At 42.4% G+C, this 121,896-nt stretch overlaps 2 protein-coding genes and 1 pseudogene across 7 annotated transcripts; 2 read left to right on the top strand and 1 right to left on the bottom strand.

Moving 5' to 3' along the window:
- Window positions 1-1,442: 1,442 nt before the first annotated feature.
- Window positions 1,443-82,018, bottom strand: ABCC5 (ATP binding cassette subfamily C member 5). Of its 6 annotated transcripts, XM_058556226.1 has the most exons (31): window positions 81,915-82,018; window positions 81,018-81,081; window positions 78,519-78,702; window positions 57,017-57,174; window positions 56,669-56,824; window positions 55,849-55,996; window positions 50,851-51,084; window positions 50,526-50,699; window positions 49,760-49,907; window positions 47,501-47,649; window positions 47,013-47,120; window positions 43,130-43,486; window positions 40,005-40,076; window positions 37,672-37,796; window positions 37,478-37,550; window positions 35,632-35,835; window positions 34,597-34,740; window positions 27,211-27,313; window positions 24,171-24,355; window positions 23,631-23,777; window positions 23,216-23,345; window positions 21,637-21,790; window positions 21,417-21,545; window positions 19,494-19,680; window positions 18,025-18,114; window positions 15,590-15,779; window positions 12,222-12,381; window positions 7,448-7,526; window positions 6,303-6,416; window positions 5,494-5,658; window positions 1,444-2,930 (listed from the first exon to the last, which is right to left on the bottom strand). In XM_058556226.1, exons 3-31 carry the CDS (start codon window positions 78,645-78,647, stop codon window positions 2,829-2,831), a joined length of 4,314 nt encoding a protein of 1,437 aa, XP_058412209.1. In that variant the 5' UTR covers window positions 78,648-78,702; window positions 81,018-81,081; window positions 81,915-82,018; the 3' UTR covers window positions 1,444-2,828. The 6 variants fall into 6 exon arrangements, with proteins under 6 accessions (XP_058412212.1, XP_058412209.1, XP_058412210.1 ...); XM_058556227.1 differs by lacking the exon at window positions 81,018-81,081; XM_058556228.1 differs by lacking the exons at window positions 81,018-81,081; window positions 81,915-82,018 and adding an exon at window positions 81,689-81,896.
- A 9,203-nt stretch (window positions 82,019-91,221) lies between these two features.
- Window positions 91,222-112,134, top strand: HTR3D (5-hydroxytryptamine receptor 3D). Its single transcript, XM_058555613.1, is given in 12 exon segments — window positions 91,222-91,288; window positions 93,008-93,051; window positions 93,513-93,622; window positions 93,895-93,930; window positions 93,932-94,068; window positions 94,250-94,309; window positions 94,312-94,403; window positions 95,207-95,448; window positions 95,574-95,806; window positions 95,936-96,062; window positions 112,030-112,091; window positions 112,094-112,134. Coding segments are annotated over 12 exon segments (1,251 nt in total).
- Window positions 101,441-111,883, top strand: LOC131415048 (5-hydroxytryptamine receptor 3C-like; annotated as a pseudogene).
- Window positions 112,135-121,896: the final 9,762 nt, after the last annotated feature.

The raw sequence follows: 121,896 nt of genomic DNA, 5'->3' as shown, positions 1-121,896 counted from the left end.
ATGAGGCTGTAACTACAATGTGAAAAAGAAAAGAGGTAGGTCTTAATTAGGGCAGAGGGAGAGAGAAGAGGGCGGTGGTGGTGATGTATAGGACCTGGAAGTGACTGAATTTATTGGGAAGGGGCAGGAGAGCTGAAACGAATTCAAGGCTTCTAGCCTGAGACTAAGGATGTCAGTGCTACCACTAATTAAGACAAGCAGCACTCGTTGATTTCCAAGAGGCTGTTTGAGGCACCTGGGAGATGCCTAGTGGAGGTACTCAGCAGGAGCTGGAGACTGGTACTAAGGAGAAAGGCCAAGCCCACGGGTGAAGGTGGGTCACCGTACCTGTGGGAGTGAAAGAATCCACACAAGGAGAGAGAAGGGAGTGGGCAAAAGTCAGGGAAATGCTTCCTTTTAAGGCGGCAAAGCAGGTTGATAGGTGGGAGGAGACCCAAGAGATATGAGAGAACAGAACTGAAAGGCGGGGAAGTCAGTGTCACCTGCAACAGAAAGCCTGAACAGGGCGGTGACATAGGGGCTCTTCCCGCTGACCTTGTTACCCTTCTTGGAAGGTAAATCCAGTGCATCAATAAAAGTGGTTGTTTCCATCAGTGCCATCCAACAGAACTGTCTGCAATGATGGGAGTGTTCTGTATTTGCGATGTCCAATACAGTAGCCACAGGTCACGGGTGGCTACTGAACACTTGAAATGTGACAACAGATGAGCTGAATTTTTAACTTTAGAGCCAAGCCCCTGAATTTTCAAGACAGTAGTTTACAAAAAAGGGCTGGGTTTAAGATATTTCCGTGGATGGTCAGCAGAACCAATATCAAATAGTTTAAAAGCTTTCTTGGCTGCATTCAACACAGTATACTGAGAAACTTTAGAATAAGTACGCTTTTGAATGGGTACTTAATTCTCAATGAGTTAATCTGAATGAACTGGCTGAAAGGGCAATTATATTGTTTGAATTGCTGAGAACACTCAACAAACTGTTCATTTTAAATATATTTCACTGCAACCATTCACCCTCCCCACTCCCCACCCTCTTTTTTTTTTTTTTTATTTACTTTTCCCCCAAAGCCCCAGCAGATAGTTGTCTGTCATAGCTGCACATCCTTCTAGTTGCTGTATGTGGGACGCGGCCTCAGCATGGCTGGAGAAGCGGTGCGTCGGTGCACGCCTGGGATCCGAACCCAGGCCGCCAGCAGCGGAGCATGCGCACCTAACCGCTAAGCCACGGGGCCGGCCCTCCCCACCCTCTTATTAGCAGCTCAGGAGCTTTACTTGGCGGACACAGGCTGTAGTGACTACGACACCACAGATGATTCCAGGCACGTTGAGTCCCATGCCCCATACCACCAACCAGATGTAACTCCATCGCTGGATATTCAGATCCAAGGCTCCGGTCCTCCAAAGCCATTCAAAGACATCTTGCTCCCTTTGCAGAGAACTATTTTATACACCAAGAGTTTTACAAAATCCAAAATAATTTTATTCACTTTTTTCAGATTTTTGCTTCCACAAGGTGTTCAGCAAACATGCTAAGGCGACAGAATGTCTAGTTGGTCACGACATGCTACGCTGACCATTCAACTGATGACAGCAGCGACCACGCCCACCTGAGCTACTGGCCCCACAGCACAAAGGGGGTTTGCGGGAACACACCGAACCACACAGCAATCAGCAACCTGAGGTAGGTCTCTTTACAGTACAAAAAACTTCTACACCAGTGTGAGACACTGATTAGCAAGAGCTGCTTAAAGTCGCAGACTTTGGAGAGAGAAAGAGACTGTGCGACAACTGCAGTGAGAAAGGAAAACAGACCCACAAAATCCTGAACCCTGTCACTGAACTGCGGAGGTGTGGGACCAGGCAAACGAAAAAGTACCACCGAAAAAAGCAGCAGCTGGCTCCAGGGTGTGGAACCAACAGGTCTAGGAGCTGGAGAGCTCTGTGCAGTGGCCAGCGTTAGGAACCTGAGGCAGTGGGACACTCTGTGAATAGACTTGATTCTTGTTTAGAAACAACAGCAAAAAGAGGAAGGCAGGAAAGAAACTTCCCCTCTCCGAGGAACGCTTCTGTGATTCTCATTCCTGATGGAGGGAGTGAAAAGGGGTCTGGGGCTTTGCCCCACTGCTCTCCTGACAGAAACAGTGACGTGACAACAGGACAGAAAGCAGGAGCCCTGAGAATTCACGGCGCTCTGCCTGGCCTCCAGCGACCCCCTCGACCCCGCCTTGGAGTGGTTGCGGGGTGGGGGGGTGGCAGAGGGTGCCACTGGAGGGCCCACTATTGCCACACATCTTCATTTGGACACCCAGAAAACCCGGCACCGTGAAGCAACCGGCTACAGAAGAACAATATGCTACCCTTCCTACAGTCTATTAGCAAAACCAGATCTCTAGTACAGCAAACTGTACAAAAATGATAGAAAGGAATTTGCACTGTTATTAGCACAGTGCTTATTTTAATATAAAATAAACAGCTTACATTTTCACTGTAAATATAGGCTATGTACAGAATTATATATAGATATAGCTACACGTATAAAGCTTCATTATAGGCCTCTGATACATTTATAATAACGGTTCCCTGAACCTTTTCGAGTGCAATTAAGAACAAAAACTAGATTTTTGTTTACATGAATATGGAATAAATACAATAATCAAAATATGACTCTCCCTAAAAGTGAAACACACAAGCCAATCCTGAACTGCTGTGCGAAAGATAAAATCGGGAAAGGCAAGGTTTCGGCAGGAGGACACGATGAGGGACCCGCCCCAGGCAGGGAATGGCAATGCTCCAAAGAAAAGAGACTTCGGCGGTGGTGGTGGGGAGGAGTTAGCCCTTGACAGCGACCTTGTTCTCCGCAGCAGCAAACATGGCATAGAACCGGGAGCTGTCGTTGGACAGAAGGACCGATGGGGTGTCAAACTCCACCACCTACAAAGGAAGGAGACGGCATCAGAATGTGACTCAGGGTGATTCAGAGGATCCACTGCTCAGGAAAGGGGGCAAACCCCAAAGCCCCCTGAGGATGGAATCAGGGCGACAATTCAACCAGCCCTGCCATGTCCAAATGGGTTCCTTGTTTTTTTTAAACTAACCAAAATATAAGGGAAAGGTGAGGGAGAAAGACCTCCAGATCTCCTTCACATAAATCTCAATTCTTTCAGCCTTGGGTATGAAGGAATCAATCAACAAGGTCCTATAAGCTACAGGGGAAAAAAATCACAATTCAAGTCAGGTATGGCAGGCAAACGTCACCTTGTGGTACAAGCTGATCTAGCCCTGTAGATGGAAAAGAAACAGCTCAGAATGCCCAGCTGGAGGAAAAAAAAAAGGAAGTGAGTAAGGACTGACTCAATTATCCATTCCTGTGACGAGCTCCAGTGCAGCCACTGAAGATCATAGTGCAGTAGAAAATTGCATGATATACTGACAGAACCTGCCTCCCATGATAGAGGCTGAAAACACCACATACTCACTTTCCAAGCCACTCTTGCTGCAGGGCAAAAGCATGGGACACAACCTTGTTCAAGGAGATACAAGGGGAAGTCTCCTGGGTGCTTCTAGGAAAGGCTGTCCTACCCGACAGAGAGGCATAAGGGCAAAGTGTCCTTCATTAGGACTGGTGTGAGGAGGATACAATGTTGGAGCGAGAGCAGACATCCTCCACTATGAGGGGAAGGGTAGGCACCGGCTGGAAGCTGATACAGAGCCTGACATCGCTGAGCTGCTGAATAACCACCCCTCTGGCCTCTTGCCACATGGGATAATAAACTCCTACTGTCCAAGCCTCTTTCATTCCAGCATTGTGTCTACAGCAGAGTGCATCCTATCAGAGTCTGTGCGTATAGATGCATGAAAAATGCCGGTGGGGGGTAAGTTAATGTATTAACAATGCTTATCCCCGGGGGGGGGTAAATGACTTGTGGTCTTATTTTTGCCTTTATGCTTTTTTGTGTTTTTCAGGTTTTCCTAAAATTACAAGGAAATTTTAATTAACAAGAAACACAAATAAGGGAAGGGAAGGATAGAGTCCCTCATTAAGAGCCAATCACTTCCCATACCAAAACAGCATCGAGCCACTCACAGAAACAGAGTGGTCTGGATATGTGTCTTTAAGAAAGAATTTCCCAGGAGGTATTCTTGGTCCCCTCTATCTTATTTTATCATGTTCTATTTAATACCTGTGTACTAACGTATAATAGGATCTTGGGAAACATTTAGGATAGTGTAAACAAAGAGAGTAGCAAAAAAACCACGAATGTTAATAAAATTTCAAGATGAGGAGAAAAATCATTAACCCCTATGTTCTCTGGAACTCAGCTTTGACGCCCAGCCTAAATCAGCCATGTTTTCTCAATATTTCTCCACAGACAGACAGTGTAGTGGGATAGTGTAAAGCACTGGCTTTGGAGTCACTGGCCTGAGTTCGGCCCCAACCCTCCACTTCCTGCGGACCTGAGGCAGGTATCTGAGTTCCCTGAGCCTTAGTTTTCTCTTCTGTAAAGCAGAGTTAATAGTAGCAGCACTTTTCTCGGTAGTTGTGATGATGGATTATATGTTGAGAGATTATATGTAAAGCACTTAGCACCGTGCCTGACATTCTATAAACATTCAATGAAAGTAGCTGTTATGGTCGTCAGTATTGTTGATAACAGAAGACAAGCCACCCATTGTAACTGGCTTGTTATTTAAGCCAAATCATTAATTTACTTCCATCCCAGGAGCACACAAAGGAAGTGTTTGTCCAACATAAATTTATGTAACATCTACCATGTGCTGTGTACTGTGTACTCAGAACTGTAGTACTGAGCCTCGCAAGAGACCCAAAGATGGATAAGGTGGGACCCCTGCCCTTAGAGAGCATACAGTCTAATAGGGGAGATAAGGAATTACACAATTACTAGCAGAGGAGGCAGGTTATGAGCAGATAGATATGGGAGAGCAAATGAGAAGAAAGGGCACCTTAGGCAGATGGAAGTGTATGAGTGAAGACAGTGGGGAAAAAGCTTAGGGGATGCAGGATTGTCTCTAGCCAACAGCACCTGCAAGGAAAGAATGGGAAATGAAGAAGGCTAGGCTGGGCCAGATTGTGGAGAAGCTTGGAACAGCAGGATAAGAAGTTTGGCACCACTGCACGATGGCAAAAAGCAAACATGTGGTGGCTGGTCTCAATACGCCTTGGGTGATTCTTGTGCGTGTGAGTGAATTACTAGGTCCACAGGTTCTCTGACCTAAGTCAAGGTGTCACTGTTTACAAGTGAGAAAAGAACAGGTAATAAAGCAAAATGAGAACCCAATAAGAATGCCGGTGACTCAATCCCTTGATTGGTAGGGCTGTATTCCTCCCAGTAGCAACCAGACTAGAGTAGCTGAGGCTGCTTATCTGAACGCACAGAACCACGCTATGATGGCAATCAGCCCATCCCTGCCAGGGGCCAATTTTCCTCCCAGACAAGACCACATGACAAGCCAAGGTCCCTCAGGGGCTCAGTACCTGTCCCTGGGCCAGCACCATAATCCTATCAGAGCCTAGGACTGTATGTAGGCGATGGGCAATTGTCAGCATGGTGCAGTCAGCGAATGCTTCTCGGACGGTCTCCTGAATCAGTAAGTCTGTCTCTGTGTCCATGGCAGCTGTAGCTTCATCTAGAATCAGAATCTGCCAGGGAAGAGAGGAGAAAGAGGGATCCAACCAATTCCTTAAGCATTCTGGTTAATCTACGTTTTACTAAAAGGTATTTCATTATTTAAATTTTATATCATACATTGTTTTTTCTAAGTAGCCACAGATACATGTAAAAATACCATTTTCTTTAGAATTGACATAATTAAAACCCATACATTTGCCTTGATTCCCACAAATAAAAGAATATATGTATCATACTCATCTAACAAAATACCCGCCCCTACTTGTTCTGTGACTCTGAACATGTATAGTAATCTTTCTGGACCTCCCTTTTCCGGTTTATAAAAAGAGGGGACTGGATTTGATGACCTGGATGTCTCCAGGTTTTAAAATCTTCTAAATCCATGGTTTCCAGCACTACAACTATTCACTGACCAGAAACAAAAGTCGCCCTTGGAAACTGAACGCTCAGGTAAGTTAAATAAAAACAAAAAACACCCATATACCCAAACTACATCAAGGTTAATTTAGAAACATCTGTGGGCATTCTCTTAAACAATGCCACTGGGCTCAGAGCCAGGAATGCCTTGGACCGTGTGCTCCAGGGAAAGGCTGTTCTTCCATCTTCCTGTTCTTCTCTGCTGCTCCCCTTCCCCACATCCACCAACCTGCCCTACCTTACAGTGACGGAGCAAGGCTCTTGCTATGCACAAGAGCTGCCGTTCCCCCACTGAGAAGTTATCTCCATTCTCCATCACTTCAGATTCAAGTTTCAGAGGTAGCTGAGCAATCTAGGGAGAAAGAAAGTAGAAATTAGAAGGGTGAAAAAGTAAATTTTGAAAAAAAAAACTAAACTAAATTTTATAAAAAATCCAGTGGCTAAAGTAAATTATTCTGAAACAGATGCAAGAATTATTAGCCAAGAATCTGGCTCCTCTAGAAAGAAGATACAGGTGTGATGATCATGTGTGCCAGGACCCACATTTTCTAGGACAATCCATATATCAAATATACTATTCTCTTAGCTTCACAGCATCAAAATGACCCAGAAATTCCAATTTTTACATGTACCCAAATCCTGTTAGATAGTGGCCCTAATTTTTGGGCCACTGAAAATATTGTCCTGCAATAAGAGATGGGGTAAACAACATTACTCCATTTCCGAAGTCTAAAGTTGTAGGCCCATGGCTGTCACATTTTTTTCGGTAAGCTATAGAACCTATTCCTCAAATGAAATTGTTTGAGGAAGCCAGACATAAAAGAGATAAAAGCAGAACTGATCTAGTTGAATTAGGACAGGGGATCCTGAGCTCGACTCAACCCAGGGGCATGAGAGACCCTACTCTAGGCCAGGGGTATTGGAGGCTGTGGCCCCTGGAGGGGTCCTGAGTTACCCTAAGAGGTCTATGAATCCATACACATACTGCAGGCTTTCTGCAGACTCAATAAATGATATGTCTCTTGCACATATATAGATGCTTCAAAAGCATGTTATACTGTTATGATTAATAAAATAGAAATTAACTTAAAAGCGTTACTGAATTCTGAGTGGTTGTCATTAATATTTTCTCAATCAATGGAGAGTAAAAGGGCAATATGACCATGGGCGTGGGAGAGGGTAGGGACAGGAGGTATTAACTTTTATGCCCTCTCTAAAATGCCTGGGAAGCCCTGCTCCGATGCCCCTCCACAGACATCCAGGGGGTAAACGGACAGGCTGGGTGGGACAGAAGCAGGCTGAGGAGGCCGGAGAGTGACTACAGTATCACTGCGCTTCCACTCTCGCAATTCCAGCAAGGCCCTCCCTCCGTTATTTACTTACACATTCTTTCATGTGGGTCCTTTCTAGGGCATCCCAAATCTGGTCTTCAGTGTACTGGTTGAAGGGATCCAAATTTGACCTAGAAAGAAACGTAAGAGGAATTTCTCAGACCCAACATGTAAGCAACCACACGGCAAAGGCTGTCCATGGTAAAAGTTGAACCGCGCACAGGAAAAGGAGGGCTCAAACCCTTCAAGGTCACAGATGGCTCACTCCCCAGCAAGCCCTGGGTGGGAGCCAAGATGGGAGTGCCGATGCCTGCCCATAGCAAGAATGTCTCTGAGAACATACTAGGCCTCTCTTTCTTCTTTATAAAAGATATGCAAAACACAAAACAAAAATCAATACATGTGTTTTCTTGTTGATGGTGCCAGAGTCAATTCCAACTCCTAGCAACGCTGTGTACAGCAGAGCAGAACCCTGCTCAGTCTTTTTGCTCCATCCTCTCACCTTCGGCACTACATCAGACAATGCTCTGCTGCTATTCATAGGGTTTTCATGGCCAATTTTTTCAGAAGTGGGTGGCCACATCCTTCTTTCTACTCTGTAAGACTCTGCTGAAATCTGTCTAGCATGGGTGTTCGAAATACTGGTGGCATAGCTTTCAGCATCACGGCAACACGCAGCTGCCACAGTATGACAACCAACAGACAGGTTGTGTGGCTCCCTGAGCAGGAAAGGAACCTGGACTGCAATGGTGAGAGCACTGAATCTTAACTACTAGACCACCAGGGCTGGCTAATGTTTTAATCACCTCTAATCAGACCCCTAGAAACAAAGACCATTAGCATTTTAGCATATATCCTTCTAGATTTTTTTTTTTCTATGCATATACATGTTAAAAATACATCTCTAGGGGCCGGCCCCATGGTGTAGTGGTTAAGTGTGCACTCTCCGCTGCTGGCAGCTTGGGTTCGGATCCCAGTCGCGCACTGATGCACGGCCTGTGAGGCCATGCTGTGGCGGCATCCCACAGAAAGTGGAGGAAGATTGGCACAGATGTTAGCCCAGGGCCAGTCTTCCTCAGCAAAAGAGGAGGATTGGCATGGATGTTAGCTCAGGGCTGATCTTCACACACACACACAAAATACATCTCTATGTACAACCTTAGAAAAACCCCCTTTTTCTTCCTGAGGCACTAAGGTGAGAGCCCTGAGCAGGGGACTCGATGATAGCTAGCCTGACCAGGAAAGGAGCCGATCCAGCAGAAGGGCAGACAAGGGAGAGCGTAAAGGGCGACTCAAGAGAAAGGAATTTATTGGTACAGAAAACCAGTTTGGGGACTATTCTTGCTTACTGTACCAACAGTATCTACCTCAAGGAAGTCAAGGATGATACCAAAAGAACAGGACTAGATATTTCTGGAAATGTTAAAGACAAGAGAAAAAGCTCTTTGTCACAGAGGGTGAGGGTGGAGAGGCAGTGGCAGAAGAGATATTTGGTGGAAACTGGGATGTTATATTAATTTTGGGTGTCTTGTCTTGATCTAAACATCACATTTACAGGTCTAGTGATCTGAAAGGTATTAAGCATAATTTGCTTTGCTCATAAAATTATGCTTGGCATAAGGGAAATAGGAAAGTCTCTGGGAGAACCATAGCTCTGTGCCATATTTGTCTCCATGTCTGGGGTTACTAATTATGGGCATGCAAATGAAGCAGGTCATGTTCACAGAACTCTACCTGAGAGGAGGAAGCACAGATTGGCATACACCTGGCTCATGTCCTTTGGGCCATCTCTGGACTCGCCTAGGAGACTTTCTCTCTCTCTCTCTCTTTTTTTTTTTTTGGTGAGGAAGATCAGCCCTGAGCTAACATCCGTTGCCAATATTCCCCTTTTTGCTGAGCAAAATTAGCCCTAAGCTAACATCTGTGCCAATCTTCTTCTATTTTGTATGTGGGACGCCACCACAGCATGGCTTGATGAGCGGTGTGTAGGTCTGCACCCGGGAACCGAACCTGCAAACCCTGGGCCACCGAAGCAGAGCACGTGAACTTAACCACTACGCCACCGGGCCAACCCCCCAGGCCCATCACACCAGCTGAGGAGCCTCTGAAGACTAAGCAGTGGGTTCCAGATATGTAAGAAATATTTATATACACCAGCAGGTGGTATACATACACATTGAGGCAGACCAGACTGATCTCAACAGGGAGCTTAATCAGGAAGAGAAAAAAATACCCATCCTCAGAGCAGCCAGAAGGCCCTGGGTCTGAACAACAGACAGAAATGAAAGCAAAGTTATGCATCCACTGCATCAAAAGTATTCAAGCAGGATGGACGCATAGAAAGAAAAGCCTCTGAACATGAAGGCATTTATTTTTAATAGTCAGAACTCCTGGAGTCCTAATGTTGTCAAAAGAGCATTTTCATCTTTGGTTCTTTGTTTTATTTTTAGCAATTTTCTAAGCTCGCCTATTGGCCAGTGCTAAATGAGGCCAAGAATATCTCCCAGGGTGTGAGAGGACACAGCAATCCCCTCCTGGTACACCGAAGACACTGTGCTGACCCACACTGTCCTGTCCTCTGGGGTGACCCCTTAGCAGTGGCGGGCCTCAGGACAGGAGACTTTGGGGCTCACAGACCACCTTCTGTCAGGAAGCTAAAGGAAAGCTCAAAACAGTCATTCAGAAATATGGACTGACTTTGGCCTTTAGTTGTTAAGAGTAAAATTAGGTTAAAAAAAAAGTTGTAGGTGAAAAAAGGCAAGAGGAGTAAGTGGAGTAAATGAAAAAGACTAAGAGAGCAGCAGAGATGGTATTAAAATTTTTTTCAAGATGAGGGAGGCCTGTGCGAATCTGAAAGCAGAGGAGGAGATCTTGAAGATGCTGGAAAAAGAAAAGTGACGAAAGGTCAAGACCTCTGAGGAAGCAGGCCTAACTCTGGTTTTCGCAGAGACGGAATGCCTCTTGAGGTGGTGATTAACAGAGGTGTTGTGATAACTTCAGGAGGCCACACAGAGGAGAGTGCACAAGAGCCCAGGCCCATCCCTGTGGCATCTAAAAATAGATTTATGGGAAGGAAGAGCAGATCTGGCAACACCTCTCAATTTCTCCATTTTAGACCTGAGTCCTCAATAATTCTCATTCTCATCTGCTGTCGCTTGTTTGACCTCAGTTCCCAAAGGGAATGACTTAGGATCATCAACAGATCCAGTCTGCGCTGTCCAAATTCCTTAGTGTTTTAGAGAAATGCCAAAATAAACACACTCAAGAGTGTTGACCTGACGTGAATGTAGGTGAGAATTCAGTTTATCTACCAAACCTCGAGTCAGCGAGTTCAAATGCCATTTCCAAAGAATAGGGAGTGGGGAGGGGCAGACCTAGTTTTAAAGACAAGTCTGAATACTGCCGGCAGTTATTTAAAATTACGCTGGTCTCAATTTTTTTGGAAACTGCTAAAAACTAAAGAAGAAATGGCAATATTACTTTTAGAATGATTTAAAAAAAGAAGTCCTATCTAGGTCGACTATACAGTTAAAGCTGTTTCTATTTCGAAAGAGAGGAGAACTTGAATAGAAATGGATGCAAATTATAGAAACCCATTGTTTTTAGGAGGCAAAAGCTTGAGGCTAAAGGTAGGATAAAGTATAGGAAAGATAATGGGATTAAATATATTTCCTTCTTTTTTTTTTTTAAAGATTTTATTTATTTATTTTTTCCCCCCAAAGCCCCAGTAGATAGTTGTATGTCATAGCTGTACATCCTTCTAGTTGCTGTATGTGGGACGTGGCCTCAGCATGGCCGGAGAAGCGTGCGTCGGTGCGCGTCCAGGATCCGAACCCGGGCCGCCAGCAGCGGAGTGCGAGCACTTAACCGCCAAGCCACAGGGCTGGCCCAATATATTTCCTTCTTAGTTACTATTTTAACAGGTCAAGAAGAGGAATTTTATCTTTGATGTGCTGGCAGATTTCAAAGAGAGGCATCATTCTAGAGTACGTACCAAAGGTGGGATACTGGAAAATGGAAAAACATGAGTAGTAATGATGCCTAAAAACCATCATTAGAACTGCAACTTCAAGCGTATCTAAGAGAGATGACAGTGTGGAGTGGGAGGAAGATGGAGGATGATGGTGATGAGGCTGATGATGGCTGCTACTGTTTACTGAATGCTCAACATTTGCCAGCCTCTTTGCTTGTATAATTTGTGTGAATTTATGGGGCTGGCCCAGTGGCACAAGCGGTTAAGTGTGCACGCTCCACTTCAGCGGCCTGGGGGTTGGGGGTTCGGATCCCGGGCGCACACCGATGCACCACTTGTCATGCCATGCTGTGGTGGCATCCCATATAAAGTAGAGGAAGATGGGCACGGATGTTAGCTCAGGGCCAATCTTCCTCGGCAAAAAAAGAGGAGGATCAGCATCGGATGTTAGCTCAGGGCTGATCTTCCTCACAAAAAAAAAATTTATGTGAATTTATTCAGTCTTCACAACAAGTTTTAATAATATTCCCATTTTATGGATAAAGAAACAAGCTTAGGAGTGGTCAAGTAACTTGTCTGAAGTCACAGAGCAGAGATCTGAGCCCAGATCTCTCTGACTGCTTTACCAACATGCTGCAGGGCCTCCAGGCCCTATTTAGAATTCATGAAGTGGCTTGTACAGTGGAGCTGCCCCTATTTCTGCAACAGGAAGCACACGACGTAGTGGGAAAGCACTAGACCAGAGGTCTCAGATCTCAGTCCCAGATAAGAGATCTGAGAGCCAGATGAGGCTCTACCATGCCCACTTGACCTTGACATGAGGCACGAAGCACATGGGCGCTCAGATCCTCACCTGACGGTGCCGCTGAACAGAACTGGCTCTTGAGGAATGATGGAGAGTTTGCTTCGGAGGTCAGCAAGGCCAATGTCACTGATTCTCACTCCGTCAATCTTGATGCAGCCTCCAGATAACTCCACCAGACGGAAGAGGGCCATCCCCAGAGAGGACTTCCCTGATGAGTCAGAAGACATGCAGAAAAGTCGCTCAATTAGCAAATTCTGTGAAGACAAAACTGGTTTATTCTCAAGGCAAAATCATCTATTTTTCGATTTCTATTCAATTATTATTTTGACTGATTAGCTGAGATAGTGTATAAAATGATAGCCAGAAACAGAAAAAAACGATGAACTTTCCTGAGCTACCAAGCATACACATTTAAATCACACAGCTTCAGCCTGAAAATAATTTGGAGGGACTGCCACACTTTCATGAGACTTAAATGGAAAAATGCCTCCTTTTCACTTTAGGAACAAGTACATAGGCTTTAATGCTTCTCGGGCAAAGTGAGGAGAACAGAGATCTTACAGCAAAGACCTAGGGGCAAACCAGAGAACAAGATGTCTTCTCTCTTTTCTGTCCCCTTATCGCAGCTGAGAGAGAAACAAGACAAGGCCTCCCATCGCTGCCGCAGCAGCTGGGGAATGGAAGAAGTTCCCGGGTAAACACGCAAGGGAAGGAGGTGTTGGCTTGAGTCAATGAGTGGCCAGATGACTCTGCCATGATAGGGAACTGTGGCAGAAAAGCAGGTTTGGAGGATAAAATAATGAGTTCAGTATTATGGTGATAAGCAGAACAGCTTTTCTTAATCGAATCTTCACTTTAAAAGTTATTTAAGTAATTCAAGAAGCTAATATCAATCTCCCATAATCACACTACTGTTATTTTTGACACATTTCCTTTCAGTCTTTTTCTCAGAGTTGAGATCATACCAGAAATAAAAAATTGTAATTGCCTTTTTACATTTAACTTTATACAACAAGCACTCAACCATATTATTAAAAACTTTTAAAAATAAAATTTTAGTGGCTGCAATATATTCCATCATGTGGATGTACTGTTACTTACTTAACCAGTCCTCTAACGTCGGACACACAGTTGATTTAAAACTTACTATAACAATGTTGTGGTGTTCATGTTAGTGCTCAAACTTTGCTCCTACCTCATTTCCTTGAGACAGATTCTCAAAACTGAAATCACTATGTCAAAGGACATAAACATTTAAAAAGCTCTCTGAATATAGTGTCCCCCTCCCAGAAAAGCTTCACATCGTCCCGTCTACTTTTCTGCAACTCAGACCCATGGTTTAGATTTAGAGCTACAGGTTTGTAGCTGTTAGATCACTTTTCCTTAGCTGGCTGCCTGATTCTTGACCCTCCTTACCCTCCTCCTGCCTCCATGTTCTGAAAGACCTCCCCTGGGAGCCTCATGACTCTGTCTACTCAGCAGTCACTGAGGGTACAAATATCCCGCCTTGCCCCCAGTGTCTGCAGCCACATCCCCACTACTGGGATTTGTCCCCTGAGCAGATCCCTGTCAAACAACCTAATGGGAACTCCAAGTAATATGCATCTTCCTAAGGCAGCAATCTTCACATCCCTCTACCAGAAACGAGTTGGGATATCCAAGTCCACGTAGCGGGACAGTTCTTAATGAGGCCTTCTCCTCCTAGAAGTGAAGGGCTGTAGTCGGGATTGGGGGATCTGGTTAGTGGCCCCTTACCCAGATATAAGGAAGGCAGAAGACCCTTCCTCAGTGCTGAGACAGTGCTTGTTTTAAGATCTAAGCTAAGGAAGGAATGGTGCTCAAATACACGGGCCAAGTTGTTCCACTTTAACAAAAGATGCCTAGATTTGGGCCACCTGGACTGGAAGATTTTATACTTCTCTGAATCTAGACTACCTTTGCATTGATGGAATGTGCTGGTAAAAGAGGCAATGAGTCCTCACGGTGGTGTTCTTGATTGAGATCACGGCAGAGCCAGGGGTCTATGAGCCTTGGGAGAAGCTTACTAGGATTAGAGTTCAGACTTTGTTAAGTCAGGCTATTTATAATTATTTTATTTTTGTTTATTTCTCTTCTGTCACTATTTATGGTTTAATTAAGTCTTGGTGAATATTTCTGCCTGTCTCACCTGTGTTAAAAGGAGATCATGGGAAGGGACATCAGTCAGAGCTTTCAAGAGAGCAGTGTACCCCTGGGAGCCAATGTAACACAAGGAATTTGAGGGAGAGAGCAAAACAAGAATTTTGGGGACAGCCCGTAATCCTCCTTGGCTGAACATTCTCTTTCCAGTGTAAAAACCTAGAGGCAGTGTCTTGTTTTGACGCGAAATAATTCCTTCAAACAGGAAGCAGGAAATGGCTTTTTCTTTTCTTCTTAGTGGGTTCTTTAAGGTAAATTGGCCAAAAAGATACGAGGCTTTTTTTTTTTAACAGCAAGAAAAAAAGCTAGAAGAGTTTTGATGCCAAGGAAGCGTGGAGCCCAGAAAGCTGATGAGAACTGACTCAGAGAGACCTCAGAGCCAAGGGTAAACAGGTTAGTAACGGAAGACAAGACTCAGTCTTTGATATGTTATTCGGGAAGGAAAGAGAGAAAGAAATTAATTACTCAAGTCTTGACCCTAGAAATCTAAAGGGCATACAGTAATAACCTTCTAAGATTCAGAGTGAAGTAAAATGCCTAAAATGAAGGCAAATTCTCTATTTCTTTGCAACTGATATCAGATCAAGAAAATAATTTCTGTCTTCAAAGGAACATAGTTTCCTTATTTAGAGTTGTGTTAGCCGCTGACAAATATGAGGCTATACTGGCAATATAGCACAGAGACCTTAAACTTTTTGTATATTTTGACTTCATAGAAATATAAATATATTTATTGGTTAAATATAAATTATGGTACATCCATAAAATAGGATTTTATGTCATGCAGCGTAGAAATCATAGAATATTAACTGACATGGAAAATATTTGGAAATTTTAAAAGCAGGCCGTGAACCAGCGTGAAAGGACCCCCTCTTTGTAAACATTATTTGTTGACAGAAAAAGCCTAACAAGATATCCACCAACATATTAATAGTGATCATCTCTGGAGAGCTGAGTTACAGGTCCTTTTCCCCTTCGTACTTGCTGTATACTCCAAGCGTCCTGCACTGAGAATGTATACTTCTAGGAATAGAAAAAGTGCTAAATGTTATCAAAGCAGGGTTGAAAATAAACCTAGAAAATTGGTTTCAGAGACACCTGAGGCACCAATCACTCATTTAATAGGGATCCGGTTTGAAGGGACGTGAGTGATATTCAGTAAACAGCAAATCATGGGCCCCCAAGTTAACTCCAATAGGTTCAAACGTTTCTCCAGAGAGGCCTCGGCATATCCTTACCTGATCCCGTCCGCCCCACAATGCCAATCTTCTCCTTAGGTTTGATGGTGAAGGACACTTTCTTCAGGACCAGAGGGAGGTTTTCTTGGTACCTCATCTCTGCATTCTCAAAGGTCACCTCTCCTTCTTGGGGCCAGTCAGGAGAGGGAGCCTTGTTCTTAATTCTGGCAGGTGCTTCCAAAGAGAGAGTCTGGGGAGACAGAAGTGGCCGGTTCAGACTGACCACAGATTCCGCGGGAGCTGCAAGGCTTTGTCATAGGGAAGTAAAACCAGACAACCATAGACACACAGAGGCAGCTGCCACCATGTCCCCTTGCTGTGAAAGACTCCCTGGGCGGTAAATGCTTATCACCACTAAACTAGACAGAGTACAACGGCTACAAAGTTTACACTTAGCAGTTTACAACAGCTACTAAGCAGCAGCTTGGGGAGGGCAGTGGCTTTCAAACTGCCTTCTGTCTTAAGGAATTCTTCCACAAAACTGCCTGGGAGGCCAAGGGTGGGGCATGAGGCTTCCACTCCTCTTCAATCACAGCCGTTTTTACTGGAATTCTTTGAAAATATTCCACTCAAAACAGAATTCCACCCTTTGACAAACACTGGTCTAAACCAAAGGAAGGAAACTAACATTTATCGAACATTTAATCAGATTGTGGCATTCTGATGTATCTCAGTCAATCCAGGAGACATGGACTCTATTCCCAAACCCGCCACTCATAGCTGGGTGATCTGGCTATATCACTTCTTCACTCTACATCTTCGTTTCTCATTTGCAATTGTAGGCACGGGATTACATAATCTTGGAAATCCATTCCACCTTTAAAATGCTGTGTTTAAAACAACTGCTTGGGTAATTTTTGTTACCAACAGTGGTACTCTGCAATGTTTTAAAACTCTCTGGCAACTAACCATGGGGCTTATAGCCTTATAGGGAAGTAAGGGCCAAAGACTGTCATGCTCCAGGTAGAGGGTGTGGAACTGAAGTCTAAAACTCCGAGCTGGAAGGACTCCATGTTGGGACAGGCATCCAGGTTGGGGACTGGCAGCGGGAAGCCAGTTCTCAGATATGTGGCTGGCTTGTGCAGGGTCCACTCTGTACCATGGCTGACCATCACCCTGACCTCTCCAGCAAGAGACTCTCACTAACAGTGATATTAAATCAAACACTACACACCTGTATGTATACCCATCCACAGACAAGAGCATTGGGCAAAGAGGCTAATGTATAAACAAAAGGAATAGTTATTAGCAGATATATTTGACAGCTATCTGCCATTCTTTCTGAGAATAATCATTTGTAAGTTTAAGAAATATCCCACGACTAGTGTGAGGTTCATTGTCAAAACAATCCTAGAAAATGCAGTTTACATAATATACTAGTTCTCAACCGAAAGGGGTCATTTTTCTTTTCTTTTCTTTAACTTATTTTTAAAAATTAAGATATAATTGACATATTCATTTCAGGTGTAGAACATAATAATTCAAGATATGTATATATTGCAAAATTATCACCATAAATAAGTCTAGTTAACATCTATCACCATACAGTTACAATTTTTTTTTCTTGTGATGAGAACTTTTAAGATTTACTCTCTTAGCAACTTTCAAATACACAACAGGATATTATTAACTATAGTCACCATGCTGTACACAAAGGGTCATTTTTCAAAACCGTGTTTGTAAGTCAATTATTTGGAACTTGGAATGTATTCTTCCCATGTAAACAATGATATAAATAGCTGATAAAGTGTCCGGGCAGTTCACAAAATAGGTTAACTCCTGAGAACTGAGCTAAATTTAAGAATCCTCGCTACTCATGACTCTGCTTCTCTCAATAGAAAATTACTTTCAGAGTTCCAATTAGGACACCAGCAAGCCACTGCCCCATAGCAAGACCACAGGGGTTACTGAGGGAAGGTGGGAAGAGCCAGGTAATCTCAGTATCAGCTAAGTCAACTGGTTTCTAAACTGTGAATGCAGTTTAGAATTAGCGAGGGATCTACTGCACCAGAACCTCCAGGGATGAGGCCCATGTCTGCCTTTGCCTAAAGCTCAACAGAGGATCCTGACAGCCAACCCTGGTCAAGAACAAGTGAACCAGACTAAGATCTAAAACAATACATGGTTTTAAACAGTGTAAGGAAAATGTTACATTAGTCAGCTTAACTGAACTAACAAGATTCTGAACATTTTGGAAATTAGCTGATGAACATAAGTTCTTAATCAGATACAATTCACAAATATGTTTGGAAACTGTTATGATATTCTCTTCTCCATTCCACACATCTCCAGCTGGAGAGACTGCTGGTCCTCTCCCATGGATAAGATAAGGCAGAGAACACAAGCGTCCTCTCGCACATCCACCTGAGGCAATACAAGGGTAAAACAACCCCACGAAGGGTCAGATCGCAGTGAATGGCCTGGAGCAGCCTGACCTTGACGTAGTGGTTGATCCTTTCCACTGAGGTGAAGCGAGCTTCTGTCTCGGACGCCAGTCTGACGGTAAACTGGAACAGCCCCGTTAACTGATAATGGAAAGCAAAAATCCAAGAGAGAATTCATTATATATAGACACCGGGCTAACAGTGAAAATCTCCTTCATCTAGGGGACCACAACTCAATTATAAGAACTAACTGGGCACATGCAGCAGCCGATTTTAGGGACTCAGTCATTCTCTAAATATTTAAGACAATGCCTATTAACCCCCAGTCAACTACAATTCTCAATGAATACAGGAGGCATTGTGGCACTACTGGCACTAACTTTCCTGTATCCAAAGGTTCTCCATCCATCTTTACATTTCCAGTAACACATATCTGTAGCTGAATAACTTCTGGCATCATACTTGTACCTGCACCTGCTGTGGCAGTCACGATAAATGGAAATATATATTAACCTGTGAGCAATTAGTGGGAATGCTTCCAGGAAACTCAAATAATAAGGCTAGGCAAAAAGGGCATGCAGAGTCCCTGTGCACCTCAGACTGAGGATTCTGAAACACTGTATATATAATATGTATTCTTCCCCATTCAATAATCAAGTAAGTCTGCATAACGTCTTTGGGTATCTGTGAAGATACACAACTCTTCTTGGGTTTCCTTTGGTTACTTATTAATTTTTATCTTTCCAATAAGGAAAAATGTCAAACAAATACAAGAGTAGAGAAGACAGTATAATGAACTCCCATGTACCAAACATCCATCTTAAAAAATTTTCAACTTATAGCCAAAATTCTTTCATCCACACCACCCTATCCCTCTGTATTATTTGGAAGTAAATCCCAGACAGCCTAACATTTTATCCTTAAATATTTTAGCTTGTATCTCTCTAAAACATAAAGACTCTTTAAAAACACAGTACCACTATCACATCTTAAAAAATTAATACTAATTCTTTAACATCTTCAAATATCTAGTCAGTGCTCAAGTTCCCAATTGTTCTTTGAGCTATTTAAAGACCTTCAACCAGCCCTAGGGACCAGAAGGGTTTACATATGTAACAGTATTGGGAAAACCAGGGGCCTGAAAATAAAATGCACAGAAGAAGTATACTGAGGATATAGTATTTCTTAGAAGACTAGGAAGAGGCCAGAGATGAAAGGGTGGTGAACACAGAAATCCACAATTAAGAAACTATTTTCAAAATCATGTTTATTTATGAAGAAAACAGCACCTAGTTCTTAAACACATGCAACAGACTTAAATCCCTTTATTCCTATAAACCACTCCTACCTCTCTCCCATCCTACCTGCCCCAGCCAAGTACAGATTGTTACTGCCAAAGCAGACCAGGAGAAGGGAGGTGAAATGGTGGCGTAGTGTTGAGCCCCCTACCATGCCTCTCCTAGGCCAACAAAGGAAGGACTCTAATGAGGCAAGATGAGGTCCCCATCCCAGAGACTGACCTGGACAGCATAAGAGATGGCAAGACCCGAGTAGGCTGGGGGAATCTGCCCGTGCATGAGAACAATCATCAGCCCAGTGGTGGTGATCAGGGCAATGCTGATCAGGTCGAGCCGCACAGCCAGCCACCGCATTGCACACGTGAACAAGAAGAAAGGACTTTGGTTGTTATCCAGTAGCTCCTGGTACCTGTGAGGAAGACAGAATACCAAATAGGCAAATAAAGTACCACACAGCACTGGTCATGGATGATGTCAAAGCTTTGGTGAACTATGGTTGGAAGGCTAATATTTAAGTCCTTCTATTTGTAAGTACGAGAATGATATGGAAACTTAAAAAGTACAGAGTATTCCAGGCCCCACACATAGGAAGACAGGGTTTTTTCCAGTTTTAGCCTTTCAAAGAAACTATTCAAGATGTTAGGAAAAAATACATACTTCAACAGCATAGGGAAAGCATAGGAGAAGGAGATCAAACAGAGGCTGTACTAAGCTTTAGAAAAATGTCTTAGGTCAGGGGTCATTTTCTCAAAGGAGAAGTTACAAAGGCAAACTGCAGAAATGACCCAAGACTAGGAAAAAGAAACTCTCAGGCTGAATATGGGGAAGCGGAAAATCACCTGCTGACGCACCACTGCTGGGCAGAATGGTACTTGTTTCCCAAGGCCATGGAGCAAAGAACCAGGAGCAGCGAGCTAAACCACAGCAAAAAAGACCTGGACAACCTTTGCCATTGAAGGATCGAGACATTACTGTCACTAGGGGGTCCTAGAGAGCAGGTCAGACCCCACCTGAAGGCTCAGGTGCCACACACAATTAGAACTCCAGAGCAGGAAGTGCTAAAAATAAAATCATGTTTCTTCCCTACACAAGATATGTGTTCTTTAGAGAAAATTTAGAAAAAGAAGAGGAAAATGCAAAAGTCCACTATTCTCACCACTCAGTGAAAACCAACGTTAACCTTCTGCTGCATTTCCTCCCAGCATTTTTTTCAGTGCACTCACATTTACGTGTGTATGTATATACACGTGTACATAGTCAGTGTATTTTACTTTTTTTCACTTAAAGTAAGGATGTATTATCTGAGTCATTTAATCTAACCTTTCTATTCTAGATTTTCTTTTCAAAATGAATTACTTAATTTTTGGAATAGATAATATATGCACAAAATACAATATGTAAAAGGTTTTTCCAAGAGAAGTCACTCTTTCTCCTGCCCATCCCCAAGCTACTCGGTTCCCCTTTCCAGTGGCAACTATCAGTTTCCTGTGTATCCTTTCATAGATATTCTAAATGTTACACATACAAGCACATACTTAAAAGGGAGTATACCATACATACCCATCTGTACCTTGCTCTTTCACTAATATACCTGAGAGATCACTCCATAGCAATACCTACAGAGCTACTTCATTCTTTTTAAGGGCCACATACTATTCCACTACATGGGGATACCATAGCTTATTTAACCAGTCCTCTATTAAAAGACATTTAGGTTAGTTCCAATCTCTTCTTAATACAAATCTCCACAATGTACATAAATTTCTCATATAAACAATATTCAACAGCTAAGTAAAATGTCAGTCTAATTTCAATGACTATCTTTCACTGTTCCAAAAAAAAAAAAAAAAAAAAAGCAAAACTCCATCAAATGTAGCCATTCAGAGCCAAAAGCCAATAGGCTCCAAACCTGTGTTTTTGTCATCTCATTTGCTCAGAAGGGAGTTCCAGGAAGCAAGTGAATTTTAATCAAAGACCACTAAATCACTAATACTTTAAATATAGTATAAAAAATATAGTATACTTTAAATATTAAGTAATGAGCTTTATAATCTCTAACTCCAGCCTTGAAAGGCAATTTAGAGTCTTATTAAGTGCTGGGCTGCTGGCTCCCCTTTGAGCCCTCTGGCCCCCATCAGCACTGACCTGTGCAGAAATTCCTGCCCTTTATTGTAGGCATGGATGGTGGCAAGGCCCTGTATGCTGGACGTGATGTGGGAGAGGAATGGCGACTGCGTGATATTGTCCAGACGCTTCAGCTCTCGAATCAGGACCCTGGAGAGAGAATGAGTTCTTTGTCAGAGCGATAGACTAGCAACTCTGGCTTCATCCTTGGCCCTGGAAGACATGAACACTTCCTGTTTACCTGGAGACAATGTGCAGAACTGAAAAGAGGATGAAGAGGGGCCCCACTGCCACGAGGAACCATGGGAAAACCCCTGCGATCATTCCGACACAGAAGAACACCAGGATGACATTCTGGATGAACATCTCGGCCTGGAACGGCAGGCGCACGTCGACTGGGGAAACCGTAAAGCAACAAGTGTCAGACTGTTGGGATCCGCAAGGGAAAACAGAACCAAAAATTTAAGAAAAGCAAAAGAGGTTCCCAAAATCCCTATCTGAAATTTGTGTGTTGTCTTCTAAACAGTCTGATCAAAGAAAAATCTGGAAACCTGGTTGCTCTAATTTTTCTTGTCCCAAGAAAATTCAGATGGTCTTTCTTCTCTGGGTCCTCTTTTTGGTTCACTATGCCGCCCAAGTCCTTTAAACATTTTTTTCCCCTTTACAAAGTAATACTTGCTTGTTGTAGAATATTTGGAAAATAAATATGCAAAAAAGAAAATAAACATAATCTTTATTCTTACCAATACCAATGAACTGCTGCTAAGATTTAAGAAATTTTTCATCATGGAAAGTTTTAAACACACACAAAAGCCAAGAGAATATCCAACAATTATCAATATTTTCTTCATCTCCTTTTGGCTATCTCCTCTCCCTCGCTTTTTTTCTTTTTGGCTGGAGTATTTTCATACAAATCCCAGACGTGTTGATACCACTGATTTTTTCTTTCAGTCTTTTCTCTATTTGTGTGTGCACGTGTGTTTAGCAGAAATGGGATCATGTCATGCATCAGCTCTATGTATCAGTGATGGTTTTGATCCCTTCTTACCTCTGGCCATGGCTTTACACTAGCCTATCAACATCTGAAACACACTGCTTCTATGGAGGCGGCACAGGGCAGTAGTTAAAAACATTAGTTCTGGGGTAAAAAGATCTGGGCTCAATTCCCAGGTTTGTTATCTAATAGCTGTGCAATCTTGGGCAAGTCATTCAACCTTTCTAGACATCAGCTTTCCCATGTATTCAGTGGGTGAAACAATACCCACCCCGTAGCGCTGCTGTGAGGATTAGGATAATGAATGCAAAACATTCAGCACACTGCTTGTTACACAGTAAGCCCTCAATAAGTGTCAGGGGTCGTTACTATTATTCTGGGCTATGGGAGTATTTAAGTTCTGGTGCTGGCACAGCCTAGGCAGCATCCAGAAAACCTGCCAGAGGTTGTAGGTGGTAAGTGTCCAGGACCAATGCATTACCTACACTACCCCCACGTAAATACGTGTTTTGGAATCTCAGATGCCCCTGTCCCAAGCCTTTATACTAACTCAATCCTCTGAACTTGTTTTCAGGTTAAATAAGATCAAACAAGAACTTTTAGATGAAGAGTGAAAAATCAGATGGGTCCTTAGCCTAAATACAAGCTGCAATATGGAGAAAATGCCAAAACTATAGTGTTCCTAGTGCAAACACCAGCAGCCGCTGTGCTCTCAGAGTCTAAGGCTGGAGAGACCTGCACATCTGGCGAGTCATCTAGAAGGCTGGAGAGCAGTGAGCTCCAGCTTGTGCTCCAGAAAATAACAGGAAGAAGCGGTGAGAAATACCTTCATCCATGTCTTTGGAAAACCTGTTGAGAATCCTCCCCGTGGGGGTAGTGTCGAAAAACTTCATAGGGCTTCGAAGGATCCTTCGGAAAAGCTCATCATGGAGCCGGGAGGAGGCTCGCAGTGTGCCCTAAGGAGCAGAGCACAAAGTGATCAGGGCTCAGGGACCCAGGGACTCAGGCAGGCTCAGGTCCTACTCCACATGATATCTACTCCCAAAGCTGAAGGGCAAATGGACATGGAGGAAGGAGGTGACTAATAAGAAAAGGCTGAGGCTAATGGGATACAGGTCATTTCAGCTGGGGCCCTCCTACTTCAAAGGAGCCCCACTACTCAGAATAAACCTGAGATGCCATGCAGAAGTCTGACCACACAGTCATCAGGGAGAGGAGGAGCAGAGGCCACCACCGCATACCTTGACAAAGACCACTCCTCGAATGGCTTTCAGGATCAGCATGACTGCCATGGAGAGGGCGTAGATGCTGGCATAGTACTGCATGAGGGGATTGTCCTTCATGCTGCTGCTCACAGAGGTCTTGTTCCCTTGCATCACTGTGGCGTTCTGTTTGGAGGCAAGGCTCTATGAGGCAGATTCCTAAGGACAGCCAAGAACCCCTCCTCAGGGCCATCCTCAGCTCAGGGAGGGTGCAGGATAATGACTCTGGGACCTGGCTGTGGCAAACACAAGGCAGGTTTTTCCCCTTCTTCACTCTTTTCTAATGGACAAGGGCAGACAGGTACAGGTGTGCTACTGATAAGCCCTACTGCCCCGTGAGTTGGTCAGGGAGCACTATCTTCTGAGGTTATGTTAGAGACTCATCTTTTCATCCTAGGTAATCCTTGTTCATTGCTTTTTTAATTGAAAACTAGAGCAGTTTCCCTAAGAATCACAGGGAATATAGAGAGATGGCCATATTCTTAGACATGTAATTTTCCCCTTAATGAGTAACCTTACCCCACTTCCTTGCTTGATCCAGTAACTCAACCACCAGTTGCTGAAGGCGGTGCTGCCCACGTTCAGCATGAAAAGGGATATGATGACCAGGAATGCCAAAGGGCCCCCAGCAGCCCGGATGTAGACACCATATACTGACCAGGGCACTGAACCCTGCCCCTTCTCTTCCACTTGCACGAGCTGCCCTAGGTGAGAAAAAAAGAAACACGAACTCAGGAGGAAAAAGCTACCTTTCCAAAACTAAGTCACTGATAGAAGAGCAGAATCAAAGAGAGCCCATAGTTTCACAGGGCCCTATATTAGAATTATTTCCTCTTCATCAGAAGCTTTTGTTCATCCATTTAACATTTATTAAGCACCTACTGTGAACCAGGCCCAGGATGAGGCCCTGGAGCAGTAAAGAGGATTAAGACCAGATCCCTGCCCTTGAGATCTGGCTGAGGATCCTTCCACAGTCTAGAAGGACAGATGGATAAATAAACACAGAGGGGCTGGCCCCCGTGGTGTAGCGGTTAAGTACACGCCCTCCGCCGCTGGTGGCCGGGGTTCGGATTCCAGGCAGGCACCAATGCACTGCTTGTCAGGCCATGCTGTGGCAGTGTCCCATATAAAGTGGAGAAAGATAGGCACAGAGCCCAGGGCCGGTCTTCCTCAGCAAAAAGAGCAGGATTGGCATGGATGTTAGCTCAGGGCTGATCTTCCTCACACATACACACACATACACACAAAAAACAACAAAAAAACCCACATAATTATAGTAAAATGTGCTAAATGCAATACTGGATCTCTATGCAGGGCAGGATGGGAACACCCAGGAGGTGTGCCTACCCTACTTGGGGAGCTGTGGGGTGGTTAGCAGGAAGGTTTCAGGGAAGACTTTCTGTGCAATCCATACTGCATCTCAAAAGGAAGCCAGAGTGGGCCAAGGGGAGAAAAATAGGGGCAGAGGAAATACATGAGCACCAGCACAGAGGTGGGAAACAGCAAAACAGTAAGTACAGACAGCCAGTTTAGCATGGCTAGATTACATGCACATAAAGAGTGACAGGAGATTAGGTTGGTTAAGCAGGCTGTGGTGAGAGGATAAAGGCATTTGAACTTGATCCTTCAGACAAGAACTTCTCAAGAGAATGGGCTATGGGTGTGTGTGGAGATTTGACTCCCTGGCCCTATTAGGTGGGCCTGGATGGCCAGACCAGTCACCTCAGGCAGTGAGCAGCCTCTTCCATGCAACCCAGTGTCCCATACAAATAATGGCATTTTCTATTTGTGCCATATCAGGACAAAGATTAGAAAACACTGCTTTGAAAATGCAAGGCCACTGAAAGGCTTCACGCAGGCAAGTGGGTTGGTTGGTCTCCTATTTTTAACTAGCTCTCTCAGCTGTCTTTGTGGAGGACAGGTTTAAAAGGAGGCAGCTGTAACACTCTAGGTAAGAGATGATAAAGGCCACAACCAGGGTCGTGGCAATGGAGATGGAATTTCAGGAGGTAAATTCAGTAAGACATAGTGATTGGCTGTAGGAGGAGAGAAGACGTTCCAGGATATCTCCTTGGGGCTCCCTAGGGTGGTCAGATGATTGACGCTGATGGGAGACTACAGAGAAACAGCCCTACCGGAAGCCTCTGCCTCTTCATCACATATGATGTTTAATTATCTTGAAACAAGCCACACACACCATGAGCACTTTAAGAATTGTGAGTCTCCAGGTTAGTGCTATGTAGATGAGAACAAATGTTTTCTAAGGATATTCTGTTTTTTTATACTGCTTGTGGCAGGAACTGACAGATGTCTCAGCCTTTTGTGCTGTTTTTGTGTGCTGTGAGAGTAAGGTTATCTTAAACTACACCTAAAGTCAAAATCTCATACGTGGCTTATTAAAAAAAGAAAAGATGGGCTGGCCCGGTGACGTAGCGGTTAAGTGCTCGTGCTCCGCTGTGAGGGCCCAGGGTTCGGATCCTGGGCACGCACTGATGCACCATCATGCTGTGGTGCCATGCTGCAGCAGCGTCCCATATAAAGTGGAGGAAGATGGGCACGGATGTTAGCTCAGAGCTGGTCTTCCTCAGCAAAAAGAGGAGGATTGGCAACAGATGTTAGCTCAGGGCTGACCTTCCACACACACACAAAAAAAAAAAAGAAAGAAAAGAGGAAGAGAGTGGTAAATCAGGAGAGTTAACTCCTAACACCCAACACTTGCTGCAATCTTAAGAACGAGGAAGTGAAAACAGGCCCATCGTGGCAAATCCAGGAAAGGGCCTGGATTCAAAACGTCAGGTGAGTTACACCTGAAACTAACATAATGTTGTATGTCAACTACACTTCAATAAAAAACGTCAGGTGAGGAGGTGACACAATAAAAAGAGCTTTAAAACAGGACTGCATGTTTTCTTTTTTTTTTTTTTTGATAAACTGACATGCAGCTTAAAATTCACAAAGGTGAAAACGCCTAAGGTATTCCAAATACCATTTCTAACTCCCAAGATTTGTTCCAGTTGATAAGACAAAGGGTTTAAAAAACAGGACCAAGGACTCTGCACAGGGAAAGTCAAGGAGGAAAAACCCTAGCTGTAAGTCCTCAGCGCAGTCCTGCTGCAGTCTCATCACGACAGGCGGAGGAGCAAATCCTTCTAACAGGAGCTACTAAGGACGGGGGCATTCTCGGAGCCAGAACGCCTCTGCCCTGGTTGGCACTGGCTTTTAAAGAGCAGAGGTGAATCACAGGAAGGAAGGGTACACCTCTACCCACCATTCAGTGTTTCCTTACTCAAGATGACTCAGCTATGACTACCTACACCTGACCCCACCCCGAAGAGGAAGAGAAGGCACAAGATGAAAGGTCACTCTTATCACCTTGGTCTCTTTAAGCAAACAGAAGGTGCCCCATGGTCTCCTAATATTACACAAGAATTTTGTCATCCCAGAATTACAAGGCCAGATACTCTACAACACACAATGCTATCAAACGTCATGAATTACCACATGGCATAATTTCTGATAAACTGTAATGACAAATCTAAAATCTCAAAAAGGTCCTTACCTTCCTCTGGCTTCACGGCTTTCTCCTTCTTGACTGATCCTGTTTTAGGACCCTTCTCTTGGGTTTTCTTCTGTGAACCACTGGTTTCCTTTTTTGAATTAATCTAATTAAAAAAGTGTCTCCAGTCATGATATGGCCATTCAGACAAAAGCCCAAAGGACGTATTAGAGAATCGTCTATTGAGCTGCTGCTATTATTGAGAAGAGATACATACAACTTCTTAAAAGGGTCACCTATACTCATTTCTTGTACTTCCTCAACTCCTTAAATCTTTGAGATCTGGGTTGCTACCCTGTTATCCAATTGACATTGCTCTCTCTAAAGTCACTAAAGACCTAAACTCCAAACACAGTAGCCTTTATGCCGTTCTCACCCACTCCGACCTGACCAAAGTATTAGGGCTGGGGTCATTTCCGTTCCTCCCTTCTCTGATCGCCACATCACTAATCAAATCATAGATCTGATCGTTTTCCACTGCTACCACGGGATAAACTCAAACTTCTCAGCCTGGTTTTGCAAGACCTCCACATTCTGGCCTCAGTCTAACTCTGCAAGTTCCTCTCCCATTCCCGTGTTCTTCACTTGAAATGCCCCTCCCTCGTCCCAACTCAGTCACAGTTGTCCTCATTCAGAGGGATTCAAATCTTACATCCTCCCTAAGGCAACTTAGTCTCCTCTAGAATAAGGCTCACCCCTCCCCAGTTCTCCCAGGCACTTGGTCGGTACTCTATTATAGCACGCTGCTATAAATGTGACCTGGTGTTACAGTTCCCTGTAAAAGCATAAGTGCATTGGTCTTCCCTAGGAGACTGTGAGTCCCTCAAGGACAGAAATGATGTCTCACGCACAGTTATAACCTACACAAGGCCTAGCACCCAGACTGCCCAGCATAGGGCACACAGAAACTTTATAAATATTCATCAAATTGAACCTGAGAAAATAGAAACTACTTAATGGTCTCCTTTCCAAGTTCCTCTTATATCTTTATATAGGAAATTCTCTTAATATACTTTACTACCTTTAATTCCATGTCATAGTCAGCCTCATGACCCCACTTTGCTCTCCAACTAGACTTTTTAAATTGACAGCGAAAAAAATCAGAAAATGATATAAACTTTAGAGCCACATTTGGAACACGATAGGGCTCTAAATTTTTTAAATTCAATTTATTTCAACTAAAACAAAAAACAAATCAGTTCACCCATTTATCCCACCTCCCAGCCCCTGCCTCTGGCAACCACCAAACTGTTCTCTGTAACTATGAGCTTGGTTTTTTAACAAATTTATTTATTTATTTTTAGATTCCACATATAAGAGATCATATGCTAAGGATTTTTTCTCTGACTTAGTTCACTTAGCATAACGCCCTCGAAGTCCATCCATGTTGTTGCAAATGGCAAGATTTCATTCTTTTTTGTGGCTGAATAATATTCCTGTGTGTGTGTGTGTGTGTGTGTATCACATTTTCTTTATCCATTCATCCATTGATAGACACTTAGGTTGTTTCCATATCTTGGTTATTATAAATAATGCTGAAATGAACATGCAGGTGAATATATCTTTTCAAGTTGGTGTTTTCATTTTCTTTGCATAAATACCCAGAAGTGGAATTACTGGATCATAATAGTTCTATTTTTAATTTTTTGAGGAACCTCCATGCTGTCTTCCATAGTGGCTACACCAATTTACATTCCCACCAACAGCGCACAAGGGTCCCCTTTTCTCCACATCCTTGCCAACACTTGTTATTTCTTGTCTTTTTGATGATAGCCATTCTAACAGGTGTGAGGTGACAACTCACTGTTGTTTTGACTGGCATTTCTCTGATGATTAGTGATGTAGCACATCTTTTCATGTACCTGTTGGCCATCTGTATGTCTTCTTTGGAAAAATGTCTATTCAGATCTTCTGATTTTTTTTGTTTGTTTCTGGTGAGGGAGACTGGCCCTGAGCTAACATATGTGCCCACCTTCCTCTATTTTGTATGTGGGATGCCTGCCACAGCATCGCTTGATGAGTGGTGCATCACTCCACGCCTGGGATTCGAACCTGCGAACCCTGGGCTGCCAAAGCAGACCATGCGAACTTAACCACTACGCCACTGGGCCGGCCCCCAGAGCTTCTGATTTTTTTTTGGTATTGAGTTGTATGAGTTCTTTACATATTTTGGATATTAGCTCCTTATCAGACGATTTGCAAATATTTTACCCCATTCAGTAGATTGCCTTTTCATTTTGTTGATGGTTTCCTTTCCTGTGCAGAAGCTTTTTAGTTTGATGTAGTCCCACTTGTTTATTTTTGCTTTTGCTTTTGGTGTCAGATTCAAAAAATCATTGCCAAGACTTATATCAAGGAGCTTCCTGACCATATTTTCAGGTCTTATGTCCAAGTCTTTAATCCATTTTGAGTTAATTTTTGTGTATGATGTAAGATAGTGGTCTAGTTTCATTCTTTTGCATGTGACTGTCCAGTTTTCCCAACACCATTTATTGAAGAGACTGTCCTTTCCCTGTCCTTTCTCTTCTTTCTTGTATATTCTTGGCTCCTTTGTCATAAATTAATTGACCATGGGTTTATTTCTGGACTCTCTATTCTGTTCCATTGATCTATGTGTCTGTTTTTATGCCAATACCATACTGTTTTAATTACTGTAGTTTTATAATATAATTTGAAATCAAGGAGCATGATGCATCCAGCTTTGTTCTTCTTTCTCAGGACTACTTTGGCTATTTGAGGTCTTTTATGGTTCCACACAAATTTTAGGATTATTTGTTCTAGTTCTATGAAAAATGCCACTGGAATTTTCATAGGGATTGCATTGAATCTATATATTGCTTTGGGTCGTATGGACATTTTAGCAATATTAATTATTCTATTCCATGAGCATGGAGTATCTTTCCATTTATTTATGTCTTTTTCAATTTCTTTCTTTAATGTCTTGTAGTTTTCAATAAGGAGGTCTTTCACCTCCTTGGTTAAATTTATTCCTAGGTACTTTATTCTTTTTGATGCAATTGTAAATGGGACTGTTTTCTTAATTTCTCTTTCTGATAGTACCTTATTAGTGTATAGAAATGCAACAAACTTTTGTGTATTGATTTTGAATCCTGCAACTTTACTGAATTTATTAATTCTAACAGTTTTTAATGGAGTCATTAGAGTTTTCTATATATATCATGCCATCTGCAAATAGTGAAGGTTTTACTTCTTTTCCAATTTGGATGCCTTTTACTTCTTTTTCTTGCCTAATTGCTCTGGCTAGGACTTCCAATACTGTGTTGAATGAAAGCAGTAAGAGTGGGCATCCTTGTCTGTTTCTGATCTTAGAGGAAAAGTTTTCAGCTATTCACCACTGAATATGATGTTAGCTGTGGGCTTGTCATATATGGCCTTTATTTTGTTGAGGTACATTCCTTTTATACTCACTTGTTGAGAGTTTTTATCATAAATGGATGTTGAATTTTGTCAAATGCTTTTTCTGCATCTATTAAGATGATCACATGATTTTTATCTTTCATTTTGTTAACTGTGGTGTATCATATTGACTGATGTGAGAATGTTGAACCATCCTTGCATCCCTGGAATAAATCCTACTTGATCATGGTGTATGATTCTTTTAATATATTGTTGAATTTGGCTTGCTAATACTTTTTTTTTTTTTTTTTGCTGAGGAAGATTCGCTGTGAGGTAACATCCACTAACACAAGTTGTTTTTCTCTTGTTTTTAATATTATCTTCTTGTCTTCCACTTTTGACATTTTAATTTTAATGTGTCTTGGTGTGGCTCTCTGGCATCTTCTTATTTGGAACTCTCTGGGCTTCTTGGATCTGGATATCTGTTTTTTTCCCCAGGTTAGGGAAGTTTTCAGTCATTATTTCTTCAAACAAGATTTCTGTTCCTTTCTCTCTCCTCTCCTTCTGGGAGTCTTATGATGTGAATGTTAGGTTGTTTGATATCATCGCATAAGTCCCTTAAGCTAGCTTTACTTTTTTTCATTTTTTTTTTCTTTTTGCTGCTCTGATTGGGTGAGTTCCACTGCCCTGTCCTCAAGTTCACGGATCCTTTCTTCCGCTTCATCTAGTCTGTTGTTGAACCCCTCTAGTGGATTTTTCAGTTCAGTTATTGTATTCTTCAGCTCTGTGACTTCTGTTTGGTACTTCCTTATACTTTCCATCTGTTTGTTGAAGTTCTCACTCTGTTCATCCATTCTTCTCCCCAGTTTGGTGAGCATCTTTATGACTATTACCTTGAACTCTTTATCAGGTAAACTACTTATCTCTGTTTCATTAAGGTTTTTTTCCCGAGGTTTTATCTTGCTCTTTTGTTTGGAACATATTCCTCTGTTTCATTTTGCTTGATGCTCTGTGTTGGTTTCTATGCAGTAAATGAAACAACCACTTCTCTCAGTTTTGAAGGAGTAGCCTCATGTAGGAGGTGAAACTTGTCATTCAAACCTGCCTTAGCTCTTGGTTGTCTCTCCAACCTTTGTGCTTGTCCAAGCAGCCTATTATATTTTTAATAGTTCCCAGCAGTTGAGGATGTGCCAAGACCTGTCAGTGTCCCAAACAAAAGGATCTCAGCACTTAGATTCAGGCTGTCTGGAAGCCAGATCCTTAGGCATCAGCTTTTAAAAGTATGCAAATATATACAGTCCTGTGGGCCCACAAGTATAAGGCCAACTGGCCACCAGGTGATCTGAAAGTGTCCCCTAGGCAGCAATTACAGGAAACAGGGCTCCAGATGAGTGTATAAAGTCTTTTCTGGGGGATACTGGTGAGCTGGAGCAAGGCACAGGGAGAGTGCCAAGATGGCGTCCACAGCCTACATTCCTTAAGAGCAGCTCTGTAGGTCACTAAATGTGTACCAAACCTGAAGCCTGCCCCTCAGGCCAAAGCTCCAGGCCAAGCGTGTTTAATTACCTTAATTACACTGCAGTCATAATGATTAAGCTAATAAGACTTCTTCACAGAAAGATTGAGCTCCTGAGTCTGTTGCCACTTGTTGCACCCCGGGGGGAGTAGCTGTTTAAGAAATCTTTCTCAGTTGGTTACAGTCCTGTGGGACCCACAAGCAAGCCCCACTGGCCACCAGAGCCAGGCGACGTAGAGCGGTCCCCTAGCAGTAGTTATAAAAATCAGGGTGCCAGATAGGGATATGAGCTCCTTTCTTGGTGACACTGATTATTACAGTCCCATAGGACCATGAATGCAGGCTCCCCTGGCCTCCAGAGCCAGGTGACCAAGAGGCATCCTCCAGGTGGCAACTGCAAAAATCGTGGCACCAGGTGCATGCAAAAGCTCCCCTCCTGGAGATACTGATGCTTTGGGATACGGCAAAGGAAGAGCGTGAAGATGGTACCTGCCACTTTGCAACCCTGGAGAGTGTTCCAGCAGGCTCCTAGATGTGTGTGTTAAATTAGACGCCTGGCCCTCAGGCCAATGCTTTAATATAAGCAAGTGAGTCTCCTTCACTTTAAGTCTGGGTGCAGTTGGCTGCGGCTGAGCTGGGCCCTGGGGCGGGTGAGTCTGAGCACACAAGCCCTTTAAGAGCAGTTTCTCAGATCGCATCAATCTTGTGGGTCTGGGTATGTGAGCCCTATTGGTTTTCAAAGTTAGATGTTTTGGGGGCTCATCTCTCAAGTGTATGTCTTAAAAGTTGGGATGCCCAGTGTGGGTTGGGATCCTTTTCTCCTCAAGGAGAAGCTCCAGGTTTTAAGTTCCCTCCCAGTGTGGGTTGCCACGCTGGGGGTGGGGTTTATGGCGAGATCGTGTCCCAGCCTCTCCTACATGCTTCAGTGTGGTTTTCTTCTTGTTCGCCCAATGTTTAGTTGTCACTCAATCAAGTTAGGTTTTTTTAAGAGGAAATTGTTCCATATGTAGCTGTGGACTCAGTATGTCTGTGGGAGGAGATGAATTCAAGATCTTCCTACACAGCCATCTTGAACCGGAACCCAGATAGGTCTCTAAATTTTATATTTACTGCAGTGTATGAATAAATGCACTGTCTAAAGAGAAAATTACCATTTGATGACACTAACTAGAGTAAGAACATTAAATATTATTTCATTTAACTGATGCAACAACTCTAAGAGGCAAGTGTCATTCCCATTTTTAAGATTAGGAAACTGAAGCTCAGGAAAGTTAAGTGACATACTGAAGGCTTGCTCCTCCACTACAACACATGGACCCTCCATATTCTTTTGTTCCTTGGACATTTCATATTTTAGCTTCTCTCCCTCTCATTTTCCCCTCCACATCTACAGTGAGGAGGAAATAATCTGAAGAGTCCAAAGTACTCTGAGAGTCACAGGGAGAGATCATAAATCCAAATCTGGTTCAGGTTGTCTCTATGGAAGTTACTGATGACAACCGGAGTGTTTGAGTTGCACCAAAAGGCCTAAAACACATCAGTCATGAACAGTCAGTTGTACTGTGCCTGAAATCAAACAGGATGACACCTAAAGACTGAAATAAGACTCCCAGAAAAGGTCCCAACAACTGTCTGCTTTTCTCTCACTCAAACATCAAAATGACCTGGTAGCTAAGAGGTAGCTTTTAGCCCAGCCTGAGTGCACCCCCAGGACCCAAGGTGACCACAGAATAAGGAGTTCAATATGAGAGCAGGTTGGCGAGCAGGAAAAACAACTTCTTTGGCTAGCTCCAACTAAAGCTAAAGGCTCCAACTTTTGCCTTTGCCTGACTCAGAGCCAGAGTAAAGCCATGGAAAGCCACCATCTTTCTGTGTTGCCACAGGAGGCAGGGCAGCATGGCAGAAAGATACTTTGGAGTTAAACTGCCCTTCTTAGCAAGCTGCTTAACTCTTCTGAGCTTCCGTTTCCTCAGCTGTAAAAGTGGGGGATAATCACATTTTGTCACAGAGCTCTGTTAAAATGACTAAAGAGGATGACATCTATAAAATGCCTAATCCAGTAACTGGGACACAGTGGGTGTTAGCTAATGAGCGCCAAGTCAGCAGCCAAGATACCATGGATCATTTTCAAATGTATGCAATATTTAATTTCTCTTCCTTGGCTCTTTATTCACTTGTTGATTAAGAAAAGAGCTTCATAATGCTTCAATCAGGATTGATGAAGTTTTTGAAACTAAATTATGGCTGAACAACAGCACATACTGAGCCCATATCCTTCTCCCTGTCATTGCCTTATTAACAAGTTCTCAGTGACAGAAGACCGATGCCATAATCCTGCTCTCCTAGAGTGGAACCAGTAGGTGAACTAAAACACAGCAGTCTGGTCACCAGAATATAGAGCCCCTGCCAATATGAGCCAGACACTGAGTTCAGCTGAGATGTCTTCATCACTCACTACAGTCATGTCTCCCTTGCTAGAAAGGAGGAGATACACACAAAAGCCACAGGAATCTTACCTCAACTGGGGGAGTCTCTCCCAGCAACAGGTTATTAAAAATGGTAGCATAATCACCATTGAGATTCATCAGTTCCTCATGGGTGCCTCTTTCTGTGATACAGCCCTCTTTCATGAAGATCACTTCATCACAATCAGCCAGGTACTGGAGACAAAGGCAGGGACAACAGAGTGTTGCTGGTATTTGTGCAAATACATCCAAACACCCATACCTTAGTTCAGCGGTTCTCTTGTGGAGGCGACTGAGCCTCCCAGGGGACATTTGGCAATATTTGGAGACCTTTTTGGTTGTTACAGTTCGGGGGAGGGGTACCAATGCCATCTAGTGGGTAGAGGCCAGGGACGAATAGGACATCCCCGCCCCCCTCAACAAACAGCTATCTGGCCCCAAATGTCAATAGTGCCAAGACTGAGAACACCTGCTTTAGTTTATTGTGCCTTGAGAAGAAGTTCAAAGAGCAGTTCCTCCCGTTTTTGACATAAATCTGCTGATGGAGCCACATGAGCCTTGCATGAAACTTCACACCCTTTCACTGCACTCAGAAACATACATAATTACAGACTTTCTGTGGCAGAGTGGAGGGTTAGCCCCCTAAACTTGACAGCATATGCGAAACAGATGGCAACATCCTTGAGCTGCCTCCAAAGTGGCTGCTAGTCATGGAACGATAGAGGGAGAAGAGCTTGTTTTCCCTAAACAGTTCCCACTTGCATGGAGCTATTAACACAATTCTTTCCAAACCATCTCATACCCAAACTCCATTTTCAGCCTACTCTTCTCAGCCCTTTTACTTACTGATTTATATGCAGAAGCTAACATGCTTCAAAGATTTCTGATTCAGATGGCCATCTGGTACACTGGTACAACTAACTTTATTGATATAATGGGCCAGGGGGCTATTTGCTGAGGAAATGAACACTGCTGATTCCAGGAACCTCTAGGGAGCCCCCCACGCAGGTTACCTGGACCAAGCGCACCTCCCTGTTTCTGATTTCCTAAGCTAAGGTAGGCAGCCTGGGGCAGAAAGCACCATACCTGTAACTGGTGGGTAACAAATAGAACCGTCTTGGACTTGAGGTGCTTCTGGATAGCACTGTTGAAGATGTGGTTGCCCACATGGGCATCTAAGGCACTGAGGGGGTCGTCCAGGATGTAGATGTCCCGGTCGCTATACAAGGCCCGGGCAAGGCTGATCCTTTGGCGCTGCCCACCACTCAGGTTGGCTCCTCGCTCACCAATCTACAAGAGCCCAGAAAGCACAGTGAGGCCTCCAACTCAAGTCCAGAACCATGCTTAGTGATCACCCCAGTCACCTCTCCTCTCCTCCACCCAAACTGGCTCCTTCTACTGAATTTCCCAGCTGGATGAACAGCCACTGTGATCCTCCATGGGATCACATGGGAATTGGGGGAATCAGCCCAGATGCCTCCTCCTCTCCCACAACCATCTGGATATTAATCAGTCCTACATCTGGCCTTGCCGCTCCCCCTGGACACCCCGCTCGAATCCATTTTCCATGGGCGGAAAGATCTTTCCAAAACAGAAAGCTGACCATGTCCCATCCTTGCTTAAAACTCTTCAAGAGCCCTAAAGGATAGAGTCTAAACACCCAAATACAGCATAGGAAGCAGGCCCTTTGCCACCTGGCTCCCCAGTAGCTCTCAGCCTCCACTGCCAGTCCCCCTTCCACACCCTGGGTTCGAAGCCATTTTATAGTGTGTCTATTATGAACACACACAACTAGTGTCATGCTTTCTCCTGTACCATATCTGCTCGGTTCTGGCATCCTGTCCTCTGCGAAACCTCCCCCACCCTCTTCTCCACTAACACCCAAAAGAAAGGGCACTCTGTTTCATCAGCTTTTTTTGTGCCCATATGTTTGGGTGTCTCATCTTCTCAACTGTAAGCTTTTTGAGGGCATAGATTATTGTCCTATTCCTTTATATTCCCAGTGCCCAGCAGTTTCTGCACATGTAGCTGGCACATAACAAGCACCCGATAAATGTTACTAAATGACCAAATGAATAAATCAATTGTCAAATGGTAACTGGCTCTGTATTTTTATAAAAACATTCAATTAATTCAGAGGTTTTCAAACTGGATCAGATATCAGAATTACTTGCAGGGCTTGTTAAAACAGATTGCTGGGCCCCACCCCTACAGTTGCTGATACACTAGGTCTGGGGTAGAGCCTAAAAATTTGCATATCTAACAAGTTCCCAGTGACGCTAATGCTGCTGATCTGGGAACCACCTTTTTGAGAAGCAGAGAACTAATTAAACCATTCACCAAGTCTGGTTTGAGGGATTTAACTGAAGTCAGCTGAATAAGTACCAGCCCCAGAGACCTCCAGGGCAGGTCATGGGAGACAAGCATCAACACTGAAGAACACAGAGGAGTTCCAAAGACACACCTCGGGAAACTGCTCCAGGGCAGAGAACCAAAGAAAGATGGATTTGTTCTAAGGCCTCTTTCTTTTGAATGGAAAAGGGCTCTCTACAGACTGTATCTGAGTAAGCAGGTTGGCAGAATAAAGTCCCGGGAGGAAGCTCAACATGCACATGCTTGACTTAGGGTTTTAAAAATGAATAGTGTAGAAAATGTTAACTCTGAACCAACAATGAGATTTTGTTTAAAATCCACATGACATATGAACTATTTATATGCTTAAAACAGTTAGTGTTGATATCCCTGCCCTAAGGAACAAATGCTTTCCTAAGATAAAGTCCCAATAAAAGCAAAACTGCCTGTGTTTTGCAGCAAAACTGCCCACGCATTTAAGATGCACTCCTAGGAGGTGGCTCTGGCACAGCCCTGCCATCCATCTTCCAGAATCTTTTCTGCTAAACATACTGCCCCATCAGGGCCAGAAGACTCATACCTCAGTCAGGTCACTATGGGGAAGAATGGCCAGGTCAGGTCTTAGGCAGCAGCTGTTCAGCACAGAGTTGTATCTGAAGGACATAAAGAGACCTAGCATCAGGGACATGGTTGGAGTAGAGCCTGTTGACTTGGGTTGCCTTGCGTCTCACACGGCCAAGATGGAAAGCATGACAGAAACCAAACATTCCTTGCCTTTCTTCATCAAATTCCTTCCCAAAGAGGATGTTGTCTCTCAGAGTGGCATTGAGGATCCAGGCCTGCTGGGCCACATAAGCGAAGGTTCCACTGACTGCAATGCTGCCCTCTAGAAGTGTCATCTAGGGAGACAGACACCATCCAATGGCATCATAACGCAAAATCATCACCCTAAGATAACAGAACCCCCCACATTCCACAATTGAGTTGAAAGTTTGGGCAATTTCCTTGGATGCTTTTTGGACTCAAATCCAGACCTCACCTTTGTTCCATGGAGAGCTACAGCAGCAAAGAAAATCAAAGTTCTCCTTACTTATGTGTGATGGGAGCCCAGTATAACCCATGACTTGAATGAACAAACACTTCATTCAGCAACCCATAGCTACTTTATAGCCTTTCTTCCTAATTGCAAACTGTTTTAATTAAGGGAAGCACAAGCAGAAGGCCCTTTCAGAATTCCCCTGGGGAGGATGCTGTACGGATTTACAAGTCCCTGCCTCAAGATGAGGGCAGGCCAACTCATCTACAGAATTAATCCAGGCTGTTGGCTAGACCAGCTGCTTCTGTAAAATGAGCACCGAAGGGAAAAAAATTCCAGTTAGACATTAACTAGTATTATAGAGTATCCATACAACGATGACGGACCCTCCCCTCCAATAAGAAGTGACTGTATGATAAGCCATATGCTTTGAATTGTGTTTTCACAATTGATTGATAGGATTGATACGAATTGATTTATCCATTTTATCCTCTTTCAGGGTTCCTTTTGGCACCAACGGTAGACATCTGTCTTGGGTTAGGGATGCTATAGCTTGAAACAAAATTTCGCCGGCCAGCCTGCACAGTACATGCACATACAAGCTTGTCCTCTCAAACACCATACACAAAGTGTACACACACAGGTGCACCCGCCACAGACCGTGACACAGCAGGACCAACTACCCACACACTGGTAAGCACTCCGAAATGCACTCAAGTGTTCAGAAACCCACGGAGGGTCTACTGTGGAAACCCAACTCTTCTGGCCGCTGCAGCACCAACACCCGACGCCTGCAGACTGCCAACAAAGAGTTAAACTGTAAAGAAGGGGGGCTGACCAGTGTGACCAGCCTCCCTATCAGAGAGAAGGCTGTCAGAATTTGATCCAGAAGCAAAGACCCACTCAGTTTTCAATCTAACCATTGCCCACTCAACCCTCCCCTCCCTTCATTCCTCCTGTGTCTCTTATCACTGGCCCTTAAATCCAGCTGATTATCAGAAATCACCTAGGAGGTTTTTGGCTTTTACAAAGACCAATGGCTGGGCCCAACCACTGACAAGTCTCATAAAGTAAAAGGGGAAGGGGGCCTGCCACTCCAGATGATTCGAACGCAGCCTTCCTCAGACTACCTTGGGCACCACCGCTCTTGAGGAGAGCCACACTCTACCAATTGTGACAGTGACACTGAACAAGACAAAATATTCCATAACCTGGATGCTACAAAACACTCTTCCCCAACCCCTTCTCCCATTTGTTTAATTTCCTCAATATGGATTCATGATTCAGAGGACCTCAACCATCAGGAGGTAGGAATAATCTTAAGTTTATCCTCATCTCAACCATCTAAGTCAAGCTACATTAATTCAAGATGAAAAGCAGGTAGGAGTACCTTGGGTTTTGTTTTTTTCCCTAATTATTTGGTTCTAAAACAGTAAAAGATAATTTATCTTAGCTGAATGACCCTCCCCCCGGCCCCCACTCTAAACGCTGACGGCCCTCTGCTGGGCCATCTGCGCTCTCTTCACTCACTGCCTTGTGTGATGCTTGGTGTCTAGGAGGCCTAGGTTTCCAACTAGACCATGAACTCCTTGTGGGCATAATTCTTAGGTTGAATTCCTAGGTTAGGTTGAAAATGGACTGGGGCTTTGCTTCTAGATCAAATCCTGACAGCTCTCTCTGACAGGGAGGCAGATCATGCTGATCAGCCCCACTTCTTCAGTTTGTTGGCAGTCTGCATTGTGTTCATTTCTTATCTCTGACATTTCCCAACACACTGGCACACCCATGGCACTCAATAAATACATACTGAATAAAAGAAGGCAGGAGAAACAAATGACTCCAGCTGGGTATCAAGTAGTCATTCATCAGGTATCCTCTGAGTCCCCTTCCGGATACAATGCTATTAAGGGGTGCAAATGCAGTTGTGGGGGGCATGATGCAGACTAAGGTTCATTTGGTTTCTCCCTTTCCTGACTCTCTTCAGGAAATAAGTTTATTTTGCCTGAGACCCTTGCTAAGCCGAGTCCAAAGCAAGAAGCAGAAAATACCAAGGACAATAACAAAATCTTACCTGGCCAAAAATGGCTGAAATGAGAGAGGTTTTTCCACTTCCCACACTGCCACAGATTCCAACCAGTTTACCCTGGACAAAGCACATAGAGAGGAAGGTCATTAAGAGACTACTGACCACTCATCTTTACAGACTTCTGATTTCTTTGAGGAAAAACACATTAACGACAGTCCATCAATATGGGAACTGCCATCCTGATGACCCAGCAAGTCACTTACCTCTGCTTTCTCCCTTGTCAGACACCTACTTCATAGGGTTTCTGTGGGGATACACTGAGCTAACAGATATGTAAGCCTTTTGGAAAAATAAATAAGCAGCTAACATTAATGTATCCCATATCACTTACAGAAAGGCCCAGGCCCTTTTCTACTTTGTTGGTAACCCATGTTTTTTGACTATCTGTTTATTTTTGCTGTTGTTTTTGGAAGAGAGGCAGGACTCTTAAATTTTTTTTTTTATTTTTCCCCCAAAGCCCCAGTATATAGTTGTATGTCATAGATGCACATCCTTCTAGCTGCTGTACGTGGGACGAGGCCTCAGCATGGCCGGAGAAGCGGTGCGTCGGCGTGCACCTGGGATCCGAACCCGGGCCGCCAGCAGCAGAGCGTGCGCACCTAACCTCTAAGCCACGGGGTTGACCCAGGAATCTTAAAAATTATTTTATTATGACTTTTTATCCAGGGTCTATAAATTATTTTGAATAAAAATTATATGCACTGTTGTTTCCATTTTTATACAAAACATTTCCAAGAATCTGAGGAACATTTATATGGTCAATCCCACATAATATAGAAAAGCAAGCCTGTGATGAACTGAATATCCTTAGGCCGAACAATGAGATCTCAACGGGCTGTCGTAAAAGTTTTCAAGAACAGACAGAGGATTTTAACAGGGCCACTTGTTTCGCCAACCCTGTGTTGGCTCAAGTCTCACAGCGAAGGAAGGAATGAAGAGTGGTGGTGTGGAAAGAGCAGACAGTCTGGATATGAATCCCAACTCCACTAGCGCTTGACAACTGTGTGATCTTGGCCTTGTTACTTAAACTAATACTGTCTGTCCCTCTCACTGGGCTTTGAGCAACTCGAAGGAAGGAGTCATCCTTATAGAACCAAGTCCGGTGTCTGGTACTTAATAAAAGTATGTTAAGCAAACAAAGTTTCTGACACGGCCCAGGAGTTTGAAAGATTACAGCCTGGTGGTATGAGGAGACCAAGTCATAGGTGCAGTCTCTGCTCAGGTCAGTTAGGTTTACCCAGAGGAAACTCTGTTCTGATGACTAAATGGTGACTAAAGGAGATACCAACAATGAAGTAAGTGCCTTTGGCACAGAAGACATCAGGGAAATATTAACTTCCTCCCTTCCCCTCCCTACAGTGGGCAGGCCAGGAGAATTATAGTATCTCCCTTCAAATAGCTAAAGGTCTGTCATGTGAATGTGGGCTCTAAAGGGCAGAATGAGGACCAATACATAGAAAGTCGAAGAGTAAACTTCAGCTGATTATGAGGAATAATCCTCTAATACAGCTGAGTAGCAATGTAGTAGAGCTGCCTTGAAAATCAAGATAATAGTTACTAAATACGAAGCCTATGGTTAAGAGTTAACTGAAGTCAAAACCTGACTTGAGTGCCTTCCAATGATGAACTACACTAATTGTTTCAGGTGGTCTCACTAAGAACCATCTCCTCCTCTTGTTTATAGCTTTCAAGAGCTGGGAGTTTTTGTTCTCTCTTCTCCCTAGTTCTGGATCTGTGTAACATGCCTCTAGTCATACACAGCATTGGAACCCATCACTCTCTACTTCCAGTTATGTAGATAAACCTTTCTCACCACCACCCTCTGTCTAAGACATCCTTGTGCTCCTCCTGGGTTAACTCTTCTCCTTGCCTCCTTCCTTGTTTCCCAACATACTCCTCTGAATCCAGAAGCTAGAATGATTCTCTTTATACGAAAGTCAGATCACATCATTCTTCTGCTCCAAACCCTCCAATGGCTTCTCTTCCCATTCAGAGTAAAGCCCAAGTCATTACAGGGGCTCTGGCATCCCAACTGCCTCTCTGCCCCCAGCATCTACTATTCTCTCCTGGGCTCACTCTGCACCAGTAACAGGCACACTGCAGACTCAGGGCCTTTGCATGTCGGCTCCTTCTGCCTAGAATGCTCTTCCCTCAGATACCCAAATGGCTTACTCTCTCACCTCCTTCAGGTCTTTACTCAAATATTCCTTTTTAAATGAGGCATCCCTCAGGCAACCTATTTAAATTGCATCCATACCTGCTCTCTGCTCCCCTCCCCTTTCTTCATAGCCCTTATCGCCATCCGATGTACAATATACCTATTCTACTTGTTTACTGTCTGTCTTTGCCCACTAGGATGTAAGCTTCAGTGGGGCAGGGATTCTTTTGTGTTTGGTCTTTCACTGCTATATCCCAGCCCTACAACAGTGCCTGCATAGAGCTGGTGCTCAAAAAAGGGCTGTTGAATGAATGGATCTATATTCATCTGGGACCCTCTGGATGTGGCAGCCCTCAACACAGTGCTGGTTCCCAGGCATATTCTGTATTTTAAAAGCCTTGAACCTGGAATCTGTGTTCCAGCCACTCTCTACAGGAGGGCCTCTGAGAGACTCTAGTCCTGTGCTACCTGGGTGACATCATATTCCAAAATGAGCCTTTACTTACATTAAAAATAAACAATTACCACAGAACTGTCGAGGATAGCAGCACTGAGAGTACCTATTATATGCCAGGTTCTATGCTGTGCACAGCCTAGTGGTAAGGAGAAGCCCACACAGAGTTATAATAACCAGAAATAATTATTACAGCTCACATACAACTATAACAACCAGAAATCCATTCAGGGCAAACTCTTGGAAAATCCACTTGAAGGCTTCATTGCCTTGCTTGTAAAATGAGCATCTCATGAGATCAATTGTTATGAATTTCTATTGTTAAATGCCTAAATACTCCTTTTAGAGGTCGAGCTGCTCAGATTTGCTCTTTAGTTCAAAATCACTCCCAGCCACAAAGTATTTTGCTAAAAGGAATGGCAGCTGCCTACTCTTCCAGAATAGACACTCGGTAGACAGAGAGGGTGCAGGCGGGGGGCGGGGAGGCAGAGGGCTTACCTCTTCGATTTCCAAGTCGATGTTGTACAGCGTCCTCTGTAAGCGGAGGTTGCCCAGGTGGACATGCTTGCCCTCTTCTTCCTCAGGACTGGGCCGCTCGTCACTGTCCAGGAGGAGGTGGCCCTTCTGCTCTGCCAGCACCGCCTGATGCTCAGTGCGCTGCAGCTCCCTCACCTTCTCTTTCTTGCCCCTGGCAGCCCTCTTGTCTTTTTTCGTTTTGGGGGTCAGCTTGGGTGAGTTCTGGATACTGGAGTGGGAGAAGTCCCATGCCAAGGTGGCATTTTTCATCTCTATCTTGATGTGAGGACTGGCTGGTTTTTTCTTTATCATGTGAACCTCTTCCATTAGAAACAAACTCTGATAGGAGTTGTGAGAGAGGTGCAAAGATGAGACACTGGATCAAGACCAGGGAGACAAGCCTAGGGCGTACACTCACGTAGCAAAACACATCAGGCTATACAGTGGAAGGAAGCTGAAGGGCAAAAGGCAGCTCATTAGTGTAGCCCAGCCTCAGGCCCATCGAGAGGTCACAGGGGTGTGGGGACACCCTCAGGAGGGACAGGAGCCTTGTCAATTGCCCAACACTCTACACTTCCTGTTACATGCTAAACTACCTTTTCCTTTTCCACCAGTCCAATGTGGACCAAAGGACATTGAGTTCACTGGTATGCAGCCCCTTGTTCTCACTCAGGAGTTGCTGAGTCGCAAGCAGTAAAATGCTAGCAGGAAAACCAAGGGGTACACTGGTGTCCTATATAGACCCTCATCTCTCTGTTTCCCTTCCAGATCACTCCTGTAGAACCCCAAGCCTGTGCACGTCCCTCAAGCTCAACGTGGCACATGTCTAGTGGGAGAGGCTGAGCCGAGATTGTGACCAGGCCTAGCTTGCTCAGGTTAGAAAGAGTAGCGAAGGTTTCACCAATGGTAGAGCACATCTTCTCGCCAACAAGTTCTCATGTCTTCAAAGTCCCGCCTTGGAACTTGAGAGAATTCAAACAACCAAAGGAACGGACTTGCGTGGAAGTGAAGGGTATTTCCCTCAGATACATCCTTGGAAAAGGAACAAGACTCTGTCCTCCCACTCATTCCTAGAGGCCCACTGAGTTATGTTAGGGGAAGGAAAATGGAATGCTTGAAAAGCTGTGTTTCTGAAGTTAGATCTGAAACACTGACCATAATATATCTCAGCCCAGGACTTACACGTTTCCACGACTTTGAACCCACTTCTGACAAGTCTCTTAAACCAGTGATCTTCTCTAAAGAATGCTATCTCAGCTAGATTCCCAATATGATAAAAACAGGGTTTTTAATAAAAACATTATAAAACAACATTAGAAAGTCTTCAGAGAACAGATGACTTTTAGGGTCAGGACTCTGCTTGGTTACTAAGAACCTCCAACTATTTTAAAGTTTGCTGGTGCTATTAAATGCAGCATATAATCCTCTTCCCCCGAGAGCAAGCCTTTTCTCCTGGATTCTCAACTTTTAAGCTTGCTGTTTTCCTCCCTGAAGTCGCCACGTCTCCTCTCCGTTCCTAATCCCCAATCTTCCCAGAGGTGCTGGAAGTGCCATGGTTCTAAATCTCCTAGGAAATCTTCACTCTTGGTCAACCTTAGGTTTAGTTTTCTGAAAACAGCTATTGGTTTCATTTGTTCAGACCCTCCCTGAGAGACCGAGCTAAGAATAGCATGCCAAATATTCCGACCACCTTCAGAGAGTAAAACCCTATGCTGATTGCATTCCCATCATTTCTCTCCCGCAAAGAGTTACTAAAAGGATCTTTTAGGCCTCAACAGACTATTAAAAATGATGCTAGTGCCTCTAGTTTGCACAGCTCCTTCCCCACGTTTCCTTCCCATGGGCTCCCTGCAGCCCCTCCTTCCTCCCAGGAGGGTTTCAGCCTCAGGTCACTGCCCCGACATGCTGAGACACACAAGGCCCTGGCGACACTTGGATTTATATCTACTTGGATTTGCACCTGCCAGGACAACAGAATTTCAGAGGTACACAAACCATAAACCTCAACTTTACCACAGGACACTGACTATAAAACACACCTCTCATTCACTGGAAGAATCAAATAAGAATGTATCTGTTGAGCAGAAGAGGGGTCTACTCATAGAGTTGCCAGATAAAACACAGGTTGCCTAGCAAAATTTTGATTCCAGATAAACCATGCATAATTTTTTAATATAAATATGTCCCAAGCAGTTATTAAGTGGGTGTCCTGTGTTTGTATTTGCTAAAGCTGGCAACCCTATACTGGTGACAATCTTATCAGAAAAGTCAAAAAGGGGCTTCTCATTGCCTTTCTACAGTTATCATCTTCCTAGAAGGAGGAGAAGCAGGGAGAGGGGAAGGAGGGGGGGGAGGGAGGGGGAGGATGGGAAGGAGGAGCAGGGAGAGAGAAGGGAGGGGAGGAGAAAGGGAAGAGGAGGGGAAGGAGAGGGGGAGGAGAAGGTGCAGGGAGAGGAGAAGGAGATTACCAAGAGCAATAAGATAGAATGGAACTAAAGTCTCATGGGACATATCATAGAGCTGTGGGTGATTTTGCTTCTATTATTAACTCTGAAGCTTCCTGGATAGAGGAAGGAGGGATAATGCAAAAAGCCACCTGCTAATACAAGTCCTCACTAGTAAGTAAAGAGAAGAGAGCTCTCGAGAAACAAGGAGAGAACAAATCTATACTGTAAACTCCTATTCCTTCATCCCAAATGCCACCAAATCCATTCACTAACAAGGACAGAGAAACAGAGGGACAAACTTATGGTCAAAACATTTGCCTTCTTTCACGGCTGGATACTGCAGGTTCAGCAAAATACAGCTCTGATTACAATTAGACCATTTCTTTTCCTATGGCTCTGGCTCTTGGCCTTCTAGCAGCCAGGTTGGGGTGAGGGAGGGTATGGAGCTGGAGGTCATCCTTGAGGACTAGCCTTCTCAACAAACAAAATTCACCTGGCTAATGATAAACAAGTAGAATATAAATAAATCTCGGGAAGCTACTCTCCATTCTTCTTAAGAGAAAAACCCAATTTGTTTTCTCCTGAACATCTAAGGTGATGCTATTAATCCTCAAACACCTGAGCCTCAAGCCTTCAAGCCACCAGCACTGCTTCTGTATTGTTCTTCTCTCTAGCCAAGGAGGATTAGCAGGAGCTACTCCACGCAGCGGTTTTGTCAGGGAAGTCCAGCCCACACAGGTGCTGCTCCTCTTCTCTCTTTTTTTTAAGTATTAACCACCTCCAAATATCTATCTCCCTCCACCTTCCCAAATATATCTTCCTCTTGTATCCTTATTTGTATTATTCTGAAGGCACAAAGAACAGTCAAGGCATGATCAACTAACCCCCTTAAGAAAAAACCCGATACTTAATTGAACTGCACTTCTCAACATGATCTGGTTTTATGACACCCATTCCTACGTCACTGCATTTCCTGCATCCTGAGTGACAACCCCCGGGCAGGAAAAGAAAGTACCGAAAGGTGCTCAGCAGCATATTGACCAATCAAAAGGCTGAGAGCATCTGGTAGAAGCAGATGGTAGATCAGATGAGGAAAAGCTGACAGTCACCTGACAGCTCTGATCTTCCAGGGTTGAATCACTTAAAGGCCCAGGAAGTTATGACATATATCCACGTCAGTCCCAGGCAGAGGGCCTAGCTCTGAAGGGGAACTGAAATTGTGGGAGCCCACACCTATTTATTTATGTGAAAAGGTCCCTTAATTCAGTCTCCTCCACTGCCCCCTTTCTTACCAACATGCCAAAAGGCTAGAGGTGAACAGAAGTGCAGCCAGCCTGTGTGGCCCACTGGAATCAAGGCAGCCGTTAGTTTTGCCAGGGACGGCTCCTGACACGGAGGAGGGGAAGGGAGCCACTTACCTTAAATCTGTCGACAGCAACCGATGCTTCTGAGAGGGATTTTACTGAGAACGGTGTAACTTTCAAAGCAAAAGTCATGGAATTGAAGACAGTCACCACTGTGAAAGCCTGAAAAGAGGAAGCCTGATTAGGCTATGCAACTAAAATAACAAGACATCATCACTTTCCTCTCAGGTTTAAGGAAGGCTGCAACTCGATGGTCAAATGTTGGCTCAAATCAGATACGTTTTTTTAAAGGTGGAGTTTTTATGAGACCTTCAATTAAAATTCTCAGCAAATCTGAACCAAAGGATGATCTGTAATTTCAGAATTAAACCCAAAGTTGGGTTGAGGACCTGTACACTATTTGTGCATTAGGACTAATCCCTACTCTTCTACTTCTCGGCTTAATCACATGAATTAAAAATCCAAATCCAGTAACAAGAGGACCATAGCATCTCCATATGTGGTGTTTCTAAAATGTTCCCAAGCCCTGAGGGCTCACTGACCTGTGCTGCTGTCAGGTCGAAGCCAAGGGTCATGTGAACAGAGAACGTCACCACGCTGGCGATCACCATCACAATGGGAGCCACCCCGACAGTGATGCTCTGAAAGTACCCAGCTTTTTCCAATATCCGACGTTCCTCCTCTCGGATTTCTAAGAATAAAAAGCAAGCCAATTTCTAAAAAGCAAGCCAAACTCAAAGCAAGTCAAAAGAAACCTTGGGATATTGCTCCTCTGTCACCAAACAAGAGTTGGTAGGTCTTCAGCCACATATAGGTTTTAAAACGATCCTTGAACACCTATGATGCAAAAACTAGGTCAATATGACTACCAATTACTATCACTAAAGCTGGTGTACAAGACTGAGGTTTGAAAAGAATCAAGTCACAGGAATGAATCTAACAGAAACCAGCCACTACATAGCTGTACAATAATCATCTTCTGCCTTATTCTGATTCTTTTTGCAAATTTCTTATGTTTAGAAGGAATGAACATATTAATTGTACTTGCAATTGGCAATTTTGTTTGCTTACCTAGTTGTTGTTTATTTCTTACTTAGGTATTTATAGGAAAGACTATACAACAGTAATGGAGAATTAAAAAGGAACTAAGATTTACTAGAGCGCCTACTATATGTGGGTGGTGGGATGAAGGCTTTCACACAACAAACAGTAAGGATGATTGGAACGAAATGAGTGAAATACAATTTTTGTAGGCAGAAAGATTTTTCTTAAATATTTGCAAAACTGACACCCTTATTAACAGAGCAACCACAGAGTACTGAAGACCATGGAGGAGGACGTATGACAATAAAGCGGTGAGGTATTTTCAAGCACAAAAGCAATTCTTCTGAGAGGCTATGCACTGACCTTAAAGGTATTACCACTGTCCAAGACACTGGGAACTATCTTCAGAGCTAGTTCATAAGTCATATTTTTAAAAATCCAACTCATTGCTTTAATATTTATCATATGCCTTGCCCAAGTCTATACGGAGCATGAACATTCTTTTCAAACTAACACACACAAGATACCAAGTCAAGGGCTGAAGGATGAGTGGAATTTCACAAAGATGATGATAACTATAGCATCTGAGAGCCAGAAGGGACCATCAGCAGTCGCCCTGCCAAGAAGATACTTGGCAGATGTCCAGTTAGCATCCATTTATTCCATTCAATGGGCAACGAACTCACTACTTAATGAAGCAGCCTAATCTACTGCTGGACACCTCTGAGTGGTCACCTCCTCTGGATGACCACTCATAAATAAAGCCTATGAACCGGAAACAATGTTCCTAAAGGTTTAATCGACAAACCAAGCAGTGAAATTAAAATAGCCTCCTTGATCTGAACATTGTATTTCTATTCAACCTAAAACTGCATTAACTTTTTAACTGCAGCATATTCAGGGTTAGCACACTATGAGGTTATGGTCAATTAACAGCCCACATCTTTCATATTTAAATTAAGTCTAAATGTAAATATGCATTCTCTTTTGAACTGTAAAGTGCCTTTAAATACATCCTTCTTAAAGTTCACCTTTTTTAAGGCCCATCATTCTGACTTCTGTTGAATCTTTTTGAATGCCCATTCTGTGCTAATTTATTCCTCCAAGCTTTGTGGCATTTATATATTAGACATGTTTATGTCTGCACTGAATTTACAGATCAGGATGGGGTCAGGTTCTGAGAACCTTGTGACTCAATATAAATAAATTACTTGAAAAGATAAAAATAAAACAACAAACCAAAAAAAAAAAAAACTTCTATGAGTGAGTGGCAGAGCTAGGCCCAGAGTCCAGCTGTCCTGACCCCCAATCCAGCTTCTCCCTGAACCCCCCCCCGGGATCTCAGACCTATCTATCTATGGTGCACATGCACCCACAGAGTGGAGGGGGCAGAAGTGGAGCTCTCAGCAGCCGCTTGATATTGTTTTCTGTGATATCCTCATGGCCAGGCCAGAAAATTATGGGTGGGATGAGAGTATAGACGGGGCTTCAAACCGAATGAATTACTCATAACTAGCTGAGTTATCTTGGGGGAAAAAAAAAATCACAATTTTCTCAGGTCTCAATTTCCTCATCCGTGAGATGACCTTATAGGTTCAAATCAATAAGATCCCTCTCAACGTAAAGATCATAAGATATTATAAGAACCTAAGATATTACAGCCCTATGACATTAGGATTCCTAGTAGCTAATGCGCTCAGGAAGCAAAGAGGCCGAAGTCCTTCTACCACATGCACATATGAAGTTGTTAAACTCACTTTGAACAATTTGAGAAAATGCTTTGACCCAGGCATACATTTTAATAAATTTAATGTAGGTGAGGACTTCATTCATCTTCTGGACACGGTCATCTGTGGTGGCCACACATTTTCTCCTGAAATATGCAGTGATCCGTGATACAAACATCTGAAAGGAAAAGCAATGTCATGCCAAACCAGAGTTTATTCAAACTTAAAAACTGTCTAGTCTTTCTGGGACGTAAATCTGCTTAAGATTATTATAAATAAAATGAGCATCATGTAGTGGGACTATTTTTTAAATAAAAGTTGTCTATTAAATTAAAAGCAGTCAACTATTATTTAATTCTTATTCCTTTGTAAGGCAGTTAAGACAAACAAGAATTTGTTCTCAGAGTAATCACAGATATTGAGTGCTACCAAAGGGAAGCAGGAAAGCCACATCAGTTGCCATCAACTTGAGACAGGGTGACTCAAACACTCCTTGTTCCCTGGGGGCAAGGGTCATCTGTTGGCCTTCTCTTTCACTCAGACTCTCTCTTTTCTAATCTCACTAGGAGCCACTGCATTTATTCAAGTGACACCTTACTTCCCCTCAAGTCGAAATTCTGCCTATATAGACTGAACACTGTCTAGCTCTTTCTAGACTTTTCCACACCAGGTACCTGATTTGAGGAAATTTCCAATCAGAGATGTGATACCTCAGTGGTACCTACTATATATAACCCAATGGAAGTAATTCATCTAAGGAGAAGCTGCCAAAATACAGCAAAGAAGGCTTACTCACCATTGCTGGATAAAAGAGGATAAAAACAGCTGATCCTAGGAAGCCTGTTGGTCCCAGAATAATGACATTATAAATCATGCCCAAGATGGCAACAACGGGTCCTCCAGCCAACAAGCTGCCAACGGCGGCCGCCTCAAACATCCTCTGCCCATCATTGGAGCACAAGTTGATGAGCTACGAGACACAAAGAGCAGTGAGAGGATCCTGCAAGGACGAAGGCCACTTGTCTCAGGAGGAAGATGAAGGACAAAGCAAGGACCCAACAGAAAGAAAGAGCTCAAGCCGGCAGCTTTCCCTCTGCCCTTTGCAAACACCCCTTACTCACCTCACCCACAGACTTCTCTTTAATGTTCTTTAACTTAAGGATCTTCTTAAATGCCATGGTTAGGATGGCCCCCCGCAAGCGGACAGCAGTTCGGTAATTCAATGCCCAAGTCAGCGCAAGTGACCAAGAGCGCACGATTTCCGTCAGGAGGAGGCCCAAGACTAACAGCAAGCTGTACTTGAGGTCAGAACCTGTGACCTGGGTGTACTCCAAGAGGTGTTTCACCACGAAGGCCTACAGGGAGAAACACACACCACCGTCAGCATCTCCACAGCACCCACACATGACGCCACAGATTTATGTTAAGTTAGAAAGAGGAGGCAGCTCCGCTGCACAGTGATACGTGCACGAGCAGAGAAGACCCTTCTCAGAGGATGAAATATTACAGACAGCTGCCTGCAGTAATTTACTCAGGGCATTTCACAGGAGGTAGGTCTTATTTGAAACTTTCTTCCTTAAGGACACCACCAAAACCGTTACTCTTTCTAATATAACATAAACCTGTCCATGAGCTGAAATTAATTCTAAACACATGGCCATTAAAATATATATATTTGACCTTATTCCAGTATCTCCACACACTGATACATTTCTTTAAATGAAATTAAGACCTTTTTTTTTGGCATCGTTTCAAACGTGCTTATTTGATAAAAAGGAACAGTGTACCTACAGTTGGACTGGGGAAGAGAAGTGCATTTGCAAAACATTCCTGAAAATAAACATCAGCAGTTTAATAGTATAGAAGAGAGAAAATGAAACAGACTATCAAAAATCCAGAGACCCTCCCGTGGACCCTCCCCACTCCCCGCGCCCTCCCAAAAACAAAAACATGTTACCTCAGGTAGCATATGTCTAACACCACCTGCAGTGAGGGAAGGCAGCCAGCCCCCAAGAACCACCGAGCGCCACCTCCAGCTCTGAGGTCCTGCAACGCCGGAGCACACACTCACACAAGGCACATTCAGCGATAGGATTAAATACCAGGAAGTGGGAGGTAAAGTACTTTTATTGAGAATGAAAAAAAAAGTACCATCTTCAAAGAGCATCCCACAGACACTGTACAGGAGGAGCATTGCGGTAACATACATGGGAACATACAGAGTCAAGTTATACAAGGCTAGCCATCTGACAGGTCATCTGGCCTCCGACTGTTGTTTTAGCTACACACAGTGGAAATACAGAATAAAACCAATATCTGTTTCCAGAGTCCGGAGTAGTACATCAAGCTGACAGCACTTAAGCGGTTAGGGCTCCTCACGTTGCAGTGGGTCTGCAATAGAGTAGATTCTCCAGGAATAAAGACCTTGCTGCCAAGGAAAGAGAATTAAAAAATAAAACTAAACTAAAAACTCCCCAAAGAGGTCACTGCTTAAAATCGCTGGTGCTATTGGTCCACTAGGCTGTGAGGAATGACTTCTGTTCAGGACAGAATTCAAAAATCTAGGCCTCAAGGAAAAACTGCTGGCATCCTTCAGAGTCTTTTCAAGTCCTTGCAGCTAAAAGGGATCTTGCCAAAAATGAAACAAAACAAACCACAACAAAAGAAAGCCAAACCAATCCCCTACCCTGAAGGAAGGAAAAAAAAATTAACGAGAAACCCATCCACCCATCTACCCCGGATCCTTAACAGCAGAGAATACTGTAGCTGGAAGCCAGCTGTGAATGACAGACAAAACTGGAGGTCAGACACAATTGTCCTAAGGCAGCTAATGCTGAATTCCAGAACCCAGACTCCCTCTGGGTTAATTGATATTTCTCCTTTCTCCTGGGAGGAAATAATACCAGATGTCCACTAGATCCTAAGAGATCCCCTCCAATCAGATTTATATCAAGTCTCAGTAAATAACCTGCTCAAATAAATCGGCGATTGCAGATTCCAAGAACTATTGTATTTCACCTCTCCCCTCCCTCAGATTTTTAGGTTTATATCCATTGTTTGGTCACCACTGCACACAGCTGGGTTGTTGGTTTACTAGCAAGAAGAATGGCTTCTTTTCCAGTATGCAATCCAAAATGTGGAACTGAGTCACTGAGTGGCAGGGTCAAAACCCCATTTTCCTCACGTGAAGCAACTCAGTAAGATGGCGGCACAGTAAAGCATTTTCTCACAGACCTCGGCACCGATGGAACAGTCTCCAAAGGAAGGCTTGAAAGGACAGCAGGTTGTAGTTTGGGGTTCCTTCCTTCCCACAGCTTTATAGTGCCATTTTTCAGCACCAGATAATAGCATTAGTACCTCCCAGCAGGGAGGGGAGGGGCGAGGGAAGGTAAAAGACATAACGAATGCTTACGCTATGCAAAACTTTCAAAGGGGGGAAAAAGAGGAAACAGCAGATTAAAGAATTTCCAACACACAGAGTTTTTAAAAAACAATTACATTTCAAACCATTTTGTATGGGATAAAGGAAAAAAGGTTTTCATGAAAAAGCCAACCAAAATTTAGTTTTAAAAAGTTACAAATTTATCATTTAAATTTAAACAAACTGGGAGAAAACTTGAGATTGTCAGCATAGCTGTCTGGCTGTGGGAGGCATTCCCAGTGAATAAACATTACCTTACCTGAACTCTTGGCGAGAGATTCTGCCCAGCTTGACTCTCTCATTCTGACCGCAGAATACAGCCATCCTGAAAATTCTAAAGAACAGCTTCTGTCACTGGTTCCACTACAGAGACACTCCCCCCAAATCCAGATTCTGACAGCACCAAGCAAGCTGCAGCTGGAGAGAGGTTGGAAGGGTGGGAAACTTACCTCTCTAGAGGCTTTTCACTGTCCTTTCCCCAAAAGGCCCTTGAGCAGGGTTAGCATTCACCAAGAGATTGCACTGCAGGAGGGAGGCTTCCCTTGCAGATCTACAGGGCGGATGCTAATTATTTATAGACAAATCATAGGTCAGGCCTGGTCTTTTAAAACGGTTTGAATCAAATCATCTCTGTAAGTTTAGCAATTTGGCCATTTTTCTTAGGTCAGGACCATACCCTTACAGACTGTGGTACTCCATTAACATTATGGTGACCCTTGGACACCCTGCAGAGCACTGGTCCACTGGTGTCACTGAAACCTTGGATCATCTTGATCAAAAATGTCCAGCCTCAGCTGTCCAGCTGTTTAAAAAAACAAAATAAAACACAATAACTTGATTATGTTTCATTTGTTCGGCATACCAAGGTTCAGTGAGGCCCGAGGGGAGATAAGAAATATGACACCATATTTGGGAAGTCAGTTCTTACATAGATTTCTGTAAGAACAGACTAAGTCAGTTTGAAAGCCATGCCATATTAGAAAATGTGAAAAAACCTAAAATGGATGTTCCTCAAAAGGATTTAAATCCACAGACAGAAGGTATGCTCATTGCTGGAACTGATCTCAAAACTGGCCTAATTCCTCAATTTCCAATCAAAAAGAAATTTATTAGAATTGGCTCCAAAAAAAGAAGTTTGCATTGATTACAATTTTAAGTCTTTTTATCATAGAGAGCTTGTGGATGGGACCCTTGCTTTCTCGATTGTTCTAGAATGGAATCTCATGAAATAATATAGGCCTTAAGGCGCTCTTCCCCAAGAGGGTAGAAAGAAGGAAAAGCGTGCTGCGGTTTTCCTATTAAAGGAAGGCTCTCAGCTTTCCCTGGCATCCAGAAGAGTTTACTAGAGATTAGTATTCCAGCGTGCTGTGCCTTAAAAGAGAGATTAAGGAATATGCAGATGCTCAAGGGAGTGACTGTAAGGCCCCCAAGCTAAACATGCATAGGTAACATTTTTTCCCAAGAAAAAAATTAAAATCCCACCAACCTATGGAATTTTCATGGAAGGGAGGGAGCCAATGAAATTCTTACATTGGTCAAATGTAACTAAGAAAGCCTGTATACCGTGCTACCCAGCTGAAAGAATTCTACAAAAGACGAGAGTGGCCACCAGCCCTGTAGTGAAACAATGACAGAAGCTCTTCTTGGGGGAAGCTGGTCCTACGAAAATGTTTGCCATTTTGGTCAATAACATAATATTCAGTTACATGGTCCCTCTGACTTAAAACTTATACAAAAGTGTGTTAGTTGGTCAATTAATATAGAAACCCAATACCAGAAAAGTAGTGTTCTCTGCTTCAAAAAAGAGATCAAAATTTTTAAAAAGGCATCAATCATTTAAAAAAAAAAAAAACAAGAAACAGAAAAACTGCAAAGTAGTTTTACCTAAATCACCATGCATCTTAGGCACATACTTACCAAAACCATGAACCTCCAGCTTACCCACACACGGAAAATGCACAGTATAAGTAGTACTACTGCTCCGATGCCTCAAGGCAAATATGTAGAGAATAGATTTAATCAAAGTCTTAAGTGTAAGGCAGCATAGCAGATGTAAGAAACAGGTGTCCAGAAAACAGTGTGAACATCACTCTCTTACCTACTCTGCTTTCGTACACACTAGGAAAAAGCCACGGCTGCCGCCCCAACACTTGCCACACAGTTTATACTATAAACCAAAGTTTCAAATGGGCTCCAGGTTAGACTCTAAAAACCTCAACAGTCCTCTAGTTTCTTCAGGGCTCATTTGCCACAGAACCATCTCACATGTGACAACTCTGCCTCCGGGCATTCGGTGTGTCACCAGCACTGGGTCAACAGCCTATGCCACACAACGCTGCTCTCACCCACTCACAGCACTACGAGACACATCTTCTCGAACCGAGACTGCCATTTCATGTCAACACACAGCAAAGAAGCACAGTCCCGTGCAGAGCCGGAATCATTCGGTTTCACCCCCGCCCCAGGCAAGCAAACCAGTTCCATTTCTTCTCTGACAACATGGGCCCCTCATCCTTCCAGCTGCTGACAAGCCACCATTCACTCCAAAATCAACTGTTCCCTTTCAAGAGACCTGGAGGCATCTCTATGGCTGCTAACTAGCCCAAAGGTGAGCACAACCCCTGCAACAGAACAAGAATGTTAGAGCTGGCCATGGCCGGGCCCCTGGAGACTGTCAGAAAGAATGGTTAGAACTTACTGGTCCACTGAAGCCAGCCAGCTGCGTGATCATCAGGCACACGATGGAGAGGATGAGCCTGGTGCGGCAGAAGATCCACACAACCCTTCGGAGGGAAGCAGCGTCTGGCCCAACTTCATTCAGCTCTTCTTGCCACAGTCTCTCTAGTCTTAACAAGGGCACATGTTCTCTGTTACACATCTCCACAGGGAATAGACACACCCTAGCTTCCCTCCTGCCATCGCTTTTTGTCTCCAGGCTTTGACACCACTCACACCAGTCTCTCTTTTAAAATTATGTACATAGTCTTCACCTTCAGGAAAAAAATACCCGTCTGGGTAACTACATATTTACCCTGAATAGGGAGCCTCTAGGATACAGAAAAGGATGAGAACAAAAGTCTTTCCTTCTACCCAGAAAAATTATCCCTGAACAGAATTTGTTTGTGGATAACAGCTTCCTTTCTCAAGGGTCCCCAACCCTTTCTGAAGGATCCTGTGTAAAATGTAAAGTTGTACACTAGATTTTAATCATGACACTCAGCTACCACAAACATGTATTCTGTCACAAGGCAGCAACATAACCTCCCTGCAGACTCAGGAAGAGAAGCGGGGCTGAGAGAGAGAGAGAAAGCCCGTGGTTAAAAGAGGATTAAAGGTGAAATAGGAAATACAGCAGAAGAGCAAAGAGAACATCATCCCCAGGCAACCCTCCCTCCATAGGATAGCTCAGATCCTAAAAGGACACAGAGCCGTGGACTTCACGCTGTCAGACCCACACTCCTAGCTCAGGCCCTACGCATCCAGTATATGGGAGACAAGGGTGGACCAGAGACGCCTACCTTCTGCAGTTCACATCAGAAGACTCGTGCTTAGACAAAGACCACACATCCTCCATTGAGAGCTCCCCCTTCCTGTGGGCCGTGCGGGCCAGAGGAGAAAGCCAGGAAAAAGTCATACAGGAGAAGAGCCCAGCATTGTCCACTGGGTGCTGGTGTCTAAAGAAAGAAAACCCACAGCACAAAATTGTCAACGTACACGGAGAGGCTAGCCAGCGCCTATACTATGCTGTTTAGTAAACAGAGCTCTGACTAAAAACAGGCCTCCCCTAATGGTCTAATCTTTGCCTGGATTTTCAAAAATGCTTTTGATGCTTCACGGACAAGTCATTACCCAGAAGAGCCTCTTACTTGGAAGTGGTCCGGATGGGCTTCAGAGCACTTAAGCTATGATGGTACTTTCCCTTGGGATGTTCCTCATCCAGGATTCTGAGCTGAGAATGCATAGAAACATCCAGGGAAAGGCCTTCAGCTCGGGCTGCTGTTTCCAAGGCATCTTGGCATTCCAACTGTTTCAACAGATAGGGAGAGAGGGCAAAAGCACAGTTAACGAACATTAGAAAAACAGAGAGGGGCAAATCTATCTGACGTAACAGCTTAAACTGCAAACCAGATTCATCTTACCTGAGAAATCCCAGGGGGATCAGGGGGCCAAACACTAACTTGTATGATATGAACTTGCTACGGAACATTTAAACCAGATACTTAAAACTTCTAGACAGACTTCATTTCTTGGAGCACTTTTACGTTCAGAAAAATTGAGCAGAAAGTACAGAGTTCCCACGTACCTCCTCATCTCCCCCCTCTCTTCTCCGTCCCCATGATTAACATCTTGCATTCGTGTGGTACATTCGTTACAACCAATGAGCCAATACCGATATGTTACTATTAACTAAAGTCCATAGTTTACATTAGGATTTACTCTTTGCGTTGCACATTCTAAAATTTATATTTTTATCATCAAAATGTTTTATCTTTCATTTCCCAACGTGGACTGGGAGTCAGTTCCTTCGTTACTCACTGCAAATTCGATTGCCCATTTTCTGTGACAAAAACTTCACAATCACCTCCAATCAAACAGCCCTGTCAAGCAGAAAAAAACAGGATGTACACATGCCTCCTCTCTCTCTCTCTCATCAGCAACAGGGAGAGCAGAAGAGAGGCTCTCACCCTGGCTGCACAGCTAGAGAGCTCCAAGACCCAGATTTCTGCAGCACAAAGCAGAGGGTCTCAGGAGTTGAAATACAAAGTTACACGTATTGGGCCGGCCCCGTGGCTTAGTGGTTAAGTGCGCGCGCTCCGCTACTGGCGGCCCGGGTTCAGATCCCGGGTGCGCACCGACACACTGCTTCTCCAGCCATGCTAAGGCCGCGTCTCACATAAAGCAACTAGAAGGATGTGCAACTATGACATACAACTAACTACTGGGGCTTTGGGGGAAAAAAAAGGAGGAGGATTGGCAATAGATGTTAGCTTGGAGCCGGTCTTCCTCAGCAAAAAGAGGAGGATTAGCATGGATGTTAGCTCAGGGCTGATCTTCCTCACACACACACACACAAAAGGTACACGTATTTACTACAAAGTTTATAAATACCAATTAATCATATTAACAAAAATGCATGTAATTCAAAGTCTGACTATGGCAGAAGAGGGTGGGCCAGGAGTCTGGACACATCTGTCCCCATCTACCCTAAATGTAACTCAAAGGTTACGCCTTCCTGTTGGAGAAGCAGACGCATTATTTTCCTCAAGTAAGGATTATAAGTACATCACTCTTTTCTCACATTATCACAAATATTTCCAGCAATTATTGTGAAAGAGCAAGAAAGAAGAGATCCCCAAATCAAGAAAAAGGTAAGTGGTGCAGCACCCACCTTACACAAAGCAGGGTCTCTATTTTTACACACCACCTCTGTTCCACACAGAACAGAGGCACCTCCAATACGAGCGGGAATGAGAGGGCAGAACTCATGCATGGGGGTCACCTGGATGCCCAGGCGGCTCTTTCCTCAAATACAATAGCTGTAGTCCACGCACAGTTATGTATCTTCAGATAAGATAAGGCGTTGCTTAGTATCAGAAAGTACACAGCCCCGGCAAGGGGAAGCACATTTTTTGCCTTTTGTCAAAGGCAAGGTAGACCAGTTTCAAGAGAAGAACACCACAACACGACAAACGAGTCAACACCAAGAAAAGAATGAACTCTTACATAAAGTCCTTAGGTATAAGGTAAATACTTACTTAGTGGTTAGGGACTATGGCACCTAATAATGAACTAAAGGTGGCTGAGATTCAAGTACACAACAGAGGTGCTTTGTTTTATTTTACCTTTAAGCTGCTTATAACCACAAGGGGAAGAAAAGAAAATCACTGGGTTGAGAAAGGAGAAAGATACACCAAAAATACAAACATACCTACTACAAGGAAGTAGAAACTGAGAATAGGTACAGAGCAGGTTCAGAATGTTACAAGGACCAGCTTTATTTGGATATCCAAAGCTTCGGAAGAAGAAAAAAAGTTAAAATAATACCACTTCAAGTGCCCACCAGATATCTGCCAAAATGGGCTGCATGCTGGGCCATAAAGCAACCTCAACGAATTTCAAAAGACTAACATTAGATAGTCTATGTTCTCTGACCACTTTGGAATTCAATTGGAATCCAGCAAAAAAGATAACAAGAATATCTCCAAATATTCAGAAATTATGCAACACACTTGTAAATAATACGAGTTAAAGACGACATCAAATGGAAATTAGTAAATATTCTGAGCTAAATGGTAAGAAATTTTAACACATCAAAATTTGTGGGATGCAGCTAAAGCAGAGCATAGAGTGAAATTGTGAACACTTTAATAGCATACATTAGAAAAGAAGAAAGAGTGGAAAACCAATGCTCTAAGCTAGGGATGGTAAAATTTTCTGTAAAGGACCAGACTGTAAATATTTTAGGCTTTGTGGGCCAAGAGGCAAATTGAGAATATTAGGTAGGTACTTATATTACAAAAAAACACAAGTTTCTACAAAATGTTAATTGAAAAAATTCAAAATATAGTAATAATAATTGAGTACAATTTTTTGTAACACAGTTCTACCAATGAGAAGAATGGAATTCTTTTATGGGGGAATAACATTTCACTTAATTGGGGTTTAAAATCGTTTTTCCTTCATCAAAATCAATTGCAAATCTTCATCTGTTAACGCCGATTGGTAATGAGATTTTATAATTTCATCTTTGAAAATATCTTTTCACACAGATAGGTACTACTGAAACTGAAAATAAATCCATGAATATATGATTTTAGTTGAGCATATTTATCTCTTGAAAAGCATCATGGAATTCTATTAGATTTTTCTCTTGATGTTTGCCTTTATCATGTCATTATATGCAGATTAGTCACTTCCAATTGAAAGTTAGGTGGAAGCTACTGAATGGTGCAATTAAATAGATGTTTTTTATTGTAGTAAAATACATATAATATAAAAATTGCCATTTTTACTATTTTTAAGTATACAATTCAGGAGCATTAATTATATTCACAATGTTGTGCAACCGTTGTCACTATCTATTTCTAAAATAAACGAATCTTGAAATATGGAAGTTTCCTTTGTACTTCGAGAAACACACTGCTGGAACTATAATTTAAGCCCAGAAAATACATCCACTACAAATTTGTATGGGAACGGAGATCTCACTTCTTATTTTAAGTTTTGACAGCATGAGAAGTGTACAAAGCAGTTTGACATTACTTATGATTCAAACATTAGTTGTATTGAAATTACTTTATCACAGTATCATTTTACATTTCCACTAGCGATGTATGAGAGATCCAGTTTCTCGCCATCCTCATCATCACCTGGTATTGTCATTATTTTTTATTTTAGCCACTCAGATAGATGTGGTTTGGTGTCTCATCATGATTTTAATTTGCACTGCCCTAACAGTTAAAGATGTTTAACACCTTTTCCTGTGCTTATTTGCCATCCATACATTCTTTTTTGGTAAAGTGTCTGTTAGGTCTTTTGCCCATTTTCTAAGTGGACTGTTTTCTTAGTGTTAAGCTGAGAGAGTTCTTTATCTATTATGGGTTCAGACCCTTCGTCAGATGATTTGCAAATATTTTCTGTCTTAACAGGGCCATTCACAGAGCAAAAATTTTTAATTTTGATCAAGTTGAATTTATTGACTTTTTTCTTTTATAGATTGTGCTTTTAGTGTCATGTCTAAGAATTCTTCATCTAACTCTAGGTCATGAATATTTTCTCCTACAAGTTATATAACTTTACATTTAGATCTATGATTCACCTTGAGTTAATTTTTGTATAAGGTGTAATACTTAGATAAAGGCTCATTTTTTTGCCTATAGATGTCCAACTGTTCCAACACCATTTGTTGAAGACTATCATCTTTCCATTAAATTGCTTTTGCACCTATGTAAAAATCAGTTGGCCATACTTGTGTGAGTTGATTCCTGGACTCTATTCCATCAACCTATTTGTCTAGCCCTCCACTGATACCACTAACTTGATTACAGTAGCTATGTAGTAAGTCTTAAAATAGGGTAGTGTGATATCTCCAACTTTATTCTTCCTTTTCAAAATTGGTTTAGCTATTCTAGTTCTTTTGCCTTTCCAGGATAACCAAGTTCAAGAGTTAGGAGAGTTTATATAAACGTCTTTTGACATCACAGCATCACAAAAGGAAAACTTGGTGCCATCCATTAGTATTCTTATATGAGAATGCATTATGAGGAAGCATATGAGTAGCAATAAGAGGAAACTAAAATCTTCACATCTTCTTTCATTCATTCTTTCAACAAATAACTTGCTGAGCACCTATGTGCAAGACTGTTCCAGATGCTGGAATACGAATAAGAATATGCCAATTTCTATGTGTATAGTACATTAATTTCATTTTCTTCATCACTAAAATGCCTAGTTACAGTTTTCATCAAAACCTACAAACAGAAAAGTGAATGGACTTAACAACAACAATAAAATCCTCTTGTTGCATGAGTTTTGTTCCTTTGACTATATAATGATGTCATGTTCCACCACCTACTGGGTAGTAAGTTACTTCCTATATGGGAGAATGTCAAATTCAGAGGCTCTTAAAAAAGACTCAGATGAGAGTTGGCAGGAAAGGTTTCACTCCCCCAGGCATCCCATGAGCACTATACCAGCATCATCAAATGCTTGTAACATAAGAGAGACTGAGGGCTCTTGCACCACTTTTGATTTTAGAACAAGACAGTATAATTTTATCCCAACAAAGATAAACCCACAGCAGTTAAAATAGCACTAATGCTCAAATTTTCATATAATAATAAAAGATAGAATAGGACTTCCCACAGTAAGGGTATGGGAGAAGTCTATATTCTTGATCTAAGAGAATCAAAAGTTGCTACTCCAAGCAACCCACTTTCCAAGTCATCTCCCATTTTTGCTATTCTTTCCTACACTACTTCCCAAACTGTCAATCTTGCTGTCATATGTTACTCACTGTCTAGGTGAGGACAATGAAACATCTGATGGAGATAAGAAGGTCCCCTGTTTTGAAGGAAACAGTCCTGCTCCATATTTGCACCTAGCTCCTTCAGAAATAGGTCTCTCAAAACAATAAGCAAGAGATGTTTAGCTGTTGGCAAGAACTCTTGAATGTTAAAATAACATTATCAAGAAAATCAAGAGAAAATCCGCTTACTCCAATAAAACTATTTTCTCTATGATCTTAAAGTATTAATACCTCCATAGGCAGAATTTTCCCATAGTTGGAGGCCATTGTGAAGTACAGTGATTTTGAAGGTGGATTTTAGGAGACAGACATGGGTTTGCATGCTGATTCTGCCACCAACCTTCAACATGTTATCTAGCCACTTTAAGCTTCATTTACTCATTTTTACAATGGTGCATGCACCTATCACATAGTGTTGAGAGGAATTAATAGGATAATGAAAAGTGCTTAGCAAAGTATTGGGTATATAATAAACATTTAATACGTATTAACTATATTACCAATTTATCCATCTGATAAATGTTACGGCATGTCTCAACTGTTTCCTCTTTCCTTTAGCTTTCCCTGACTTTCAAAATCAGGGAATTTACTTCCTCCCTCCTGTGTCTTCCCTGCAGCTGTACCACTGCAGTGGGATGCTTCTGGTGAGGGCTCCTGTCTTACTCTTGTTTGCATCTCTGATTTCTAGCATGGGATAGAGCTTGGCACCTATTATTCAAATGTCAACTAAAATATCTTCATGTTGCCTCATAATCTGCGTTGTTATCATTTAATGGTGCGTGATACACCACTGAGGAATCTTCTTAACCGTTCCATTTCTGTTTAGATTCTCTGCTGTTTTGCTTATTATTAATTGTATAATAAACATCTGCAGTTTATTTTTCTCTTTCCAGATTATTTGGATAAATTCCATCAGTGGGATTACAGGATTAAAGAGTGTAACTCCTAGCAATTAGACATCTACCCAGTTTGCTCAATTAATCTTATTATTATAGAATATGTACTCCAGTATTACTGCAAAAGAGAACTACCATTAGCTTGAGTACTTTCAGTTCCACTTCGTTGACCTGAGGCTGCCTCTATAAAGTCCCACCTACCCTAGGACTTTAGCAAGAAGTAGAGGAAGCTACAGCAATCATCCTCGTTTATAGCCAGATCTCACGACTAGCATGTATCTGTAAAGGCAAACTGCTTACTTGAAGATGATAGGAAAATCTGGGCAAATTAATTTACAACAAACCAACATAGCATTTACCACGTGCTAGGCATCGTTTTAAACGCTTTACAGATACTAACTCATTTAATCCTCATAACAACCCTATGAGGTCGGTACTGTTATTTCCCCCATTTTACAGCTGAGGAAACTGAGGCACTTGGAGCAGCAGGGATTTGAATCCAGGCTCCAGAGTTGAGGCTCTTAATCACTACACTCTGTGCCTTTCACAGAAAAAACAAGCAAATAAATCCTCACTGTACTAGATGACCTCGGATGTACCTCTGTAAACAGCTCTCCTCTATTTCATAGGGTGAGGATCAGATTAAAATAAACTCTGAGGGGCCGGCCCGGTGGCGCAAGCGGTTAAGTGCGCGCGCTCCGCTGCGGCGGCCCGGGGTTCGCTGGTTCGGATCCCGGGCGCGCACCGACGCACTGCTTGGTAAGCCATGCTGTGGCGGCGTCCCATATAAAGTGGAGGAAGATAGGCACAGATGTTAGCCCAGGGCCGTCTTCCTCAGCAAAAAAAGAGGAGGATTGGCGGATGTTAGCTCAGGGCTGATCTCCTCACAAAAAAAAAAAAAAAAAAAAAAATAAACTCTGACTCTCCTAACTAACCTCTTTATAAGCAAATGGGAGTTTCCAAAGTCAAAGTCACAAGTACATGATTAGAACACTAGAATGTAAATAAACTATTTTACTTAATTGCAGAATGTACTTCCTGATTGTTTTTAAACCAAACATGAGCAGATACTAAAAGACAGATATATTATAGACTGAAATTTAAAGATAAAATAAAAGCATCTTTATACTGCCCTGCCAGTCACTGCACAGATGTCTCGTACTTGTAACTATCTGGTTGGATGCCTGACTTCCTCTCTAGGCTTCCTAAAACAACTTACCTGGCCAAGCACGCCAGGTAAAAAAGTATATCTGTTTAAAGGTAAAAATAAATTTGTCCTACCACATTAACATTCTGCAAAGTGAGTTATCAATATTCTAAGGTTGAATGGATTAAAAATGGAAAAGAACCAAGAGAAAAGACTTAAATTCACGCTATAAAAGCTTACTCTACAGGGCCGGCCCCGTGGCTTAGCGTTAAGTGCGCGTGCCGGCTCCGCTACTCGCGGCCCAGGTTTGGATCCTGGGTGCGCACAGACGCACCACTTCTCCCGCCATGCTGAGGCTGCATCCCACATACAGCAACTAGAAGGATGTGCAACTATGACATAACAACTATCTACTGGGGCTTTGGGGGAAAAAAAGGAGGAGGATTGGCAATAGATGTTAGCTCAGAGCCGGTCTTCTTCAGCAAAAAGTGGTGGATTAGCATGGGTGTTAGCTCAGGGCTGATCTTCCTCACAAAAAAAAAAAAAAAGCGTACTCTATGAAAGCGGAAATACTATAACAGAGTAGGAAACGTGATTCAGTGAACACTGTTGGGACAAATAAATAACAGATTGGAGATGACTTATTGAGATCCAGGTTTCACACCATCTAGGATTAACCCCAAAAAGTTACATAAAAATGAAGAAATAAATAGAAGAAAGAGAATTAAGTAGCATACTATTTAACTCAGCTATGGAAGAGAGAGAGTCTCCATTTTCCCGGAAAAAGCCAGAAAGTTATCAAAGGCAAGATGGATGAGTTTAAATATAAAAAGGAAAACTGTTTGCATAATGAAATGAGCATTAAGGGGAAGGTCAATAAAGCTAAAGAAGTGACCAGGTAAGTAACATAATAATATATTTTGAACAACCAGCTTTTACTGAAAGATCTATGATTTTTTTATCCATTCATTCAGCAATATTTATTGAGGGGCCTACCATGTGCCAGGCACTGCTCTAGGTTTTGGGGATACAGGCGTGAACAAGCAGACTCTGTACCTCAAAATCACTGCCTTCATGCAGGTTAAATTTTATAAAAGGATTTATAAAAGGTCAAAATCCAGAATAATCTACTAAATCGGTTCAAAAGCTTCTATCTCTCAGCTTCTAAATTCAATGTCACCAATCAAGAAATATAAATTAAATTTTAAGATATAACCATAGGGCCGGCCCCGTGGCTTAGCGGTTAAGTGCGCGCACTCCACTGCTGGCAGCCTGGGGTTCAGATCCCGGGTGGGCACCGAGGCACCACTTCTCCAGCCACGATGAGGCCGCGTCCCACATACAGCAACTAGAAGGCTGTGCAACTATGACATACAACTATCTACTGGGGCTTTGGGGGAAAAAAAATAAAAATTAAAAAAAAAAGATATAACCATATATACCTTAATAAAAGTAGTTAGAGATAAAATCCAATATGAGAAGGAGGGAAATATAAGATAAACATACGTCATCTGATCGTCAGACCAATTTTTAATATGCCACTGGCAGGTACTCAGGAGAGCAAACTGGCAACATGAAACACTTCACATGTTCTTTATCTCCATAATATTACTGTCTGAAGGAAAATTTTCCAAAGAAAAAAAATAATTTAAATCCAATGGTTTACTGGGAACTAAATGCCTAATACAAGATGAATGGCTAAACTATAGTAGATCAACACTCCAGCTCAGTGCTGTCCAATAGAAATATAATGCAAGACACAAATAAAAGTAAAAAGAAAAGTAAAAAGAAACAGGTGAAATTAATTTTAACAATATATTTTATTAATGCAATATATACAAAATATCTTTTAAACAGGTAATCAATAAAAAATTATTGAGATATTTTACATCCTTTTCTTGTACTAAGCCTTTGAAATCCGGCGTATAGTTTCTATATACAGCACATCTCCATTTGGACTGGCCACGTTTCAAATGCTCAATAGCACATGTGGCTGGTGGCTACAGTATTGGACAGTGTAGCCCAGTAGTTCTCAAGGGAGGGTGATTTTGCTTGCCCAGGGGACGTGTGGCAATATTTGGAGACATTTTTGCTTGTCACAACTGTGTACCCAGTGGGTACAGGCCAGGGATGTTAGTGAACATCCTACAATGCACAGGACAGCCCCCACAACAAAGAATTACCTGGCCCCAGAACGTCAGTAGTGCTAAGGCAGCCCCAGATAGCTAAACAGCTAACACAGTACTTGACGTACGCTGATCTAGGGGAATGTATTTTACGAGGACTATTTGTTGTGTATGTTACGATGCTTTAAATCCTTTTTAGAAGTAACTTTTTAAAGCTTCTCCTGAGATGGGATGAGGACACCCATTTCCCTTTATTTCTCTTAAGGGGCACTGCAGACTGAAAGGTTCTCCATGGCCAGATGACTCGGCTGCAGAGAGGTCTCCGTAGCCATTGATTCGTTCCAAAGGGAAAAATACTGCTTGACCCAGGAGTTGAGAAAACACTAAACAAGGAAATACGACTGCCACGTACATCTTCCTGAGGACTATGTGGCCAGGAGACATGGAGCATTTTTTTCTACCAAGGTGATGATGATGGGGCAGGGTGGGGACACTGGGGAGCTAAATGAGGACAATGAAATTCAGATGCTGCCACGGTTCAAACAAAGGTCAGGGAAACACACAGTCATAGAAGTGCCATCTGGTGAGGGAAACCAGGAACATTCCATCCACAAGCAAACAGAGATGCTTGCACAAGAGACCTGCCTGCCTCTGTGTCACTAACACCATCCCCAGGGCTGTGATCATTAGTGTTCTTATCACACTGCATGGCCACCGCTTATCTAGTTCGTCCCATCTCATTTTAACAGGCTGCCACAGCAGAATGTCTGCTGACAGGGCAACCAGGGGATTCCCCCTGCAGGGAGGCCCCTGGGACAATATACCAGCAGCCAGAAATCATTCCCCAGACTGAACAATCCCTTCCTGACAGCAGGACAACAGCAGGGTAGCCTACCCAAGCCTGGGGGCTGAGAAACCATCCAAGTTGTTCTGAATGCAGAGCCAGCAGGCATGGACCAGCAATGCAGAGGCATCTCTCAGCTTCCAAGGGGATTAAAGACGGCAATGCTCCTGTCTGGTATACCCCACAAAGAAAGTATTATTGGAGGCTAGAGTCAAAATGGACAGGTCTCAGATCCCACAGCATATTCTTCCTTTCCTTTCCTTAATTCACAAGATCTTAACACAAACACAGAAAGCACAGCCTCTTAGAAACCCTTCTGGTCCAAGTAAAAGCTTTTCTGTCCCACAGCTGCCTTTATGACAAACATCTAGAAAGATAAACTTTTAAGGAGAATTGTTATATAAGCAGATACAGGTTTTAAGAGACTTAATATATTAAAAATTAAATTTAAAAGAAATGTAAATTTTCTTTTAAATTAAAAAAGATATTAAAAGCTGATGCCCTTCCAAGACCAGCTGACTTTAGGCTTTCCCCAAGTTAGAGAAAACTACGAAGGACATTTCCTCTCCCAAGTCTCAGCACTTCCTCACTTCAATGGGTTATTAACATGATCCTGACCATCTCAAGCTCTTCCCCTAAGAACTTTCAAATGGGGGCTGGCCCCGTGGCGTAGTGGTTAAGTTCGCGCACTTTGCTTGAGCGGCCTGGGGTTCATGGGTTTGGATCCCGGGTGCGGACCTATGCAGGGCTCATCAAGCCATGCTGTGGCAGGTGTCCCACATGTAAAGTAGAGGAAGATGGGCACAGATGTTAGCCCAGGGCCAATCTTCCTCAGCAAAAAGAGGAGGATTGGCAACAGAGGTTAGTTACGGCTAATCTTCCTCACAAAAAAAATTTTTTTAATTAAAAAAATTTTCTCTAAAAAAGAAGTTCCAAACGGCAGCCACTTCAATCAGGAAGGACAGCAAAATTCTAGAACACAAGCTTCGTGGGGAAAAAGCAGAATACAGTTGAAAGAGCCTACTGTTCAAAGTCAGGGAACCTCCTAATCCCAGCCACTCAGCAGCTATGAATTAATCGTGCATCAGTTCACTCAGCTGTAACTATGCCATGTTACCCTCATGCTGAAGATCGGCTTTTAATACAATTCACACAGGTAAATATATAAAACCAGTGGATATAACTTACCACCACCACCATGGTAAAACAGGTATTTTTCCACAGTTCATAATCTAGCATTACCCCATAATTAGCAGTATTTTGAGGGCTTTCAGTCATTTCATAAGCTTAATTCCAAGGAACTTATTCAAAGTTCCTATTACACTGGGGTGTGAGATTAACTTTGTTATTATAATGATAAGGTTTCAAAGGATTAAACTGAAAATGAATCATGGGGGAAAAAAAGATTCATAGGAAACTCTTGGAGACCCACAGGTTAAGGGGACAGAAGAGACTTTATTTCATGAGATCTAGGGCTGAGGTTCTGAGTGCTGGGTACACATTAGTATCACCAGGGGAGCTTTACAACAACACTGATGCCTGAGCCCCACCCCAGAGACTGGTTTAATCGGTCTGAGATAGGGCCCTGCATTGTTATTTTTTTTAACATTCTTCAAGTGACTTGAATACACAGCCTGAGCTGAGACCATTGATTTTAATAGTAGAATGTTGGTCTTTTTTTTTGTGTGTGTGAGGAAGATCAGCCCTGAGCTAACATCCATTGCCAATCCTCCTCCTTTTTGTTTCCCCCAGAGGCCCCGCCAGTAGATAGTTGTATGTCATAGTTGCACATCATTCTAGTTGCTGTATGTGGGACACGGCCTAAGCATGGCCAGAGAAGCGATGCGTCGGTGCGCGCCCGGGATCCGAACCCGGGCCGCCAGCAGCGGAGCGCGTGCACTTAACCGCTAAGCCACGGGGCCGGCCCAAAATGTTGGTCTTTTGCATATGACAAAGTCCCTTCAAGATTTTCAGTCTTTAGCTTAAAAAAAAAAAAGCCAAAATATAATTTATAAATAAAACCTCCCTCTCTGTCTCGTACCATGTGCGTGTCCATGTTAAATGCCTAGTATAAGACAGTAGTGGTGGATCCACCATGTGACCCCTGTACCGCAGAGCAGACTGGAACTGCTGACAATGGTGAGAAGCAAACACAAAGGTAAAGATTGGGGCAGTCTGGCTATTTTTCTACTGCGATAATACAACATTTAAGAAAACTAAGCGACTGCTAGACACCATATCTTCTTTGGTAAAGGGAAGTTTTCATCTGATATCTAATAACAGTTAAGTTGATTCTTTGAACAGCTAACTCAGAAAATAATCTTAAATAATTAGAACCTATCACATTTAATTATCTAAATAGGCTAAGTCCCTAAAAAGGGGGTGGGGCGGGAAGGGATAGACAAGCTTAATTCTGCTAAGTAGTGGACTTCAGTGCACCAAATTAACTTCACATCAGTCTGTAATTTTGATACTGACAGGTTCAAGCATTGGAAAGACTTTCGGAGGCCCTGTTTCCTGTTCCTGGCATTGACCTTCTTATTTTTGATTAAGGGAGAGGGGAAGAATGGTGAGACATTAAAGAAAGCATTAGCAGAAGGCGACCTAAAGGTAGAACCAAGATTTCATTGAAAAAGTTTTCATTAACCATTTGTAACTTCCAAGTTACATATCTTAAAAAAATAAAGACTTAGGTATTCAAATCTGCTCAAAAAACAGGAAGCTGGTTCCAATACTTTTCTTCCCTTTTGACGGAAAGCTCCTTTAACTCACGCCAACAGGCTATATTTATTTCCCTTAAGCAGCATTTCCTAGGAAAGCAGCAGCAGCCCTGCCGCAGACGGCTAAAAGAGCTCATGATCACGGCAGCTGGCCAATCTCAGGAGACCCACGGTGCTGTAGATTCAGTCACCACGCAGGAAAGCCACTCGGGCTCTGCACCAATAGCAGCGCTGTTGTCATCTCCACCAGAGAGCTCTGGACTGCTATTGGAGACCAAGAGCTGGCCCCAGGCCAGACACTGTATCACACTCGTCCTGAGCTTTATAAAGCTTTATGGATGCCCACAGGGAAAAGGAAAAAAACGCAGGCATCCTTACTCATCCTATCACTGACTGTCCAGAAAATCTGCTGAGTCACTGAGTACCAAGCAAGAGAAAAATAATGCAGACACTGCAAATACTAATCTCCTTTACCCTGCTCTCCTTCCCAACAGCAAGCAGACTCACAGGTAATATTCTTGACTCTGAAAATACAAGGGCATAGAAAAATTCACATACCCTTAGTCCGTAAAGAAAAGCTTTCAGAGTCAAATTCTCTAAAAGGGTAATGTACTAGACCAAACTATTTTATGATAACAATAGTTGTCTCTGGGTAGAGGGGTTAAGGGTGATTTATTTTTTCCATAATCTTCTACAATTTGCACTTTTTCTATAATGAGACCATAATTCTTTCAAAACAATGTATCTTAGAATCATATTTCTTGGTAAGAGATTAGACCCACATCCTTGATCTCTAGGATTAACTCAGCTCACCAAAGTATTTCAACTCACTAATTATGAGAATTCCAACAAAGGTTAAAGTGTCAGCTTACCACAGAACTAAAGGAAATACTACGTTAAGGTCACTGTACGTTGGGAATATTTGCTTTGCCACCTTTCCTACGGGCAGAATTTTGGTAGAAAGAAAATTCCACCAATGGAATACTTTTGAGAGAAGGGAAAAAAAGAGTGAGCAGTAATATGGCACATGAACTTTAGTTGAGCTCTGCTTATTTTCCATTCTTCCTCCTTTCCTAGATTAGACATGCTAGTGGAAAACAAGTCACCCTTGCCTTTGGCCTCAGAGTAATAAGAAAACAACCCACTACCACAATAAAAAAAGCTTATAAAAGCATCAAATATAGCTTTGTCTTGCTTTTGCTTAAATTTTAATTTAAAGCAATTAAAATCCAAACTCCTTGGCCTATTATTCAAGAACATATATTGTCTGAAATTCACTGACCTATCCCTCTACTTCTGTGACTTCACACCTTATGCTTAAAGCCAACAGGGCCTCGTCATCCCTATCCACAACTCGCTCTTCTGCCAGCACGTTCTTCATTTCTCCAAATTCTACCTATTCCTCTAGTCTCCAATCAAATGCTGCCTCTTCCTGAAGTCTTCCCTGATCTCAAACACTGAAGCACTCTCTCCTTGTTATTAATTTCCATAGCCCCTAAATGACAGTAATCTATGTTCATGCCCATCAGTTTAAGCTTCTATCGGAGGGCAGGCAGGCCCAGCATCAGTATATCTTCATCTGCACCAGACCACTTTGTTCAGGTCTGTGCATGCATCTGGAGAGTGCTCAAATGTTTGCTGAATTTAGAAAATGAATAAACATCACCTCTTAACACAAACAAAACAGGGTTCATGGAGTTATGTGATCTACACGTGCATATATGAATGCAATTATAAGAAAAGGAGCTGTGCCTGGAGCATCATGCCTCAGACACAGTAACAGTGTGAAAGAGTGGTCCAAACATAAATCTTCATGTTAATTGAAATGATCCCAGCCTAACACCAGCCAAGGTTAATACTTAGGCTCAAAAGACTAACAGCAACAGAAGGCACCCTATTTGCACTTCACGATTAAAGGATGTCTGCTAAGCATCAACTTGTGAGTGGCCACAAGCATTACCTTAATAGTCCTAAACAAAGGGTAGGTGTGAAAATGCATTATTTTTACCTTAATTATCTCTAAGCAGATGTGATACCAATATCTGAAGACGTGACTAATGAGAGCAATTTTCCCAAAGAGTATTCCAAAGGAAAGATTTGGTCACAATACTAAGAAATGGGCAAACTGTGTACTCCGCAACTTGCTTACAGCTTCAGAAAAAAAAAAAAATCACTGGCCTGTTTCAAATCAGAATTTGTTCCTTGGCACTTTGCTTCTGACCTCTGTTTGACACAGTTTCATGCTTCCATGTCAAGTGGACCTATCAAAGGCTAATGGGCAGTGAATAAACCTTGTTTTCCAATTAAGAGCCATAGATGTATCCTTATTGTTTGTTACTTGGAGGTACTGTTTTTTTATTTCTGATGGCTAGTAGGCATACCCGGCATCTGGGAGGTCCTGTCCCAGATTTCCTCTCTAACAACTAATATAGAAATGTTGGTTATGATCATGTGACATGAAATTGTGATCTCCGCCCAATCAGCTGCTTACATTTTTTAAAACAGTATGCTTATATAGCCGTTCTGCTTCCCAAGTACTTAAAATTATCCATTTTTATACCATCTCTGAACCAGAAATTTTTTGTCATCTTACTGGTTCCCTCTATCAGCTAACTACCAACATGAGACAAGTTCAAGATAAATATATCTAAGAAATTTTGGTTTTTGACAGGGAATATACAAGAAGATTCTAGGTGATACGTGAACTTTTAAAAACACTTGATAGTTATGCATTCATTTTAATGTGTGTAAAAAATAGTTTGCATAAACCTATGATTTTATTGCTTAGGTCAAGGCTAAGCAAAAAGAAAAAGTCCAGTAGATTAAAAGAAATATTTTAAGTAAAAAAAAAGTTCAGAGGATATAGGATATGGTAAAAATTAGGAAAACAGTACTCAAATTTAAAAGTTCAGGAGGGTCTGGCCCGGTGGCGCAAGCGGTTAAGTGCGCACGCTCCGCTGCGATGGCCCAGGGTTCGCCAGTTCGGATCCTGGGCACTCACCGACGCACTGCTTGGCAAGCCATGCTGTGGCGGCATCCCACATACAGTGGAGGAAGATGGGCATGGATGTTAGCCCAGGGCCAGTCTTCCTCAGCAAAAAAAGAGGAGGATTGGCGGATGTTAGCACAGGGCTGATCTCCTCACACACACAAAAAAATAAATAAAAATAAATAAATAAAAGTTCAGGAAACGTGAAAGGATAATGAAAATGAAATTCATGTGGACTCCTGAAATTTTAAAAAAGTGATATTAGCCTTCCTGTTTCTTCAAGACAAGGCTCAGTCACATGAAGGAAACTTGCTGTCTGGCCCCTGACAATAATTTAGAGGACAAAAGGCAGACCAGTGACTCTACTTCCAGTGCTTCTCCACCCGTGGAGGAAAAGCTGGCTGCTGCCACTGCATATCCTAATGTCACTTCTCCTCTAACCCACTGGATGGGGACCCTGTCCCCAGGAACTTCACAGGACCACACACTAGCTTCCCAGGTTCTCCCTCTTCCTGCTCCTCAAGCCATCCTTGGGCAAGCTTGATCATCGCCCAGGCTTCATCTACTCAGATGCACTAATGACTCCAAATTTTTTCCCTATTCTCTTTCTTGTCTATGCTCTATCTACTGATCATTTTACCTGGAAGCATTTCAAATTCAACATGTTCAAAAGCAAACTCATTCTTACCTGTCAAATCTTTTCTTTCTCTTTCCATATGTCCACTAATAGTTTTAAATTCTTACCACCAATCCCAGGCACCCCAATGCCTACGTCCCCTTCCAGAGATGCCCCTAAATCTCGCCCCTCTCCTCCACCCTCACTATTATGCTCAGACACAGAGCCCTGGCCTCTCTCATGTGGACTGGCACACGTGACTGCTGACTGCTCCCTGTATCTTGTCTCTCTCTCCTACACAGGTTTTTTCCACATTGCCTCAAAACTAATCTTCCTAAAATAAAAATCGAGTCTTAAAAATCCCTTCTCAGCTCAACGTCATTAGCCATTAGGTAATGCAAATTAAAACTACAATGAGATATCAGACACACCTATCAAAACGGCTAAAATAAAAATACAGGCATACCTTGGAGATATTGCGGGTTTGGTTCCAGACTACCACAATAAAGAGGATGTTGCAATAAAGAGACTCACATGAACTTTTTGGTTTCCCAGTGCATATAAAAGTTATATTTACACTATACTGTAGTTATTAAGTGTGCAATAGTGTTATGTCTAAAAAAACAATGTATATACCTAAAAAATACTTCATTGCTAACAAATACTAACCATCACCTGAGCCTTCAGTGAATCATAATCTTTTTGCTAGTGGAGGGTCTTGCCCTGATGTTGATGGCGGCTGACTGATCAGAGTGGTAGTTGCTGAAAGATGGGGTGGCTGTGGCGATTTCTTAAAATAAGACAACAATGAAGTTTGCCATATCAATCGTTCCTTTCACGAACGATTTCTCTACAGCATGCAATGCTGTTTGATAGCACTTTATCCACAGTAGAACTTCTTTAAAAATTGGACTCAATCCTCTCAAACCCTGCTGCTGCTTTATCAACTAAGTTTAAGTAATATTCTAAATCTTTTGTTGTCATTTCAACAACCTTCACAGCATCTTCACCAGGAGTAGATTTCATCTCAAGAAACCACATTCTTGCTCATCTATAAGAAGCAATTCCTTATCTGTTAAAGTTTCATCATGAGACTGTAGCAATTCAGTCACATCTTTAGGCTCCACTTCTAATTCTAGCTTTCTTGCTGTTTCCATCACATCTGCAGTTACTTCTTCCAGTGAAGACTTGAACCCCTCAAAGTCACCCATGAGGGTTAGAATCAACTTCTTCCAAACTCCTGTTAATGTTAATATTTTGACCTCTTACTATGAATCACAAATGTTCTTAATGGCATCTAGAATGGTGAATCCTTTCCAGAAGGTTTTCAATTTACACTGCCCAGATCCATCAGAGTAATCACTATTTATGGCAGCCTACAGCATTACAAAGTTTGTTTCTTAAATAATAAGACTTGAAAGTCGAAATTACTCCTTGATCCATGGGCTGCAGAATCGATGTTGTGTTAGCAGGCATGAAAACAACATTAATCTCATTGTACACCTCCATCAGGGCTCTTGGGTGATGAGGTGCATTGTCAATGAGCAGTAATATTTTGAAAGGATTCTTTTTTTCTGAGCAGTAGGTCTCAACAGTGGGCTTAAAATATTCAATAAACCATGTTATAAACAGATGTGCTGTCATCCAGGCTTTGTTCCATTTATAGAGCACAGGCAGAGTAGATTTAACATAATTCTTAAGGACCCTAGGATTTCAGAATGGTAAATGAGCATTGGCTTCAACTTAAAGTCACCAGCTGCACTGGCCTCTAACAAGAGAGTCAGCCTGTCCTTTGAAGCTCTGAAGCCAGGCATTGACTTCTCCTCTCCAGCTATGCAAGTCCTGGATGGCATCTTCTTCCAATAGAAGGCTGTTTGGTCTACATTGAAAATCCGTTGTTTAGCGTAGCCACCTTCATGAAATACCTTAGCTAGAGTTTCTAGATAACTTGCTGCAGCTTCTACATCAGCACTTGCTGCTTCACCTTGCACTTTTATGTTATGGAGATGACTTCTTTCCTTAAACCTCATGAACCAACCTCTGCTAGCTTCAAACTTTCTTCTGCAGCTTCCTCACCTCTCTCAGCCTTCACAGAGTTGAAGAGAGTTAAGGCCTTGCTCTGGATTAGGCTTTTGCTTAAGGGAATGTTGTGGCTGGTTTGGTCTATCCAGACCACTAAAACTCTCTCCAATTCAACAATAAGGCTGTTTCACTTTATTATCATTTGTGTGTTCACTGGAGTAGCACTTCTAATTTCCTTCAAGAACTTTTCCTTTGTCTTCACAACTTGGCCAACTGTTTGGCACAAGAGGCCTAGCTTTTGGCCTCTCTCAGCTTTCAACATGCCTTCCTTACTAAGCTTACTCATTTCTAGCTTTTGATTTAAAGTGAGAAGCATACGACTCTTCCTTTCACTTGAACACTTAGAGGCCATTGTAGGGTTATTAATGGGCCTAATTTCAATATTGTTGTTTCTCAGGGAATAGGAAGGCCCAAGAAGAAGGAGACGGATGGGGGAACAGCTGGCCAGTGGAGCAGTCAGAACACACACAACATTTATTAAGTTCACTGTCTTACACAGGCATGGTTCATGGCGCCCCAAAACAATTACAATAGTAACATCAAAGATCACTGATCACAGATCACCATAACAAATATAATAATGATGAAAAAGTTTGAAATATTGCAAGAATCACCAAAATGTAACACAGAGACATGAAGTTAGCAAATGCTGTTGGAAAAATGGCGCCGATAGACTTGCTTGACCCAGGGTTGCCACAAACCTTCAATTTGTAAAAAATGCAATATCCGTGAGGCACAATAAAATGAGGTATGCTTGTAATGATAACACCAAATACTGCCAAGAATGCAGAGAAAGTGGATTACTCATACATTGATGGTGCGAATATAAAATTGTACAGCCACTCTGGAAAAAGTATTAAAGTTTCCTACAAAACTAAACAGGCACTTACCATATGACACAGCATTGCCCTCCTGGGCATTTATCCAGAGAAATGAAAACTTATATTCATACAAAATCCTGTATAGGAATGTTCAAAGTGGCTTTATTTGTGATAGCTACCTAGAAATAACCCAAATGTCCTTCAACAGGTAAATGGTTAAACAAACTATGATATGTCTATAACGTGGAATACTACTCATAATAAAAAGGAAAGAACTATTGATACACACAACAAATTAGATGGATCTCAAGGGAATTATGCTGAGTGAAAATGCCAATCTCAAAAGGTTACATATTACATGATTCCATTTATACAGCATTCTTAAAATGACAAAATTATGGCAATGGAGAACAGATTAGTGGTTGCCAGAGACTGGAGGAGAGGGGAAGAAAAGTGGCTGTGGCTTAAAAAGGGTGGCATGAGAGATCCTTGTGATGAAGCTGTTTTGTATCTTGACTGTGGTGGTGGTCATACAAATCTACACACGTGAAAAAATTGCACAGAATACACACACAGATAACTACATGTAAAACTGGTGCAGTCTTAATAAGGTGGATGGATTGTATCAATGTCAATCAATATCCTGCTGTGATACTATACTGTAGTTATGCAAGAAGTTACCCTCGGGGGAAGCTGGACAAAGTGTATTGGGATCTCTGTATCATTTTTTACAACTGCATGTGGAGCCACAGTTATCTCAAAAGAAGAAGTTAAAAGGAAAAAAAAAAAACGTCCTTAACAACTTCCAATGCCCAGTGTTAAGATTCCTTAGCATGGCATGCGGAATTTTCTCTTACATACCCTACACTCTAGACAGCTAATTCTAAGAGCTAACCTTTATTGAGCATAGGTTATGTGGCAGGCACCGTTCTAAGCATTTTATACATATTATCTTATTTAATCCTCAATGATCCCATGAGTTAGGTTCTACTGTCAATACCATTGTATTCATAAACCGCTAAGGCACAGATGACATAAGTAGCTTGAAAGCATCTCTACCTGATCATCCTTCATAGCCCTGCTCCAATGTTACCTTTGGGACTTTTTCCAGATTTAAGTGCTATATTAGCAGTGTCTAGAACTCAGAAGATATTCAATAAATGTTTAATTAACATAAGGTCTTCTAGACAAAAGGACATAAAGAAGTTACAAAACTGGCACCTTAAGGATTTGATCCTGATTACATTGAATCTACGTTTCTCCAAAGTTAAGCCTGAATGGGAAAGCATTCTATAACATTTAGTGGCAACAGAAAGCACAGATTAGTGAGAAAACGTTGATTAATAAGACAACAGCTTTCACACATCAAAGAAGGACAAGGAATGTCAGGCTAATGAAACTACAGTGTCAGTTGCAAAACCCATGTCTTTCTCAAGTTTTCACATAACAAATACGTGAACACAAACCTCAACTTCCTAAACCCAGTCACTCCTTTTCTTCCTTATTTTTGCAATTCAAGAAAAGGTATAATATTTTTTTCTCAGAAGAAAGATATTTCCTCCAGTTTAAAATGTATATTCATTATTTCCCTTGGAGGAAACCAGATTATTATCTAAAGGCTTCTTTAATTCATAGATTTACTTGAAAACCTTACTGGTTATCCTACAACAATCTAGAATGTTCCAAGTACTCTCTGAAATCTGAAAGAGTCTCTCCAAAGGAGTCACCTTTTAAACACAAACAACAGAGGCAGAGGAAAAAAACAATTTTAAGTACGTGAATGAAGTTTAATCGTTCACATTCCCTCTGCTCCCTCCCAACCCTCTGTGCCCCCATAAGTTGTCTTCTCTTAGGCAAAGCATTTTCAGAAGGCACCAAAGGGGAGTAGAAGGGGCAGAGAGGAGAGCACAAGGGAGGAAGTGGAAGGCTGAGAGCCAACCTCTCCTCCTCCTTTATAAGTAACCGTAAATTCTTAACAGTGACCTAAAGCCAATAAAGAAAAAGTAACTTCTTTTTATTTATGCATCATATGAAAAAAGAAGGTGTGGTCTAGCACAACAAGCAGATAAGAAAAGGGACTCTGGAAAGAAAATACTGACCGGTCGAGTTCTCCTATACTTGGAATCCTCTCGGTCTCGGTGCTGCCCGGAAGTGTTGGCTCTCTCCCTCTCATTTCTGTAACCAGGACTGGGGATGATATACTCTTTTCCTATGTCAATATCCTTCATCTTCTCTGAGTAGAGGTGCCAGGGCTCACAGGCTCTTGGTTTCCCTTGAGAATTTCTGAAATTAAAAATTCATCAAGAACAGATATTTTCTAAATTGTGCTTAATCATACATGAAAGTGCTTTAAAATAGGAAAAAGGGGCAAACGCCTTCAAGTTTTCTACCATTATGTCTATAAAAATAATTTTTCAAAAAATTTTCAAGTATCATTTCATTAAAAAAAAAAAAAACTCAGTGTAATTGAATCAAGAATTACCTCCTCCTACCTCTAAGGAAAAATAAAGATTAGAAAAAATAAACACACTGGTAAAAAGGCACCCATCCTCTTCAACTAAGCTCAAACCCAATGTACAGAGCATTTAAATAGGTTTAAAAAAAAAAAAAAAGAGACTTTCTGGAAACAATTTAAGTTTGTTCTAAGCATTACAAACTCTACAATTTTAAAATGGATATCATTTGTCCTACTAAATTTTACTAAATGAAAACTTACAAAACAATGATATATCCCATCTCTGCATTTTTATAATTAGGTAATGGGTTAGCTGATATTATTTTAAAGCTCCCTGAAGTTAAAGAGCTAAAATACAAAACAATATTATACCTTGTCTTTAAAAAAAATTCCCCTTGGGGTAGTGAAAGTGTTCTAAAATTAGATAGTGGTGATGGTTGCACAATTCTGTGAATATACTAGCCAAACACTGAGTTGTATACTTCAGAGGGATGAGTTTCAAGGTATGTAAATTATATCTGAACAAAGCTGTTATTAAAAAACAAATTCCCCACCCTGTACTACTAAGTCTTACCTAATATCTACTTGAAACTCTGTTCGAAACCCCTGGTTGCCTGGCTAACTCTAATCAATATCCTGTATCCACTCTGGTTACTTTTGAAAAAATAAAATATACACACCTCTCTAAAACATTTCCCCCACTCTAAAAAGGTTCAAAGCTTCCCAGATACAAGCTGAGAAAACACCTTTCATACCGACCTCACTAGAAATTAAAGAAGTGTAGCCGTGTTGCCTTTTGGATTCCGTAAATTCCTAGCTGTCACTGTAACTTAAAAGTATTGCTCTGCAGACAAAATTTTGACAGCTACAATTCATTTGTTAAGGTATCAGAAAAAAGAACAGTTACTAATCCTCTAAATAAAAAGGACTAAATCTCCTCCATGGAGAAAGGTGTTTCCAGCACAAAGAAAGCTAGTCTTCTTGCCTTTCAGAGGTCTGGTTCAAGCACCCTGAGCTGATACTGCTAAGTTACTTATCGTTAAAAAAAAAAAAAAAAAGGTCACCTTGTCCAATGACAAACTGCACCATACAGAACACCAGCTTACAACCAAGAGCTCGGCACTCACGTCATTGAGACCTCATTAAGCCTAAACTATAAACAGACCTGGCATCTGCCAGTGTCCCCAATGTCAGGACGCAGCCGCAGACCAGAGTAATCCTTCTTGTTACAGGGATCACAGAAGTCCAACCTTTCCCTCCAAAGTTCCCTAGCCTAGCTGATTATCTGGATGCAGAAAAGATTAGTCCTCCTTTGAAAAAAGGAAGGAGAGGAGGGAATTTGAAAGGGAGGAGGCCAAAGTTACTCATTCACAATACCAAATGCCACGTTAAGAAGAACGAAAAGATCATCTCAACTGTCTAAGAACTCATGAGAACCAAAGTTTCTTTCCATCACTTTATTTCAAGTTACTCTATGTACGAAGGGTGTGGGGAGCAGGTTCCCATCACCTCTAACACCTGGGCTTCCTTAATTTCCCAGGAAAAGAAGCACAGCCATGAGAGTAGGCAGGCACAAAGTTACCACCTCTCAGCCTTGACCATAAGGAGGATCCCATCTTCTGTGTATCAGGGAAATAAGACAGGGCACCTCACATGAAGGCCAGCCAGGAGCAAGGAAGCTTGATAGGTTTTGGAAAGAAACAAGGCCCAAATCTGCAGCAAGCCACTAAGGAAGGATCACCAGGCCAGACTTTTTTGGGATACTATTTGCATTTTCCTATTTTCTTCTGTTCTCCCTTAAAAGTTTTTACAAGTCTTTCTAAAATGCTAACTTCCTTCGGCTATTAAGAAGAAAAAAGAGAAGGGATTTTTGTTTATGTTTGAGCCAGAGCTGTATGACAGCACTAGCAGAATAATCAAAGTGGGAGAACCCCAAAGAAGTGCCTAGAATTGAAATCAACAGAGTTGAGGCCACTCTGTCAGCTGCCTTTTTTATCAAGACTGTCCTTCGAGCGATAAAAGTGAAGACAGTCTCCCTGCCCAATGATGCAGAGGAAACTGCATGGGGGGAGGGGGGTTGCCCGAATACAAGAACCTTAACTAGCCGGACTGGTGTTTCCAAACTGCCTTTATTACAACATACCTTAGTAGGTTTCCAACACCTCAGGAATCTCATTCCAGGCCCTGAAGCTGCACAAGACCTGAAGCTAAAAAGATAGGTTGTTTACTATCCTCCTGTAATCCACTTGTTGTGCCTCCAACCTTCTGCACCTTTCACTTACTCATGCTGGAGACCCCGGTATAACCTATCCATCTCCTCCTCCAAAACCCTCTGAAACTGCCAATCGTTCCTGTGCCCATCTGCCTCCTTCCTCCCCACGTCTGTGCAGAAACCAAACGACCCCTGTGTAATAAATACAAAGCAACATGCAGCTCTGTGTGGTGGAAGTGGAAAGGGCACTGACCACAGTCAAGAGATATAGGTTCATTCCGGGTTCTGCCAAGGGTCTGCTGTGCGTGTCACGAACCTCCATTCACCCATTTGCAAAAACGAGAGGATGAATTCTAAGGTCGCTGGCAGCTCAGAGGCTCTGGCGTGCGGCTTGAGCGGAGGTGCCCCAGGCCGCCTCCCCACAACCTTGAGGATGGGGGCTTCTCTCAGGCCAGCTTCGCCTGGGATGCCCTGGCTCCAGGGCGTTCCCACGGCCAGTTCGGGCCTGGGGAGGCAATAGCTACCCATACCCTCGAGCCGCGGGCGCAGCACCCCCTGGTGGCCGCAGTCGGAATGCAGCCAGACCACTCATCCCACCCTACCTGCCTTCCGACGCCAGGACCTCACCACTAGCCTTCAAGGGTCGCGTCCCGAGGAGGCGGCGGCGGGACACCAGAGGGAGGTCATGCCCCGTTTCTCAGGTCTCCAGCTTCCCCCGAACTGCTCCTATCCCTGATCACAGCCCGCCAGCCCCGGAGGAAATACACGGGGGTGATCTCCGTGACAAGCGAGGGAGAAGGAAGGGGTGCTGCGGAAGCCGCTACCCACCTGCGCCCCAGCTCCACGACGGCCGCGCCGGCCACTCAACCACGCTCCCGAGCATCAGCCCCAGAGCAAAACAAGCCTTTATAGCGGCATTGGCCGCCACACTGCGCAGGCGTGCTGCACAAAGAATCCCCAAGACTGAAGGGAATTGTAGTTCGCCTTCCAGGATCCCGAGGCTGGATACGCGGCAAAGGACTCTGTTTCCCAGAAGCACCGTACAAGCCCCGGAGGAGGTGCAGGCTGCTCCTCCTTTCCACCGCGCTCCAGGCTCTGCACCATCCTTCCCAATGCTTCTGCGAGCCTATCTGGAATCTTCTCTGAGGCCCTGTGCCCCAGTGGGTGGCGGGGAGGGTTGACAGTAGCCGTGTGTGGGCGGGCAGCCCGGTGTTTGTAGGCAGGGCGGTCGCTACGGTGCGCGGCCGTTTATGCGCCAGAAAACACTGTGAAGGTCATTGTAGCCTCTGTGTCCTCGCGACCAGCCAGCCCCAAATCTTACCTGTGTGGCACTTAACAGTTCCCGACTGCTTACTCACGATTCTACCCTGCATTTCTCCCTGATACGTTTTCTCACTTTAATCCTACTGCCCATCACATAGTGTTGTGCTGACTGGTTTCTAGATAATAAAATGCCAGGATCACAGTTTTTAGAGGGGCGAGAACCTTAAAACGCTATGCCGACTCATCCTTTTCTTTTTATACATGAAGCTGAAGTTCCCAAAGAGATTGATCACTTTATTTCTCTCTCTTTCATTTGTACCTTCAGCACGATTATAACATAACTACACTGTTGAGTGCCTACCTACTCTATATCTGGTGCCTTACTTACATCTTGTTTCTTTGGATCTCTGTAACAACCCTATGTGTAGATATTATGATTATCCATTTCAGAGATTAAAAATAAAAAGGAAGGTAAAGTGACTTGTCCATCTTTATACAACTAGCTACTGTGAAGACGCTAAGGTATCATAAAGCTGAAGTAATTAATGCAGTGTTCTTGCATAGGGATGGATTAATAGACCAACGCAATTGAATGAGCCTAGAAACTCAAACTAGACTCATGCATTTTTGTAAACTTGATCTGTAACAGAGAAAACAGTATAAATCAGTAGGGAGAGAAGATTCGATAAACAGTGCTGGAACAATTGGTTATCCATATTTTTTTTTTTAAAGACTTTATTTATTTTTTTCCCCCCAAAGCCCCAGTAGATTGTTATACGTCATAGCTGCACATCCTTCTAGTTGCTGTATGTGGGACACGGCCTCAGCATGGCCGGAGAAGCGGTGCGTCGGTCTGCGCCCGGGATCCGAACCCTGCCCACCAGCAGCGGAGCGCACGCACTTAACCGCCAAGCCACAGGGCCAGCCCTGGTTATCCATATTTTTTAAAACTCAGGGATTACTACTTCTTATCACACAGAAAAATCACTTTCAGGTAGATCAAAGGCCTGTGAAAGGGAAAACTTTAAAATGTTTAGAAGAAAATGTGAAATATCTTTGTGAACTAGGGAGTAGAGAAGAACTTCTTAAACAAGATACCAAAACAAATAATAAAGGAAAGATTGGTAATTTTTTACTATATTAAAATTTAAGCTTCTGTACAAGATGCCATAAAGTGAAAAGATAAACCAAAAATTATAACTGACAAAGTTTTTAATACAAAATATACAAATAATTTATACAACCCAATAAGAAATGGCAAATAACCCAATAGGAAAATAGGCAAATGATAGGAACAGACAGTTTACAGAAAAGGAAGCCTGAGCAGCTGCTCAGATATGAAAGACACCCAATCTCACTGATAATCAGGGAAATGGAAATTGAAATAGCGATGAGAGACCACGTTATGCCCATTTGATAGGAAAACGTAAAGATCTGAAAACACCAGGAGTTGTCAAGGATGAAGAGAGACAGGATATTTCACACATTGCTGGTAGAGTGAGTATCAATTGGTAGAATCACATTAAGGAGCAATTTGGCCAAATTTAGCAGGTTGGAAATGGGCTGTATTGTTAGATCCCCAGTAGAACCCTAAAATTCAGTGGCTTGAAGTCAAGCAATTTCTTTCTCTCATGCACAGAAGTCTTGAGTGAGTGTACCCGATCAGCAGTGTCGTTCTGCTCCTTGCAGTTAGTCAGCGACCCAGGGTGATGGTGGCTCTGTCGGGTTCAACATGTGGCTTCCGAAGTTGCTCTACTCATTGCTACCACCAGTCACCCAGGTGGAAGGAAGGAAAAAGAGAGTGTAGAGGAGGTGTGACCTGGTCTTAAGGCACCAGCCAGAAAGCAGCATACATCATTTCCACCCACATTCTATTGGTGACAATTTAGTCATATGGTCACATCTAACTGAGAAGGAATCTGGGAAATGCGATCCTCAGCTGGGCAGCTATGAGCCATCTACAACTCTGTTACAATGGAAGAAGGAAAGAACAGATTTCAGTAGAAGCCAACGGTTCCTACCACACATGCCTATCCTTGAATCCAGCAATTCCACTTCTATGTATATGCTCTAGAGCAGCCTTTCTCAACGGGGGCTTCTGCAAGTGAATTAAGCCCTATACAGAATTATTTGAGTGACTGTTTTCTCAATTCTCCCAAGGGTAACACATAGCTAGTAGCATTCTAGATGCCCAGGGGAGAAGTTAATTCATTATGCACAATGAATACCTTAGGGCATTAAGGCTTAATGCCATTAGCTGAGAAAAGCTGCCCTAAAGGGTCTCCCCTACATATGCACAAGGAGGTGTATTTGTTGTGCATTGTCTGTAATAGTGGAAAGAATCTAAATTCCATTAACAAGAGAACAGGTAACTAGATTATGGTATTTGTACAACGGGATACTATATAGCAGTTAAAGAATAAGAACTATAATGTATCAATATGTATAAATCTCAAAAACAATGTTGAGCAAAAATAAGTTACAAAAAGACTCAAATTGTGGGGCCGACCTGGTGGCATAGCGGTTAAGTGCGCACGCTCCGCCTCGGCGGCCCGGAGTTCGCGGGGTCGGATCCGGGGGGCGCACCGATGTACTGCTCATGAGGCCATGCTGTGGTGGAGTCCCGTATAAAGTAGAGGAAGACGGGCACGGATGTTAGCCCAGGGCGGGTCTTCCTCAGGAAAAAGAGGACGATTGGCTTCGGATGTTAGGTCAGGGCTAATCTTCCTCAAAAAAAAATAAATAAAAAACTCAAATTGTATGACCCCATTTGGATTAATTTTGTAAACATGTACAAATATGATATGTTGTTTATGGATACATACATATGTATTAAAAATATTTTAAAATTAAAATATATGCCTGGGTATGATAAGCAACAAATTCAAGGTGTAGTTACCTCTGGTGTTGGAAGGAGGGGAAAAAGATCAGCGAGGGATACACAAGGGGCTTCATCTGTTTCTATAATATTTCATTTCTTTAAAAAATGACTTATAGGGCCGACCCCGTGGCTTAGCGGTTAAGTGCGCGTGCTCCGCTACTGGCGGCCTGGGTTCGGATCCTGGCCGCGCACCGACGCACCACTTCTCCGGCCATGCTGAGGCTGTGTCCCACATACAGCAACTAGAAGGATGTGCAACTATGACATACAACTATCTACTGGGGCTTTGGGGAAAAAAAAAAAGGAGGAGGATTGGCAATAGAGTTAGCTCAGAGCCGGTCTTCCTCAGCAAAAAGAAGAGGATTAGCATGGATGTTAGCTCAGGGCTGATCTTCCTCACAAAAAAATAAATAAATAAACAAAAAATGACTTATAAATGTTAAAATTTAACAAAGCTTGGAGTTGGGTACATGGGTGCTTTTAATATCATTTGCTGTACTTTTTGGTAGCCTTTAAGAATTTCATAATAAAAAAGTTTTCATATCAAAGGAACAAACCATTTCTCTTTCCAATGGGCACATGTGCAATTGAACAGAAGAATCTTGCAGACCAATATAAATATATCAACCTCTACTGATGAGAATTCCTGAAGCAACTCTCGCCATCTGGTTGGATAAGGAAAACTTTTCCTCAGCACACCTCAAACCAACCTTGCCAAGGCTTACTAGTACTTCCAACCATGCCTCAAACACTGTAGTACCCAAAAGCTGCATATGTGATACTTTTATATAAAATAAAAAGCTTCTAAAATCTCCCTGAAATACTTCAATTATATTGATTATAGATTTAAAAACAAAATGAATGAACGAATGAGCACTATGTGGCCCTGGTGCCAGGTCTCAATACACTATGGGACTATCTCGATCTGTCCAAGGATAGCCTGGGCCAAAGACTTATACTTAACTTATGTACATGATATTGATTGCAAAGCATCCCCTCCTTGAAATGTCTGTGTTGTGAAGTGTTTTGGGGGTGATATTGTCCAACCCTCAGGAAGCTGCTAGAGAGAGAATCTATGTTGCAATGCAGAATTGTACATATTTTAAAAGTATTCATGTTGTGTGATATGCTAAATATACTCATTCATTCAATAGTTGATGGAGATACAGTGGAGCTAAAACAGACAGGTTTCCTCCCCTCATGGGGCTTAGAGTCCCAGATAAATATTAATCCAAATTTAAACTACAACTGTGGTAAGTACTGGAAAAGGAAGGTATATGTGACGTCTGAGGGTTAGTATGAGGTGAAGGTAAGGCCAGGTGAAGATGGTGGAGGTGAGCAGAGGAGAGAGCCCTCCAAGCAGAGGGAATAACAAAAGCCGGGGGATGGGGGAAGGAAGGAAACATCTCCAAAGGCCTTATAGACCATGTTACGGGTCTTTAAAGTAAGAGCAAAAGGCAATCATTGCAAGGTTTTGAAAGGTGAATGGGTTAAGGGATGAGAAATCAAATTTGCATTTTGAAAACTGCACTGTGGCTGGCAGACTGGAGAGAGAGTTAGAGGCAGCTAGAATGGAAGGTAAGAGTCTAGCTAGGAGTGACTGCTGTCGTCCAGGAAAGAGATAATAGTGGTTTGGACTAAGATTGTGGTGGAAAAGATGGAGAAAAGTGGATGGACTCAAGAGAAATTTAAGAGGTAAAATCAACAGACCTTGTTGGTGGATTCGATATGGTGGTACGAGAAAGAGAGGTGCCAAAGGTAACATCTAGGTTTCTGGTTGCAGAACTGGATGGATGGTGGTTGTGTTGTCCGTAGACAGGAGACGTGCTGTACTGCAATAGCTTCCAGATGCCCTCCTCCACTCAGCTTGTCAGGAGCTAACATCAAGTGGTAACAGTCACCCCACATCTGCTGTGACACTCATGTTGAATTCTTCTGCCAGTGATAAAGACAAAATTTCTTTTTTGCAGATCAGTTTTGCAATGAAAGTCATTTTCATGGAATAAGATTTTTTTTGTTAGTTAATAAATTGAATCTTTTATTTGACATCATGGAAACAAAATAGTGTGATAGAATAATGCATGCACCTCTTTAATGGTCTCAGGCCAATTAGAAAAGAAGAGCAAAGGATTTAAGATGTAAACAATGCGAAACGAAAGCCAAACGACATCACAGCATGTTATAGAGACAAAAGTTTGGCAGTATTTTCAACAGAGAACTGCAGTGGGAGAAGCTGAGTGTTCATACCATGCATAGTAGTATAGGCACAATATGATACGTTATATTACGTATTCACTCTATGAAGGAAAGAATTACACACTTCCCACCTTTGTAGTAATAACTCCCCAAGTTCGTTAACAGTAAGAGTAGTAGTTAGAATGAAATGAAGAATTGCTTTAAAAAAATTTTGAAGTACTATTATATTGAGATGTACTATCAAACTGGCCCCACAAAATAACAGATAAGTGTTCAAAAAATTAGCTCCTTGTTAAAAAGAGGAAAAAATTGACAGTAATTATTTAATTTTAACAAAACAATAGTATCCACCACATTAAATTAGTGTTGTGTTGATTCTGTAGTTTTACAGTGTTGTGTTGATTCTGTACATAATTTGTAATTTTATTTTAATTTTACAGTGATATAAGAGCCATAAGCATAAGGACTGTATACAGGGTTTTATGAATATACATATTTGAGTAATATAAATAATTTAAGTCAGCATCAAGGGTTTAGGAGAATTATTTCCCTTAAAAGAGGTCTGAACCTTATTCCAATTTGGGAACCACTGGGCTATAGAATTAAACTAAACTTTGGCTTAGTATACAAGACCTTCCATGATCTGGCGCTACATAATACCACAGCTTCCTTTCCTGTCACTCTCCTACTCAAATCTGAGGTTCTGACAACACTGTAATTTCCATGTTTTTACTCTAGCTGTTTCCTCCACCCAGAACAACCATCTAAATCTACGCAGCTAAAATAACAAGTATCACAGCCCATAGATAGCCCTTGGGATTTTACTCCTCCCAGAATGACAATTAAAGATTACTTACTCAACTGAATAAAATGATACAGTATGTCTAACATCTCTAATGGTAAGACGTGCGTGGGGGATTCTCCTACATTATTGTGAAGTATGAGCTGGGCACCTGTCAGGCCACTGGTAGGTGGGAGGCAATGGAGTCCCACTAAACCGGAGAAGCCAGAACCAATAGTCCAGCCAAGATGAAGCTTCTCTCTAAAGCAGGTCTAGACAGACTGGAAGAGTGGTCACTCCCAGCCTTCCCCAAAACTTCTCCAGTGTTTTGCTTTATAGATTTGGGCTATTGATTAGAAGAAGAGATAAACAACTTTGGGCTACATTGGTGATAAATTTTTGGCATGAATGTCAGTTCAGGAAAATTAAAAATCTATGCAGGCTGTGTCTATTTTTCATTCAAAATAATTCATTTATTGAGTCCCATGAGGAAAAAATATATACTCTTCAAACACATTATATTTGAAATTTTTCAAACACATAATATTTGAAAATTATATACTTCATTGATTACAGGATCACCAATGAGAAAAATCAGCATTACTTTTCAGCTACTAAAATGTTACTGTCTGAGCGTATTTGAGAAGTAACAATATTAAAGCATGTTTTTAAACTCTAATCCTAAAATTAGATCTAGGTGGATGACATATGGCCTGCAGCTGGCAGGCCACTGATCTAAAGGAAAAGAAAGAAAAAAGATTCCTTCTTGAGTCAAAGTTTATATTGCTCAGGGATTCAGAAACAACTTGAAATTTATATCTATTTCACTTTCTGTTTGCTTGTAGGTTCTTACAGTTCTAATCAAACATCAGGTTTTAAAATACTTATCTAAAAAAATACTCATCTAGTTTATTTTTTTGATTTCTTGATTTATTTATGCATATGCTGTTTGCATTCTATATTCTATGTGTAGCAAGTTTGAGAAATTTTTCAACTTTTTTTCTTCTAGATTTATTCTATTTACCTAAAGCAGTGTTTCCCAAAAATAATCCATGGAGTACTAGTTCTGCAAGATATCCTGAGAAAAAGAAATTTCCAAAGTTAACTAAGTTGGGGAAATTATATATACAATATTCAAGTCACATTAACATTTTAGCTAAACACTCTGAGAAATCCTACAATAATAAAATCTGTTCAGCCTTGTTTAATTCAGCATTTCCCAGACTTATTTGAACGTGAAATAACAAATAGAATTTTTTTTAGGAAAGCATTTAACATCCTGTAGACTAGTGTTCTGCAGAAAATGCTTTGGGAAATGCTGATCCAAAGTCATCTTTTAACAAAGGGGGAAAAAAAAAAAAAGACTTCCCAGAGGGGAAGGGATTCTCAAATGATGAAAAATGATGCTGAGGATTGTGGAGGGATGATTCTTATCAGTATCGAGCTGAGTGAAGCTGAGAGAAAGGCTCTTGTGCTTGCAGGAACTGAGGGTGCTTCAGTCAACCCAGACATTTTAAGTCCAGAAGATTCCATTCAGGCTGAAGCAACCTGAGCAATCTTGAGAGAGCCAGGATAACAATAACAACTACTATTTCTGCCTTTTTTACTGTTATTTCTGCTTCAATTCATTAACTGCTTAGGATAGAAAAGGTGCTATACAAACATTATCTCTAATCACACAAACCCCCTGGAAGAGGGGTTTTATCCTTCCAATATCAGAGATAAGGAAACTGAGGCTGAGAGAGGGTGACATGATTCTAGTAGAAACACGATTTAGTTTTAGACTTTTCTTGCTGCATCATGCCAACTTAGTCCGTAATGCTTCTTCATTGAAGTCACTGCTCTCCCTTTGTTCTCTAAGCCACTGATTACCCTCCCTTCTCCCGGAGCCTTCCCTAACAGAAATAATTCTAGAATAAAACAGGTTAAACCACTGATGACTTTGGTCCACTTAACCATACCATGTCTGGTTTCCACCACGAATCAAATATTTGCACATTCTAAATCTGACAAGATCTGTGATCACCTAAGCATGGCAAGGGATTTTGAAATTACTTCCCAAGGCTTTTTAAGAATCACACAAGGAAATCAATCTTAACATTCAAAGGCAAACTCAAATGCCTACAGAGACCAAGCAGGTAACATAAATGAGAGGAGACAATAGCTGGTGACAGAGACTGTGATGATCAAAAGAGAATGTGCTCCATCCAAAGGGCTTCACCACTTCTTAGCTTTGGCAGATTTTTGTCAAGCAGAAATGTGAGCCCAGTATTGCTTGATCTTGTTTTTCAAATGAAGCCAGAAACACAGATTTTATGTGAAATCTTGCAAATTTTAAAATGTTGACAACTAACTAATTTCTTAAAAACACTAGCTGGGTCAAAAACAACAAAAACTTGTAGGCTGATAGCTCGTGACCTCATAAGTCAACTTCTACTAAAAACAATATTACCTCTGCCACCTCCCCTTTACCCCACTAATCACTCCCTCCATTCAGTAGACCTGGGTCCAAATTGCTTTTGACACACTCAAAAAATCAAAGAGTAAGCCTTGCCAGTACTGAAGTCATGTTTAAAACCTGAGTCTGAAGTCGATTATAAAAAAGGAGACCCCTCATTTTTTTTGAAAGATGGCAGAAGGGTTAAAATAAGTACGTGTGCCACTTGAAGGCAATGGCAGTCATTATTTGCCTTTTCTATGATGCATCATATGCCAGAGTGACACCAAAGTATGAGGAGGCCATTAGCACTGCTCCAGTGACCAAATATTTTTGCTTCCTCCTCTCCAAACTGATTTGCCAGATTACTTTCGGAGAATAGATTCAGGCCCAGTTAGGGCATGGGGTGGGGTATTCCTCCATGATATTTTCTTGTCTCCAGGGGTGCTTGTAAGAGAGGTGGCTAATGCCACCTGACACCTGTATTATTCAAAGCTAGGGCTTCGAGGAGTGGCCTATGGTCTTTTAAAGTTCAACATCGTCACTAAGTCCCCAGAGAAGAGCCAAGGAGAGCGAGATGGAAAGAGCTTGGCTCCGTGGGGAAGGATTCCTCCTCTGCCTCATTTTCCACCTGCTGTTTCAAGGTAAGATGGGACAAGAGCAAGAGCAAAGCAGACAATAACTTCCAGGAAACAGAGAAACCAGGCTAATTTTTGTTACTCCTAGAGAATGACTAGATGCTCATTTGGGTAAAAATGGAAACCCATTACACTGACAGCTTTATACTTCTTTGTAGGATCCTAATAGTTGACTATTCTCTTCAGCTACTTCATTCCCCAGCTTTCTCTTGGCCTCTCCTCTGTCCCCATGTCTTTCTCTTCCAGGCATATAATCTATCCCCATGGCTTCTGATATCAACCGATGTTAAGAAGAAGAAAATTCTTCTTTCTCAGCTCTCTTGAAGCACCTGAAATGGAACAGGAAATATGCTAAGGGGAAGGAGATGGATGAGAAGATCTGTCATGAAAGAGGGAAACTTTTTCAGCCTAGTTTTCCCAATATAGAGTATTTTTCTTGTTTATTATTGAAATGAGCAATGAGGGATACTGCAACATCAGAGATAGACAAAAATAGGCTCTACCAGAATATGTTACTACATAATTCTCTGTTTCTGCTCCACAAGTATGACTACCAAGGGATAGATATAAGGTGGGTATCAATGAACTCACTTTAAGATAATTTCAGTGGTGTTGACTACTGAGTTTTAGATGCGAACAATCTGAGCACATAGTAGAGATATAGTAAATACTCATTAAATAGAAAAACTGAGTTCCTTCCTTCCTATAAGCTCTCAGCTATCTTACACTACCTACCCAATTCTTTCCCTCATCATTACTTTATGATCAGCTATGCCTTACTAACACAGTGAGGAGCAGAATGTGATTGCAGCCTTTGCCCCTGACATCACGCAGATGGCTCAAGGACAGAGACGAGCAATGGAAGGACAGTGATTGAAGGCGGAGAGGTTAGCGGTGAGATTGTTAAGAACAAAGCAGGACACTGAAAAGTAGTGGTCAGGGCTGAGTTTGCATCCACATTTGGACAGGTTTTGCATGGAGGCAGAAACAATGGAATTGAGGATGCAGCCTGACTCCGCCCACCTCATCAGCTTCACCATTCGCGTACCAGCCCAACCCATACTCCCTGGTGCAGGAAGGGGGAGTTCATATGCTTCTCCCAAGCCCCCTGCTTTCTCTCCTTGAAGAAACACTCCCCAAGCCCCAGCCCTGGTACTCCTCTCACAGGGTCTCTGTTCTCTATGGGAAGAGGAGACACTTTCACCATCAATTGCTCAGGCTTTGACCTGCATGGGGTAGATCCTGCTGTCTTCCAAGCAGTGTTTGACAGAAACGCCTTCCGTCCAGTCGTCAACTACAGCAGCCCCACTCATGTCAATATCTCCTTCACTCTGTCAGCCATCCTGGAAGTAGTAAGTCCTGGCTTAACCCTGAAATGGTCCAGTGGTGAGCAGTGGGGCCCCTGATTGGATTTTGTAAAGTTAAGGGCTCATTCTATGGGGTGGGAGACATGACAGGGAATGCTACAATGACATCACTGCAGGTAAAATCCATCTCTTTTTGGAATACTCTACTAGAAACGTAATCCCAATGGACTTTCATACTAGTTTTTTCACTTGCATTTCCCACGTACTCTGGATTATTTGACCTATACTTTTCAGTGGCTTATGAATAAAAATCATAATTGCCACGTAGAACAGCCTTGGAAACGAGTAAGAGGTGGGTGGTGACATTGGACCAGACTTCATGGAGTTAATGATCCTGGATGGAAATTGTTTTTCCAGAATGAACAACTTCAAGTGATGACATCGTTCCTGTGGCTAAATATGGTATGATAGACTCAGTTTCCCCTTTACTGTGGTACCTCCCTTTTTCCACTTCTAGTCCAACTTTGCAAATTATAATGGATAAAGCCAGAATACCCACGAGTTAGACAAGTTCAAATAGATCCAGATCAACAATGAAAACACAAAACATCCTAATTATTCTGCCAGTCTAAGAGGGTGGAGATGGAGCACAGGAAGCACGTGGCATAAACTAAAGTCATGGAAGCCAATACTTAAGTGGCTCCATCCCAGGGAATCCAAAGCTGAGGTCAAGGGCTCCACTGAGAGCACTGAGGGAGAAGTGGAAGCAAGCAAGACTCTGTTAGTGATATTGTGACAGCTGTCACCAGAGAGGGGGTGGAAGAATGAAGAAATGAGTGGAAAAAAGGATGTAAAGTGCAGAGGACAGAGCAAGACTAAAACTAGCTCCCACCCCGTTTGTCCTACAACATGGTTTCCTCTAGATCTGGTACCATCCATTCATCAGGTGGAACCCAGAGGAATGTGGGGGCATCAGGAAGCTCAGCATAGCAACTGAGAACCTATGGCTTCCAGATATCTTCATCAAAGAGTTGTAAGTATCAAGGCTGAAAAAAAGCATGACGGAAATCACATCTCCAGGGAAGGGGACAATGTAACCAATAGGGGCCACACAATGACTCAGCTTACAAAGGAGCAATGTCTGAACTGAGGAGCTTACAAAACCCCCAGAACATAGAGATAGGTGGAAGGGAGAAGTCAGATGAGTGGAGCTTGAACACAGGAATGGGGTGACCTGAGGGACAAAGAAGGCCAAGTCTGATGGGAAACGTACAGCACCCACCTCCTTGTCCTTCTCACACACAGCATGGATGTGGATCAGACACCTGAAGGTCTTATGGCTTATGTCAACAGTGAAGGTCAAATCGAATACAATAAGCCAATGCAAGTGGTCAGCGTCTGTAACCTGGACATCTTCTATTTCCCCTTTGACAAACAGAACTGCACACTCACCTTCAGCTCTTTCATCTACCCTGGTGAGTGAGGTTCATTATAGTAGCCTGTTGAGAAGCAGAGAAAGAGTTTTGAGAGAGAAGAGGACAGAAAACACTCCCACAGAAAGGGATGTGGGAGCTTAGTGGCAAGGAATCCAATAGTCTGGGCAAGGGGTTGGAACCATTTGGAGAGGCTGTGTTATCTGGATCTCTTTTGCAGCAGAGAGCATGGTCCTGGGCATGGAGAAGGAAGTGCAGGAGATTTTGAACACATCACAGGACCTCATTCGGAGCAAAGGGGAGTGGGTTCTTCTGGATATTCACCAGACAACAACGAAGATGACCGTGGGCACCAAGAAGTACAACCAAATCATTTTCTACGTGAGCTTAGGGGCCATGGTTGTGATCGTCTCCTAAGATGCATAGTTTATGTCCCCGCTAGAATGTAAGATCTTCCACTAGAAAGTAAGTTCCATGAAGGAAGGAATTTTTATCATTTTTTTTCACCCATAAATCTCCAGTACCTAGAACAGTACCTGGCACTCAGTAAAAATTGATAGATTAAATCCTCCCTGAGGAAGAAAAGAAGCTCCTATGGCAGTGATTCACCGTCAGAATGAGCTTCCCATCCCCAGGGCTATCAGAACGTTTTGCAGGAAAGGAATTTTTATGTTTATAGTGTAAAAGTTATGAAACATTGTCTTGGGGATATTATGATTCCCAATCCTGGTGATCTCAAAATACCTGCCACTGTCTTATTTTCCCTCCCACTGGTCTTGAATGTCCACCAGCAAAGTCACTAGAGATTAGACCTTACTGAGGAAAGCAAGCAGAAATACAAAAATAAAATGCTCAAGATACCTAAGAATCTGGTCCCACAGTCCTGCTAAGAGCACACTGGTAGGCATAAAAATTTAAGTAGAGAAAGTTGACACTTTGGGTCAAGAAGGAATGAGATACATTTCAATGGTAAGCGGCATGGCAGAATCAAATCCTGGAAGGGCAGACTGTGGTGGTGAAGATGACTTTGATTTTTTCTTTTTTATTAAGAGACAGGACAGTGAAAGGGACTTAAGGTAACATTTTCTTACTAGAGTTGGGTCTGGGACAAATCTCAACTCTTGCTCTCAAACTGGCTTGGGAGCCTCCCAGCCTACTCCTCACTTGCCCCCCCCCCCCACCAGGTGGCCATCAGGCGCAGGTCCAGACTCTACACTATAAACCTTCTGGTGCCCAGTAGCTTTCTGATAGCCATCGATGCCCTCAGCTTCTACCTGCCAGCAGAAAATGAGAATCGTGCCTCATTCAAGATGACACTTCTGCTGGGCTACAACGTCTTCCTGCTCATGATGAATGACTTACTCCCCACCAGTGGCACCCCCCTCATCAGTATGGCCCCTTCCTCCATCAGGAGAATAAAAGCAAGGTGGGGGGTGTGGTGGGCAGAGGGACCAGTGGGACCAGGTCAGAGTGGAAACTGATCCTGGAGAATGACCCTCTGGGGAAAGAGGGAACAAGAAGTCCTGGATGGTGCCTCTGGTCCTCAGGCAGGCCCGCCTTCCCTCCAGGTGTCTACTTTGCCCTGTGTCTGTCCCTGATGGTGCTCAGCCTGCTGGAGACCATCTTCATCACCTACCTGCTGCACCTGGCCACCACCCAGCCCCCACCCATGCCTCGATGGCTCCATTCCCTGCTTCTACACTGCACGAGCCCAAGGAGATGCTGCCCCACTGCACCCCAGAAGGGAAAAAAGGGCCTGGGCCTCACCCCTGCCCACCTGCCTGGTAAGGGAAGTCAGCACTGCCCACACTTTCTCTTCCAACACCTCCACTTCTCTGCCCCTGCCTCCTGCCCTGTCCCCTCCTCCCCGGGTGACCTTCACGGCCCATGTCTGAGTCTCTGTTTCTCTGTAGGTGTGAAGGAGCCGGTGGAGTGGGTGGGGAAGGTGCCAGGTCCCAGGAAGGCAGTGCTAAATGGGAGCCCTGGGTCAACAAGGGCCCAGCAAGAAGATGAGGCTCAGAAGCAGCACTTGTGGGTGCGGTTCAGCCACACGAGGACACCTTGCTCTTCTGCCTCTACCTGCTCCTCATGGCCGCCTCTGTCGTCATGGTCATCATCCTCTGGGACACCTAGGCAGATGCGCGCCTGCAAACCCCAGTCTGGAGCTTCTCTTGCCTCCGGAAACTAGCCAGGCTCTCAGGCCTGCTCAAATCTCAGCCTCACAGCCCCGACAGCCACCTTGTTTTCAACACGGTCCTTCTGTGCAGTTTCCCACCAGACCAGGATGGTTTCCTCTGCCCTTCCAGAGTTAGGTCCTGCTCCTTCACACCATCAGCTCCTCTCAGCCCTCCCACAAATCCTGCCTGCCTGGCTCCTCAGGATTCAGGTTCCTGGAATACTTTCTTGATTGAATCCCCTTCAATAAACCCCTTTGCAGAAAGCATTGGCTCTTCCCTGCATTATATTTATAGTATCGAAAATCTTGGGATTGAGAATCTTCTTGCAGAAACTTCTCATCACCAAAGAAAGAAGGATTTTCTTATTTTTTTAAGTCTATCAGACAACATGTGAAAGTGGGGACAGGGGAGAGAAGAGGCCGAAATCTACTACAAAGAATTATAATAAAATACAGATTAACCTCCTAAATCTAGTTATTCTGGATTTAAGCTTCAGAAATTAATAATGTGCCAGACCCAGCCATCTCTTGCTTAAAGAGTGAAGCCTTTTGTCACACCCTGACATATGACTCATTCATCATTAAACACTTAGAGTGTTAACATAATCTCGAATTACCGTTAATGGAGTCCGTGTTGCAATTAGAGTTGATCTGCTCTTAATCATACTAAGTAAAGAACATTAGGCCAAGGAAAGCACATTTGAAAATGGCATCTGCTTCACTTGGGAATAACACAAATCCCCCGTATGAGCTGGAAAATTCCCCTTCTTAGCACTTGCCTTATTATTTTGAAAGTCTGTGTCTATTGGCCCATCTCTCCCACTAGCTGCCTGGGCGAAGGAGAGGCCCCGGTGTATTGCTGTACATGAGAGTTGTGGCATGATTTGCTGGACACTCCAGGATCAGAAAAGCACGGATTTGAGAGCGATTACAATTCACACATAATCTTTTATTTTTAGCAACTATTTCTTTTCCTTTTTTCCATTTATTCTACTATTTCCTATCCCAAGTCTAAATTCCCCAGGTCAAAATAGGCTAGGAATAAAAAGGGAGTCAGAATATTGTTCACTAAACAATATTTCCCCGGTTCCTCCTCTCTACTGCTTTTCTCAAACTCTTCTGGCTCCTTCTGGTCACTGTAGATGCTCGGAGGATGACAAGACTGCCAGTGTCCACTAGAAGTGCTGCTGCTGCTGTGCAGGCCCAAGATCCTACCCTAGTGTTTGCTCCAGGGGCATCTGCTCTCTCAAAGCCCCACCACTGAATCCTGTGGTGGCAGAAGTTCCGAGCTGGATGCTGAGTCACCAGGACCAGTTGTTACTTGCTCTTTCCTTGCAGTCTCCTTCTGCTGGGACTCAGGCCAGAGTCCATGGGAATCTGGGAGTATTGAGGCAGAAATACTCTGCTAAACTCTGAATGGCTCCTTTCACTCAGACCTGTAGTCTTTCAGCTAAACTTGCATCCCTTAATTCTCCTTTTTTTTTCCTCTGCATTTTTTTTTTCCAGGAAGGTCTTCGGCTCCTCAGTTTCTAGAACCCTGTCAAGCACTCCCCTCACCATCGCCAGTCCTCCAGATGTGTCCAAAGCCTAGTGGATACACAATCTGTGTTCAAATCAGGAGCCCTGACATTCACCTAAATTAATTAGGGTATCTGTTTTTGGCAGTTCCTCAACTCACAGCTTTCTACAAAGTGGGCCTTTAGAAAGGACACAGTATAGTAATAACAACAACCAAAATTTATTAAGTTATTAATCTGTGGCAGACATGCCTCTAGGTGCTTTAGATGAATAAGCACATTTAATCCTTATGGTAACCCTATGAAGTAGGAACTATAGATCCACAAACCCTTGGGGCCAAATGTCTTTTGGAATTTGGAATTTTTCAGATATTAAAAAGGTAACAATTGTGCATGAATTGTATATTACTAACACCCCAAGTGGGGTATGGGGCAGCACCCTATAATCAAATACATTAATATTTCTGCGGTGAAATCCATGAACATTCTCACCAGGTAGCAAAAATGACACTATGAATAGTTTCGCATCCATTCAGGTAAGGTTTTGCCACCAAATAATTTGTGAAAAATCGTTTGGTTTTCAAAGCTCTTTAGGTTTTAGAACTGTGGTTTTGTATTATTATCATTTTATTGACAAAAAAAATGAGATTAAATAAATGAGAAAATGAAGCACAGAGAGGTAAAGGGACAGCTGGTGAGCTGTCCCCCAGTGTTCCACAGCGAGGTAAGTGACAGAGCTGTGATTTGAACCTGGGCAGGCTGGCTCTACACACTGGACTGTTACCCTCTGCCGCACTGCCCTCCAACCCAAGGATGAGAACCAGACAGGTTCTCCAAGGGTCCCACGTTGAGACTTCAGTGCCACCTCATGTCTTTATCAGCTAACACTTCGGAGAAATAAAGAGAAAGATCAAGTCTCTGATTAGGGTCCCTGACACCAACTTTCTTTTACATTTCCTTTTATTCCCTCCCTCAGTCTTCCCAGCTCCTCACCCCCTCCCTCCTCATCCCCTCCCTCCCCACCCCCATCATAAGTCATAACACCCAAGTTCACGACTTGCACTTTCTCGACTTCTTTCTGAAGTTATACTTCCCCAAATCTAACCTGGGCAATCCGTCTTTCCTCTGTATTCTCTAAGGATTTAGGTTTTTGCTGCTGATATTTATTGCTAAATACTTTTGTATCTGCCACTCCTGTGCCCTATCCCAAGACAGTCATCTCACTTGGAAACGCATCCTTGACTTTGCTGAGCAGCTCATTTACCCAGGTTTTCAGGAGTTCTGAAATTATTTAAGATCATTTTGCATCCTTTTGTTTTTTTCCACCCATCTTCATGATACATATTTCTCTGCTTATTTTCTTCACATTTTTTCCCAACATATAGCCTTAAGTTTTATTTGAATAGAAAATATGCAACTTATCTTTTTTGACACATGGATTAAGATGCTATATCTCCATTCAGTAAGAGGAGACATAATTATGATATAATGATATAATTATGGTGATTTTATTTTCTCCAGAAGCAAAATCTGAACATGTGATCTTAACATATAACTGATAATCATACAGAAACCTTGAAACTAGAGTTCTCCCAGAAAGTTAACAGGTATGGTTGCTGCCTTTCTACTCCATTTATAACAAAATCATATAACAAGCACACTTTGTGCTAATGACTTTCCTCATGTTATGTGGCAAACCTCTGAAAGGTTTTGAGAGGTAGTTTATGACCTCTTTAGAAAAACCTGCTGACAAGCGCTGGTCCTGCCTGGGCCATCTTGCATTTGATGGCCTGTTCCTGATCAACAGCTCCTCACCTTGTCCATTCGTGCAGGGCTAACCCGTGGTCCTTGCACACATTTTTGTTGACTTTCTTTTTCTCTAAACCAATAGAAGAAATATTTTTCCATATTTCCTTTTGGTTCCATATTAACCTGACATTACAATTTATGATCTCATTACCATCTTTGCCTCCCTCTCTTCTTCATTCAGACCCACTCTAGGTTGTGAAGTCACAGACTTCATTTCAAGCCTATCGTTTTCCTTCTCTCCAATTTCTAATCCTCCCTCTGAGAACCTCTCTTATTGGGTCATTCATTGGCACTGGCTCTTCTATATAATAGGAAAAAAAATACTATAGTATAGAGACTTTGGAATCTGGCAGCCCTGGGTTCTAATCTGACTCCATTACTTGCGAGCTGAGTAATCTTATACAAGGGGCTTAACCTTACAAATTTAAATTTCTTCATTCGTGAAATGGAGCTAATAACACAGAGTAAATTATTTTTAAAATATGAATTAAAAACAATCTTCTATAAGTTGACAGAAACTAAAGAGCCAAATGTGACACATTAGAGAACATCTCTTTATCATGCATACTGACACCTAGACTGCAAAATCCACTTCTGGGTGGGAGGCAACAGACGAAAAGAATTACAGACTTTCAAATTCAACTCCTTCCTTCTTTCAATGAGAAAAATGAAGTGGAGAAAAGTGAAGTGATAAGTATGGGGTCGTCATACTTCAAGAAAGCCTGGGATCAGAGTGTGGGCCTGTCAAAATGGCAGCCACAGGTGAATGTTTGTCCATGGGACTCTTTCCGGGTGCTTTTCAGGAGTCCCAGGACCTTTTCTCTCTCCTCCTCCAGGCACCGTAGCCAGCCTGACCTCAGCTAGTAAAGCACCCTGCAGTTTGGATATTTCGGCTGCCTCCCATACTGCCTAGCCCTGGCCTCTGCGTGTGATTGCCATCCATCAGGCCTGCAAAAATATGGCTCTTTTTTCTTCCTTCCACCTTCTTCTCTTTTTTGTGTGTGAGGAAGATCGGCCCTGAGCTAACATGTGCCAATCCTCCTCTTTTTTTTGCTGAGGAAGACTGGCTCTGCGCTAACATCCATGCCCATCTTCCTCCACTTTATATGGGACGCCGCCACAGCATGGCTTGACAAGCAGTGTGTCAGTGTGCGCCCAGGATCCGAACCAGCGAACCCCGGGCCGTCGCAGCAGAGTGCGCGCACTTAACTGCTTGTGCCACCGCGCTGGGCCCTCTTCCTTCCACCTTCTAATTCTGTCCTTGCTAGGTTACAGCTGTATTCTCAAACCTGATCCCCCAGGGTCCCAAGTGAACAGGGTCACCAGACGACCATGCAGTATGATCCTCTTGGAATAAGCGAAGGAGAAAGCTGTTGTGTCTGTGACTTGAAAACTATAGCTCCTGTCCCCACTATTCACCTTTGCATTGTCTAGGCCCAGGGATTTCACTGGTGGAAACCTAGGAGCCTAATGATCCAGTCCACAAGACTTCCCAGCTATGGAGTAATGAAAAGAGTAAGGAAAAAACAACAGAACCAGACTGACCTGGGTTTGAATCTAGATTCTACCAATTTCCACCTGGGTTGACACTGAGCAAGACTTTTTGACCTCTCTGAACCTCAGTTTTCTAACCTGTAAAATAGGAATAATAGCCCTGACCTCTCAAAACAGTTGTAAGGATATGAATACTGTAAGTAATTGCCTAACACAGTATAGGGTGCATGGCACAAACTCAATAAATGGTCTCTCTGGTTAGGCCATTCCGAGCCTGGCCTTTACTGGAAACTTAAAGGGGGCAGTCAGAAATAAAAGAGTGGGCCCTGTCTCCAGCTCTCTGGATCCCACCTGCTGCAGACTGCTGTGCTTCCACCAACTCCCACCGCCACCAAACAGCACCCAGGGTGGAGGCCCACACCATGGGAACAGCAGGTAACTTCTCTGTGATGGCCTCAGGACTCCCATGAGTTCCGAAACACCTTTCTTACATCTGCCCGAGGTGCCTATGTCTCTCTCCCCATCCACAGAGAACTGACAGGCCAGGTATTTAACATTTATTGACTACCTACTGCTATATGCCACACCCTGTGGGGCCAAAAAAGAACAAGATGTGCTTCCTGCTCTCCAAGGGGTTACAGAGCAGGAGGGGAGATGCACATATAAAGAGACTGTTTCCAATTTAAGGGTCAAAACAGAGTTTGTGTGTGTGTGTGTGTTTGTGCGTGTGTGTGTGTGTGTGTGTGTGTGTGTGAGAGAGGGAGAGACAGAAAGACAGAGAGGAAGGCTTCACAGAAGACTGGGTGCTTGAGTTGAGCTGAATCTTTAAGAATTTATTAATGGCACAAGAGATCAATGGTAGAAGGTGTATTTTAGGTTGAGGGACTATGGAGAAGTAAACTCATATGTTGAGTGTTGGGGTACTATATAATATGTAATGTTTTTCCATGTGTTGTTCAAGCCCCACCTGCATTAGAACCAGCTGTGGATCTAGTTTAAGATGTAAATTCCTGAGCACTACTGCCTGCAATTGTGATTTGTGGCTAAGATTCTGATTTAGGGCCAAAGGGGTGAGGGTAAGGCACATAAGGTAATTCCAATGCATGTTAAAGCTAAGAACAAGTCTCTTAAAACATGGAATCCAAGGCAAAATGATGCAGAGATAGGTAGGAGTCAAGTCAGGAAGTGCCTTTTACATCCTGCTCAAGAGCTAGATTTCATCTTATAGGCCATGGTTCTCTAAGTGTCGTCCCAGGATGAGCAGCAGCAGCACCTGGGAAACTTGTTGGAAATACAAATGTTCAGATCCAGCAATCTTAGCGCAACTGCTATAGACAATGAGAGCCATGGAAAGATTTCAAGTATAAGAAGGATATGGTCAGATCTGCATTTCAAAGAAGCTACACAGGCTGCACAATGGAGGATAATTTACAGAAATCCAGACTTGAGTGAAACCACTAAGGAGGTGACCAGGTGTGAAGCCAGAGTGCTGTGATGGTACCATAGAGTTTCCAGAGAGATTTTTCACCTGGGCTTTCTAAGCCTCTGGGAAGGCTGGCTTATGCTGCACAAGACCATCCTCCAAAACAATGGGCAGCTAGAGGGTGAAGGAAATGCTTTTCTGGGTAGAGATGCCTATTGCTAAGCTACAACTAAAGTTGAGGAAACAAAGATTTCCTCTTTGTTCTTTCTGGAAAGCAAAGATTTCTAGAAACACCCATACCTAAGCTGATGGTGTCCTCCAACAGACCCAAGGCTGCCCCCCAAACATGAAGGGCTCAGAAACCCAGCCCAGCCATGCCCTTACCACTGACTCAAAGTCCTCCACTAAGGTGGAGTGTCACCACCACTGCCTCTCCTTAGCCCCTGAAGGCCCCAGTGCTCCCGTGCCCAGCCTCTGACTTCTCTGACACTGCCTAATTCCGACTGCTCAGCCACCCTAGGTAGCCCTCAGCCAGAACCAGTTGTGTGTCCCAGGCCAGAACAATACCCATCTGGTGCCTCCACAGGGCTTAAGAAACTGATAGAAAGTGACACTTACCCTCATCTCAGAGGAGAGCAAGCTCTCAAGCCTACTCACACAGATCCTGAAGGCTGGCCTGGGTACTAGACCCCTGCCTCTGGGTCTCAGACACTGTAGCTCACCCTGGGCTCCTAAACCCAGTGTCTGTGCCTCCGGCCTTGGTATCCTGAAGCCTTAGGGAATCTACTGCCCAACCTGCCTATTCCTGATTCCCCAGAGTACAGCCATGAGGATACCAGATACCAATACTCAGAAGCCCAAAAAGGATGCTCAAGTGGCTGCTCACTGTACATCCTGGGAGTTTCATGAAGATAGGCTAGAAATTGCCCTGCCAGTAAGAACAAGGAATGAGACGTGAGGGCATAGTGACCACCCTATAATTGTTCAAGATACAAAAAAGTGGTAAATCGCTAGGAACCCAAGTTGCCAGTAGTTCTCAACTATGGGCAATTTTGCCCCCAAGTGGACCTTTGGCAATGTCTGCAAACATTATTAATGGTTACAACTGGGGTGGGAGAATGCTGCTGGCCTCTGGTGGGCCAGAGATGACGCTAAAATCCTGCAATGCACAGGACAACCCTCCAAACAAAGAACTATCCAGCCCAAAATGTCAGTAGTAGAGAAATTGCTCTAGGCAACCCCAGGCTCACAGGAGCCCTAACTGGCCCCAGACTTGCCCAAGCAGGCAGTTAAAGCTCAAATTCAGAGCCTCTGTTTTTAGATGTCCTGGCTGAGTGCCCAAGAATCCTAGCGATATGTGAACCCAAGATGGGTTCCAAAGATGCTCAGAGAAAGTAGCGACTGTGGAGGAAGTCTCCGACCCTCCCACAATGACCCCTGAATCAGCTAAGAGTTTCTGAACCATCTGCTAGTTCTGAGTCACCATGAAAGCCCACAGCTTGGTTTAGAAGAGACATATACCTGGAGCTAAAATGGGAATCTTAGAGACTCCCCAGGACATTCCAGAGAATGTAGGGGACAGCTATTGCCAATGGCCTTAGAAAATGATAACCCAGCTACTGAAGCTCTGTCTAGATAGGGCTAAGCTCCCCTTTCTGAGAGCCTACTGGAGAAGGTAAGGAGGCGGCAGGCTTACCCAGGACAGATGCCCAAGCCTCATCTGTAATGAGGAACTCTGTCCTGGGATGAACTCGAATTGACAGCTAGCCTGAGATAGCAGCCTCCTAAACAAGCATTCCAGGGGCTTAATTATTTGTCTGAGATGCAGGGCTTGCCAATGTGGAAAGTACCCTGTACACCCAAAGAATTCTGAAGGTAGAAAGAGACCTGATGTCCATGCTGAAAACGATGTGATTCTTGTATGGCTTGTTGTAAGCCATAAGCATTGGAAAACCTGCAACCCTGCTTATTTTAAGTACAATCATTTTTATTGCTTTATTTGAAAATGGTCTCTAATTCATTATTTTAGGTGTTTTTTTAATAGATGATCAATTGATTGTCAGTGTCCAGTTCTTCCGGTTAATGATGAAATTTTCCTCAAATTTACTATGTTCTAAAATATGGCCAGGAGATACAAGGTCCCATTGCCATCTCTTTATTCGCTTGGCTCCATTTCTTTTTTCTGCATACTCCTATTCAATACCTGTGTTGTAGGATAGTTGAGAGGATTACATAAAATGGGTAGGTAAGACACAGCTGTCACAGTGCCTGGCATGCAGTCAAGCGCTCAGCATGTTAGCTAACCACCAGCAGCACCTGAGATTTCCAGATCCCAGAGTTGAAACTCTGACTCCCCAGGTAAGAAGTGAGCCCACGCTCACTGCTTTACTTCTCCTGCCTCCATTCTCTCCATCTCCTGGCAGCTAAATCTACTTCTGAGTCCAACCTATAGACTTAGGTCTGGTTTTTCAGCCAACCTCGGCAAAAATAGGATATATATCGCCCGTCTTCAGCTGCTTTCGGCAAGGCTTGAAGTTAACCCTCCTTTCCCGGGTCCAAGGTCTGGTAGCCTACCCTACCTGCGGAACTCAAGCATCCCTTGAAAGTCCTTCACTCTTAGCCAGTCCAGGAGTCCCGTCCCCCTTGGGTGTGCCCATGTGGATACAGACACAGCAGTACTTTGTCCTACATGGCATGATGGGCCCAATCCTTTGGTCAAGTTTCCAAAGAAGGGAAGAAATGACTTACAGAGCTGGTGGGGCTGAAGGACTGCAGATATTTCAAACTTCACGTGAAAGATATTGCAGCCCTCCCTCCTGTAGTTTCCCACTTTGGGGCCCTGCATCATTTCTGCCTGCCTTAGCACTTTCCATTTAGGGCCGTCACAATCTTCCATGCCGAACAAAGTTTCTTTTGTATTCTAGGCCTGACCCTTTACCCTTTCTGCAAGAAAAAAAATTTCCAAGTCTTTCTGGAAATGTAACTAAGATATTTAATATAACAATGCTCCAGTTCACTCATTTGGTCTGATTGTGTTTTTTATAGAGATGTGACATAAGATGTAATATTGACATATGCCAATAATATTGATGTTAGCTGAGACTACTAGTTTATGACAATGTATAACACTATTGACAACACAAAGAAGTTAAAAACAGCTCCGCTGTCTAAATTTTATGACTTCTGTTATCATGTAATCAATGCATAGAGTAAAAAATGTATGGAGAAAATTGGTTTGGGGGAGAATGAATGAGGGAGACAGAGAGACTGGAAAGAGGAAATCTAGTTAGCAGCAGTTGGAAAAATATAAACAATAGAAGAGATGGTATGAATCAAACATAATTTGGTATTTGCAATTATCCCTAATAAATACATAACCAAATCACTAAATATGGTCCCCTTGCCAAATATGCAGATTCCCTGACCTTAGAAGAACATAATTCTTATTTCCCCAGCCCACACTCTCTTATTAAGGTAAGTTATTTTGTTATTGATCTCAGCATTGAGCTGTCAAACAGGATGCTTATCCCTCAGTCTTGGCCCAACTTCCTCCCTGCCTGGAGCCTGAAAGGCATACCTGGACAGGGGCGCAGCAGGACACTCTGTTGTGACCTCTCTGGCCACAGCCTCTTACCAGGGAATGGTCACCTGTCATGAGCAGTATTCAAAACCAAGGTGTGGTCCAAGTTCCTTTAAGCTCAAGGGTTTAGGGGCTCCTGGTGAGTCCCCAGAGAAGAGTCCAGAAGAGGAGGATGGAAAGGGGATGGCCTGCTAAGGGGGGATTCCTCCACTGACTCACTGTCAGCCTTCTACTTCAAGTAAGATGAGGCAAGAACAGGAAAGACCAAACTGTGGTTCTGAAGAACATCTAGGAACTTCCCTCTAGCACTTGGAGGACATTCAAAATTAACATGTTAAATATTTCTTCCACAATGTCTGTGTCTTGATTTCCTTTTGGTGACAGACTGAAAGACATTCCACGGATCAGGACACACAGCACTTCTCTTTTCCTGCCTGCATAGGGATCTGCCAAACTGTCCCATTCTACCACCTCTCCAATTCCACCTTGTCATTGACCTCTGATGCCCCTCCCACCACCCCCTCTTCCCACTCTCCCTGTCTCTTTTTCCCTTGCTATGGTATCTATGACAAGAGTAGCCACTGATTTTAAACATGCTCTGAAGGAATAAGTAAAATATCGAGGGAGAGTGGGAATCAATCTGAGGTGGAAAGGAGTGGATACTTTGCTTCCATGAGGGAATATTTGTTCTCAGTCTGGGTACATACCTTAAATATTATGGAAAGAGATGGAGTTGTAGAGGAGAAGGCAGAGAAAAAGATCACATGGAGATGGAATGGGGCAACGATTCTGCTCAGGTACTACCCAGAGGGCTCCCTGGCCATGGCCAAGAGACAACACACGTGCGGACCTTACTATGTGATTGGCATATGGTATATGCTCAGTGATATCGCCTAATGATCCCAATGCTGGAAATAAACCCCAAATATCTGATGTCACTAAATCTGAGAAGGGCAAAATAAACGCATAGCATCAAGGTAAGCACCCATTCGGAATACCTACTACATGTTTCCCAAATCTACCTACTAAGTGCAGTTGTTTACTTCTCTTATCTTCTTGATAAATCAGTTCTTAGTAAATGGAAGTCTCTGAGAATGAGGCAGAGAAATACATTAGAGCAGATTTCTAAATGACATAGACTTAAAGTTTTAGGGCAGTGCCGAGCAGCAGTACTAGGTGGACACAAGAGGCTTGTGACAGGTACACCAAAGGATTCCTTGAAGTGGCTGCCATTGCACCGAGGCCAGGTTTGCATACAGATTTGGGCAGATTTTGCATGAGCATGAAACAATGGGAATGAGAATAGAGTACTGACTCAGCTCACCACATCAACTTCCACCATTTGCCTACCGGACCAGACCATCCTCTCCAGACCTGGCAGGAAGGACTTTGGCCTTGGGGAGTCTTGGCCAAGAAAGGAGGGGGTCACCTGCTTCTCCCAATATGTTCCCTGTTTTCTCTCTCTGCAGAGAGGCTCCAGCTCTGGCAATATAAGCCCTCTTTCATAGGGTCTCTGCTTTCTACAGGCAGAGGAAATATTTTCACCATCAATTGCTCAAGTTTTGACCAGCATGGGGTGGATCCTGCTGCCTTCCAAGCAGTGTTTGACAGAAAGGCCTTCCATTCAGTCATCAACTACAGCAGCCCCACTCATGTCAACATCTCCTTCACCCTGTCTGCCATCCCAGAAGTGGTGAGACCTGATCCCCACTTCCCATAGCTTCTAATAGGAAACAGGGATCCTCTGCCCTGTCAATTCAGCATTGTACTGGTCCAGTGGTGAACAATAGGTACTCTGAATGGATTTTGTACAAATTAGAGAGTTTTCCTATGGGCTGGGGGTGGGGTACATAAAGAAGAATACTGCAATGATATTTTTTCAGGAAGGATTTGTCCTTGAGTCGTGTCCTTTCTGGAATGCTCCGGAAAGAAGTGGTCTGTATGTCAATTAAAACTCAAATTGTTCCTAGATACAACGGGAGACAAGTAAGGATAAAACAGTCTAGCATCTAGACCTATGCCTGGCCTAATAAATTGGTGAATATTGGTAAGAATATAAGGTAGGCATGGGCCAGGGCTTTTTGCACTAATAATCCTGGATAGGAATTTCTTTACCAGGATGCACAGCTCCAGCTTCTGATATCTTTCCTGTGGATTAGTTTGGTAAGACAGATTCAACTATCCCCTTCCCACTTCCATTTATAAGTTTAAGTTTGAGGAGTGACTTAAAGGTTTTCCAGTCCAAATTTCTACCCAATGTATAAATCTTTCTGGGGTCAAATAACCCCATCTAGAACTGGACTGGCCCTGGGGACACAAATCTCTCTGGGCAGCTTAGGAAGGTAGAAATGGTGACCCAAGAAAATGGCTAAGTGCTTGCAGGCCAAGATAGTGGTGTGTTCCTGGGTCCACATGGTTTTAGGCCATATTTAAGGTCTGCCTGGAAAAAAGGCCATTAAGGGGTACTTTGCCAATGACAGCTAGCCAAATAAAGACAGGAGATAGGCTGTGGTCCTAGGCACACAAGTGGGATTAGAGATCAGAGTTTAAAGAAGAATGGGAAGCACAGGAGAGGCTGACTGGACAAGCTCCGCCATCACTCACCTCTGTTCCCACTGCACTGGCTGCAGATGCGGGTCAATCCTGTCATCAGTTGGAACCCAGAAGAGTGTGTCAGCATCAATAAACTCACTGTATCAGCTGAAAACCTGTGGCTCCCACACATCGTCATTGTGGAATCATGTATATCTGAGCTAGGGAAAGCCAATATGAAGCCCATCTGCAAAGAACAGCCTAGGGTCAGCGCTGGGCTTGGGGACACCAAAAGAGTCAGACAAGGGCACAGTGTCAATTAATTGACTCCTGCAAAACACTATAAGGAGTAGAAGAGACAAGAGAAGGTGACATAGAGAAAGAGCCAAAAGGAGAGCACAGTAGGGGAAGACCTGGGAAGGAAGAGAGACACAGCTGATTAAGGCACCCACAGCACCCACGCCTCCCCCCATCTCACAAGCAGCATGCATATGGCTTGGGCACCTCCAGCTCTCATCACATATGTCAGCAGTGAAGGTCGAATAAAGTACAATGGGCCAGTGTGGGTGACCAGCTTCTGTAACCTGGACATCTTCTACTTCCCTTTTGACCAACAGAACTGCACCTTCACCTTCAGTTCCTTCCTCTACACAGGTGAGCAAGACATGTTTTGGCAGCTATTTAAGATTCGGGGGAAGATATTTAAGTGGTGTAGGTATTATTAGGGAAGGCTTTAGATCAGTTTCTCAACCCTGTCTGCCCACTAAAGGTTTTTAAAAATACCAAAAACTATGCATTACCCCAAAGATTCCAATTTAATTGTTCCAGGTGGGGCCCAGGTACTGTTATGTTTTATGTCTTCCCAGATGATGCTAAGGTGCTGACAGGGTTAAGAACTACTGCTTTAATGCCTCAATAAAGTTAAAAAAAAAAAAAAAGCTACTTCATTAGATCTTGAATGGTCTTTGCACCGAATAAGGCCCACCTGACCCCGAGCTGCTGCATCTCTATAATTTTTAGCTCAAATCTTTCAACTTTAATAGCTAACACATTTAACCAGTAAATCAATGTAACTGAAGGCCACCAGGTGTCACGTGGCAGATTTGGATAAATTAATATTATAACCGGCGTGCATGTAAATTATAAAAATGTTGAGCTATTCAAGTTTGATTCCACTAAAACAATATCATGCAACTGAGGAATTGAGAAGGAAAATAGGAATGACTCCAAAAGATCTTTGGAAATTTTGAGTCATGTCTAATATTCCCATTACAACTTTGACTCCCTCTTGTTTTCAACAACAAAAAAATCAATGCTGTAGCTCACACACACATGAATTGCTAGTCCTGTAACCCACTTGTGAGAAAACCCGGATGCCCTGCTTTGAAAGGACAGAGAGGAAATTTATTGAAGAAGCTCAATGGCAGAGGAATCGAATTTTGTGGGCAGGAGGCTTGGGAGTGTTTCTGGACTGAGCTGCCCTGGCTTCCCTTGCAGCGGAAAGCGTGCTCCTGGGCATGGACAGGAAGTGTGGGAGATAACAGACATGTCTGGTAACATCATTGAGATCCAGGGAGAATGGGAGCTCCTGGCATCAACAAAGCCACCCCAAAGATGTCGGTGGGCAGCAACCTATGTGACCAGATCATGTTCTGTGTAAGTCCAGGGGTCCCTGTTTGACTTTCGATCCCAGTTGCTCTGTGATTTTCCTCCTGATCAGAGGCACTTTGAGATGTAAAAAGAAGCTCCAGGGGGTTTAGCACCTGCTCCCCACTCCACCCTCTACCCTAACGCCCTAGAGAAGGATCCCCCGGCCTCCCCCCTCCCCGCACCTCTTCCGCTTCCCACTCTGCAGAGAGGAGGAGTGGCTGGGCTGTTATAAGCACTACTGCTCAGAATGGAGCAGCCACCTATGTGATGGTTCAGAGGGCCCTACTTGCCCCTAAAAAGTCTACAATCATTGTGTTTCCATCAGATTGGATACATATGAAAATCAGACAACAAATTGGGGGCGCTTCTATAGAGGGAACAATTAAGTGCATGTGTTACTTAAAGAGATCATCCCATAGCCAGCCTAACAGCACATCAGCAAGGATTAGATAGTCAAATACAGCAGTTCCCCCTTATCCGCGGTTTCGCTTTCCACAGCTTCAGTTACCCACAGTCCTAAAATATTAAATGGAAAATTCCAGTAATAAACAATTCATAAGTTTTAAATTGCACGCCGTTCTGAGTAGCGTGATGAAATCTTGCCCCAACCTGCTCTGTCCCACCCAGGACGTGAATCTTCCCTTTGTTCAGCATATCCACACTGTATCCGCTACCTGCGGGTTAGTCACTGATGATTTCTCTGTTATCAGATCGACTGTCATGGTATCGAAGTGCTTGTGTTCAAGTAACCTTTATTTTACTTAATAACGGCCCCAAAGCACAAGAGTAGTGATGCTGGCATTTCGGATATGCCAAAGAGAAGCCATAAAGTTCTTTCGTTAAAGTGAACAGGTGAAAGTTCTCAACTTAATAAGGAAAGAAAAATATCGTTTATTGAGGTTGCTAAAATCTACCGTTAAGAACGAATCTTCTATCCATGAAATTGTGAAGAAAGAAAAAGAAATTTGTGCTAAATTTGCTGTCATACTTCAAACTGCAAAAGTTACAGCCACTGCATGGTAAGTGCTTAGATGGAAAAGGCATTAAGATGGAAAATTGTACAATTAGATATTTAGAGAGAGAGACCACATTCACATAACTTTTATTACAGTATTATAATTGTTCTATTTCATTATTATTTACTGTTGTTAATCTCTTACTGTGCCCAATTTATAAATTAAACTTTATTGTAGGTATGTATGTATAGGAAAAAACAAAGTATATATAGGGTTCGGTACTATTCGTGGTTTCAGGCATCCATTGGGGGTCTTGGCACATTTCCCCCATGGATTAGGCAGGACTACTGTATACAAGATGAGCCCTCTGGCATCAGTTTATTTGGCATATTCTCCACACTCTCTCCTCCCCACCAGGTGGCCATCAGGCGCAGGCCCAGCCTCTACGTCATAAATCTTCCAATGCCCAGCAGCTTTCTGATAGCCATCGATGCCCTCAGCTTCTACCTGCCAGCAGAAAACGAGAATCGTGCTCCATTCGAGATAACCCTCCTGCTGGGCTATAGCGTCTTCCTGCTCATGATGAATGACTTACTCCCTGCCGGTGGCGCCCCCCTCATCAGTAAGGCCTCTCTCACTTTCCTGGGAAGCAAAGGCAGCAGGGGACAGGGAGGGAACCAGGAGAACCAGCTGCCTCTCCACTTAAGGAGGGAAGGGGTTCTGAGGAAAGAGTGGATTTGGCGAAAGAGGCTTAAGAAAAGTGTAGAGACGAATCTGCCCTGGGTTATCTGCGATTTGCTTTGCCCTCAGGTGTCTGCTCTGCCCTGTGTCTGTCCCTGGTGGTGGTGATGAAGAGCAGCATTTGGTCAGACTGTGGGTGCAGTTCAGCCACACAGTGGACGCTGTGCTCTTCCGCCTCTACCTGCTCCTCGTGGTGCCTCCGTCGTCACGGTCATCGTCCTCTGGAACACCTAGGCACCTCATCCGCCTCTCCTTGCAGATTGCAGTTTGGAGTTTCTCCTGGTCTTAGAGCCAGCCACACCTGGGCCCCTTTCCTAATCTTAGCCACTTACCCCCAGTGACTACCATGACCCCTTCTATATGCCCGAAACTCCAACACAGCCCTACCGAGCAGGACCAGAACAGCCCTAGACAATTTCCTGACTTCCCATGTGCCATGGTCCTCACTCCCGCACACTTTCAGTTTTCCTTAGCCACACCTAACTTCTGACTCCCTCATCAGTGGGGGTCAGGGTCAGCGGAGTTTCTCCTGGATTGATGGTCCCAATAAACGACTTTCCAGGAAGCACTGGCTCCTCAGTACATTTATGATAGGTCCACAAACACTGCAGTGGAGAGGCCTCTGCAGAAACTGATACTTCATCCTGAACAGGTGTAATCTTATTTTATTTATTTATTTATTCATTCATTCATTCATTCATTCATTCTTTAGGATTTTTTTTGTGTGTGTGTGTGTGTGAGGAAGATCAGCCCTGAGCTAACATCCATGCTAATCCTCCTCTTTTTGCTGAGGAAGACCGGCCCTGAGCTAACATCTATTGCCAATCCTCCTCCTTTTTTTCCCCAAAGCCCCAGTAGTTAGTTGTATGTCATAGTTGCACATCCTTCTAGTTGCTGTATGTGGGACGTGGTCTCAGCATGGCCGGTCAAGCCGTGTGTCCGCGGGCACCAGGGATCCAAACCCAGGCCACCAGTAGCGGAGCGCGCGCACTTAACCGCTAAGCCACAGGGCCGGCCCATCTTATTTTATTTTAAGTCTTTCAGACACTTTAAAAGTTTGAAAGAATGAAAAGATCAAGTCTCACTTGCAAAAAATTACTATAAAATATTTACAGTCACAAAATGTTCCTTTCATCAACCATTTCCATTTCACTTTCCTTTACCTCTCTCCTTCCTGAAATTGCTCTTTGAAATACATAATATATTGTGTCGTTTTTTTATTCTGACAGGTTCCTCTGATTTCACAAAATCAAACAGAGGGCCTTCTGAATATACATGCTTCAAGGAGGGCCAGGAAGACCAGTTAAGGACCTCAATTAAAGGGTTCAGGTTAAGTAAGTAATCACACAACCACACAACAGCACGCTATGTAGCCGTTTAAAGTGCAAATGTAGATCTATGTTAATACCATGGAAATGAGTCCATGATACATAAAGTGGAGAAAACAAGTTACAAAACAGTACATACACATAATTTCTGTAAAAAGAAAAAAGAAAGAAAAAGAAATGCAGAGAAAAAGGTATAGTTGGCTAGACACCAAAACATAAGCAAATTTTATCCTAGATAATGGGATTATGAATGATTGCTATTTTCTTTTATAAACTAGTCTGTGTTTTCTTAATTGTTTTCAATGAGCGTGTATTATTTTTACTATCAAATAAACCCTATTTTTAAAAAAAGAGTTCCCTGTTAATAGTACTTCAGATCTTCATCAGCAGATATCATTCCTGGAGGGTTCTAAAAGTGAGATGGGAGCAAGGCCCTGGGGAGAGACAGAAATTGAAAGGGGAAGTAAAAAAATACCAAAGACAAATTTCTGGATTATATTTCAATTCGGTGAATACATTTCAAGGATTTATTTACATGCCTCCCTCCCCTAAGAGAGGGTGCTTTTCTATAGGTCAGGTACAATGTCTCATCCATTTTACAGCTCAGTATACAGTACCATGCCTGACACATCATAGGTGCTTAAGGCAGACTTGTTGAATGATTAAATGTATGAATGAATGCCAGCCAACCAAGAATCAGTATTTTACCACCTCTAGGTGTAATCCCTTTATCCCATCCTGGTATATTTTATTTTATTTTTCCATATCTACAGTGGAAAATTGGCAGCCCATTTTTTACATTCAACTTAACTATCTTTGAGTTCTTAGAGACATTACTTACACAGTGGCAAAGGCATTTCTGCTCGCAGATTCTCTTATGTTTCCTTCTTTCCATTCCTTGGAACATATTCCTCACTCAGAAACTTGTCCTTGACTTTTGCCAATAACTTAAAATGAAGAGTGTTTACCACATCTTTGAGGAATTTCAAATTTCTTAAGATCACCTTTGCATGATTTCTTTTTGCTTCCCCATCTCCACATTTATACTTCTCTAGAAGTCATCTTGTAATTTTTTTCCACCTCATATGTGTGTGACTTTAGGTTTTCTGTGCCAAGACTATTATATTTGACAATGTCTTTTGCAAAAGAACATCCTGTTCATATGTTAGGGTTGAGATAAGCCTTGTGGTTTAAAACATGACTTGACAATGAAGCAAAACATTTTAAGCTAGTGCTAGCCTAGATATATGAGCAGGAATGTTAGGAGTATGTCACAATTTAGGAGGGAGTGCTTCTGGTTTCCAATGTCCTTCTCCCATTAAAAAAAAAAGGGGCCGGCCCGGCGGCTTAGCGGTTAAGTGCGCACGCTCCGCTACTGGTGGCCCAGGTTCGGATCCCCGGCGCGCACCGACGCACTGCTTCTCCGGCCATGCTGAGGCCGCGTCCCACATACAGCAACTAGAAGGATGCGCAACTATGACAGACAACTATCTACTGGGCCTTTGGGGGAAAAAAAAGGAGGAAGATTGGCAAGAGATATTAGCTCAGAGCCGGTCTTCCTCAGCAAAAAAAGAGGAGGATTAGCATGGATGTTAGCTCAGGGCTGATCTTCCTCACAAAAAAAATAATAAAATTAAAAATATATATATATGTATATATGAAGTAACCCTTGTGATAACTTTATTTCCTTTTCCTCCATTTTCTGTTGTAAATCTCTACTAAGAGTGTGCATTGGAAATTTACAAACACTTTGTAAAACCCAGACCATTAGCCTTGGATATACTGCTCTCATCAAATGCTTGATTATGTTTCTAACTTCTTGGGTTGTCATTTCTAACTTCCTACTCTCTCCCTTCATTAGCAGCATCCAGGGGTATCTTCCCAACCTTCTCACATCTTGGTGTTTATTTTCTCATTCTTTAAACAATTCTGGGAAGAATTTCTCCCTACCTGTTCTTTGCCACCCCATATATCTGACCTTGTATGTTTTGTCTCATCCTTGTCTTTGATTCCTTCTACCTCCTGGAAATCCAGGATATCTACAGACAGTACCATATTTCACACATATCCTCCCCCTTCTTTCATCTCTCTGCTTCTCTCTCTGAAAACCAAGCTCATCTCTCTGCTCTTTCAACACCATTTTCTGTCACCTTCCTCTGTTACTGCTCTGGTATTTTCCCTTATATCTTTCTTATACCAACATCTTTCACTATTATTTCTCCTTTATCTTTTTTTTTTTTTTTTTTTTTTTGGTGAGGAAGAGTTGCCCTGAGCTAACATCTGTTGCCAATTTTTCTCTCTTTTTTTGCTTGAGGAAGATTAGCCCTGAGCTAACATCCATGCCAGTCCTCCTCTATTTTGTATGTGGGTTGCCACCACAGCATGGCTGACAAGTGGTGTAGGTCTGAGCCCAGGATCCAAACCTGCAAACCCAGGCCGCCGAAGTGGAGCACACTGAACTTAACCACTACACCACAAGGCTGACCTCTCTCCTTTATCTTTTTACTAGTTCTTTTGAAAGGCTCCCATCCATATCTGGCATTCAGGACAATTAATCTATATCACCATCCTTAAGAATGCCGAGTTGATACCCCTGATATTGATTATTCCGTGTATGTAGCATAGTTGTAGGAATCTACACAAAATAAATAGCACTTTTTAATACACCATGAAGATGTTCCATAATATATGTGGCTACCCGTCTCAAGGAACCACCAGAAAGGTTTGGAGCTTCTTACTAAGCAAGCACAAGGATTTATAAAGGCACAATTTAGCAGACAGAAGATAAATACAATTAGGAAATAAGTCGTTCTTCAAGATTCTTCCCTTCAGGATAATTCAATAATTCTGCCAAATTACCCAAAGCCAACATTTTCCATGCCAAGGTCTTGCTTACTCTCTAGCTACCTGCTCCACCTTGTTCTAGTACGATCTTCACTAGACACCAAAGGAGCAGTAGTTCTATCTGCTTGCCTAGTTTCTCCTTCTGACAAAAGTTAAGACCACATCTCTTGCCAATTTCCTCGTATTTGCTGAGGAAAGATCTGCTTAGAATCTGAGTCTCAGGGATCTGGAGTTCATAAACTACTTTCTTTCCACTCTTCTCTCTCTTACACTTCGATTCTATCTTTCACATATTATTTGAGGCAGTCTGAGCTATTTAGTCACCCCAAGTGGTTTCTTATTTCAATATTCAATAATTCTTAAGCAATATCTTAAATCACTAACTCAGCCTTTTAATATATTGAGTGCAACACACAGCTGGTATACCAAACCTTACACAATAAAGAAAAGTTTTTGTTCCTTCACTTAAATTTTTTAAGTTAAACTTTTTATTGCACTATAACATGCATACAGAAAAGTACACAAATCACATGTGTACCAATCAATGAATTATTAAAATTGACTACACCTGTGTAACCACCATCCAAGTAAAGAAATAGACCAACTCTTGGGAAAACCCTCTTTGAGGCCCCTCCCAGTCATTACTCCCATTCATTCTCTCCAAAGGTAATCACTAACCTAACTTCTAGATTAGTTTTGCCTGTTTATGAATTTTATATAAATGAAATTACAGTATGTATTCTTTTATGTCTGGTTTCTTTTCCTCAATATTATGTTTGTGAGATTATCCATGTTGTGAGAATAGCAATAGTTTGTTCATATTCATTGTTGTATAGGTTTTTACTTTATTATTTTCAGATTAGTAACTGTAGTCTTACTTATGGAGCTGACCCAAGTTTACATTAGATTAAAATCATTGCTCACTAATTGATATTAAAAGAACATTGGTGGTTACCAGTGAGGGGAGGGCAAAAAGGATAAAGGGGCACATATGTATGGTGACGGATAAAAACTAGACTTTTGATGGCAAACACAATGTAGTCTATACAGAAGTTGAAATATAATGATGTACACCTGAAATTTATATAATATTAGAAACCAAAAAAAAAAAAAAAACCATTCTGGATGGACTGCCATGAGCTTCTTCAGGCACATTGAAAAGAAAAAAAGAACATTGGCAAATATTATGCATTCAATCATGCATTAAACTAGAGAAATTAATTTACTTGCTTATCTCCCTTTATACTCTCAGTTCTATGCATTTGGGTATGATATCAAATCTTTTTTGTAACCAGGAAGGAAATGAATAAGCAAATAAATATAGACATTCAAAGACCAAAAATGTTAACACTGAAAAACTGCCAGTTTTTAATTTTTACAATATTAATTACTACATTCTGATGATCACCAACTTTACAGATGAACTATATTCCAAATATTAATTTATGAAATCATTGGTTTAGGATTCAGAATATACTTTCTGTAGAAATATATTTTAAACAGCACTCAACAGCCAAGTTAGGAGATTTTTATGTCTGTATAACCCACAAGGCAGCCGAAATATTGTATATGTGCAATGAAACAATAAGTTAAATATGTTAAGCTAAAAATGCTATTACAAAACTAGAAATGAGACAAGTAAAATCAATAAAATGGAATTTAAAATTGTGAATTCTACTTCTGTAAAAAATGTCATTGGAATCTTGATAGAGATTTCATTGAATCTACAGATAGCTTTGGGTAATATGGAGAGTTTGACAATATTAATTCTTCCAATACATGAACGTGGGATATCTCTCCATTTATTTACATCTTCTTCAATTTCTTTCATCAATGTCTTGTAGTTTTCAGTGTAAAGATCTTTCACCTCCCTGGCTAAATGTATTCCTAAGTATTTTACTATTTTTGTTGCTACTGTAAATGGGGTCATTTTCTTGATTTCTTTTTCAGATGATTCGTTGTTAGTGTACAGAAATGCTATTAATTTTTGTATGTTAATTTTGTATCCTCCAACTTTTTTGATTAGATCTAACAGGTTTTTTGGTGGAGTTTTTAGGATTTTCTATATATAAAATCATGTCATCTGCAAATAGAGACAATCTTACTCCTTCCTTTCCAATTCTGATGACTTTTATTTTATTTCCATCCCTGATTGCTCTGGCTAGGACTTTCAGTACTATGTTGAGTAGAGTGGTGAGAGTGGGCACCCTTGTCTTGTTCCTGATCTTAGAAGAAAAGCTTTCAATTTTTCATCATTAAGTATGATATTAGTTTATCATATACCACCTTTATTATGTTGAGGTATGTTCCTTCTATACCCAGTTTGTTGAGAATTTTTATCATGAAAGGATGTTGAATTTTGTCAAATGCTTTTTCTGCATCTACTGAGATGATCATCTGATTTTTATCCTTAATTTTGTTAATGCGATGTGTCACATTTATTGATTTGCATATGTCAAACCATCCTTGCATCCCAGGAATAAATCCCACTGGATCATGGTGTATGATCCTTTAAAAGTACTGTTGAATTCGGTTTGCTAATGTGTTGTTGAGGATTTTTGCTTCTACGTTCATCAGGGATATTGGCTTGCAATTTTTTCTTGTAGTGCCCTTGTCTGGCTTTGGTATCAGGGTAATGCTGGCCTTGAAAAATAAGTTTAGAAGTGTAAATTTCAGGTATACAATGTGTTGATTTGATATATTTATAAATTGCAAAATGATTACCACCATAGTATTAGCTACCACCTCCTTCCCATCACATAGGCACCATTTCTTTTTTGTGGTAAGAACATTTGAGATCTACTCTCTTAGCAACATTCAAGTATATGATACAGTATTATTAGCTAAAATCACCATGCTGTACAATAGATCCCCAAATTTGTTAATCCTATATCTGGAAGTTTGTACCCTTCAAGTAACATCTTGTTGGCAGGTTTTTGATTACTGATTCGGTCTCCTTACTAGAAATTGATCTGTTCGGATTTTCTATTTCTTCATGATTCAGTCTTTGTAGGTTGTATGTTCCTAGGAATTTATCCATTTATTCTAGGTTGTCTAATTTGTTGGCATATAGCTGTTCATAGTAGTTCCTTATTATCCTTAGTATTTCTGTGTTATCAGTTGTAATGTCTCCTCTTTCATTTCTGATTTTACTTGAATCTTATCTCTTTTTTTCTTAGTCTAGCTAAAGGTTTTTTAGTTTTGTTTTCAAAAACACCAGCTCTTCATTTCGTTGATCTTTTCCATTGTCTTTTTAGTCTCTATTTCTGCTCTGATCCTTGTTATTTCCTTCCTTCTACTAACTTAAGGCTTAGTCTGTTTTTTCTAGTTCTTTTTCTAGTTCCTTGAGGTATAAAGTTTAGCTGTTTATTTGAGATCTTTCTTTTTTCTTAATGTAGGTGGCTTGTCACTATAAACTTCCCTCTTTGAACTGCTTTTGCTGCATCCCATAAGTTTTGGTATATTGTGTTTCCTCATTTATCTCAAGATATTCTTTTATTTCTCTGTTGATTTCTTCTTTTACCCATTGATTGTTCTGGAGCATGTTGTTAAATATCCACATATTTGTGAATTTTCCAGTTTTCTTCTTGTAATTGCTTTCTAGTTTCATTTCATTGTGGTTGGAAAAGATGCTTGATATGATTTCAATCTTCTTAAATTTATTGAGACTTGTTTTGTGGCCTAACATAGGATCTATCTTGGAAAATATTCTATGTGCACTTGAGAAGAATGTGTATTCTGTTGCTGTTGGATGGAGTTTTCTGTATATGTTATGTATAGGTCTGTCTGGTCTAATGTATAGTTTAAGTCCAATGTTTCTTTTTTTTTTTTTTTGAAGAGGAAGATTAGCCCAGAGCAGCCAATCTTCCTCTTTTTTTTTTTTTTTTTTGCTTGAGGAAGATTAGCCCTGAGCTAATATCTGTGCCAGTCTTCCTCTATTTTGTATGTGGGTCACCACCACAGCATGGCTGATGAGTGGTGTAGGTCTGCACCCAGAATCGGAACCCGTGAACCCAGGCTGCCAAAACAGAGCATGCTGAACTTAGCCACTATACCACTGGGCCAGCCCCCAATGTTTCCTTATTGACCTTCTGTCTGGATGATCTATCTGTTGTTGAAAGTGGGATACTGAAGTTCCCTACTACTACTGTGTGGCTTTCTATTTCTCTCTTCAGATCTGTTAATATTTGCTTTATATATTTAGGTGCTCCAATGTTGGGTGCCTAAATATTTACAATTGTTATATCCTCCTGATGAATTAATTCTTATCACTATATGATGACCTTCTTTGTCTCTTGTTAGTGTTTGCCATAAAGCCTATTTTGTCTGATATAAGTATAGCTACCTCTGCTTTCTTTTGGTTTCCATTTACATGGAATATCTTTTTCTATCATTTCACTTTCAGTCTGGGTCCTTAAAGCTGAAGTGAGTCTCTTGTAGACAACGTATAGTAGAGTCTTGTCTTTTATTCATTCAACCATTCTATATCTTTTTTGTGTGTGTATGAGGACCACCAGCCCTGAGCTAACATTCAATGCCAATCCTCCTCTTTTTGCTGAGGAAGATTGGCCCTAGGCTAACATCCACGTCCATCTTCCTCTACTTTACATGGGATGCTGCCACAGCATGGCTTGACAAGTGGTACGTCGGTGCATGCTCGGGACCCAAACCTGCAAACCTTGGGCCGCCGAAGCAGAGCATGTGCACTTAACCACTGTGCCACTGGGCCTGCCCCTCTATATCTTTTGATTGGAGAATTTATTCCATTTACACTTAAAGTAATTATTGATAGGTATGGACTTACTATTGCCATTTTGTTAATTATTTCTGGATGTTTTGTAATTCCTTTGTTCTTTTTTCCTCTCTTGCCCTCTTCCTTTGTGATGTGATGATTTTCTGTAGTGGTATGATTTGATACCTTTCTCTTTATTTTTTGTGTTTACTATAGGTTTTTGCTTTGTGGTTACCATGAGGCTTACATAAAACATCTTAGAGTTATAACAGTCTATTTTAAGCTGATAACAATTTAACTTCAAATGCATACAAAAGCTCTACATTTTTATACTCCCTCCTCCACATTTTATGTTTTTGATGTCACAATTTGCATCTTTTTATATTGTGTATCCATTAACAAATTATTGTAGTTATAGTTATTTTTAATACTTTTGTCTTTTAATCTTTATACTTGTTATGAGTGACTTGCCCACCACTCTTATAACATTATAATATTCTGAATTTGACTATATATTTACCTTTATCAGTGAGTGTTATACTTTTATATATTTTCATGTTACTAATTAGCACACTTTTGTTTCAGCTTGGAGAACTCTCTTTAGCGTTTTTTTTTTTTTTTTTTTTTTTTTTTACATTTTTATTGATGTTTTAATGGTTTCTAACATTGTGAGATTTTGGGTTGTACATTTTTGTTTGTCCTTCACCCCATATATGACTCCCTTCACCCCTTGTGCCCACCCCCCACCCCCCACCCCCACTTCCCGGGTAACCACAGTCCAGTTTTCTCTGTCCATGTGTTTGTTTATATTCCACATATGAGTGAGATCATACAGTGTTTGTCTTTCTCTTTCTGGCTTATTTCACTTAACATAATACGCTCCAGGCCCATCCATGTTGTTGCAAATGGGACGATTTTGTCTTTTTTTATGGCTGAGTAGTATTCCATTGTATATATATACCACATTTTCTTAATCCAATCGTCAGTCGAGGGACACTTAGGTTGCTTCCACTTCTTGGCTATGGTGAATAATGCTGCAATGAACATAGGGGTGCATAAGCCTCTTTGGATTGTTGATTTCAGGTGCGTTGG

Source organism: Diceros bicornis, chromosome 15 (genome assembly GCF_020826845.1).
Source record: "Diceros bicornis minor isolate mBicDic1 chromosome 15, mDicBic1.mat.cur, whole genome shotgun sequence".
Lineage (NCBI taxonomy): Eukaryota > Metazoa > Chordata > Mammalia > Perissodactyla > Rhinocerotidae > Diceros > Diceros bicornis.
This window is presented reverse-complemented; position numbering and strand designations above follow the sequence as displayed.

Bases quoted from the DNA above. Each gene is read 5' to 3' on its own strand.
- ABCC5 (XM_058556226.1), bottom strand. From the start codon at position 78,647: ATGAAGGATATTGACATAGGAAAAGAGTATATCATCCCCAGTCCTGGT. The intron at 56,825-57,016 runs GTAAGAGGCTCT...TTCTTTCTTTAG, and splicing joins CCCATCCGGACCACTTCCAA to ACACCAGCACCCAGTGGACA. The intron at 23,346-23,630 runs GTATGCGGTGGT...TCTGCTCCTTAG, and splicing joins GAGGAGTGGTCTTTGTCAAG to GGCACACTGCGAGCCTCCTC.